Source organism: Canis aureus, chromosome 10, assembly GCF_053574225.1.
Source record: "Canis aureus isolate CA01 chromosome 10, VMU_Caureus_v.1.0, whole genome shotgun sequence".
NCBI classification, from domain to species: Eukaryota; Metazoa; Chordata; class Mammalia; order Carnivora; family Canidae; genus Canis; species Canis aureus.
In genome coordinates, this window is record NC_135620.1 from 75,146,524 (window position 1) to 75,288,396 (window position 141,873).

General features: G+C 55.9%; 3 long non-coding RNA genes across 7 annotated transcripts; 1 reads left to right on the forward strand and 2 right to left on the reverse strand.

Moving 5' to 3' along the window:
* Positions 1–22,868: 22,868 nt before the first annotated feature.
* LOC144322748 (uncharacterized) lies at positions 22,869–91,872 on the reverse strand. Of its 4 annotated transcripts, none has more exons than XR_013388393.1 (5): positions 91,514–91,872; positions 67,861–68,109; positions 67,210–67,364; positions 63,693–65,174; positions 63,350–63,611 (listed from the first exon to the last, which is right to left on the reverse strand). It is a non-coding gene; the product is annotated as an uncharacterized LOC144322748 (long non-coding RNA). The 4 variants fall into 4 exon arrangements; XR_013388392.1 differs by lacking the exon at positions 91,514–91,872 and adding an exon at positions 70,615–71,097; XR_013388395.1 differs by lacking the exons at positions 63,350–63,611; positions 63,693–65,174; positions 91,514–91,872 and adding exons at positions 22,869–23,336; positions 70,615–71,075.
* On the forward strand, positions 38,473–41,732 carry LOC144322747 (uncharacterized). 2 transcript variants are annotated; one of them, XR_013388391.1, is made up of 3 exons: positions 38,473–38,815; positions 39,839–39,995; positions 40,320–41,732. It is a non-coding gene; the product is annotated as an uncharacterized LOC144322747 (long non-coding RNA). The 2 variants fall into 2 exon arrangements; XR_013388390.1 differs by having other exon boundaries at positions 38,476–38,815; positions 40,585–41,730.
* A 9,230-nt stretch (positions 91,873–101,102) lies between the features above and the next one.
* On the reverse strand, positions 101,103–117,467 carry LOC144322749 (uncharacterized). The gene is made up of 3 exons (XR_013388396.1): positions 117,255–117,467; positions 102,132–102,268; positions 101,103–102,039 (listed from the first exon to the last, which is right to left on the reverse strand). It is a non-coding gene; the product is annotated as an uncharacterized LOC144322749 (long non-coding RNA).
* Between the last annotated feature and the right edge of the window lie 24,406 nt (positions 117,468–141,873).

The window sequence follows — 141,873 nt, forward strand, 5'->3', positions numbered from 1 at the left end:
GAAATGAAAACATCTGTCTGCTAAAACCTCGCACGTAAATGTTCACAGAAGCATTATTCATCACATCCAAGAGACGGAAACAACCCCAGTGTCCACCAGTTGATGAATGGACAAACAAAATGTGATATATCCAATATATTTATCTGGATATAAATATATATTCCAGATATATAAAATGGAATGTTATTTAGCCATAAAAGGAACGAAGTTGATGCATGCTGCCACACGAATAAACCTCAGAAGTATTTTGAGAAGTCAAAGAAGTGAGTCACAAAAGACCATATATTATATTATTACATAATTCTATGATTCCATTCATAGGAAATGTCCAATCAGGCAAACTCTAGAGACGGAAAGTAGGTTGATGGTTGCTCAGGGCTAGGAGGGATGGGGGTCGGAGGGGTGATAGCTGTGAAGAACGGGATTTCTTTATGACGTGATGATGAAAACGAACCTTGACGATGGAGAACCACTGCATCGTATATATACGTTAAATAGGTGAATCGTAGGGCGTGCAAATTAGATTTCAATAGAGCTGTTAAATTCTTTAATATCTAAGTTGGATTGGAGTTGGGTTTTAGTCACTTGCAACGGGACATTTCCTTATGCAACTGCTCTGAAGAAAGCCCCCGGGAGCTGTGCGACTCCGTATCTGTGACCTCATCTAACCTGGCCCCGCGGGATGTTCAGAGCAGATCAGGAACAGAGGTCCTGCTGGGTGGGATGCCTTGGAAACAGTCCGGCTCCGCTCCTCTACGCCAGACCTGCGGCGTCCCCCTCTCCACTCCCCTCTCCGCCTGCGGGGGCCCCACTAGCCCTCACCAGCAGGGGGCTTGAGAGATGTTCCAGCACCAGGAAGGACAGCGGGCCCTCGGCTTCTCTGGGCTCTCAGCCTGACCTCCTGGCAGGTCACTCCTTTTCAGCCTTGAAACCTCTCATCTTCCGGCCTTCTTCTCCTTCTCAAAGGCCCCCTCTCTCTTCCTCCAGCCCTGCGGGCCTGAGTTCCTAGAAGTGGAGCTGAGCGGTTTTCTGGTACTACGCCCAGATCCCAGGCCCTAATAGGTCTGGGCCTTGATGTTCTCTTGTCATCCCGCGTGGCAAAGAATGAAAGAAACTCTGCGTGCCAAACCGCCGGTAATGCCTGCCCCTGTAAATATTAGTCTTCTTGCCTCCTTCCCACCAGACCTTCCCTTTGCTTGCTGACTACCTGACCTCCCAGTGTCTCACGTCCTCTGATTGGTGCGTCTACCTCTTCTCTTGGAATCTTTGGGGGGCTGCTGGCTGACTCACCCCACTATAACCGTGTTCCTTGGATATCCAGTTCTTCGACCCCAGTAGACAAGTCAGTTCCCCAGGGACCCCTCATCAGCTACCCCATCTGGTAGTAACTAAAACTGGCAATGTCCAGCAAAATAACAAAATCCGTCCACCGTGTTGTAAGCCTGAGGACTAAGTACCACGGGGGCAGGGAAAGTCAATCGTGCTCACCTCGTACCCACATACAGTAGCACACAGACCGGCCCATGGTTGATCCTTGGGGGCGATCTGGTAAGTGAATGAATGATCCCATCATCCTGCACTTACTACCTAAATGTCTGTCCCGTCTTCCACATTGGGCAGCACCGCTGTGCAGTCATCTTTGTTGACTCCAGAATCCAGCACAGAGACCGGATCAGAGGAAGGCATTCAGTACACGGTGTTTGAATTTTCGGCTTCTTCCATAAAGTCAATTACCCAGCCAAATAACATGTCTGTCCCCTCTGGGCACTCACGACCTCTGGGATAAAACTCCTTTGAGGCACTTACCAAGTCTGCCTCGCACTGTAATGATTTGCAAGCGCGGCCGATTGTCCCCATGGGACTCTGCGCTCTTGAGAAAGTGGAGGTCCCACCTCAATCATTTTCAGGGCCTCCCCAAGGGTTACACCGAGCAAAAAGCACGATAGGAGCTGGGAAAACATACTTCTGGAGTAGCAGGGGGTGACCGAATAAACACGTGAAGACGAGAGCGCGGATTACCGACGGAGGCCGTGAAGCCAGGATGTCTGGGAGGCTGCAAGGAGGTCTGGCCCACGCGGCCTCCACTAGGTCACAGTGAAGCTGTGTTCGAGATGTGCTGATAGATCTCCTGTTTGTTTTATTCTCTCCTTCTCCCATCTGACCGTACGTTCCGTGAGAACAGCAGCCACACCTAACACGTTCACCATCGCAGCCTCCCTGTTTAACCCACAGTACGTGCTCAGTAAGTGTGTTAATGACTGGATATCCGCCCACCCAGAAGCCCCCTCCCCGAGACCCCGCCCTTACTTCCAGCCCTCCTGCCCCTAATCCCGCGACCAGAATTCTGCATTAATAAGGATACAATCACAGCAGCCTCCTTCTGCGGCTCCCCTTCTGCCCTCCTGCTTTTCCAACTGGCTTGAATCATTTAATCTGCAGTTAATTCAGAAGCATCCAAGCCAGGCTCTGATATAGCAGATGATCAAGATAAACGGCTGGCATATTTTTATGAGTAAAATCTCTCCAGATTCCAGTACATGAATCATTTGTTGCGAAACCTCTCATTGTCTTTAGGCAAGGCTGTAACGTGAGGGAAAATGCTACCTCTTTATGACTCAAAAGGCAGGGGATTAGGAACTGTTTGGAGGAAAGAGAGTACAACATAAAAATAAGATTTATCTCTTAATATCCTCCTTACATATATCCCTCCACCCCTTTCCCTTACTTACTTTTCAGCATGGAGCAGGAATTCAATCTCATGTTTGTTCCACAGACTCGACTCGCAGGGGAAAAAGCAGATCATTATGGGCAGAATTTAGGGACTTTCACTCCATGCTGATCCAATCAACCCCCTTTGGATCTTGGGCTGAAAGTCACCTCCTTGGGGAAGTCTTCCATGATGACGTAGGCTGTCAGATCCTTCTAGTACTCACTTGTAGCATTCATCATTATTACTATTATTGCTTTTGCCATCATTTTAATTACATTTATATGTTTACTTGTTTGCCGGCTTAATGCCTGTCTCCCTCAGTAGACTGTAAACCCTTTCGTAGGGATGGCTGCTGTATTTGCTTCCCACTGTATCTCTCGCCCCTAGCACGGTGCCTGGCATAAAGTAGGAGCTGAGCAAACATCTGCTTTAAATAAATACACAATGAGAATTTCCCCATATCTTACTTGAAGTTCGTCTAGAAAGAAAACGAAGCACTGTGTGATTTTTTTCAAATACTTCAAGTTGTATTGAACTAGACATGAAACGTTATTTTTTTATTATTTTTTTAATAAAACGATATGTGTATTTATTCCATGCATATTCCGTGCATATATTCTCGGCATTTATCACCTTATATCATACTCACAACAATACCAAAGTCTGGCAAAACAAATATTATCCCCATCCTAGTAAATGAGTGATTTGTGCCTCAGGAGGCTTCAGTGGCTCGTCCAGTGTGTGCCCGGGTAATGGTAGGGATGAGATTAGGGCTCCCCTGTCTTAACTCCCGAGTTCAGATTCTTGCCACCATGCCCTGTACTATTCCCTCCTGCAAAACCGCAGGAACTCAGAGGGGGTGTATTTCCTGGTGGAAACTTTGTTCTCCTTTCTGGCTCCCCAACGCTAGAAGGAACGGAAGAAGTGGAAACAACTACGACCAAAAAGAGGATCATGTTTTCCTTTGCTCTTTAAAACTTGCAGAAAATCAGCAGACAGGATTCTGGGTATGGTCAGTGTTTTTTGGACTAGACTGCAGCCAGCATCTACCTGCAAATGGGTTTTTCAGACAACCTTGCAGGACGCCAGCCCCTGGGGCCGGGTCCTGCTCTACATGAGATTCGTCTTTAGCTGCATTGATCCGAAAGGCTTCACTTCCAACAAGATCTAACAAAAACACATGGACACTGAAGCACGCCCACACCTGCACAGACACACGTAGACAGATGCCTCTGAACTAAAAGATATGCCTGCCAAGGCTCACAAATGTGCTCATGCATATGTTTTCACAAACAAGCACTGCACCGTCCCCTTCACCACAATGACAAGCACAGAATCTGCTGAATGCACTACCCCACACGTGTCTACACACAAATGCGTCCTCATAAACGTCTGATAATAACTCATGTCAACACACCATTTTACAACATACAATCTTTTTATGTCCATTTTCCCAATTTACTCCAATAAAAACCCATGCATTATGTGTTTAAAAAGCTATGTTACCCCAAGTGACAGGGTTTTTTTTTTTTTCCTTAGGATTTTATTTCTTTTTTTTTTTAAGATTTTATTTCTTTGTTCATGAGAGACACAGAGAGAGGCAGAGACACAGGCAGAGGGGGAAGCAGGCTCCGTGCAGGAAGCCCCATGCGGGACTCAATCCCGGGACCCAGGGGTCACGCCTTGAGCCCAAGGCAGATACTCAACCACTGAGCCCCCCAGGCGTCCCGTGACAGTGGTTTTTAACCTGACCCTGTAGGGTGGCTTTCAGAGGGTCTCTGACCTTCTCTGAAATCGGGTGTGTGTTCATTTTTTTCCTGGATATTAAGGTCCATGGAATTCACGCTTATGCCCCTTCCCCCGCAAAGAAAGGTTTTGGATCAGGTTGTGGGGAGGATCTCATTAACCTGTAATGAAAGATACCAATCAATATGAAGTTTATAAAGTGCTTTTTCTTCCATTTCTCCTTTTATTCACACATCTGCAACCCTGTGGAGGTAACCTTGCAATTATGACTTTTTGATAGATAGAGACACTTGAGTATAGACACCTATAAGCTCGCACCAGCTAACACCCACTTATTTTCTCCCTGCCTGCCACTTTCCTGTGCTGGAAAGAGAAGAGAAACTGACACCTGAGCCCACTGGCCTCCATCGAGATTTTCACACGCTTCTCCGCCTACCTGAGCCACGAGATCATATACGGGTTACTCACATGAAACTAACTCAGACACCTGAGAAGTGACTATTTTTCATCAAAATTTAGTTTCCTATTCCCCACGAAGTCAACGTACTGTTTTGAACAAGTGGAGGACACAGATTCCCTAAAAAATTACCCGGTCTGTCTTGAACAGCTCCATAAACAGACGACCAAAGAGCCAAGTCATTTTCTCTTCTCCTCACCTGGAATGCTCTCCATCCAGATGTCCACCCGGCTCACTCCCGCTTCCTTCTCATCTCTGCTCAGAGGGCATATAATAATAATTCACGGGGCCCAGACCACCCAGCACGCTCCTCATCTCACCCCAGTGCTCTGGCATTTGCTCTGTTTTTCTCTTTAGGACTTCCTACCATCTTCCTTATTAGATATGTATTTGGTCATGGGTTGGCTTCCCTGTCCTAGGACACAATTTCCATGAGCCGGGGACTTTATCCATTTAATCTGCTGCTCCCAAACGCAGGAAAGACACTCAGCAATGATTTGTTTCATGAGTGGACACTTACCAAAAAAACAAAAAACAAAACTAGGGAAATATCTGTAACCTCTGCAGAGAAGGTAAGCAGCTTGGCTAAGGTCATCCCCCTGTTAAAAACCTTCAAGCCGAAACCACCTTCTAGGCACCCCTGCGACACCCTTGCTGCCTTCAAAATGTGTATTTCATAGCATTTCTGTTTGGCTCACGTCCATGATCAAACACTGGCCCCAGATTAGGAAAGGAAAATCTCTTTATAGTCCAAATTCCTCTAGCAATAAGGAAGTTCACTGGCTTACGTACTGGCAGATGCAGAGAGAGGATGGGCTTTGCTTTGATGTGGGGCTCAGCAAGGTCATGATGCACCTGATTCCCCCCACCCCCATCTTTTTGTCTTACATTCTGTGATGTTGGCCTTACTCTAAGGCTGTGAATCATCTGGATCTAGTCAGGAAAACAAGAAACAGATATGTTGCATTTTAATTGAAATATTTAGGGGATCCCTGGGCGGCTCGGCAGTTTAGCGCCTGCCTTTGGCCCAGGGTGTGATCCTGGAGCCCCGGGCTCAAGTCCCACATCAGGTTCCCTGCATGGAGCCCCCTTCTCCCTCTGCCTGTGTTTCTGCCTCTCTCTCTCTCTCTCTCTCTCTCTCATGAATAAATAAAATCTTTTAAAATTTTTTTAAAAATTAAAAAAGAAATATTTAATAAGATCACTGTAGATTCAAATGCAATTGCAAGAAATAATGCAGGAAGAACCCTTGTGTGCTTTGTGCAGTGTCCCAGTGGCCACATTGTGTAAACCTACAGTATTACATCACCATCAAGATGCCGACATTGATAATACAACCCACCGGTCTTACACAGATTTCCCCCGTTTCCCTTACAAGTGTGTGTTGAACTCTACACGATTTTACTTTTATCACCTGCACAGATTCATGGAGCCACCACGTCAGTGGGCACGCTGAGCAGATCAGAGATCTCAAGGATTCCTCCTGTTTCCCTGTTATAACACGCCCACTACCGTCCTGATCCCTGGAAGCCATGGTTGTGTTCTTAATTCATAAAATTTTCTGATTGCAAAACTATTGTATGTGTGGGGTCCCACAGCGTGTAACAATTTTGAATTGGCTTTCCTTGCTCAGCATAATTCTCCGGAGATTCATTCAAGTTGTTGCATGTAGTTTGTGTCTTTTTCTTATTTGGTGAAATTCCGTGGTATGGATGTACCATAATGGGTTTACCATTTACCCACTGAAGGACATCCAGGCTGTTTAGATGGATGATGGATAGATAGACAGATAGATAGATCATAGATACATAGATACATAGATGATAGATAGAGAGGTGGATAGGTAGACAGAGGTTAGATAGACACATAATACAATGGAAGATTATTTAGCAATGAGAAAGAAAGAAATTCCACCACTTGCAACAATATAGAGAGAGCTTGAGGGCCTTATGCTACCTGGATAAGTCAGACAGCGAAAGACAATTTCTGTAAGCTATCATTTATATGTAGAATCTAAAAAGCCAGATTCATAGGCACCTAGTGTAGAAAGGTGGCTACCAGGGGCTAAGAGGGGGTCAAACAGGGAGATGTTGGTCAAAGTATAAAAATTCACTTATACCAGATGCACGAATTACAGGGATCTAATTAAGGTACAGCTTGGGGATCATAGCTACTGGGACTATATTTTATAGTTGAAATTCCCTAACAGAGTGGGCCATCAATGTTCTCACCACAAAAAAGAAATGGTAATTATGTGATGTGATAGAGGAATCAGCAAACACCATGGTGGCAGCCTTTTGGCAATCCGTAAGCGCACTGAATCAATACCGTGCACACTTTAACCTTACGCAATGCGGTATGTCAATTATGGCTCAATAAAGCTGGGGAAATATCAATTGGCTATACGTACGTGTGTGTGTGTGAGTGTGTGTGTGTGTGTGTGAGTGTGTGTGTGTGGCTGCTTCTTGGTTCTCTCTTCTGCTCCATTGCTCTATGTATCTGTCCTTCTGCCGATATCAGACGGTCCCAGCAGCGTGGCTACACGTGGGCCTTAGTATCGGGTAGAGCGATACCTCTCCACACTTCTTTGTCAAGAGCCTGTGCCTTTCCATACGAGTTTTAGAATAAGGTTATTTGTGCCTACAAACAGCAACACGGCTGGGATTTTGTTAGGAATTGCATTAACTGCACAGATAAAATTGATGAGAATCGATATTTTTACTATGTTGACTCTTCCAGCCTATAGCACAGCATCACTCTCCATGTATTTAAGCCTCTTGGATTTCTTTCGTTAGCATTTTATATTTGTGTGTGTTTTGTTAAAAAAAAGTATATCGAAGTATTTTATTTTCTATGGTGTGATTCTAAAAGGTATTTTGTTTTTAATTTCAGTTTCTGCATGTTCTTTGTTAGTATATGGAAATGCAATCTATTTTGTGCATTAATCTTGTATCCTGAAAACTTGCTGAATTCACTTATTAGTCCCAGGAGGTGTTTTGTTTGGTTTGGTTTGGTTTGGTAGATTCCTGGGGATTTTCTAAGTAGACAATCGTGTCTTCTAAAAATAGGGACCATTTAAGTTCTTCCTTTCTATTTGTATGCCTTTTATTTCTTTTTCTTTTCTCATAATACTGGCTAACACTTCCAGCAATACGGTGAATGGGAGTAACCTCCTTGCCTTGGTCCCCATCTTAAGGAAGAAAACGTGGTTTTCACCATTCAGTATTATATTAGTTGTAAGTCTTTTGTCGGTGTTACTCCTTAAGTTGAAGATATTCCCTTCTAGTCTTGCTGAAAGTTTTTTTATCATGAACGTGCTTTGCATTTCTCACCTGTTTTTCCTATCCCCTTGATATGATAGAATTTTTCTTCTTTAGTTTGTTGATATATGGTGGATTATATTGATTGATTTTGCAGAAGCAACCTTCCCTATCCAGAATGCATCTTATATACATCTGGAATATGATGCAAAATTATTTTTACACATAGACATATCTGACAAAGGACCCTTGTCCCAGTGCTCCTTTCCTTACACCTGGGAGCTCAAGTTTGGCTAGCCTCCGAATCACTAAAGGAGATTTTTAAAAATCGCTTCCCAATGCTTTGCTCCAGGCCTATAGGAGCCACGTCTCCGAGAGTGAGGCCCTGTGGTTTTAACTACCACCTCCAAGACATTCTGATGGTGAGCCAGGTTTAGAACTGTCCTGTCTCACGCTTCGTGCTGTCCCTCAAAAACCGTAATCAGGGCAACTCATGTATCTTAATACAAACGTGACGTAGCTAGAGAACACCACCTTCCGCCTTTGGGTGGATCTGGAGGTTTGGAAAGATGCCTCGGGACTAGATCTAGCATTTGCGCCCGGTGGCCTTCCATTTTCGCTAGAAAAGGATGGCTCTGCGCTGAGCCTGCATTTCCCTTTGCATCTCAAGTACCATGGGATGTCTAAGGAAACGAGGAGCGACAACACAGCAGCAGGAGAAGGTGAGAGGAATCTCTGGAAAACTATTTGTAAGGACCCAAACTGCCACCTTCTCTTCATCGATTATGCAACTCTTATCCAGTGGTCTACCCTGCGCTGTGGGCCCCTGAGAACATACAAGTATTTCCATTCATAGTTCTTGTTGCCTGTGGTTTCCCGATTACCTCAAGTGTTCACGATGCTCTTTCTTCTAAGAAAGTGTTAACACAATAGGAAAGAAGAGACAGGAATGTAGTCATCAGTCCTGACATGGAGTTCACTGTGCCACGAGCCCAGCAAGCAACCCTATCCCCTGGCTCAATGTCACCTAGCTCAATGCCCCTGAGTTTCAGACTTCTCTCTCTGGGGATAAAAAGCATTTCCTACAAGTTCCCAAGGAGCCACTAAAAGGATCAGTGAGATCCTTCTATATCTGTTAATGTTTCCCAAGGAGGTTTGCTAGACTATTTTCATAAGGAGATAAATTTGCCCATTTTGCTTAATGATAAAACTCAAACTCCTGGAGTCGACTTTCAAGAACTTCCAAGAGTTGCTAGTTACCCGCTTGTCCCACGTCATCCTTGTTCACGCATCAGCTCATAATAACTAAGTGTCTACTGTGTTCTGGGGCCCGTGCTGAGCACTGGGAAAATAGTGGTGGGCCTCGTGGGCCGTGGCATATGGTAAGGAAAACAGAGATTGATGTCACAACAGTTGTGACATCACGAGTGTTAGCCACAGAGTGCCATGGGCATGGGCATGTCTGATGTGGGGTCCCAAGTTCTGCTAGAGGGTCAGAAAGGCATCCCCAAGGGAGTGACATTTGAATCTAGTTGCCATCAGGTAGACTAAGCGGTGCAGGGGAAGAGAATTTTCCAGACGTAGGGATCTGTATAGGGACCCGAATGGGTGAGAGCCTAAGATGAAGATGAGCCCTGGCCTTCGAGGAATGGAAGGCCTTTGAGGCTAGGGGTGAAGAGCAAGGAGAGAGAGGGCACAATGAGCCGGAGAGGGAGCTTTCGGGCATAGTGACAAAGTGAACAATTCACTGTTTGCTCAGCACTGGAGGTAACTTCCTGCCTCCTCGCTTCTCCTCCTACAGATGCGGGCCCGGGATTGCCAGCCAACTCGCCCACTGCTGGTGCACACACACTCTACGTCAAAGCCCAAGGCCAATGCCAGCACCTCAAGAACCTGCCCTAGTGTCAGAAGGAAAGGACTGCCCTCTCCTCCCTCCTCCCTGCAGCACTGCCAGGAGGAGGCAGGGGCTCTCAGCCCCCTCGTTGCATGTTGTGCTCACTGACGAGAGGGGTGTGACATCCTCATTCTGGTCTCCTTAGTATCCCGCTTACTACACACTTGACCCCCTGATGTCAGAACTTCTTTGATCTCCATCTTAGATTTCTTTGGTTATGGCACACACCCAATGGGAGTTAATAAATGTCTATTGGATTAATGAAGCAATGGGAAAGAGAGAGCAGGAATAGGGGCTGCCCCAGGAATAATATGGCCGAGGTCAGCCCCAAATCATCGATCAACTGAATGCTGACATCCAACCACGTCTCGCTGCTGGGCCATGAGTCCTGTCTTAAGGAGGGTCTGATTAGCAACAGTAGTCATTAGCCAGTGCTGGTCATTCATCAGTCACGGCTTCTGTAAGTTTGTGGTCACTGGCGAGATGTCCAGCAGGGCATGTCTGTGTCATGTTAGCAGCTTCCCAGGGGACTTCACTATTGTCACAGGCATTTCCCAGCCCAAGCCCCAAGGCTGTCACATGGTCTCACCCTGTTATCAGCCTCCAGCCCAACGACAGTGGCAGCCGTTGACACCCTGTGGACAGCCACGTCCAGGGAATGTCTGCCTTGTTCCGAATTTTGTCAGGGGACAACCCCACCCTGACCCCACCAGTCCAGGAGGGTCAGGCTAGTGACTTGGGTGCTTGCAGCCTCTGTCACCGCTGAGGACGTCTTCAAATGCTACAAGAGAGACGCATGAAACCAGCAACCAGGGCCTACTTCCCCCATGTCAGATGCATCCCATGCTAAAGAGGAGCCCAGCCTCTTTCCCAGCACAAGCATTTGATTTTATAACACAAAATTTAAAAATAGACATGTGTATGCTTGATGGGGTTCGAAACTGGAACGTGGGTAAAGGTTGACATTTGAGAATCAGAAAGTCCACATCTGACTTAAAGCTCTGACGCCCGCACCAGTTTTGTGGCCACAGGCAAGTTACTGTCTCCCCTTGACCTTCACTTCTGTTCACACAAGTGTGTTGACGAAGGAACCGATGATTCCCAGTAGAGAGAGATTTCAGTATTTCCCGCAGTCCTCATGTTCCCAACAAAGAAACTGCAGGTGATGGTGGAGACAGAGGGAGAGACTTTTCTGAAGTCACCCTGACACACAAGGCAGCAATGGGATTAAACCCTGGTGGCCTGACTCTTACCACGTCTCCCTGACCTCACAATGATGTCCACGTCCGTGTGGCCACCAGAGCCCAGAGTGTCCTGTGTCTGTCACCAGCAGAAGGAAGGAGAGGAAAGCAAGCTGCAGAATGAGAATCTACAATTCAAGAGAAAAGAGAATATCTTGAAGGTTTCTAGGTGCTGGAGTAGAAATAAGGACAGCGCCCATTGTAAAGACATAGATGCCCATTAACCCAGAATGTTCTAATCTAGTCCACATTAGACACCAAGGTGTAGATTAAGAGACCTGGAAGCCCCCTTTTTGTGTTTGAGGGAAAGAGTCAAGTTCGAGAATAAAGATCGCCAGGATGAGAACCGGTCCTGTTCATGATGCTCTTTATCTTCTTAAAGGTTTTCTCGAGAAGTTAAAAAAACAAACAAAAAACTCCAATGCCTTCACATTAGAGGGTATATTTTATTTGAGCAGTCGTTTCATTTTTCTGTCTCATATAATTTGTGTGAAAATTATTTCTGTTAGGTAGAAACCTCACTAACCACATTCTGCATATGAGGAAACGGAGGCAAGCAAGAAGAGATGAAATGAGACAAGTTTCCTCCTGATTGGTAGATTCATCGCCGCCGCACCTCGGGGATGCAGCGGAGAGAGCTGGTTGCCCTGCCCGCCCCATCGCCACGCTCCCTTCCTTCCAGCCCAGCAGACGCTGACTTTATCTGGAGCCTCCAGGTATCAAGCAAACACGTTGAGTTGCCAAACCTCCCTTCCCATGATGGCTGATTACATGACCAAGTTCTGGACTTGGAGAGTAAGCGGACTTCTGTGGAACAATTTTAAGAAGTCTTTCTCACAGGAACTGGCTCAGTGAGGCTGGATCCTTCGTGCCCCTCTGCCTTGCTTCCTTCCTGCTCCCTGGCCTTGAAAAGCCAACGCTCCATCCGCCATCTGGGGCCACAAGGTGACCTTGAGGACAAAGCTGGATGCTGGGACGGGACAAGTTGACACAGTGGGGCGAGGCTGGGAGCCTGAGCGCGCCGACTCTGGCATTCCCGTATGTGAGAAAGGAAGAAATGATTTTTTTATTTTTTTGTAAAGCCGCTATTATTTGGGTGAGCTCGTTCTCTATGCAACTAACCCTCATCCTAGCTTAGTCTGAGAAGCGGAGCAAGAAGACCCTCTCCCCTGTGAGATCCGCTTCCCTCATTTGGTTCACATGATCGCAAGAAGGAGGAAGAGACAACAGACACCGCGTCATTCATCGGATTCTGTTTGCCATCGATCGCGCGACACACCGTCACTTGCTGCATCACCGACAAAGAACAAACGTCGTCAATTAAACGAGGACATGCCTCCGATTGTAAGACGCAAATCAATTCCAGAAATGTCACAATGGGAGGAGGAAACAGCCTATGAAATCTGTGTGCTGCGAAGTTTCATGAAGCACAGAGCTTAGATTTAACGTTTATCAGCTCAACTCATCCTCCCACCCCTATTTAAAAAGAGAGAGAAAGAGAGAGAGAGGAGGCCCAGCAAGGAGCAGTGATACGTCCAAGTTCAGCGATGAAGCCAAGATGAGACCCCGGACTCCAAATCCAGAGTCCTTCACGAGGCCCCAGTACATAACCGAATGTTTGCTCGGGTTACTTTGACTGCCAGCGACATGTTTATTTAATCAACCACCTGTTCCTGTTTTTCCCTCTAAAATATGTGGCACTGAATAGGCAGAGGCAAGGCCCCCCCGCTCCCACGCACGCGGGGACTCGTTCGCCACGGGAACGGGAGGGGAAGGAGGCAGATTCCTCGGCCAACTGGCACGCGCCCGCTCCGGCCTGCGCTTCGGTCAGCAGCGCAGGAGCAGAGGGAGAGCACCAGGTGGCCTCCGGGAGCCGCAGGTAGGAGTCTTCCGAAATGCAAGACACCGGGTGGCACAGCAGCAGCTGACGGCCGGGACCCCACGAGGGCGCAGCCCAAATCTGCGCCCCCGCCCCCCACACGGTGAGGGGACTCCGCAGTGAATGAACGGGGCCCGCAGGAGGACGCCAGCCACCCAGATCCCCACGTTCTCAGAGACGGAGGGGCCTGGGGGATCTCGCGTCCCGCCAGCCTCCATAAAGACGGAGGTAGGTCTCATAGGTCTCATCACCCACAGCCCACTCGGGTTACGAAGACCGTGTTGGGTCCAGTGCGGTGGGTTCCGGGTTCCGGGGCGAAGTGTGCGGCAGGGCCACTTGGACCATCCGTGCAAGGGCTCCGGGCTCCGGTGCTAAAACAGCGAGGCTGGAAAGCATCGAAGGGAGGATCTAAGCGAGTACGGATGAAGCTTCTAAAGTATCAAGCTTCTGAAGTCTTCTCTTCTGTGTTTTGGTACCACTTTCTCCTCTGCTCCCAAATCGCCTCACCCCTGACATTCCTCGTGGCATCCCTCCTCCGTCTCGAGCACGCGTGACTCAGGTGTGAATGACGGCTAACGGTGGGCCTGGCCATGAGGGCGGCTTCCACGCGGGGGGTGCGAGACACCCTCCAAACGGTGCGGGTGTGATGTCAGGGTTTCCAACGTCAGCCTGAGGAGGCGGCGGCCCCTCCGCTCCGGGCTGCCCCCTGCTATGGACGGACGCCCGCAGCCGTCTTGCCCGCCCGGGGACGCTCACATGACTGATAAGCATGGTTTCCCCCGTTTTTTTCTGGTGAAAAACATCTCAAATCTCAATGTGTGTGTGTGTGTGCACATGTGCATGCGTGTAAGAGTATTCAGATCGTGGAACTTTTGCACGATTAAACAATGTAGAGAGAGGTGAAGAATTACTTTGGAAAACACGCCATGGCGGGGACTGCAGTCCGGGGCAGGGGACGGAAGCGGATGTGGGGGCCCTGCCTTATGACTGGTTGATAATTAGCAGGAGCCTTGAAAATGGGTCTTTCTCTGACGCTTACATCAAATAAGACGGAGTTCCCGGGAACGCTGTGAGGGAGGGTTTCCTTCGCATATGCCCGACGGTCTGAAATGGGTCTGCGCTGCTCAGGCCCTGGTCAAGGTGCGGTCGAGTCCTCCCCGCCTGCAGAGCCAGCGCGCTCTTGACTTCACAGAAGAGGAAACAGCTTCAGACAAGGAACCCAAGGCAATGCCTGGCCCCACACTGCACGGTTTTCTGTCGTGATGGAGGCAACGGGCAGGGCGCGGAGTCGTAGACTCAGCAGCGCTTCCCGGCAGACGATCCCAAGGACGGGAAGACAGGACTGATTCTTCTTTGCAGTTTCTACGGTCAAGGGACACTCGTAAGCATCACCACCTGCCGTGATGCCCGCAACAAACCTGGGAAGCAGCTTCTATCCTTATCCCCGCTCTCCTGATGAGAAAGCTGAGGCTCCGAGAGGTCAGGAACTTGCCCAGAGTCACACAGCAGGGAGGAGGCAGGACGGGATCTCAGACCATTTTGCCAGCCTGGAGCCTTCCCATCCCCGGTCATGAATATGCATCGGGTCTATTTGGAATAATAACCTCTTCCAGCCCCCCTGGGAGGAGGAGGACCCAAGGGTGCCTCCAATGTGGGTGGATATGGCCTCGCCGGGAACTCATTTACAGAGGCAGCGGCAGTCTCCCTCTCTCTGTAAACCTGCATTCCGCCAAATGAATATATAATGAGGCCTTCGGAACATTGAGACATCATTTTCCCTGCAAATCCTGGACCATTTAGAAGGAGATCAGACCTTGCTTTGCTTGGCAGGGGAGCCGTGCTGGTGATTCATTCCAGAGCATAAAAGGACAGCACGGAGGCGGTTGCTGGGAAGGAGGTGCGAGAGCCGAGAGCAGGAGCAAGGTCAAGGGTGAGAGGGGACAGAGGAGAGGAAGGAGGCGGAGGATGAAGGAGGCAGGGGGCGGCCACCTGTGCGCTGCCCAGAGACGCCTTTGAAATGCAGGCGCCGGGTCAGACCTCCATGTAGCCGCCGAGGCTCGGCGCCCGGGAAAGGAACTGGAGTTAGCTCTGCTGTCTGGCCAGAGAGGCAGCTGGAAGGTGGAGATGAAAGAGCGGCCACTCGCGTCCCCCCACACCCCGCCACGCTCGACTTTGAATGCCTCCCAAGGCCGGGGAGGGAGAGGGTGCTGGGTCCAAAGACAGGGGTGGGCCGGAAGGGGCGAGCGGCCCGAAAGCTGATCAAAAACGCTTTCAAGTTCAGATTAAGCTCCACAGATTGCAGGAGGCCAATTTAATGGGAAACGTTCCCTGTTCTCCCCGCCGCCTCCCCTGGCTTCCCGAGGGAAGGGGACTGGGCTGTGATGTCGCTCATCAGAGAAGCCCACGGGTCCCAGATCTTATCCAAATGAGCAGCTGTGAAAGGCTAAGAAGATAGGACTAGAAAAAAAAAAAAAGAGTTTACAAAGTGTCGAAAGGGAAGGAAGGGTGGGAGAGAGGGATTTTAATTACCCTGCGTCCTTTCTGTGGAGGGGCAGGACGCCCGGGGACATTCAGAGGCTCGGAGAGCTCGGAAAGATGAGGCCAAGCCTGTCGGGGAGGGGTGGGGAGGGGCGCGGAGAGGGCTCCTGCGTTCCAGCTGCAGCTCAGCCCTTTACATTTCCAGGCCTCAGTTTCCCCACATGCACGGTGGCTAAGCCTTCGGAGTCTGCTCCACTCAGTCCTCTCCACCCAGGACCCTGGCGGGGGCCCCACCCTCTCTGAGCCCCCACGTCCTTCCTATGAAACGGCAGTGCTGGCCATTTCTGTGTCTGGGACACGCGGGGCAGGGCGCTGGCAGCAGGTGGACCGCCTGTGCCCGCGGTACCTGTCACCACCGGAGGAGCCGGGATTGTCCGCAAGGCCTGCTGGGACCGCGGGGGCAGGGAGGACTCCTAGAGACGTGGGTTTGAGACCCGGTCCTGCAAGTCACGCGGCTTATCCCTGAGCCTGGGCCTCTGGGTCCAAAATAAGGGGCCTGTGGGCATACGCGGGGCGTGTGCTCCGCCACCCGAGGTCAGCGCCTTGTTGCCTGCAGGCCGCGGAGCCGGGGGCCTGTGGTCAGTGGGTCGTGCTCGATGCACGAGCTCTGGAGACCCGTCCAACAACGGGGCCTCGAGTCGTTAACATCGTGGAGAGACTTAAATCTCACGTTGGGTGTTCTCAACACAAGGCCCAAAATGCAGACGGGCAGGAAGCAGGGGCTGGAGGGCCCTTCCGGGGGCCGGGGACACGCCTAGACGTCGACCCCGGGGACGCGCTCGCTACACGGAGGCGAGGCCCGTGGTGTCATGTACTTCCAGGGCGGGCCCCGTGTCGTGTATCAGCCACACCTCAAAGCCGTGGCAGGGGACGTCTTATCATGTAACGACGATTCTATGTTGTGAATATATCGTACTTTAGAAGGAAAAGGGTAATTAAACAGAAAACGGTTAGAAGTCCCATACGTCTTCAACAAGCATAAACTGGGTTTTGCTCGGCATTCGGTAATGTATCACCACGTAAAACAAACCAACAAACAAATAAATATCCCCGTTAGCTCTGCATAGCGTCTTCACCTCTGGGGGGACACTCTGCGCCTTGTAGGGTGTGGGGCACGCGCCTCCCTGGATGGCAAGATGCAGCACGCGCGCGGCTGGGTGTCACCCGCGGTGCCCTGGGAGCCTGTTGGCACCCGTGCAGCTGGACGGCCGCGGAAGTGGGAGCAGAACCCACGTGTGCCTCAGGAGCCTGTCGCCTAGGGTCTCTGCAGGCCGGGCCTCCAACCCGCCCGGGACACCCCGACGGCCACGAACGGTCCCACAGCAGGGTGGTTCCTGCGTCTCTTCTGGTGGCCAGGACACAAGATGCTTGACCCTGGAGAGAAGTGTCCTCAAAGCCACTGCGGCCCCAAGGAGGATCGGGCAGCCAGCCACTCTCGCCCCCACTCGACAGGATTTTATGGCCTCGTCCACGTGCTGAGGGAGCTGATGTGGCACCAAGGAGAGGGTAAGAGTGGGGTCTCGCTCTGGCCTGACCTTCGTGCCGTCTCCGCAGCCCCGTTTCCCTCTCCGGGCCTCGCCTCGGTGTCTCCAGTGGGAGTTGGAGCCCGCGGCTCAGAAATGACGTGGAACGTGGAATGTTGTACATCTACAACCTCGTAGGTGTGGCGACCATCCCCGCGGAGGCCCCCTCGACCTCCCGAGGGTGTCCAGGTCCTGGAACAACCCCCGCCCCTTGGAACGTGGGCACGGCCTGTGACCCTTCTGGAAACAACATGGCCAAGCCGATGGGAGGCTACTCCCGGGATCACCCACATGGGACCGGAACACCAGGTTCTCCGGAAGACTCTCGCCCTTGGATGAACAAGTGGCCAGGCCCGGGAGGCCCGTGTGGCTGGGACCCCGTGAAGAACTGGGGGTGGCCTCTAGCCACAGGCGGCGGAAGCTGGTGTCTTGGGAACCAGAGCTGGAGGGACCACACCCAGAAGCACGTCGGCCCCAACGACCCACAAACACGGGGTCAAGGCCGAGATGGGAGGGAAGCTGGCCGGCACCTGGGCTCCCCTGGATGGGCCCCTAAAGTGCGGGACCCAGCCAAGCCGTGCCTGCACTCCTGACCCCCCAGAACCCAAATAATCAGTGCTTTAAGCCACCACGTTTGTCATAATCCTGAGGACAGCAGTAGGTAATTCATGCGATGTCAGGACTTTCAGTATTGCCACGCCGCAGGTGTATGACGAATGGTCATCGAGGGGACTTGGATCATAGTCGCCCCAACCATAACATGATGCCATTCGGGGCCTCCCTCTGCGGACAGAGTCCTCCTGTGCGGCTTCGGCCCCAGGCAGGCCCGCTCGGACCCCACAGCCTGCCGCCCGGCGCCCACTCCGGCCACGGGAGCTCAGCACCGTCCGTCAGGCGCAAACATGAGCCGCCTGCGTGGTCTTGGATTTTCCAGGAGACGCGTTAGAACGGTGGGAAGACCAGTAGAGCCGGGTGTAGTGACATATTCGATTTAACCAACATGCAAACATGTCACCTCGACCCACGTCGAGTGCGCAGGAGCCTCCTGGGGCCGGAGCCCGGGGTTAGCATCCGCTCTGGAGGCCGCCCGTCGGACCGCCAAGCCTGGGACCCTGTGACGTCTCCTGACAATGAGCGGGGCCCGTCACCTTTCTTCCGTCGGCTGTTTGAACCAAGCGACATGGAAGGCCGGGCCCACTGGTGTGAGGAGGGGGGCTCCCGAGGCCGCGACGGGGCCAGGAGCAAGGTGCAGCGGGGGAGACCGGGCCCCAGGATCCTGGGAGGCAGAGGGAAGGGGATGCTGCAGACAGCGGCGGGTACGTGGACTACGAGGGGCGGCGGGTTACGGGGCAGGAAGGGCCCTCCCGCCCTCCACGCAGCAGACGTTCATGGGGATTCCCCGCCACGCGGGCGGGTGCACTGACTGCAGAGGCAGATCCGGCCCCGCCGTCCTGGAATCGCCAGCCGATGGGGAAGGACCGACGTGGGGGTAGAGTCGTCGGGTGCGCACGTGGCTACAGCAGGGGAGCCCTCCAGACAGACTTCCAGGCCCTCCCTCCGCGCGGGGACCACGAAGGCCTCCCGGGTGGAGCGACAACGGAGACACGTCCTGGAAAAGGGGCAGAGGCCTTGCCGGTGACAAGAGGCACTGAGAGTGTCCCGGCGGGGACACATGCGGGGAGTCGTGGGGCCCTCGGGGGGCTCCCGGGCTTGGCCGGAGCAGAGCCTCATGAGGACAAGGGTCCGAGGCTGCAGAGGGGGGCAGGGCAGGGGCTGCGGGCGCCGAGGCCGCGGGAGGGGGCCCCGAACTCTCCCCCTGGGCTGCTGGGGGTCGCCGTGTGTGCAGAAGCCCGCCCCCCCCACCCCCCCGCGGACCTCGGGACACGGCCCCATTCCGGGTCCTGGTTCTGGTGCTTCGACGGTTTCCGCGATTGTTGCCCACTTAACACCACACGTGTGTCTAGAATGACTCCTCCTTGGGGCGGGAGGGCGGGCGGGGGGTCGGGACCCGGCCCCACATGGAGCTCTCTGCCTCGGCCTCTGCGGCTGCTCCTGCTTGTGTGCTCGCCCTCGCCCCTGCTCCTCACCCCCCTCCTCCAGCACTGACTCTCTGGGCTCCTCGTCCGCACCCACACCCAGACCACACCCAGACCCAGGGCTGCAAAGGCCCTGCCTCACTGTGCACCGCGGGGCCCGGTCCCCTTTCCTATGCGCCTCGGTGGGGTCAGGATGGGACACGGGGCTGCTAGGAGCGCCGACCACATCACGCCGCATCCCCGCCCCCAAGACACATGTCTGTGGCACTCACGGTGCCTTTGCACTGAATCCCATGGGCTGAGCGCTGTTGGGTGGGACCCCGGGGCCCCGAGTGCAGAGAGCACGATGCAGCAAGTGCCCACGTGGGTCCCCGGCCTGGCACGCGGCCATTTGCCCTGGGCTGGGATCCTGCGTCTCTGTCCTTCCCCCGTGTTTACGGGGCAACCCCTGCACACGGATGCCGCGCTCGTCACTGGTGACCCGTGGTCCCCTGGATGCAGCGGCCCCATGCAGGGACCCGACGGGGGCACGTGGCCCAGCCTGAGGAGGAGGACCGTGAGCACCGCGAGCACAGACCAGGATCCCTGTGTCATTCTGGGCCGGGGGTCGTCCTCAAGGAAGCAGGGTGTGGGTGACACCGAATGCTGAGTGAGAGGGGACAGCCCCTGGGGCCGCGGTGCCCCCTCTCGGGAGGCCACCTCCCCAAGCCCTGCTCCAGGCCCGTCTGCCAATATTCCTGACCCTCCTCACACCTCATCTCCGTGTGCGTCCGGTGAGAGCACGAACGTCAGCCGCCCTCCCCTCCGGCCCCTGCAAGATCGAGATCCCAGAAGGCAGCGGCACGTTTCCCACTTTAATTGCTTTTGCACCTTGCTGCTGGTCCCTGCTCCCGGACAGCTGTCCCCATTCTCTCCTAGAAGCGGCCCCGCTCCCTCCCTGGGCCCCTCCGTGGAGGCAACGCCTTGAGGGTGTCAGGCTCCAGCTGTGGGAACAGCCTGGGGGGGGCGCGTGTGCTCTCAGCCGGGCTGGGACTGTAGCTGGGATGGGCACGTCCAGGGCCTGGGGGTGCTGTGACCCGCCGCTCCCCGGCTGGGTGGCCTGCAGTCTGCCCGGCCGACCGCATGCTTCGGGGACCGGCTGGCTCAGCCTGGCCGCCTGGCCTGCTTGCAGGAGGCAAGTGGAGGCCCCATGCTCTGCCCGAAGCCCGGGGCCCAGCGGCACGGCTGAGACGTGGGCCCGCCCAGTGTGTCCCCAGCTTCCCTCCTTTACCCTCAGGCTTAATTTTCTCGCAGTAAAACAGTGTCCCCCCAACCCGTCAAATATGGGGACCCTGCAGCGCAAAGGGGCGGATCCCCTGCCAAAGGTCACACGGCCCCCGCAGAGATGGCCCAGCGGGACGCGGACCCCGGGATCCGGCTTCACAGCCACGCTCCCGTCCACACAGACGCCTTCGAAGCCGGCCGTGCCCTGCGAGCCTGGCTCCCGGCGTCCGGCCGGGGGGGGTCCTGCCTGCGCTGCAGAAAGAAGCACAATAAGCAGGCGGCCGCCTCCCGTGCGGGCGGTCACTGTGCGGGGAGGCAGCCGTCCGGCAGCCAAGTGGCCTCAAGAAGGCTGGCAGCAGAGCCGGCAAGGCCATGGGAGCCCGCAGCCGGGCGGCGATGCTGCGGGTCTAGCCTAGGGCCGGGCTCTCGCAGGGATCCCGCGAGTGGGAGGCGCTCCTCACCTCCTGGCCCGTGAACGTGGAACGGGGTGCGGGTGGGAGCGAGGACAGGAAAAGCAGGGTCAGGGCGGAGAGGACAGCACGGTGGAATCCGTAGAATCCGCTTTCTGGCCCGGAAACCCCTAAAAAGCGCCCTTCCAGGGGCTGTCTCAATGCCTCCTACGACCGAGAACTCCCCACGTCGGCCAAGAAACGAGCCCGCTCCAAGAGACAGGAACGCGGAGGCCGGGCCGGGGCTCGTGTCGCTGAGCCCTAAAAATGGGGGGGATCACCTGCCAGCAGCGTCTCCGTGAGGCTTGACGTGGTCCACGGGCGCTCCCGCCCCGCGTCCAACCCTCGGCGAGTGGGCGGCTGATGACGGCCGTCTGGGGCGCCGCTGGGAGCGATCACGGCCGCGGCTGGCTCGCGGGGCCTCGAAGCGCGGGTCCGGGTGCCTGGGCTCAGGCCTCAGCGCCGTCCGCCCCAGCGGCAAGACCCACGGGCAGGGCCCTCGCCAGCGCCGCGCTTCTGGTTCCCGTCAGCAAACTGACAGCAGGGCCACCTCCGCAGACGCGGATCTAAGACTTGGCCTCTGACGTGCTCCGCGCCGGGCCTGCCAACCGCTCTCCGCTCGGTCAGAAGACGCTGCGGGGGTTACGGAAGAGTTGGGCCCACCCACGAGCCCGCTGGTCCCGGAGAGAGGGAGGACCTGCAGGGCTCCCGGGGCGGCTCCTTCTTGGCTGGGGCCAGACCAGACACCGTCTCTCCTCTGACCTCCCCTGCCCCGTCCTTCTGTGATAGCCCTGAGCTCCCCAGGACGGGAGGAGTCAGGATCTGCTGTGAAGGAGGAGCCCCCTGTCAGGAAAGGGTTCACGCTGAAAACCCAGGACAGACAGACGCGCGCCAGAGAGAATTCAAACAGTGGGCGGGGGGCGGGCGGCGGGAGGAAGGGAGTGACACGAGAGCTGGGCAGGTGGTCGTAACGCGGTGCTCAGGGGACCCCGGCCCCGGGTGTAGACGCAGGAGGGAGGAGGTCAGACGGCTGAGGTCCAGGCTCTCTGCTCCCACAAGGGAATCTCCACGTCTGTCTGCGGGTGGAGGTTTCCATCGGTTGCCTACTGCCGCGAAACAGCTGCTGGAAAATACCCCGAAACCTGTGACTTCAACCATGAACTTCCATCTCTCACCTGTTGGCTCAGTGAAGGTAGGTGGTGCGGCTCCGGTGCAGGCCGTGCACACGCATCGCGGGGCCAGGCAGGGGCGGGATGGGGCCCAGTGGTCTAAGCGGGGTTTGGCCGGGACACTTGGGCTCGGCTGCACCTGTCTCTCATCCCCCGGAGTCGGGGGGCTACGGGAGGCACGGCCCCCACGCAAGTGCCCACACGCCTCGCCCGCATCCCAGGCTGTTGGGCAGAGCAGATGCTTCCCTTGATGTACAGCCTCGGGAGAGAGGCGGCCGAGACCAGTCGCCGTGTCTCTGAGCAGATGTGGGTTCAGCACATCACTGTTGCTGCAGATTGAGGAGGACAGGATTTCCGAGAGAGAGGAAATGACTTTTGGCGTCTGTAACCGTGACTCTGTCCCTTACGACCTACACCTTGAGAAGACCTGGATGACAAGCGGAAAGGATAAAAAACCCCAGACGGGGGAGGAAAGTGGGACAGTGCTTCAAGAGAAGTTTTTGCCTCCACGGAAAAAAAGGGAATGCACTGTGACGGGGCGACGGGAAGAGGAGAAATCCTAGAACTCGGGGTCCCCCGGGGCCCCGCCTCCCGAGCTAAGTCCTGGGTGTGGGAGTGCATCACTTGCTCCCTGACACATAAATACTGTGTAACAAACACAAAATCTTTTTTTTTTTTAAGATTTTATTTATTTATTCATGAGAGACACAGAGAGAGGCAGAGACAGGCAGAGGGAGAAGCAGGCTCCATGCAGGGACCTGATGCGGGATTCGATCCCGGGACCCCAGGGTCATGCCCTGAGCTAAAGGCTGATGCTCAACCGCTGAGCCACCCGGGGCGTCCCACAAACAGGATGACGCATTACAATACATTTCTACGTTCTTAGATCTGCAGGTCAGCGGGGGGTCAATTTATTTAGGTTGGGCCTCCCTGAAGCAGGCCTGCCCCGTGTACCATCCTCTTTGGATCAGAGGGAAAACTATGGAATGTTCTCTTGGCGACAGCAGAGGCACCAGAGGGCAAGTGGAAACAGAGAAGGGTCTACGAAGGCCTAGACTCGGAGACGACACGCCATTACGTTTGCCTCGTTCTCTTGGCCAAACCAAGTCACGTGGACGAGCTCCAAGGCAAGCAGGGCAGGGAGGTGGCAGCGGGGAAGGGGGTGACCTGCCTTCATGAAAAAAAAAAAAACAAAAAAAAAAAAAACAAAGTCAGATGCAAAAAGCATGAATATCAAGGGCGGCAGAAAATCTTGGGGCCGACAGTCCAGTCTACTCGACTTGGGATGGAACAATAGGAACCCAAGAGAGCTTGAGGATTGGGGAGCAGCAGGTACAGGTGCCAGGCCACCAGGACCCCCACACAGGACAGCCACCAAGGCTGACGAGCCGTCCAGGTGCCTGAGCCAGGGACAGACTCCCAGCCACCAGCAGGAGACGCCGAGGAAGCACACCAACGGCATGAAGTGTTGGTGGCCCTGAGGACACGTGGCCGCCGGGGTGCAGGGGAGGAAGTCGGAGGGACTGGTGACCACGGGCGGAACAAGACCACCAGCCATAGACGCGCCTGGATGGAGGCCGAGGACCTTCGCGGGACAAGCCGCAGCCCGCGGACGCCCGCGAGGCCCAAACACCCACTGCCAATAGCTGATAGATAAAAGTAAGGCCGCTGGGAATTAGCCCACCCCCCCCAACTTGGGGGAGGAGAGGGGAAGGAGGGAGATGACGAGGATCTTGACGCACCTACGGGGGACCCCAAATCAATCACACTTAAACCTGAGAGTCACGGAGTCCTATGGACGCGCAAGATTGTGTCTTCGGCCCTTGGTGGAAACGGGGACTCGCCAGGTAGGGACCGTGGCAAAGAAGCAATGGAAGGGCCATCAAGCGCGGCTCACGGACGGGACGGCGGTGACCGGTGACGTGAGCCCCTCCCCTGCTGCTGTAGGTGTCGCTCCCGGACGTTGTGATCACATTTTCCTCTCGCCGGACTTCTTACCGCTTTTCATTAGATCAACGGCGCGGCTAAGGGAGGCCTTTTAAAGGCTGGTGTCAGAGCCCCACGCCAAGGACGCAGGAGCCCCCCCCCTTAGGACCCTGGAGCGGCCCGTCCTCCTCCTCGGGCCTCGCGGACGCCGCCGGACGCTCCTCTGCACCGACTAACGTGGGGGAGTCTCCCTGTCGGGCGTTCTCCAGGGGAAGCTTTAACTGGTGGCCCAGCGCGTCGATTATGCTGCTTATCCTTGTCATTCCTTGTTCCTGGGAGGGGGCGGGGAGTGGGGCACGAGAGCAGATCGGAGCCAGGCTGTCCTCGTTTGACTTACCGGGACTTGGAAGGCACTTAAGTTCTTTTCTCTTTTCCATTGGAACGGGAGCGAAATCCAAAATTCCTCGCTGTCTCTAAATACCAACTGACTAAGCTTAAAGACTCCCAAAATAAACAGCTTAGCATCCCCGAAAGTTAGCAGCGACCCGGGGGTCTGGTAAACGCAGCGCGCGCCTCCCGCCCTCCTCACCCGGACTCTGCTCCGGGGGCCCCTGCTCGCCGGGGAAGCGGACACACGTTTGTTTTGTAGCCAGTTGATACGCGATGAGCTCCTAGCACCTCGGCCTGTGATGCCGGGGCCCCCGAAATAGGATGTCGCGTGGCCAACAGGACGAGATGCGAGCTCAGCTGGGTCGCGTTGCTCCCCGCCCTGCCCACCCGTCCCACACCTTCCTGCCCTTACGGGGCTCACCCCTTCCCGTGTATCCTCCTGAAACCCGGCCCGTGCTCGCACCTTCGAGCTCCTAAGCAGCCCTTCTTCTGGGGCCCACAGCCCCTGGCACAGACGTCCCCACTGCCATTCCCCGCCCTGGACAGACATCACTAATGGATCGCGGCACCTGCTCCTGCTGATCCGTGCAGAGCCTCACAGTTCTCTGCTCCAGGCCGCTGGTACGGATCAATGGGACTTGGCACCCGAGGTGGAGCAGCTTTGTAGGACCAGATTTAGACTCTATTTCGAACCTCAAGGAGCTGAAAATAAAAATTGGCATAATAACAGCCGTCGGTCGTCGACTGCGCTACGTGCTCTTCAAATACCATCCCGTTGATTCCTTTTCACCGCGTCACAAGCGGAGCACTTCGCTCCCCCATCTCGTGGGCAGGATCGCTGGGACTCGGAGAGGTCGAGTGACGTGCACAGGGTCACGCAGCCGGGAAGCGGTGGGGATGGGGCAAGAGTCCCCGGGGCTCTCGGTTTCTCCAACACCCCCCACGCCCCCCAGCTGGGCTGCCCTCACGTGCCGTGCTATTGCCTGCTCTGAGGCCTTCCCTTACACGACTGCCTTTTCCAGGATGCCATTCAGCCTTCCGCGCCGGTGCAGGGCCTCTCACCTCCCGAGAGCCAGCACGGCGCTGTCACGTCTTCCGGGAAACCCTTCCTGGCCCAGCTACAACGAGCCCCGCTCTTCTTGCTCCCCCATGAGAGGATTCTTACCTTTCATGCAGAGCCTCAGCACGACGGATTCTTCTATATCAAGTCGGGAAGGACGGAATGAATGAATGAATGAATGAATGAATGAATGAATGAGTGCAAGCCCCAGACCCGAGCCCCCAAGGGTGACTTGTCGAGTTTTCTGTTCCCCAGGAACTCAGCTGACGCCTTGTGCGTGTTCCCACTGCCTGTTTGCCAGGGTAGTGGGTTCTGTGTCCGGGGCGCCAGCCTGCCCGGGCGGGAGGACCCGAGGACCCGCTCACAAGCGAGGACCACCCGAGGCCGCACACTCAGGGTGGAAACCCGGGACCTCTGAGCAGCAGGGCGAAGGTCTGGGTCAGGACAGGCGGTGCCAAGGATCGGGTCCCAAAGGCAGACCCCGGAGCCGTGTGCGTGGGCAGCCTCCTCCCTGGTGCCCCGTCCTCGCGCCGTCCCGACCCCCCCCCCCCGCCCACAGGGTATCTTTCTCAGACCCACGCCTGGTCTCGCACGCGGCTCCCCGGTGCCCCCAGGTACGAGGCCCGAGCCCTCCGCAACGTGAGCCCACGCGTCCCGTCCGCAGCTTCCCCGCCCCTCTCCAACCCACCTCTGACATCTCGGGAACCTCACGTGGCTTGAATCTGGACAGGAGCCGGGGGTTCCTGCTGTGTGGACCTTTGCTCCTGGCACCCTCTCTTCCCGGAATGACGCCCTGCCTCGGGTGGCCCCAGATGGCTCCTACTCAATGTCCACGCCCCAGCTCAGCCATCACCGTCTCCTCCCCCCGACGAGGTGAAGGCCCCGCCGAGCGCCCACAGCCCCCTTCCTGGGCCACAGCGCTCGCCTCGCCTACACACCTGGGCGGTGGGTGCCCCGCTCCTGGCTGGATGGCAGTGCCCGAGGCCACGTCTGATGACCGAAGGGTCAGTGCGGAATGACGAGTGGGTGAGGGCCAGTGACTCGGAGCAAAGACGGGGAAGGCGACTTGGGCTGGAGCTGTGCTTTGGTGGGGTGCCTGCGCGAACGGTAAGGGGCTAGCGTGCAAGTAGGACACACGAGACCCTCTGGCCACTCTGCCCAAGGGGGGTTAGACCTTGCTGCCCCACTTGAGAAGAAAACCTGAAATGCCCCCCTGCACCCTTGGATGCCCCTCCTGCCCCCGAATCCCGGCGCTGCTCCTACCTGATGAGACGCACGTGACCCTCTCTCTCGGGACCTCTCTCCTGACCGCGCCGCCCTCTTTGCCCTTTCTCTGCCGTCCCCTATGACCCTGCATGGCCTAGTTGGCTGGGCGGGGGGCGGGGGGTGGCAGGGCCCACCCCCTCCCCTTCTCTGGCTCCCGCTCGCTCCAGCAACAACGATACGGGGGCAGGGGGGACTCTAGGTCGGCGTCGGCGCGTGCTCTGAGGCCAGGCTCCACGGTTTACGGGCATTTCCATTTTTCTGATGCTCAGAGAAGCAAACGAGTGTCTGATGGCACGCAGCTAAGGGGCTCGCTTGCCGGCGCTCCCCCGTCTCCCGGCCCCAGGGCCCTCGGAAATTCCTCCTCCTGCTCTCACGGATCTCGTCCTCCCGGAGAGTCCTCGCTCCCCCAGACAGAGGGCAGGCGCCTCCGCCGCCGTGTTCTCTCTACCCTCGTCTTTTCCCCTTTCTCAATAAATCCATTTAGGAGTAAAGCCTTGATGGACAGGTTAATAGAGCTCTCCTTAAGCCTGGCCACATTAAGGATTCCTGGCTGGCTAAACGTCAACGTCCGCAGCTCAATAGCCGTTTTCCTTCCTTAACAATCAGCGTTTCGCGCCGGGTTCTTTATTGCGTGGACGGGGTCCGGCGCTTGAACAGGTCGTCACGAAGTCAGCAGACCTGGGATTGAGGCCGGACTCCCTGTGTGACCTCGAGCGAGTCCTTTAGCCTCTCTGGACCCTCGCGGTTCTAAAGACGGCGACCGCGATGTCCGGCCCGGCCCACGAACCACGAGTGCGTGTCTGTAATTTTTTTTTAAGTTCCTTGGGAAAAGGGGGTCAAAGTACATGAATAAACACTTTGCCCTTGTGGGTTCTTTTTTTTTTTGCCCTCGTGGGTTCTTACCTTGAGGTGTAACGGTGCAAAACTTCCCCGTGAATAGCCTTGCTGCCTTACAGCCGCCTGGACGACGCCGAGGAGCTCTGTGCACTTACCTGTAATGATCAAGGACTTCCTGGAAATGGGGAGGGGGGGGTTGTGTTTCTTCCCAGGGCGTTTTTGTCTCTTTTATGAGCTAATGTACCCCGAAATAGATTCCATTGGGGAAGAAAAAACAGCAAGGAGCCTCAGCCTGATGCCTCCCTACGTTGTATGCCACATATGTGTCTCGGGGCCTCAAGTGAATGTCCCCAAGGTTGCCCAGCAAGCGGGTGGCAAAACTGCGTGTGACCAGCAATCAGGGCCGTCCCCACGTGGGCCGAGCGTGGGTCCCCACGAGGGCTGCGCGGAGTGAGTGGGCCTTCGGGGAGGAGGGCAGTGCCCGCTCCGGGTGCCGGGGGCGCTGGGACGGCAAAAGCCTTGGACTCGGTGTCAGGGCCGTAGGCAACCATCCCTCTGGCTTTCCAGAACCTCGCCTTCCTTTCAAGGCCCTGGCTCTGGCCCACGGCCGAAGCCCGGGGTGGCAGGTGTCCACAGCCAAGGCTCTGACCCCCGCTGCAGCTCTGCCCACGCCCTGCGGGGAAGGCCCAGGCCCCTCGGCATGTCCTGCGGTGCAGTCGCCCTCGCCCGCCCGGGGAGCAAGGTGCTGACCGCCTCACCCTGGCAGGCCCAGAGCCGCCGGCTCCAAGCGCACGGGCCCGGCCGAGCCCTGCGGACGCATCGTCGGTTCCGTCCTCACAAGCAGCCCTTTCGGGCGAGGAGGAAACAGAAGCCCAGGGAGTCTCCTCCTGCCACCCCGTTAGTGCTCCCGGGCTTCTCGTAGGTCCAGAGCTCCATACGCCTCCCTCCGGCTGGGGACCCCGATCCGCTTCTCCCGTCCCTCACCCTCCAAATTCGGCTTCTCATCCATAATTGGTCTCGCCTGCTCCTTGTCGTCTCCAGAAAGTCCTCCCCGAGGTTCTAGGCGTGGGACAGGCGCCTCCTCCAGGCTGCCTCACGCCCCGTAGCCCTGACCAACCCTGGCCTGCGGTCCTCACCCCGCCCCCTGCCCCCCGCCCCCGAGACCTGAGCCCCCCGCGTCGGCGCCACGGCTGCCTCATCAGCCACCTGCCAGCCTCGGGACCGGGAGGACGTCCTCCGACCTCTCCGCGTCTGTCTCCTTTTCTGGAATCCCGGGGTAACGGCGGGGGACCTTAGAACAGGAGCAGTACAGAGAGCCTGGAGCTGAGCTCGGCATGCGGCAGGTGCCCAGCAGGTGCCCAGCAGGTGCCAGCTGCTGCCTGCGCACCGGGTCACCGCGACACTCTCCACCGTGCCTCTTGCAGGTCTCGCTCACGCAAGATTTTTGAGGAAGGAACAAACGCTGTGCTCCGCAGACTCCGCCGTCTACCTCACAGCAGCGGGGACCTCAGGGATCAGCTGGCACGAGCACAAATCAAGTTTCCTTTTGCATTTCCTTTTATCCAGGGAAGTACGAGAAGGGGCTTCCCCGTGCCCTGCTCCCTGGAGTGAGGTCGTCAGCCTTACAGGAAAAGAGCCGGAGCTCGGGGGGAGGCGACCGCCTTGAACACGGGGGGCTGCATGGGCAGACGGTCGGGTACTGGACGGCGCACGCGGCTCTGAGCACAGCTCGGGTTGCCTGCCATAGGCTGGACACTCGCTGGCGGTCGTCCCCTTCGCAGGACCGCCGCGCCCGCGGCCCCAAAGCTCGGTGGCTCCAGGCAGCATCAGCTGCCTTCCTTGGGACCCCCAGCCCTTTGCACTCCTGCTCTCGGGCCCACAGGGGCATGGGCGCAGGTGCAGTGTGGGCACTGGAGTCGGCCCTGAGTGTCCCTCGGCCCCACGGGAGGCCCAGCGCGGGAGCTTTGTTGGGCCCCGTCCCTCCTCGGATGGCTGAGCCAACGGGACGCCTTGGCCCTGGGTCACCGAGTGTTAGTGGCGGATCGGGGAAAACCTGGGTGCGACCACCGCGGCTGTGGACTGCAAGCTGGCCGCCCCGGGCACGGCTCCAGGAGCTCGGCACCCTGTCCATCCTCCTGTCAGCCCCGGGACGGACGCCCCCATCCTCCCGCCGCAGACGGGGAACCCGAGAGCAGAGACACCACAGGCGACAACTGCGGCTGCAGGACTCAAGCGCTTGACCCCAGGCAGGTGGGGCTGGGCCTGAGCCCCCTCGCGGCCTCCCACCTGTCCCCTCCCCGCTGGACCTTCAGGACTCCAGGCCCCCACGCCTGCGTGACTTCAGACTGGATAAACCTCTGATCTAAGTATTTGTGTTCTTTCATCCTTACCCTTGACCTTAAGACATGATCATCACTGCTTCGATTCCTGTACGAACAGCCTCCCGGGGAGTGGAGAGGCCCGAGAGCCTCCTCTCTCAGCTCCACCCCAACGCGGACAGCGGGGCTCAGCCTCTGGCTGCGGAGTCTCCGAGGGGAGGCTTTAAAGTGCAGATGCATGGGCCCCAGCTCTGCCCACCCCCCCCAACTTGGCTAAATTAGAAATTTGCGGGCTCAGGCTCAGACATCTCGGTTTAAATACCCCTCGTGCTTCCAAAAGGGCGGCAGGAAGCTGCTCCAAGGAGCAGAGTCCGCGTCTGGGGTCGTTATCCCTGGATTCAGCGTTACCCTGCGACCCTGAGGGAATGCGCAGCCCCTCTGAACGGCCTTTCCTCAATCTGTGAAATGGGAAGGAAATTGCCGCCTTGTGAAGGTGTTAGGTCACCGTACGCGGCAAGGCTGGCGGGTCCACAGCGCACGGCCCCCAGTCCTGGGATGCACAGCGCCCTCTGCACCCCCCCGCCCTGGCAGCCGGCAGCTGCCTGCCCTTCCGCTCTGGTCGGCCACGCTCAGCGGCTGAAGGTCTGTGGACTGCAGTTAAACGAGGGGCTCGGGTGTGACTTCTGGCTTCACCTCCTAATACCTTTGTTACCTCGAGCAAGTTTCTGAACCTCAGTTTCCCCATCTGAGAAGTGGGGCCAATGCCACGTGGCCCGGTGAACACGCAAGGAGCGTGCATGCACACAGCATTGGACACAGGCCCGGGCCCGGGAGGCGCCAGGGGTGCAAAGCCGGACGTGCACGCTCCCCCCTCCGCCTCTGCTGCCCGTACTTTGTGCCTCGGGAGAGTCAGGCGGACGCGCTCCTGCTGACTCGAGCCGCGTGTACTCAGGGACTGGACCACAATTCCAAGAACCGTCAGTCTTCCAGGTGCCAAGTTAACAGATTTTGGTTTTCCAACTGTCAGGACCGGGGACTTAATCCCCAGGAAACAGGCTTCGCCAAGCCCCATAGGAACCAGCACAACTTCTAACTCAAATGCTGCCCGGGCCTTTACTCACTGACAGGAAGTTAATTCCACAGGCGTCACTGGCCAGGGCAAGGCCGGGGGAGGAGAGGTGGTCGGTCCCAAAGCAGGTGCCAGAGGGAGCGAGCACGGCAGACAAAGGCATCGAGATCCAGAGACGTCTGAACGGGTCTGAGGGTAGAACTTGACAGGGCCAGATGCTCGGTAAATGGTGACTTGAGAGCACGTTAAATCCCTCTTCTGGGTTCTGAAAACCAGACACATGAATGCAGGAGAGGAAATCGCGGCGTCGCGGGCTGCAAGGCTCAGTCAGCTAATGGCTACGAGGCTTTCACGCCCCGGTCACCGCAGGCTGCGGTGGAGACAGCAGCTCCGGAGCGGGTCTGCTTCCACTTCCCAGCCCCGTTACATGCGTCTCTGAGCTTCCGCGTTCCCACCTAGAAAGTGGGGATAAAACAGTGCCTGCCTTGCGAGCTGCTGAGAGAACCAAACGAGGCCGTCCGTGTCCCAGGCCTGTCCTAGAGGCACAGAGAGAAATGAACAAGCCCCGCTGTCCACAGAGGCACCGCCTAGCAGGGAGGCTGACGTAAGCCCAGCAGGGTGGTCCGCGTGCGGGTCTGTCCCTGAGACACCATAGGCCGGGGTTGACGAGCCGCAGCCGATGTGCCAAGTCCAGCCCGCTGCCTGCTTTTATAAATAAAGTTTTATTGGAACACGGCCACACCCCTTCCTCGACGCGTTGTTCATGGCATCTTTCCCGCTGCAGCGGTAGCGTTGTGTCCTTGCAACCGGGACCATATGGCCTGCAATGCCTAAAATATCTAGGCTGTAGCCCTTTACAGAAACACGGTGCCAGCTCGTTACAGAGGGAGAAGTTAACTCCGTCCTAGATGCCAAGAAAGAAGATGATGCTTAGCCCCAGCGCGTGTTGGGTCTTCTGAGTCGGTGAACTTCTGTCTTTTGCAATTAATGAATTTGGGGTTTGGAAGTTTTGATGGCTGGCCCGGGGTCCCAAGTGTGTTAGAAGCAGGATTCAAACCTGGACCTAATGATTCTGCACGGCAGGCTGTTTTCACCATCCTGGACAAACGAGGACAAGGACATAGCATATTTGAGCTGGGTATTGAAGAATGAATAGGAGCCTTCCAGGGGCAGGTAACGTCCAAAGGATGAAAAAGGCATCCAAGGATATAGACGAAAGAGCAAGAACAAAGTGTCCAGGGCGTAAATGTGTTTGGAAAACACAAACAGTTGGGTGCTGAGGGCTCTGAGAGTATGAGAGCTAGAGAGGGAGCTGTGAAAGGAGGAAGGGGCCCGGAAGACGGGCAGTGATGGAGAGGGTGCAAACTGCCCACGTGTAGATCTCCACCCACAGGGTCTGGGGAATACCACCCCCACCAAGAGGGGTCCAGGAGCAATTCGCACAGAGCAATCGAGCGATCTCGGTGTACTGATGGCAAAACTGAGCCCCCCACCCCCCAATGAAAAACTTGCCCAAGGCCACAAGGACACATCTATCTGTAGTACAAAAGCCAGGGTCCCCTGTCAGGTCACAACCCTGGGGCCAAAGTAGATACTGCCAGTGCTGGCGCTGCCGGGGTGGGGGGCACCTACCAGGGGCACCTGCTGCACCGCATCCTGGAGAATTGGTGGGGGGGGGGCGGGGGTGAAGGGAGCTCTCGGGCTTCCTTGGGACTGACTGGGTTCCACTGCACGATCCATCTGGTACCACAGCGTCCCAGACCCATTTCTGCGGGGTTGCCATGCCGGTTAGGATGAGCCGTGCCGGGGGGAGGCCTGCCCATGCACCCATGGCCTTCGGGTGACCTCACAAATTGCCAACTTCTCAGATCGAATAGACGGCTTACAAGCAGGGTGAGGCTGAACTCACTGTAACCGGCTGTAGAACGAACCGGGGCCTTGTGGGACCCCCTCTAAAGACCCGCGCCTCTAAAGGTCGCGAGGCTCTCTGCTTCCCAAGACCAGGTATGAACGAGGCTGCAATTACACATTTCAGTTAAGCGCCTTCCATCGGTGCTGAGACGCGGTGGGATCCGCTCTGGGGAAATACAAACGCTGAGATGAAATGCAGCCCTCCGTCCCTGCCCCCGGCTCCCCCGGTACCTCCTCCCGGCACCATCTCTATTTGAATCAGCAGCAGCAGCATGGCGCCGGGCACGGGGAAGGGGCGCCCCATCTGAACCCCGCCTGCACCTCCTGCAGCCCTTCCCTGGAGCCTGGGCCGCCTCTCCTGTCGCTTAGGGTCACGCCGAGCTCAGGACGTGTCAGGGGCTTGAGGGTGAATGCAAATAAACACGCTCCCACCAGCTGCCCTGTCGCTCTGAGAGCTGCTGGGAGAGTCAGTCACTCCGTAAGCATTGCTTGAGTACCTACTGTGTGCAAGATGATGTTCTGAACCCGATGCCAGAGAAAACCTTCTGGAAAATGCTTTGAAACCCAAAGGAATTGAGTTTAAATCCTGGCTCTGCCCAGCTCAAGCCATGGGGTCTCCCTGAGACTCTTCCTTCCCCGCGAACTGGGAACAGCAGCAAATCCACTGCACAGTGCTATGGGTCCTATGCGATAGCCTGGGGGGCCCCTACCCATTCCTGAATGCTGCCCCCAACCTTGTAGGGGCTTCGCACAGCTACTTGGCATTTCTTTGCTCCCCCTCAGCCATCACCCATCCTCTGGACTCTGCTTCATTACGTCTTCCCTGCTGGCCCAGGCACCCCATAGAAGGCCCCGCTGCTACCCTGTTACCCACCCCCAGGCCCCCAGGGAGCAGCTCCATGTGCTTAGCCCTGTACCAGTGGCTTTGGAAAAGTGCATCACTGCGTGATTAAATATTTACTCTCAAGCACTTAAACCTCTAGTTTTAAAAACAGGACTAACGCGAGATGAGAATGATTCTGTCGATCCTGAAGGTTGTGCAGCGCTTGGTTCGGGGAAGGGGAGACTGAATAGGGCTGTGGAACTCGGGAGACTAGTGTGGAAGGAAAGGAAAAGCGCTGAAAAGAGGGCTGCTGGCACCAAGGCTGGAGACCACGATGGAGCCACAGGGACGTGGCCCAAGCTGCCACGTGGTGAAGAAATCCCTGGGCTAGGCCAGCCATGCCTTCCTGTCTCATGCTGGGGCTCGGTTTCCTTGCCTACAAAATGGGGAGAATAAAACCAAGCTCCTCCTGGGTTTGTGGCGAGGAGAGCACAGAACGCAGGGTGTGAAAGGCTTTGAGAACACAAGGGTGCGCAGCGTGGAGAAGCACCTGAGTCACCATGGAGAAAGCAGACCGAGCAGTGCACACACGCACACGCATTCACACGCACCCCAGCGCACCCATCAGTGACTCCAGACCTTCCCCTGCCCTGGGCCGTGTGACCCCAAGACATGACCATGGTTCTCAGGGCTGGGGCGGTCCCCTTGCTGCCTGTAAGGCAAAGCCTCCTGCTGTCCTCAGCACTACCCCAAGAGGGGTGGGAGGGAACGGCTGGAGGAAACAGAAGGGCTCCGTTATCTCACTCTGAGGCACAAACAGCCAGGACCAGAATCCCAAGAAAAAGAAATGGGAGTTGGCACGATGATTCTCCCATGCTGAGCACTCTGCTACCTTCAACTCAGTGCCCTAATCCCCGTGAGCCTTGGATCCTACAAGCCACATTATGCATGTACCCACTCTTGGTTTAACTAAACACCACTGGCCCTTTTTCCTCTTCTTTGTGTCCACGACTTAGATGTGCAGGAGACTTTGGAGTTTTTAAAGCTCATCTTTATCATAATCAATGAGAAAAAAACATGGTAGGAGTTTATTTTTGCATTTTAGAGATTTAGAAAATCCAAGCTCTAGCTGAGGTCCTATGGGGATGAGGGTGCACTCCAATCTGGGGACCTGTGTCCTTACACAAGAGGAAAATTTGGAAAGAGAGGCACACACACACATGAAGAATGCCATGCAATGACAGAGTGATGTGTCCCCTGGCCAAGGAACACCAGGGATTGCCAGCAACCACCAGAAGCTAGAAAGAGGTAAGGAAAATCCTCCCCTGGAGTCGTTAGAGGGAGCACGGCCCTGCTGACACTTTGATTTTGGACTGTTGGCCTCCAGAACCGTGAGAGGATAAACTCAGTGTTGTAAGCCGCCTGGTTCCGGGCACTTGGTTATAGCACCAGGAAACCGATACAGCAGCATCACCAGCACCCATCCTCCCCTGACGCTCTGGCCCCGTCTGACTGATAAGGTCTTTGTGGACCTCACCACCCATGTGACCTGCCCCATGTCAGGAACTCAGGTCCCTTGCAGAGAAGCTTTTCAGAAATATCATATGAGTTTCAAAGCTCTGTGGCTTCTAGGTCTCTTCGCAATTCTCTTACCTTCCATCACACTATGTTAACCATCTACATCCACCCACCCATCAATCACAGATAATATGTCCTAGAACAGTTGGGACACAAAAGCAAACAAAATGAGTCCTGTGATCATAGGTAGCATGGATGCAAAGCAGCAGAAGTGTTGGAAAAAAAACATAAAAATAAACATCCGAGCTAATGAATCCACGAGATCATTTCTAGGTAGAAAACAGCCAGGTAAGGAGAGAATGGTGGTTGAAGGAGGTGGAAGGCCACTGAGAAAGTGATCTTTGGGGACAGAACCTAATGTTTAAAAAAAAGAAAAAAAGACAAAGGGATGTTATTGCCCACAAGGCTTCTTGTCCTGAGAAGACTGATATCCCAAATAGCTTATCTCCTGACTCCACGCTCTCTACCTCCCCATTGGACCAAACCTAAAACAACAGCAAAAAACAAACAAAAAATTCTAGATTTGATATTCCTGAGGCTCAAATATGAGCCACTAGCCCCTTCCTTGCACGTACGCTGCCGTGTTTATAGGTAGGCTGATTGTATGATTTTTCATCCAAACTGGAATGCTTTTGAGGGAGGGAGGGGACATTCTTGCTGCTTACATCAGGACCATGGCATTTCCCCAAGAGAGCCAGTATGTGCGGTCTCCTATTTGAAGGGGGCTGTAACTGCCTCCCAGGTCTCTAAGCCCAGTGATGTAATTTCAACATAAGTATCCCACATCAATTAGCCAGGCTGGAGGGCAGCAGAGGAAGGTCATTATGTAAATGGTGGCCAATCAAAGTCATGCAGGCTTCAGATGGAAGCCTTCCGCCTTCCTGCAGATTCACTGCGGTTCTGTGCTAATGCTGGACTCCTTTATGACGCACCGTAACACATCCGCGACAGACCCCAGACTGCCCACCTAGACCTTCCTAATCCTTGAGCGGTGGTATTTGACCTGAGATCCCAGAATGTGTGAAGGGAAATTAGAGCTCATGGCAGAGGCCACTGGAGACCTCCTAGCATTCATGCTCCGCTTCTTTCACAACAGTGGAATTCATCCACCCAGCTTCCCTTGCAGCTAGGAATGTCATGTGACTTCATTTGAGCTAATGAATATAAGCACAAGTGTTGGGTGGAAACTTCCAGAAACCTCTCTGAAGGTACAGCTGTTGAGTACCCTTTGCTCTTTGGAAGCCTCTTTTTTCTACCATCTTTCTGTGACACGAATATGATCATTAGAATGTCTCCTTGGACCTTGAGGTCAAAGAGCACCCACAGACAGAGATGATGGAGGGCTGAACGGGAAGCGACCTGGGTCCCTGAGAACTCTGTGGAGCGGCACCCCTAGCGGCCCTGGACTTGAACATGAGACAGCGCTAATGCACTGAAGTGTGAACCTAGTTGTAGTAAGACGGAGTCCTGCTAGTTCCTGGTGTTAATTCTGCAGATCTGGAGAACTGAGTCCAGGAGAGGGGATGAGAGGACGTCCAAAATCAAACTGGCTGATTAGATAATTACCAAAAAAAATTATCTATTGTCATAATCAATGAGAAAAAAACATGGTAGGAGTTTATTTTTGCATTTTAGAGATTTAGAAAATCCAAGCTCTAGCTGAGGTCCTATGGGGATGAGGGTGGACTCCAATCCGGGGACTTCCCAACTTCTAGCTTCCACTAGATTCAGTCCCCTATTTTCTGAACACAAACGTGTGTGTGTGTGTGTGTGTGTGTGTGTGTGTGTGTGTTTGTAAAGAGCACAATAGAGGAAAGTGTAACCAACTCTCTGTGCTCAGGAAAGACTCTCTAAGGGAGAAACCATGGAATCCAGGGCCTAAGAGAGCAATGAAATATGTTAGTTGTTGTAAAAGGGGGAAACAGCATTTCAGGCAGAAGCCCAGAGGCCAGGGAGGACATGGGAGATGTGGCAGGCACAGCAATGTTCCCCCACATATGTCTCTGCCCCAAGCCCCTGAACCCGTGAATACAGTGTTACGAGCCAAGCAGGAATCAAGGTTGCTCATCCGCTGTCTGCACTTACCCGAGTGGGCTCAATAGAGTCACAAAGGCCTTTAAAAGCAGAAGAGGGGAGACAGGAAAGTCAGCGTGATGGAAAACTGCAGCCTCCCCTGGCCGCTGCTGGTGCAGAGATGGAAGGAGGGGACCAGAGCCAAGGAACGGGCTCTAACAGCTAAAAAAGGCAACCGATTCTCCCATAGACCATCCAGAAAGGAACACAGCCCTGCTGACATGTTGGTTTCAATCCAGTGAGAGACCCCTTCGACACTTCGGACCCCCCCAAAACCATCAGGTAATAATTTATATTATAAGGAAGCAAATGTGCACCTTGGGCCACCAAGCCCATAGGAATTTGTTACAGCAGCAACAGGAAACTAATACAGGGATGAAAGCTCATTGCAGCTGAAGTGTAGCGCATGGATGGGAGGCTGCAGAGGTTCATGGTCCACGGCCAGAGTCTTCATTCTGAGGTAAGGGTTTTGAACCACAGACAAGGAGAAGCCACTGAGGGACTGTGGGAAGCATGGTGCGGTCAGATTTCCATTACGGAAGTTTCCCCACCTGTCCAGGTGAATGGAGGGGTGGGCCTGGAGACAGGGAAGGGGTCACAATGCTCTTGGGGAGAGATGCTGAGTTGGGGGAGGCAGGGGCCATTTCCTGTGAACCCCCAAGACCCCTGCACATGGAGCGACAGCACCCGGGGGTGTCCTGCATTTGTTGTCAGTCTGTGCAGTTGGAATCTCTGAACTAGAGGAGAGCCGGGCTTGAGAGCTGCTCTACCCTTTACTAGCTCTGGGGCCTGGGCTGAGTCACCTCCCTTCTCTGCACCTCGGTCTCCTCATTTGCAAAGTGGTAATGACAATCCCTTCAAGGATCATCAAGGGGTCAGTGTCATGTGGGGTATGGGTCGGGGGGCTGGGTGCCATGGAGCAGGCCCTAGAGACAATGCCGACAGGACAAGGACAGCCACAGTCATTCCCAAAAATGCCCACGGAGGATGCGGGAAAGGCCGTTTCTGGTTCTGGGCACAATAAAATGATGTGTGAGGTCACAGAATCTTGGCCACTCCAAGGGATAGGTGCTAGAATCTGAATTCTGGAATCTAGGAATTATGGAGTCCTAGAATAATACACACCCTCCAGACTAATAGTAAACCACCCGGCAATTCGCTAAGGCAAATATGAACGAAGCTGTCACTATCTCCGCCGGTTCCGATCGGTCTTGGCCGCCTGAAGCTTTACATCAGGAAGGTATCCGAGACCATGACGGCGTCCGCGCGTATGAATGCTGAGATAGTCGCGGCTGCCCTGGGGACACACACTGAGGCAGATTGTCTATGAGATCAGCGTGGGACGGTATCAGCGGGTGTGCTTGGACTCCCCCAGAACTCCTGGGGAAGCAGCAGGAAGGTAAACGAGATTTCCCACTTAGATCGCCAGACACACGTCGTCATCCACAGGACTTCACCCGCCTTGCTTAGAGTAAGACGCTAGGAAGGGGGGGATGGCGATGCCTTAAAACGCAGATGAGACTCACTTTAAGAACAGGTACAGAGGCCAGAAGCCTAGAATTCATCCCATGCAGGGGGGAGGTGGACACCCACCAGGCACAGGATCCCGCCACAGGCCAGGTGACAAAGGCCCTGCGGGAAGGCCCACTGTGCGCCCCACTTTGCAGGCAAGAGGAAGGCCAATGGGAAGGCCCTGGAATCCAGGAAGCCCCAACTGGACATTTGGGAAGTCCCCTCTCTTCTCCAGCCTTCCATGTCTCCACCCAGGTCGTGAGGGGATTAGCCTAGAACCGTGGATCTCACCACGGGCAGGTCTACGTCCAGAGAGCGGCTGGACGTTTGCAGGGGCATTTTGGTGGCTGTAACCGATGGAAGGGGCAGCGCTGGCGTTCACACGCTACCCAGCCTGCGGCACACGGGATGGCTCAGCCTGACAAAGAACCGGGCCACACCTGCCTTGATTTTGGGATGTCCCACCTGACATCCGCAGAAAACGCCCCGCTCAGGCGACCTGAGCCCAGATTGTAGCTCCACCTCACACAGAGATACGAGGAACCTTGTCTGATTCTGATACACACAGGCCTTTCCGGGAACGCAGCTCCCATGCAAATAAAGGAGGGATCACTCTCGGTCTTGCTGAGATCTCTGCTGTTTGGGGAAATGAGAGCTCTGGAGGCCACGCTGCTCCTATACCTGAGCGGCCAATTCCACCCAGTCACTCGGGCTTCCATCAAGCAATCGTCCGACTGCTATTACATCTTCCGGTCCAGTCATACCCTCTTATTCACATATCAACATACATATTATTTTATTATAAATTACTTTGCCTTTTATTTTTCATTTACTTGGCCGTGCGGGCATTATATAGATTTTTAAAATGAGATGTCTAGGTGGGTCATATAATTTATGAATTCTATTTCAGGATAATAAAGGGAGCATCACAAAATATTAGCCTGGAAGGGCTGGGAACCGCCGGGTCACGTGAACACTGGGTGGCTTCCAGCCGCGGCCAAGTAGGGGTATTACGGAAAGAGAAGCACTCAGGATCATCGGCTGCATGTTACAAGTAGAGAATGACGGTAAATTATCTTGTTTTCCACAATTTGTCCCTCAGCCATCCCCAGAACGTAGGGTGATCTACGCCACTGACTGTGTCCTGTCCAACTCCCTGAGCGACGAGATTGCCTGGAATCGAGTTTGGGCCCATTCAGAATTGCTCAAGAATGCTGCAGCTCTGCTGAGATGGAGCCAAGCACGTGTTTTTTTTTTTTTTTTTTTTAAGATTTATAGCGTAATTGATTTCTTTATAAGCCATTCAGGCCTTATTATTTATTAATCCACCTGTCAAGGTTAATTTAAACTACTTCTCAATAAGGCCAGTTGACAACACCTCTGTTTACCAGGTTGACAGCCCCCATGAGCAAAGAAATGGCAGAATGGTTCTTCTCGCCTCAACAGGGAGCTCTGAGGAGGGACCACCCAGCCCTCACGGGGAAATGCGAGAGCCCTTCACCCTTGGTGGGGACAGAAATCAAGGGCTTACCCTCCCTCCCAAGCACGTCCCAGGCCTCAGAGCTTGCACTGGACACTGCGCGACCGCTGAGTCCCATAGATTGTGCAGCCTTGGCCTCTGCTGGACCTCGCTCTTCTCTCCATTCCCACTGCCAGGACCTGAAGCCATGGCCGTCTTCTCCCAAGACTGTGGCAACGGTTCCCACACTGGCCTCCTTGCCTCTACTTTGCATCCCTCCCATCCATCAAGGTGATCTTCCCCAGATTCAAGGCTGACCGTGTCTGACCGAAGCCCTTCAATGGTCCCCACAGAGTCAAGTTCAAAGTCCTCCATGTGCCCGACCAGCCCTGCCAGCCACTGCAGCCTCAACTCCTGCCACCCCTCGACCCACTTGCACCCCATGCCCCATCGGTACCATGCAGCATGCTGTTCCCTCCTCTCATCTCCCAGTCTTCGTGGAAACTCCAGCACTAACCTGGTAGCTGCCCCTTGCTGCCCCAGCTACCTCCCTCAAGGATTCCGTCTCGCATTTGTGCTCTTTAATCCCGTGACCATTGAATCAGTGATTGACAAATATGGGTCCAACGTAGAGCATGGGCCAGGTGTGGTGCTGAGCCCCAGGGGCTCAGCAGAGAACCAGGGAGGCCGCTTCCCCCTGGAAGCTCTGGTCCAGGCTGGGAGCTCCCCGAAGCAAATTGTTTCTAAGCAATCCCCAACATGGTGCTGCAGGAAGCCCAGAAAGACGAGGGGAGCTACCCTAGAGAGCCACCATACTCGGGCTCTCCTCTCCCGTCTGGGCCGCAGCCCTATACGGCGAGCGTTTCCATACCCGCCTTTAGAGATGAGCAGCCTGGTGTCCAAGGGGGGGGAACGGCGCACCGACGGTCACCCAGCTCACCTGCGGTGAGTCCCACATTCAAACTCAGGCCTGATTCCAAAGCTTCTCCTCCATCACCTGCTGGCTCCAGCCGAGTCTGCATCCCTCGGCGGGTCCACAGCACATGAGACTCTAAGTCACACGGACTCCAGGACCAGCCGCCTTGGGTGACGTTCGAGTCCTGACCCCTGAGCACCACGTGGCGTGCAGAGTCCATAGTGTTAGCTGAATGAATACGTGAAGTTCAGGGATGTCCGGGTGGCTCAGCAGTTGAGCACCTGCCTTCAGCCCAGGGCCTGATCCTGGAGCTCCAGGATCGACTCCCGCATCGGGCTCCCTACATGGAGCCTGCTTCTCCCTCTGCCTGTGTCTCTGCCTCTCTCTCTCTCTCTCTCTCTCTCTGTGTCTCATGAATAAATAAATAAAATTCAAAAAAAATATGTGAAGTTCCCCAAGAGACTCTGACAGGGAAGCTGCCATTGACTTTGAGCGGGATGTCGCGCTAACCTTGGCCAAGTAGACCGCTGGTCGGATCCAAGTCCTCATGCCCCCCTCACCTTCTCAACGTCAAAGAGCATGAGCGCTCGGTCAGATACTTGACGGGAGGAGGCTCTCGGAGTCAGCGTGATCTCCGAGTGCTGAGACGTTAGCAGGTCACCACGCCACGGGCCTGTGCGAAGGCAGAGCCGTTGGCCCTTCTACACCCCGGACCAGCGGTGGGCGTGATCCCGGCGGGATGGGGGAGCCTAGGGCTGCCCAAGGCTGCGAGGAGTCTGCGTAAGACATGGAGACAGAGGAGGATTTTCATTGCTATTCCATTTGCATTTATAAAAAGTAACTGTTGAATATATAAATACGCCCAGTTTAAAAATAAGAGACACATTTTGGATCATGTGGCTTGAAATGCGCTGCTCTGATTCCACACCTCCCTCATCCAGGCCTTGAGGTGCGAGCAAAACATGTAGGTGGATCGGTGATTTAAACGGCCCTCCCCGGGGCCCATCGCCCCACCAGGTGTTTTCTGTTTCTTTTTTGTTTTGGGTGTTTTTTTTTTTTTTTTTTTTTTTGGACTTGGGTGTGAAAGTTACTCATGAGAGAGAGGGAGGGAGAGAAGGGCGAGGTACAGACTGTGCGTGCCAGCTCAGAAGGCCGCTCAGCCAGAGGCCAGGGCATCAGCCCGGGTGCACGGGGCCTGCGGAGGGTGGAGGGAGCCCGTGGGCTCTGGTCCCCGCTGCTCGCCCGCCCACGGGACTCCAGGAGCCTGGAGGTCCGGGCATGCTTCCTAGGCCGCAGGACGGCTCCCAGCGTGTCAGGGGCATGCCCTCTTCTCCAGCGTGCCGCTGACGTTCACACGCAGGACATGTTTCCATGTCCTCCTCCCTCCTGCCTCGTGGCACGCACGAGGGGGGTGCCAAGGCTCAGGCGGGCACTCGGTTCCCCTTCGCCTCCTCACCGGGCTCTTGGCCCCCATGCAGCAGCCTGGCCGGTCACCACCCCAGCCGGGGCTCGGCGCGGGACGGGCTCAGGGCGCCAGCATCCAGGTGCCTGTTCCCCTGAGCGGCTCCCGGGCCTGCCGTCCCCAAAGGGACGGGGTGACATGCAGCCATCGATTTCCTGGAGGCAGACAGCTGGGTGGCCTGGATAAAGAGTGAGGACAATGCAGGGGAGCTGGGGGGAGCCTCGCTCGGGCTCCCGGATGAGGCCTCCATCCACACCCTTCAGCCGCCCCCATGAGCTCTTTGCACCCAGGATGGGAATCGCGTCACTTCGTACAGAGTCCCAGGTGATTCCCATTTGCCTGTTGACCTCCTGTTCTTCCGTTGTCCCGGACGCCCCACTGCAGCCCTGCCTGGGGTCCTGCCCAGCCTCGCCTTCACCTCACTCTAGATGCCCTCGCCCTATCCCTCGGCTTAAACTGCCATACACGGATATATGGCAACATAACACAGATGACATTAATCAATATAAAGGTCTGTGCCTACGCGCATCAAGCGTGGGTCCCGGTGCGCCTCTCCCGACCTACCGCCCCTCCAGCATCTCTGCTGGAGCGTCCAGCAGGTCTCCAAAATCTAACCTCCTCCAAGCGGAACCACCGCTTCCCGTGCGGCCCCCACCCTGTGTCCCCACCTCAGCAAGGAGCAGCGCTATCCTCCCCCGAGCGGTTCTCATCCAAAACCTGGGGTCGCTGTGACCGTCCCCTGCTCTTGGCGCTGCACACTCAATCCGTCAGAGCGCGCCCAGGGCTCCACCCTCTCCGTTGGGATGGGGGATGAATCTGAGCGCCCTCATCATTTCTGACTCTTCCCTAAGCCACAAGCAGGCCCCTCGGGAAGCTTACCCCGGCCTCCCGACGGCCTGGGGACTCGCGCGGCCCTCCTGGAGCATCACCATGTGGAATCCAGCTGACCCGCTCAAGTCTCCGGGCCCAGGGTCACCTGCTCAGCCCCCCACCCCCTGCCCTGCCTGCTGTCTGCGTCTTTGCCAGGTACAGCTGCCCCAAGCTGCCTGCCCCTCCACCCGGGTCACTTAAGGGCTGTGCCCTCTGCTGCGGGCACCCACGTCCCCACCCTGTGCACGGCCGGCTCGTCCCCATAATCTAGGGACCAAGTCTAGTGCCGCTTCCCTAAAGAGCCCCCCCGTACCCCCGAGACACCCCCAGGCTAATGAATTGATTCAAGCACTAATCAACACTTGGCACGACTTTACCAATGTGAGCGTCGTTCGCAGGGCACAGTGCCCCGTCCTGCAGGGGGTCGGCCCTGGTGACGGAGGCCGGGCCGCCTGGAGGTGGGGTTGGCTCCTGACGCACGGCCCGTCCAGATCTGGAGGCTGACGGATGAGAGGCAGGGCTCTGGCTTTGCTGCCTTCGATTCATGGAAACGTGAGGCCCCGAGTTGCTGAGCAGCCAAGGGGGGTAAGAGCCAAGGTGGGGAGTTTGGTCTGATTGTCCAGCGGCCCCTCTACTGCCGCACGGCCTCCATCCAGAGCACGGCCGCTCGGGCCTTCTCCGTCCCTCCCCGCAGCTCCTCGCAGTATTAAAATTCCAGTTTCCTCTAAGTGCGTCCTTGCAAAGGCCATTAAAAGGTCATCTAGCATCTGATCTTCTTTCTTAACTTTGGAGCTAAGAGAGTCCTCTGCTGCTCCCTCAGCTGTAAGACGGAGATAACACCCACCACGAGGCCTTGCAGACATGAGAGGGCCTGACGCCCGGGGACCCTGGGGGAGCGTCGGGCTCCCTGCCCGAGGCCGCTGGCTCCTCCCGCAGACGCCCACAGAGCCACGCTCCGCGCTCGGGTGCAGGCCCCACAAAGCTGCGCTGCGTCGAGGGTCTGATCTTTGGAGACTCCAATTCTCATGGGGCAGAGAGCACGTCCCCCGACTCGTCCACACCCGGGAGAAAGGCCAGGGGCTCGGGCCTTGGATGCAACAGGCCCGGGTCCAATTTTTGGTCCCCTGCGCCCAGCCGTGCGATGCCGGGGGACTTAACCTCTCGGAGGCAACGCCTCGACTCCACATCGTGGGCGGGGATCTAACAAGCTGGCCTGTGCGTGAAACACGAGGCAGGCGCTCGGTGAGCAGGAGGGACGATGTGCTCGCTGACTCTGCTGAGCACTGAGGCTCCTCCACGCGCTTTACCTGCGCAAGCTGTCACCGCGGCCCTGCGACGCCGGTCGGCCTGCGGCCCTCATTACAGGAGGGGCAGGAGGGCCCGGGGCTCCCGGTCGGTGGTCGGGGGCTGCAGTGAGCGGCTGAGGAGCCCGCGAGCCCCGGCCAGCCTGCGTCCCCGAGGGCGGTGGGAGGAGCACCCAGAGCACACAGCCCAGCTCCCGCAGCGGGGTGCCGGCCGGCTGCTGGCGACGAGGACGGGGTGCGGGGCTCCTGGGCGCTCCCGGCTCCCGCCTCCCCATGCCGCATCCACCGGGCCCGGAAGGGCTGCCCCCCACGTCCAGCAGGACCGCGATGTAATGTTGGAGAGTTTCCCAGGGACGCGTGAGAGCCAACCGGGCAAAATGCTAAAGGGCCGGAAAACATAACATATAAAAACAGCCTCTGACGGTGCAAAAATCAAGGAAGGGTTTGTGCAAAAACAACCCCTCTTGCAGCCACACGGAGCTGTGACGGGGCTGGTGGCCGAGCCCGGCCGCTGTCCCTGCTGGGCTGTGAGCGGTGAGGTTGCAGCCGCCCCGGGCAGGGTGACCCGGACCGAAGGAAGTCGCGGCAACTGGAGGCGCGTCCTTGGGCCCCCAGGCCCCTGTCCCCGTTCCCAGCCTGTGGGGGGAGGACGGGCTCTCAGGGACAGTGGGCGGAGCCTCGGAAGCTGGGTCCCCACAGCGGAGGACGGCACCCGGAGCCCGACGCCGCGTGCAGCTCAGCCCAGGGTCACCGTGCGGAACCTGGAGGCTGTGGTCCGAGAAAGGCTGAGTTACAGCAGCGGCCGACTGCTGGGAGGTGTGGACGCCGGACGCGGACCGGCCCAGGGTCAAACCCCAAGGCTTCCCAGCTGGGCGACCTTGGGCAGGTCCTCCGGCTTCTCTGGGCCTCCTGGGAACCCGGCGAGAGGCTATGCTGTGGGGCTGACGGGGCGGGAAGGGTCAGCCGCCGGCCGGACGCAGCGTCAGGTGCCACGGAGGAGCTCAACCAACGTCCTGACAGCACTGGCCCGGGGGCGTGAGACCTGGGCGGGCACACGTGCCCCCCGAAATGAGCCTCATGAACGTCGTCCTGCCCCCAAGCAGCATCCTGACGCGCGGGGAGAGAGACAAAGGCCAGATGGATCCCTGGAACAGGTGCACCGAGCGCCAGGCTCACGGCGAGGCCCAGGTCGCGTGCGGGGCCTTAGACCACACGCTCAGGACCCAGGCCGTGTTCTGCACGCGGCCCCGCCTGGCGGGGAGTCTAGTGTGGGTGCGGGTGGGACGGGGAGGGGCCCCTCGGAGCCCGGAACATCCTAGATTCATGACCCGTGTCCGTGGAGCCACAGCACAAGTGCGTGTTAAGGGTGTGCACAAAATGTGACGGAAACCAGGGACGGCGGCACCGGGTCTGGACCCGAGAGGCTGAGGGTGCCCCGGGAGTGATGGGGAGTCGGGGGGTGCGCGGTGCCAGGGGAGCAGCAGAGGCCAGGAGGCTCGGACAGCCGTCTGTTAGCCCAGGGCCTGGTCACCGGCCGCTGTGAGCGACGGGGAAGAGAGGCCGACGTGGGTCGGACGATGCGCCTTCAGTTCCCGAGGGTCACCCCAACCCTCGCGACAGCAGAAGGCGGCGACCACCCGCTTCCAGACGAGGAAACCAGGGCTCAGACGTGTTAAGAAGCTCGGTCGAGGGCACTCGGTGGCCGCGTGTAGAGACCCGACTTGGCTCCCGTTGGCGGACGGCTCGCCGTGCCCGGCCCTCCACCCGTGGACGGGGCTTCGTGGACGCCCGCCACACCCCCTCCGGCCTACGAAGGCCTCCGGTCTAGTTTGCACTGATTTCCATGAGTTTGTCCTTAAAGCATTTGCACAATGTGCAATCCCGGCTGTGAAGAGGTCGGGAGTGAGCAGACCAACCCCTTCGGCGGCTCCGGTGCGGAAACACCGCCCGCCGTCTGCGCGGCCTCGTGTGGGCCGAGGACGAACTCCCGGCAATGGCCCACCCCTCTCCAGCTCATCCGCGGCCAGAGCTCTGGCCGCACACGGGTCACGAAGGTGACCTCGGAAATCGGGAGACCCAGAGACTGATTCCCAGCCGCCCTCCTGAGTCCGGAGCCGCTGAACCGATGATCCTGCGCCTGGTCTCCAAGCGCCTCCAGCGCAGCCGACAAAAGGCTTCGGTAGGAGACACCGTCGGGCGCAACCTGAGGGGCTCAGGGGCCCCTTATCGCCACCAGAAAACTCCCCGGGGCCCCTGGGGTTCAGCCACAAGCCACATTTCGAATCCGAGCTGCTGCTGTGTCCTTGGCTCTGCGGCTCCCCTCCCAGCATTGGGGCCCACCCAGGTGCTATAAGGGTGCGGGCTTCCCTCCCTCGGGTCCCTCATCCGCACCTCCCAGCCCAGACTATCTCCGGGTCCTTCCCTGTTACCTGCGCCACAGGGCTCGTCTCCCCCCGCCCCTGCCCCATGACCCTGCCCCTGGCCCCTCGAGAGATGCTGAGCTCTGCAAAGGCGACGACTTCATCTCAGCCCTTTTGGGGTCCCTGGATCACAGAGGTGTCAGCAAGGGCTGGCGGAGCAAGGGAGCCACGGCACAGCCACAGCCCCTGCCGTCGGGTCGGTCCGCGGGGTCAGCCCTTCCTCCTGGAGCCCCACGCAGGCCCGGGCGGTGGTCTCGGGGCTACAGCTTTGCGGCGCACCTGGGCGCGGCGTCCGGAAGTCTTGGCGTCCTATGATTGCTTACGTTCCGTTCCCTCGCGGGCCGCTCCTGCTCATCAGCCCAGGACCTGGAGGCTCCCAGGGACGCCGCCGCAACCCGGGGGGGCTCGCCGAGGCCACCTGCACACTCACCTGCCGGCGTCTGCCAGCTGCACTGTCTGGGCCCTGCTGACAGGTGCCAACGGCTCCCGCCGAGGGCACAGGAGAGAGACCGGAGGGAGACAGCGGGGGCCGTGCAGCGCCGGTGTTCTTGGCACCTGCCAGGCCGACTTCGTTTCCAGACTTTGCACCTGCAGATGCTGAGCAGGTTTCTCGGCTCATCAGAATAACAGGGTCGGGTTTATTCATCTGCAGCCTCCAATCCGTCTTTACGGCTGCTCTCAGCCCCGGGGTCACCGCCCGGGCGCCCATCTGGTGGCCCCTTTGAAAGGTCCTTTGACACATGTCTCCTCCTCGAACCCGCTTCATTCCCGGCGCTGAGCAAAGAAGCCGGCGCTCGTCGGGAAAGGTCAGACGCCCGCACGGTGTTTGTTCACGAGGGTGATATTTCACCAAAGAGCAGATGCTTCCTACGTGATAAATAAGAGCAGCCGCTCCCCACAGGTCTCGGGGGAGGGAGGGTTCTCCGCTCCGTCGGCAGCGGGGAGGAGGCCAGAGTCACCAGGACGCAGGCTCCGTGCTGAGTGGGCGCCGCACCGGCTCCCCGCTCCCGCCCAGGCCCGCGTAGGCCGCGGCCTCTCATCGCGAACACTCACTCCGCGCCCGGCACCTGCTCGGATCTTCAACCCTCTTCTCCCCATCCCCACGCCGCGCCTTGAGGAAAGAGGCCCCGGCGGCCGCGGCTCGTGCAGGGTCGCTCTGCTCTGCGTGATGCAGGTCAGGAGCCTCGGGCTGCAGGGTTCGAGTCCCTAACCAGGCGGACAAGTGCGTGGAGCCTCGTGACTCCGGGTCCGGGTGGGGGCGTGGCCTGGAGCCAGGCAGGTACAGGCACAGCCGGGAGTCAGCGGTCACCTGCAGGCCGAGCAGAGTGGCTCCGGCGCAGCGAGGGGGACAGCGCCTGCCTCGCCAGCCCCGGACTTGGGTTGGGACGTCAGTGCCTCCACGTTCCCCCCGTGTGGCCCCCACGCACGCGCTGGGTCCCGCTCGTGCTCCTCTGTGAGCCGGGCCGGATAATGACCGACTGCAGGACTGTCACAAGCTTGCAGTCGGGGTAGCTACACAGGGCGGGGCGCAGGCCTGAGTGGGGCAGCGGGTGGCGGTCAGGAGGGAGTAACCAGGGAACCCGGGGTGAACTCACGCGGCAGCGGCTTCCGAGACTAAGAACTGTCTCAAGTCGTTGCCCCAGGCCGGGCGACATCATGGAAGGAAAGGCCTTCACTGAGCACCCTTGGGTGCTCGAGCAAACACCCGGGGCCAGAGGCGATCCCTCGCTTCCTTCCTCCCTTACCCCAGGAGAAGCCAACCCACCTGCGGCGGAGGGCAGCGGCACCCGGCTCCGCTTAGGGGGTGGGGGTGCATCTCTGAGTGGGGGGGCATGGGGGGCTGCGGGTAGGGGGGCGCACCTCCGGCTAAGGGGGCCAAGGGGGGGTTGGGGGGTGCATCTCCAGGTGGGGGGCTAAGGGGGGGCTGAGGGCAGGGAGGGCGCATCTCCAGGGGGTGGCTGAGGGGGGGTGCATCTCTGGGTAGGGGTGGCGAGGGGCCGCTGAGGGCAGGGAGGGCGCCTCCCCGGGTGGGGGCCAAGGGGGACCTGAGTGGGGGCTCACCACCGGGCAGGGGGCCGAGGGGCCGGAGAGGAGAAGCCTTTCCCCACCTCTAGATGGTGCTGTGCACTCGACCCCACCCAGGCTCTCCCTCCCCGAGGTCTCCCCGCCCCAGGTCTCCCCGCCCCAGTGCACAGGACAGGGGAGGGTGTGTGCCTGTCTCTGCCCTGGGAGGGGCGGGGGTGGGGAGGGAGCAGGGGTGGGGCAGGGCTGGGAACTGGGAAGGGCAGGGGTGGGGGCAGGGAGCCTGGGCAGGGGCAGGGGGAGCAGGGGCAGGGGCGGGGTTGGGAACTGGAAAGGGCAGGGGAAGGGCAGGGCTGGGGGGGAGCGCAGGGGAGGGCGGGGGTGGGGGCGGGCAGGGGCAGGGGGCACATGCACACCTCACCGGCTCTGCCCTCGGCCCCCACCTCATCCCTCAGGTGAGGCCGTGGAACCAGAGTCACAGAGTGGGAAGGTGCAACCAGGGCACCAAGAGGAGGCAGGTGCTCTCGGGACTCATCCAGAGCGTGACCAGGACTGGCCGTGACACGCGTGTTCACTGTGGGGGGGTCCCCTGGGTGTGTGCACGACCGCGTGCGCCAGCAGCGAGGCCTGATTCTCCATGACCACCCGCGCCCTCACGTGGAGGTTACTGCATACTTGTGACGGAACGATGTTTCCGCGGCCGTACCACCCTTGTGCAGTGCACAGCCTGAACATCTGTACACAGTGACTCCGACGGTCCACTGGAAAGTTCTGTGTATCTGGCTCTCTCCCCACAGGACTGTTAGGAGAATCAAATAAGAGATGGAAAAGCACCGCGATCCTAGACTTTATTATTATTGTTATTTTACTGCCCTAAAAGAATGTCCCTCCTGGGTCTGCGAATTACCAAGACCACTTCTTTTCCCATTGACTTTGTATCCCCGGGAAAGAGTCATATTTTCAGTCAGTTTTAGTCGCTATAGGTTCATGAAATGATGGAACGACGGGCCTAGAAGGCACCCCAGGGACCATCTACTCCCGCGTCGTGCAGACGGGAAAACCCAAGACACAGGTGCGGGAGGCAGGCCGAGGTCGAGCAGGGGCGCCTGGGCCCTTCACCCCGACCCACGCGCGGGGAGCCGCCCAGGGGCTCGCAGGAGGGGGTCTTGCTGGGGTGGCGGGGGTGCCGCAGAGGGGCAGGCCCCGAGCGTCCGCCCATCTCTGGGGCTCGCCCTGGGGGACCGTTCGGAAGCTGAACGGGGGGCCGAGCACCCGTGTCTCCGTCGGCAGCTGAGTCAGCAGCCCCGGGCGGCTGGGCGTTTGCAGGAAGGAAGCAGTGAAGGCGTCGGCCCGGGCGCCCCCCGGGCAGGGTAGGCGGGCTCGTGCGGACCTCCCGACAGGCCGGCAGGGGAGAGGAGACGGGCCGGCGGGGCCGCGGGCCTGGAAGCCAAGGGTGGGCATCTGCTGGTGGCCGGGGACATGCCAGGCCGCCGGGCGGGGAGCGGGGGTGCCCCTGGGCAGGAGGGTGCCGTCGTCCCCGCCGAGGCCCTCGCAGCGGCCTGGGTGCCGCGCCACTGCCTCTGGGGACCGGCTCTGTGGTCAGACACGTCACCCGGAGGCGCCCCGGGCCTCCCGCTAGCCGAGCCTGCCCTGTCCCCCTGCTCACGACGGCCCCTCCGGGCGGGGACCCCGGGTCCAAGCAGCCCCCCGTGTCCCACCGGGGCCGAGGATCCAGCAGCACGGGACAGCGTGCTCAGGGGACTTCGTTTAAAGACAAAAGATGAGGACGGCGGATCTGAGGCGCCCGGACGTGCGTCGGGGGGACAACGGGGTGGGCTGTACATGAAGCGTGAGCGCGTCTGAGAACCAGAGCCGGGGGAGCAAAGCGTGTGTGCTCCCGGTCGCAGAAAACAACAGCAGCCGAGATGGTACCAGTAAGGGTGACGGACGCTCCCTTCCCGGCGGACGGCGAGGCTGCCCTCTCCAACCCCCAGCTTTCTGCGGGTTTATTTAATAATCCAGCACATGTATTGAGCACCTGCTGGATGTCGGCTACACATCGGGCGAGGCCTTGGGGGTGCAAGAACCGAGCCGTGGTGGCGGCCGTCCCCCAGGGGTCAGGTGCAGGGCAGCCTGCAGGCCGGGCCTGTCATGGGTGAGCCACGTGCCCTTGAGCCCACAGGAGGCCCCTCACTTCTGCAAAGGGAGAAACAGCGTCCACTTCATGGACGATGTGGCTCTTGAGGGACGGGTGGGAGGGTTGGGGGGCAGGGAGGGAGCTGGAGGGGCAGGGGACACGTAAACCCCAACGGGAAGGTCCGTGGAGCATGGGGGCGGCAGGGCCGGGGTGAGCACCAGGAGTGCCTGGCCAGGGCCGGGGGGGGCCGGGGGCGGGGGGCCGGGGGTCGGGGTGTGAGCAGAACAGGGCTCTGCTGGGAAAGCACCTGGACGGGGAAGGAGGAGGAAAAAGTACAGTCGAAAAGACAAGGCTTCAAGCGCACGTAACTGAGAAGCTAGTGCTGCTGCAGCAGCCACTCCGGGAAGTGGGACTAGAATCCAGTTCACGGGGGCCCCCGGGGGGCTCAGCGGTGGAGCGTCTGCCTTCGGCTCAGGTCGTGACCCGGGGGTCCCGGGATCGAGTCCCTCGTCGGGCTCCCCGCATGGAGCCTGCTGCTCCCTCTGCCTGGGTGTCTGCCTCTCTCTGTGTCTTTCATGAATAAGCCTTAAAAAAAAAATCCAGTTGGTGTCAAGGCAGAGCTAGCTGAGCCCTGCCCGCCTCCCTCGCCTAGAGCCAGCAGGCCCGACGCCGAGTAGGATTCCATTACAGTCCTTGTCACCTTCCCACGAGAGACACACGCGTCCTTGGAAATGAAGACGTGGACGTAGATAACAGGGCACCAGACAGGTGGGGTAGCCTCCCAAGCAGGGACCTGCAGGAGGCACAAGGAAGACGGTCCTTGGAGGAATCAGAAGAGGCTTCCTGGAGGAGGTGCCATCAGATTTCACCTTGCGGGATGCCTACGAGTTCAGCCCGCAGACGTGCAAGTGAGGAGCACACGCCGAGGCACCAAGGGACGGTGGGTCAGGGTAGCTTGGCCGTAATAGGGAGTCGGGGGGGGGACGGGGAGCACCGTGGGGACTCGCCATTGCGGGGTTTTGGAGCAGGGGAAAGACCCTGCACTTCAGAGTGTCCTGGCGGGCGTGGCGAGGCCCCCGTGGGCCCGGGGAGGGAAAGAGACCACTTTGTGAGCCGCCGGCCCGTGTCTCACGGGCTGTCCACCCCAGGGCTCCGGCAGCCCTCGTCTGGGACCAGCCCGAGGAGAGCTCCCGCAGCTAATATTTTAGTGTAAAACCAGGTTGGATTAATTACTGATGCAAACTTAGGCAAGGGAATGCTTTTGCTCTGGCTTGGCAAGGGTCCCCTCGGCAGAATCAGCTTCCCCGGCCTGTGGGCAGCTCAGGCCCCCGACGGAGCGGCTTTGAACCCCCGGGGTCAGATCTGTCCCAGAACGGGCGCCACCCGGGGGAGCCGGAGGCGGCACGGCAAGCGGAGAAGAGGACCGCGCTGGGGCCCGACGGCCTCCTGAAGCCAGGGAGCCTCCTTAGTCATTCCTGCAACAGGCGCCCCCCGAGGACCTACTACGCGCCCGCGGAGCCACGTGTGGAAGGAGGTGGGGTCTGGGGCTCCTGGGGGCACGGAGAAGCTGGGGTCCCCATGTTCCATAGGATGTGTGCGGGGCAGGCCGCAGGGCGAAGGGGCCTCCAGGGCGCCTGCACTGTGTCCCTAGCACACACAAGGCTCTCGGCCGGGGGCGGGGGGTGCAGCAGGAAGCGTATGGGTCGGGCACACTCACGCCCCGGGCACCATGGAGGTGCTGCGCACGTTGGGGGGAACAGGCTGCAGGCTCCCAGGCCAGCTTCCCTCGAGCCCTGCACCCTGCGGCCCCAGGAAGTGGGTCCCAGACAGACCCGGGTGAAGGGACAAATGGGAGGGAACGTACCCCTGCAGCATTAGAGGACCCATGACCTTGGCCGCATCACCCCAGAAATGGACATAACGCAACATGGCCTCTGCCATTAGGGGCCTCACAGGACTGACGTGTGAAGGTCAGGGGCCGCCGGCGCTCAGCGGTCTCAGAGGAACGAGTCACGGCAGGTGTTTGGGGTCAAGGCAAAGAGCTTCCCACCCAGGGGTCAGCATTGTGTCCTGGCTCTAGTCCCCTCCTTCCCGAGCCGAGCGCCAGGTGATTGCACCCCGCCGCCGTTTACAGAAGGGAGCAGGGCTTGGGAACAGCATTTATGGGGCCGCCACTCTCGTTCATTCACTCGTTCACCCAGCGGACGCTGTGATTATGAAAGTGGACAACACAGAGCTGGGCCCTGGCCCCTTGACCTTCACAGTCGGTGGAGAGGTGAGTGTGAGTGAAATAGCCCCACGAGGAGTATGAAGCCCCCCCCCCGCCCCCGGTGCTGAGTGTGCCTGAAAGAGAAATGCAAGAAAGTGTAGGAAATGTAAGAAAATGGAAGGGGAAGCCTTCCTACCCGGGGCCTTCGCCAGGGGTGGCTCCTGCCTGCAAAGCCGTCTCAGCTCTGACGGGCCGGGCCGTCCCTGGCTCCTGGACCCCAGCACAGACGGCATCGTCTCAAAAGAACCTTTGCTGAACCCCCCAGGAGGCGCCCTCTGCAGTCACCCCTTCGACGTTCCCCACAAAGCGCCCGTCCGCGTCTGCTCTTTCCGTTCTCCGTGTATTCCCTCGCTGGCCCACGGCCTGTTTCCACCTGGGGGCGCGGGAGCTACCCGGCGGGGTGACCGCTGGTGCCACCTGCACGTGCCCAGCCTCTGGGACAGCCGTGACGAGAACCTCGGGACTCAAGCAATGAGGGTCCCACGGCCAGGGAGTCGTCGAGCTGAGCGTCCAACCACGGCTGAGCCCGGGACCTTCCCACCCAGACGCCCCCCGAGACCATGACACGGGGAGGTGGGGACTAGCTCTGAAAGGCTGGTGATCTCTGGAACCACAGGGGCTGTCGAGGCTCTATGTGTCGGGTGACGGGGTAAGAACAGAACCTCCTAAATCTGGGAAATGAACTAGGGTTGGTGGACGGGGAGGTGGGCGGGGGGTGGGGGTGACTGGGTGACGGGCACTGAGGGGGGCACGTGATGGGATGAGCACTGGGTGTTACTCTATATGTCGGCAAATTGAACACCAATAAAAAATAAATTCATTAAAAAAAAAAAAAAAAGAACAGAACCTCCCCCTGGAGCTGCCATAGGAGGCGCTGCTGTCGGTCGCGGTGGTGACGGAGGATGGGGCGGGGTCTGGGCGGCGTTTGGAGCCTTAAAAGCTCCTCTCAACAACCAGCGACCCCAGCTGACTCCCAACATCACCCGAGAAACTAGTTCTCTTGAAGGCCTCAGGGAGCCTCTCCTCCTCGTTAGAATGGGAGACGATCCCCGAGCATAGCGCCAGGGGCCTGCCCCATACTTCCCGCGTGCTCACAAATTTAAAAGAAAAAAAAAAAAAAAAGCGTGCTCTGACGACAGGAACCCGGTGTTAGAGAACACATTGACATGGGCTCAAATTCTGACTTGACTCTTTTCAACTTGCTGGGCCCTGAGGGGGCTGCGAATTCCCCAAGCCTCACCTTCTTCGTCTGGACAATAAGAACAAGAAAATCTGTTTTGCGGGGTTGTCGGAAGGGTGGGAACCATAGTGCGCAGCCTCGTACAGCGTGCAGCCGGGCGCTGGGCCTGCGGTAGGTTCTCCGCAAACACCACCCCCTCCCCCCTCGCTCCGCTCCAATGGACGGGGGGGTCAGTGAAGTCCTAGGGGACCCCCTAAAGACCTTCCTCCCAAACCCATCCCTCAGTTTCCGAACGACTTTGGGCTGCAAACCTACTCTTTTTGAGCCTTGGTTTTTCATCCCCCAGTGCTAGAGTAGCCGATTTTTTCTGACTTAATTATACCCTCGGAGAAAGTGCCTCGTGGTGCATGTGCTAAATTAAAACATTAATTAAAATAAAACATGAGCTCAGCAACAATTAAAGCGGGAGAAGAAATATAAAATAAAATAAAATAATTCCCACGCGCATCTGCAGCACGCCCCAGGCTCGGCCCCAAAGCCCGGCGGAGACGAGCATGGCTCGAGGACTGATGCCCGCGTCATGTGGGACATCCGGGGAGCCACACACCTCCAAGGGGGCAGGCTCCCTGCAGCTCTCGAGGCAGAAGGTCTGACATGGCAGCAGGATTCACCCTTTGCCCGTTTACGCTTTGGAACAAGGGCATCTGGTTGAGCGCAGGCAGGTGATGAGATGCCGAGAAGTGCCGCCCTCCCTGCCACTCCACGCTGACCCCTGCGCCACGCCGTGGGGACGCGGCCTCGGCCCCAGGGAGCTTGCAGGCCGCTGGTCCAGCAGAGCCACGCCGGTGGGACTCGGAGGCCAGCAGCCCCTGGGGCTGGGTCCCCCCGCAGACCCCTCACCGCCCTCTCTTCCTCCGCACCTCCACCTGGGGCGCCTCTGGGCCACGAGCGTCGCTCAGCCAGCAACGGCCTCCCCGAGGACCAGAGCGCTGCTCAGCCCCATGGCCCTGGGAAGGTCGTGCGTGGCCCTGCCCCGCCCGCCGCTCCCCGTCTTCCTTCCCGCTGACCACCGGCCCCTGGACACAGGCCCCTCAGCGTGGATCCTCGTGCCTCTATGAAGACACCACAGAATGGGGACCTTCCAGAACCCAAGGGGGCCTGGCCCGCGCCTTCATCTCACACGCATAGGGCCCGGGAGCCCCAGAGGAGAACGAGCAGGGAGGCCGCCGTGACACACGGGATGGAGCAGAGCAAGGCTGACGCCCCAGGCCTCAACTCGCCGGCCGTGCTCCTTCCGTTCCTGCCTCCAAGACGCCACCACCCCCTTACTTGTCACCTTGTTCCTTCAGGTTCCACTCTGGCTGCGGGACCTAAGGGTGTGGGCGGCCAGTCTCACGGGGGCAGCAGGCAGCGGGCATCCCGGGCGCATCTCAGTGGGACGTGTGTGGTGAACCACCTCCTACAGGGAGCCTCCCTGATTGCCCGGCCCACCCTCTGCTGCCCTCCGTGAGGTCTTCCACACGACTCAGCAGCTCCTGGAGGAGAAGGGCCCACGGCCCCTTACACACCCGGGCTCACCCACCCTGCTGCTCCCCAGGGAACGGATTCGTCCTGGATCAGTGAGAAAAGGGACTTGGGGGCAACAACGGGTTTCCAATTCTGTTCAGCAGTTGTCTGACCTAGAAAGCTCCAGAAGGAAGCAGCCAACTCGGCCTCAACCGGGCCTCCTGATGAGCCTCTCCCGGGCACCCCCCACCCCACATGGCCGCCTTCTCCTGCTGCCCCCGGGCGGACTGCCTTCAGGGCTCTCTTGGAAGGGACAGAAGGACACCAAAGAAGGACAAAGGTCGCTGATGGATACGGCCCGGAGCAGCAGCTTCTCGTGGGGCAGTGGCTCAGCCTTCATGACGGCGTCTCCCCAACGTCACCTCCTCCATACAGCCTTTCCTGCTTGCCCCAGCATCCTGAATTCCCTCTGATGAAGTCCCCACTGTCACGCAACTCAGTGGTTCCTTGGTGGGAAGAAATGGCTACTACCCCCCTGACCCCTGACGCTTCCACAGACCCAGCTCCGTGGACTCCAGGGGGTGACCCTGTGAAGTCCCGTTTCCTGCTCCTCCATGGGTGGGAGCTCCGACGGCCGCTGGATCCAGCTCTGCCCCTCGCCCCCTCACCTCACACGGGAGACCTGGCGGCCAGCAGCTTGGCTCAGGCGCACCCCTGGGGGCTCAGGTGGGCGCCTCCCCTCTGGCTCCGAGAGTCTCCGCCACCGAGTGGGGGTCCCGACGACGGCAGGGCCTGAGCCCAGAGCGGCGGGCGCGTCACGGGACAGGCGACCACCGTTTTCATTCGCCCCTGGCCCTCGTCCCCAGAACTGCCACTGACTGGCTTCCCTTCCCTGGGGAGCCGGGACCCCAGACAGGCCCGAGAAGTCACGTGCAATTAAGATCTCATTGCCTTGGCGGAGCAGAGCACAGGCCACTTCCTAACATGTTCACGCTGCGACGGCCCAAGTCCACGAACCACATGCGTTTGCAAGGCCTCAGCCGTGACCCCTTCACCTACCAGGGCCCGCCACCGTGACAGCCGCCTCGCGCCGCTGGGGCCGGGGCTCCGGGCGCGCACACGCTGCCCTCCCTGAGCACACCCCTCACCCGGATGACGCCCTCACCGCGTCCCTGCTGCAGGGCTGCTGGCCCCACCAGGGGCGGACCCCAGGGTCGGGCCATTTTAGGAGACGCGGGGCACAGCAAGGAGCTGGCGCTGCCTGGAGTGGGTGCCCAGAGTGGGTGCCCACACGCAGCTGCGACGGTCCCCACGTCCCGGCACAACAGCCGCACCTGGTCCGCGAGCACACTCGTTGGTGCCCTCGCAGCTGTGACGTGCAAACAGCGTGTGCAAGCCCGGCTCGCCCTCAGCTCGTCTCCTCTGGGTCTCTCGGGGACTCGGGGACTCGGGAGGTCAGGGTACTGTTCCCGGTTCCCAGGGGACGGGCAGACGCTTGAGGAGGTCGAGTGCTGGCCCGGGACCCTCACCGAAGCACCTGTGGGGCCGGGACTCCGACCACGTGTCCCCGAAGCCCCCTCCGCCCTCTGCCCGGCTCCTCCAGCCGCGACACTTCCCAATGGCGGGGGGGGGGGGGCGCCCCGTGAGCCACGCACCTAGAACCCCACTTCTCACATGAAGAATCCTTCACGGCCCCGAGTCCGAAGCATAGGTTTCCCGCTGCGACTGTCTGTCCTCCGCTTCCCACGCTGAACCACAAGCCTCTGGGTTTGCCCGTCAGGACGTCCCCGGGCCCCCGCAGGCTGCTGCCCCCAGACGGTGTTTAACGGGATTCACCCAACAAGCGAACGGCGGCTGAGTAGCAGCAGGACGAGGAGCGCTCGTTAGCGGCGTGGGACCGAGGGACCGACCCGCTGAGCTTCCGCCTGCGCGTGCTCTGCTGGGCCGTCCAGACAGCCGGAGACACGGTGTGTAAAACATCGGCTCAGGGCCCGACGCCGTGGGTCCGAGAAGGGCGGGCCCGGCTACTGCTCCCCAGGGGACACCTCAAGGCCCGGCGCCCCGCACGCACCTTGCCGCTGTGCCCCAGGGGACGAAGGCTCCAGAAGGCAGCGTCGGGCGGAGAGCCGTTCGCTGACCTCCCCGCACAGCGACCGGCCCCCCCCAAGCCAGCTCCTGTGCACGGGAGCCGAACCGGCCAAGGGCGTCCTCAGCACGCGACACTCACTAGCACCCCTGGGGTCACCACCCGTGCTCCCACCTGCCCCGGGTCCTCAGCCCCCGCAGCAGGCAGGGGCAGCCCCTCCCTCCCTCCCCCGAGGCCTGTCACTGTCAGGAAAGGACAAAGCCACGCGTTCTTTCCAGCTCGAGTGACCGGGGGCGCCGGGGCGGCTCAGTCATTTAAGCGTCCGGCTCTTGCTTTTGGCTCAGGTCATGATCTCAGGGTCCTGAGGTCGAGCCCCACGAGGGCTCCGGGATCCGTGGGGTGTCCGCTGCAGGGCTCTCTCTCCGTCTCCTCCCCCCACTCACACTCTGTCACAAATAAATAAATAATTCTTTAAAAAAAAGAGAAAGAGAAGAAAGGAAAAACAGCTCAAGTGAGCAGATAGGCCCGCTGCCCTTCGGGGCCTCAGGCTCCCCATCCGTGAAGTCAGGAGCTGAGCTAAGGGGTTATTACCCAAAGCTGTGCAGCACGGAAACATCCCCGTCCCGGGTGTCCCGGGTGTGGGTCCAGGGTTCACAGGGACGATCCCCCCATCGTTGTACTGACCCGACCCGCCAGCCCCGTTTGGGGTGACGCGACACAGCACACGGGATACGAGGCTCGGCAGGCCCCGGGGAGGACGTCAGCGCCGGGAGAAGCCCCGGGTGCCGTGGTTTCCCGTCTGTGAGATGGGGATGATGCTCGCAACCTCACAGCGCACCTGTAGGGCCCAAAGCCAACCGGCTGCGGCCGAGCGAGTGCCAGGACCCAGCCGCCCCGCCCCGCCCCGCTGCTCAGGCCTCGGTGCCGCTGGGCCGCTCAGCCACCAGGCTCCGTGCACACGCTCCTGCCCCAGGGCTCCTGCACTTGCTCCCTCCTCTTCCTGGCACTTCTTCCTCCACGTACCACTTTGTTCAGTCCCGCGTCTCCTTCCGACCTTTGCTCACGCGTCACCTTCCCTTAGAGCCTTAACCGATCTCTTAGAATTTGCAGATCTCTCTCTCCCGCCCGCCCACAGCCCGCCAAGCTCTCCCTAACCCTCGGCCCCACTGCATTCTCTCTATGGCCCCTTCTCGGCATCCCACACGAGTGCTCAGCCGTCTCGTGCGGCTTCGCGAGGTCGCCAACGTCTCCCGTGCCACCGCCGGTCCCGGGGACGCTGTGCGGCACACCGCAGGGGCTCGCTGGAGGCGGGCCGGCTACACAAATGCACGGACAGCGTCCAAGGAATACGTACCCTGCCCTCGGCTTCTCCTCCCTAAGTCCTGCTGTTAGTTGAGCACGTACTACGGGCCAGGCCCCGCGACAACAACCAGATGTGAGGTCGTCGCCGGTACCCGGAGCTTCCAACGACGTGCTCTCCCGGGAGCCGAGGTGCACTCTCTCTACCTGTCATTCTCTGCATCCCTGCTTCCCCCAGACCCGTCTCTCGGATGTGTTCAAGGAACCAGTGAATCTTTTAATTAAAACAGTCTGCTGTGATGAATCTGTTATTACAGAGCCTTACCTATGTAAAACATTAATAATACAAATTTCATTTGTTTATGTCAGTGCCAAGCATTAATTTTTAATAGCCAAATGTATGAGTTATGAAAGGCATTAATGCAAACCAAATCACCAGCCGAGGATGAAAAGGAAATCTATTTTTTTAGGGTAAGCAGTGGCGGTGAAATATTATCGTGGCGTCCAAGCAAGAAGAAGAAGAAAATATCTCTCCACTCGTCCGTGGCAAGTAGATAAATAAATAAAAAAGACCCGGGTGGAAAAAAAAAAAAAAAGAACTTCATCTTAACATCAGTTCCAAACTGGAGCAGAGAGGGGTCCCTTTGGTCCTGCTGGACCTCGGGTGACAACGTCAAAGCAGGAAGTTCACACAAAATTGTCCCAATGAGCCCATCCTGCTCACGTTAGCGCTCCAGGGTAAAATCCTAGTGAGGATGTGTTACGTTTGTACAGCGTCATAGGTCGACGAGGCGCTCTCCCTCGTTACCCCCCCCCCGCCCCTGCCGCCGGGCCCTTCTACGCCGCAAGGAAGGAGAATGTGTGTCCACTTTACAGAGGAGCTCACCGAGGCATGCAAAGTCCCAGTGACGAGGCTGGGGTCGCAGCGAGGATGAGTGAGCAAATGAGGCAGGTGTGCAAGAAAAGGCAAAAGGAAGGGGAAGGAGAGAGAAGACTGGCAGGCAGGCCAACAGGCGACATGGCAAGGGGGGAGGTTGAGGCAGGAAGTCTACATTCAGAAGCCTCTCCCGCGGCCACACCTCGCCTCTCCCTGGGCACCAGGGAGCTCACACCCGAGGACTTCCTCATCCTCCCCGCGCACCTGCCTCCCTGCTTCAGCAGCACGTCCCTAGCAATGCTGACCCGTCTACACTTCCAGGTCCCACCAGGGCCCCCCAGAGCCCTCCGTCCTCCCCCTCTGCCCCTTCACCCCCAGAGATGCCAACAGGGCCCCACTGATGCTGCCCCCACATGCCTGAACCTCCCGTGTCTGCCCCCTTATCTCCGCTCACACCTTGTGAGTGGTCCCCCCAAGAGACGCTCTTCGACTGGACCACCCAGATTCCTCGAGGACGGTTTCCCTGTCCTGCCGGCTCCTGACCACCACACGAGTCCTCCCGCCACCGTCCCGGGTGACATTGGATCACGGAGAGGGAAGCCGATCAGAAACACGCCAGCTCTCACTGCACGGGAGCTTCGCACCTCACTGAAGGGCCTCTCGGCCAGTTACTTCTAAACCAAGACTTGAACCTCCAGCCTCTGTCCAGGCCCCGTCACGCTCTTAGGTGACTGGCTCAGTGGGTGGGCGCCTGCCTTGGGCTCAGGGTGTGACCCCGGGGTCCTGGGTTCGAGTCCCCCCTCGGGCTCCCTGCATGGAGCCTGCTTCTCCCTCGGCCTGCGTCTCTGCCTCTCTCTCTGTGTCTCTCATGAATCAATAAATCTTTAAAAAAATCTTTATTTGTGGATGAGGGAATTAAGCTCAGAAGCCATGACGAACTTGCTTTTCTGAGATCATGCAGTTATTTATTATCATCATCATCATCATCATCACATCGAAGTGTGTCTTGTATGGAGAGCTGGCTCTGGAGCAACATGGCAAGCACCGTGAACCACCGCACTGCATCCTCTCAACCACCTTACGGGACACTTACGCATTCCCATTTCCCAGATGAGGTGGTTGGTCAGGGCTCGGCTCAAGGGAGAATGCGTCCACTTGAGCTCAAGGTTGCTGATTCCCAAGCACAGGCCCTTTCCGCGCTGCCACAGAATCCTACAGGCCGCGACCGCTGTGTTGTCACTGCCTCACGCGCAGCCTGTGCCGTGAAATAATAAGCCTTAGTTCACCCTCCGTCACCTTCTGAGGCGGCCACACGTTGGGCCACGGCTCCCCGTAATCGGCTGGAACACCGCATCCGCCACCGCCTGCCCCATCCACTCGCTGCGTCTCTTCCCTGACGCCCACAGATATTTTTAATCTCACTGAAGACTGAAGTCAAAGATAAAATCCTAAGATGATCAAGATCATTATCCCTGGAAAAGAACTAACCCTGTGGCTCTTCGAACCTAACAGACTTCTTGATTTCAATTTTAAAAGCCATGTGCTGTTCTAATAGCAAATGTTACAGAAGGGAATCGGGTAAAAAAATGAATCCCACCTCCCTCTCATCTGGCTCAAACCCATTTCTCAGAGGGAACCACTATGCATAATTTATGTCTTGACCCTCAGCAGAAATTTTAATATATTTTGTACAAATGGGATTAGGTCAGGCAAACTGTTCCACAGCTTCATTCACGTCCTCTAACAATAAATCTTAGACATCCCTCCGCAGCAGTACATATATTTCATTATTAATTCATCAAATATTTATGGGCCTCTGCTGTGCCAAGCACTCGGCAAGGTGGTGATCATGCACGAGTGAGTGGGCTGGTCCTCACTGTCACCATCACCATCATCATCACCATCACTGTCACCATCACCATCACAGTCACCGTCAACGTCACCGTCACCGTCACCATCACCGTCACTGTCACCGTCACCATCACTGTCACTGTCACCGTCACCATCAACGTCACCGTCACCATCAACGTCACTGTCACCATCATTGTCACCATCACCATTACTGTCACCGTCACTGTCACTGTCAACGTCACCATCGTTGTCACTGTCACCATCACCATCACCGTCACCGTCACCATCACCATCACTGTCACTGTCACCATCACCATCACCGTCACCGTCACCATCACTGTCACCATCACCGTCACCGTCACCATCACTGTCACCGTCACTGTCACCATCACCATCACCTCCATCCGAGCAGCTGACCAGTGCAGAGCCCTTCACATTGGCCTTCTGTCATTATTAGGACAACCTATGACACAGGAACTGTCAACATCTCCAATTTCCGAATAGAAAACAAGGTATAAGAAGTTAAGGAATCCACACGACGTCACCCTGTTAATTCCTGGGGGGTCCAGGACTCAAACCCAGATTTCGGATTCTTAAGCAAATGCACAATGTCTCGTGGATCTTGTCTTCCCAGAGCTCAACACCGGGACGTAGGGTGGAGGGAACACACGCTGTGCATGCATGCTAGGTGCTACCGGAGAAGACCAACAGGGTGCACGGTGCTATTTGGTACCTTTTTTTTTTTTTTTTTTTTATGATAGTCACAGAGAGAGAGAGAGAGGCAGAGACACAGGCAGAGGGAGAAGCAGGCTCCATGCACCGGGAGCCCGACGTGGGATTCGATCCCGGGTCTCCAGGATCACGCCCTGGGCCAAAGGCAGGCGCCAAACCGCTGCGCCACCCAGGGATCCCTATTTGGTACCTTATACCGTAGGTCAGCTGGCCATTTCTCCACTGGTGGACGCTGGGGTCACAACCGCAGACAACACAGAGTGAACATCCTGGCCGACCCGCACCAGGCGACCCTGTTGGGAGGATAAACTGCTCGAAACAGAATCACAGAGGCAAACGGCATGAGCCCTGTTTGTTTTGACGGATATTCCCACCTGCCCTCCAAACAGTGACGTGGGCTGGAGCTCCCCCGCCTCCACTCTCTGGCCAGGATTAGCTGTCAGCAACCACTTGAAGTCTTCAGTGAAAATAGAATTTCGTTTCTGTTATTTTCATCTCTGCTCGGAGCATGCCTAAAGAAAAGAGATCGGGACCCGAGAGACCTGGGACGTGGCCCCCGTGCAAAAGTCGCCGTAGCTGGGAGGTCCGCGTTGGGGCCCCGGGTCGGCAATGCTGGGGCCGCCGGCTGGGCTGCCCTCGGAAGGTTCTGGCACAAGGCTGCTGCCTGGAGTCAGTCACCCCACACGGGTCACTTCCAAAGCGTCGGGATGGGGCACCTCGATGGGGCTGTCGGGCCCCCCCGCCGCTCTGAGCTGAGGCTGGGTCCCTGTCCGCGAGTCATGGGGGGAAGCCTGTCCCACCCCCGCCCTCCTCAGGGTCCGTCGGGGACCACGCCGTGGAGACGGAGGGGACAGTGGACCCCCCACCCCCAGACACTGCGGCCCGCGCTCCAGACTCTCAGGTGGCCGCGGGAACTTCGCATCTGACAGGAGGTTGGGCTTTTCAAGACAAGCGCGCCTGAATCCTGACCATCAAAGGAGGACGGCCAAGCCGACAGGGTCCGCGGGTGGAGTCCGCGCGCGGCCAGGAGGCCTCCCTGGGGGGCAGGCAGCTGCGGGCACAGCGGGCGCGCGTCAGGGGGCACATCTGGGGCATCTTGTGTCCGTGCACCCGCTCAAGGCTCTTCCTTATTAGTAAATAATGAGAGGATCGACTCTGCCGGGCCTGTCTCGTCTCCAATTCTGAGATTACATGATTTATTCATTCGCTCACCACGCACTGCACAAGTCCTTCCTCACCAGGAGCCGCGCCGGCCCGAGGGCAGGGCGGGGGGAGGGAGGAGCGGCCCCTCTCCCGGCAGTGACCTTGCGTCCCCGGGAAGGCCCCTGGGGTTTGGGAGATCCCGCGCCGCGGAGGGACGGGGGAGCCGGAGAGTCACCAAGAAGGGTAAACTGAGTCTCAGATGATGGGAAGGAGCCCGCTGGCTGAGGAGGGGACGGAGAATGCGCCAGGCCCCAGGGTTGGTTGTCCTTGGAGGAACTGCGACGAGGTGCAGGTGGCTGGAGCAGGGGTGAGCAGGTGCGCGGAGGGGGAGGAGGTGGGGAGGAGGCGGGCAGGCCCAGCCGGCGTCGGGGCAGGGGCGGGGCAGGAGGGGTCATGGTCAGCTGTGCCGCAAGGGTGACTCCGGATCCAGCCTGCGAGGGCGTCGGGGATCGCAGGCGCTGGGAAGAGGAGAGCGAGGAGAGCGGGGAGAGCGGAGACGCCTTCTCACAGCCCGGGTGTGCGACCCGAGGAGGCGAGGCCAGCACAGCACCGTGTCTGCCTTTCTTCCTGTCCCCGCAGCCCAAGCAAGAACCATTTCCTGCCCTTTGCGGAGGGGCTGCCCCCCAGAACGGGGACCTGTCGAGACAGCCAGCCTGAAACAGGGGAGACGGAGGCTGCGGTGGGCAGAGAGGCCCTTGGCTTCCGCGCCTGTAGATTCCATCCCGGTAACTGTCCCCCCCACCACCAGCGTAACCCACAGTGGCGCTGCGGGGCCCCTACCTCCGACACAGGCCTGGATTCGAGGGGCAGCAGCCCTGGACTCTTCCATGAGCCTGGCGCACGAGTCGTGCGAGCCAACCCTACGCACGTGCAAAGCTGGCCAGAGGAGGGGACGGGCACCACCCTGCTGCCAACCCTCTTGTGGCAAACCCGTGTCACGGGTCACAGCACCCTCCATGTGGGAGGGACAGACGGTGCCGTCCTCACGCTTGCTGGGACACAGAGAAAGAGAAATCGGGGGACGACGGGGTGGGGTCCTGCCTTCGGGTTTAAGTTTAACCTCACGAAGGGCCCACAGGATGGTGGGAATGTCCGTGCTTCTGCAGCATCGTCGTCCTCAGCCCCCAACTCGGTCTGGGCCACACGGCCCCCCTCCTTTGTGTCTGGAGAGCCCCGCGCAGCCACCTTCCTCTCTGGGCCCGGACATGACATTTGCACTTTCTCTTCTCCCTTGGTCTAGAAGAATCAAGGTCTCTCTGAAGGTGCGAGGGAAGCACCCTTCCCTGCCTGTCCCTTAGCTTCTGGTGGCCCCGGGCATTCCGGTGCCTTCCTCGGCTACGGCTTCCCCACCCCCATCTGTCTCTGCCTCACGTGGCTTCTGCCTCTGTCTGTGACCTCTCCTCTTACAGGGCCGCTGGCCGCTGGACCTGGGGCCCACCCTAATCCAGCATAACCTCATCGAGACAACTAATTACATGCACAAAGCCCTCGCTGCTAAGTAAGGTCACCTTCCGAGGGTCTAGGTGCACAGGAAGCTGAGCGCACGTCCTTCAGCACAGTGCACCGGGCGAGATCCTCTGCAGAAGTGCATTAAAACAAAACCAGACCATTTGCACCACGAAAATTAAGCTCTTGCTAGAATTCCTCCAGGACCTAATAATGCTAAAATAGACTCTTTCTCCTGCCTGGTGTTGAATGATCTCTCCGCAGATTGTTTTGTTAGCTTCGCTGCAAGAAGCAGAGGCTCGGGAACCGCCCAGGTAGTGGGACCGAGGATCTGAGCCACTGCACACACGTGGCCGAGCAAACGGCCACGCGAGTGGGGCTCCCATCTCAGGACCCTAGAGCCCGGGCCCCCTGATTCCAGATCGGGGTTGGTTCCCTGTTACCACACTGTCTCAGGCAAACAGGTGTGTGTCTCCCTGTGGCCGAACGGCGGGTTCCCAGGGGGCTGGAGCGATGACCTCCAGGGGAGGAGACAGGCCAGACGGGCTTCCTCGGCCCTGTGGTGCTCACATCCTGGGGCTGAGCTCTGGCCCTAGCAGGAGACGCCAGACGAGGTTACTCTGGGTCCAGACTGTTGTACGTCCTGTCAAGGGGCCCGGCATGAGCCGCTCACACCCATGCTCTTGGCTTGGAAAGGGGAGGACGGTCTCATGCGGCATTTATAAGGCCTTTTCTAGTAAGACGCAGATGGAGTTTGATCCTTGCCTCTGCTCACTGGCAGCAGAAGGGAAGTTAAGTGGTTTCCAGGACCCGAAGACACCAGATGCTTTTTTTTTTTTAGCCAACTCATGTGAGTCTCGATTGCATCCAGGTCAATGCAACTAATGGAAGCCCCAGGGCTCCACTCAGTTCATATCGGGTGAGAGCCCATATCGTCGACGACACAGAGAGAGAGAGAGAGAGAAGGAAAGCTGGGGGCAGGATAGAACTAGATAAACTTGGATGTCGAAGTGCCAAGGTCGCTCCCGTCTGCCGTGACCGCACAGCACGTGAGCACCCGCAGAGCGCGGCCGGGAGAGGCACGGACGGCCGCACGGGGCCTGCAGCCTGTAGGCCCACGGGACCCCGCGCCCAGCCCTGCACCCCCTGCTGCAGCACCTCCACTGCCGTCGGCCTCCGCTTCCTTCCCCGGCCGTGCGGGCTGAACGAGCTGCGCTGCTGGGAATGGGCTTGGGCACCCACCTGGCTCCAGGGAGCATCGCGGCACCTCTGACGGGTCGGAGATGCGGCACTTGGCGCCTTGCTTAGCACCTAACAGGTCCTCCGCGACGTCGACCTTCCTCCCGAAAGAAACCTGCAGCGATTCAGTCTGATCCAACATGGAGAGGATGCAGCAGCTAAATGGAATTAGGAAAACAGATATTTTTAGAGAAAGGTAGTCTTAGTAAGTAGATCACCTATTCTTCTAATAAAAAAAAAAAAACACGAAAACTGGGTAACAATATGAAAAAGCCTTATGATGTAAGTAAAAAGGCAGTGAAGTAAAATTAAATGAATTTGTAAAAGGGGGGGAAAGGGCTGTAACCCACACTGCATTTGAGTGAGGCTTTGCGGGCCGTGCCCACCTACCAAGAGGGGACGTTTCACCCCCCCTCCCCGTCGCCCTGGACAACTTCTTCTGTAAGGAGGTGGCACGTGTTTGGGGAAGTTATTTGGGAAGACGTGGGCTAAACGTGGAAACTCTCCCGAGTGAGACAAAAGAGAGACCTCTCCTGTGAATCCAGAGAAGAATGGTCACGCGTGAGAAATCCGCCAGGAAAGGAAGAGGGAGGGGAAATAGGCAGGAGGCCACCGTGGCAGAGAGCACCTGGGCCCTGCCCACCCGCCCTGCACCTCGGGTTCCCGGCTCGTGTGCAAGCGCCCGTGCGGCTGGCGGGGGCACCGAGGGAGGCGGCTGGAATCCGCGCTCGACGGACGTGAAGAAAAGTGAAAATAACGCGTCCAGACACAGGATCGCGGAGCGGAGCCGGTCCTGGAAGCAGGAGGCCCAGCAACTCTCGGGAGTTACGAGAAGACATCACACGCTCCCCGGGCACGGGGTCGGAGAATGGGGGTGTGCGGACCTCGACGCTACGTTTCTTTCTGCATGAACAGAGATAAAAAGAAAAACATGCTGGTTCCAAGGTCGTACGTGTGGCAGATCTGAACAATAGGGAAAAGCATCAGGAGGGAAACCCGTTGTTAATACTTTGGTGTCTGTCCCTGGAGTGTTCCGTCCAAGGGGACACGTGCACACACGAGTCACCTACGTCAGACTTTCCGCCCTCCGCTCGTCCGACTCAGCCTCACGGCGTGAGCATTTGGGGTAACACTGAATTTCTTCTCCTATTCCATTTTTGATGCCTGCGTAGTAGTTCATGTCTTGGCAGTGTACGATTTAACCCATGTCCTCGTTTTGGAATTCAGGATCCTAAATACTCTCCCAGCGCGTGTTTTCATACATAAATCCCCGCATAAACAGACGTGGTTATGACTTGAAGATCCGCCTCTAGAAATAGAACCGTTGGATCCAAGAAATGTATACATTCAAAGCTTTTGTCACATTTGGCAAAACTGCCTTCCACAGATATTGTACATATTTTATGTACCACCGGCCGTGCGCCAGGACGCCCGTTTCCTCCGTGTGCTCACTTAGCATCGGGAGCGGTAGTTCTCCTCCCTCTCTGCCAATTCGGCGAGTGAAAAGGGCACATCGGTCTTGCTTTAATTTCTGTTTCTTTGGTCACCAGTGAGATTGTTTTCTCTTGCTCACCAAGCACCAAACCTTTGTATTTCACCTTGTATTGAAGTCCAGACATGTGGCCTTTGCCTCCTCCAGTAGAGCTTCGTTGTTCTCCTTAATATGCTTAAGCTTCAACCATTTGTCTGCCGTCTATGCTGTAAATGTTTCTTTGGTTTATATTTAGCTTTTTGATTTGTCTATGAAGTTTTTGAAGCATAGTAGTTTTTTTTTTAGTTTAGTTAAATCTACCAATATTTTCCTTCAGTATGTGTCTTTTTTTGATATGTTTTTAATACTTAGAAAGGTTTTCCCCATTCTGCAATCAGATAAACATTTGTTCATTATTTTTTTTTGACTGAAATACACTTCTCATTAAAAAAAAAAAAAAGAAAAGAAAATCGGTGCAGCCCAGGTGGCTCAGCAGTTTAGGGCCTGCCTTTGGCCCAGGGCGTGATCCTGGAGTCCCGGGATCGAGTCCCGTTTGGGCTCCCTGCATGGAGCCTGCTTCTCCCTCTGCCTGTGTCTCTGCCTCTCTCTGTGTGTCTCTCATGAATAATAAAATAATAAATAAATAAATAAATAAATAAATAAATAAATAAATAAATAAATAAAAATTTTAAAAAATAAAAATTAAATAAAAAAAAAGTTCTTGTCTCCAATCTACCTGGAGTTGAGGGATGCAAAACCATGCATTTAATGAATAGTCAATCATCTCAGTATCATTTTTCGACTGATCCATCATTTCCCTCTACTATGACATGTCACCTCTGTTGTGAGTGGTATTCCACGAGCTTTGTGTAGCTGAGCTCTCCCCATTGACTTTATTTCACTCGATATAAAATCTTGAACAGTGAGTTTTTCTCTCAAAATTTGATCAAAATTGCTGTGTCATCTTTTCCTATTTAGCTTGCTTTCCCTATTTTTCTATCCTCTGTAAAGCTTTACACAGAAGAGGAGTCGTTTGTGTTATGAAGGTTTGGAAGAATTTGCCTAACCACTTAAGAGTCTACCATCTGGGGAGGTAATTCTTTGAGATGTTTCCCCCACGAGCTCTCTCATATTTGTTGTTATATTGTATCGTGTTCACTCAACTCATTTCATTTTTTTCTAGAAAATCACTCAGTTTATCCAGATTTTCAAAGTCCTTAACAAGGAGTTTTACACAGTATGTTGGCTTAATTTCCTCTTTATCAGAGTTTTGATTCGCTTTCTTCTATTCAGTGTTGAATGCTTATGTTTTATCCCCTTTAATTGATACAATGGTCAAAGATGGCTTTATATTCATCTCTTTTTTTGCTGATTAAATCTTAACCTGATTTACCAATTCAACTACGCTTCTCTTTTCTGATTTATTAATTTCTGGTCCTAAATGTATTCTGTTCTGTTTAAATAATTCATCGACATGGCAGGCTCTTTTTAACGGCCAAACAGAAGTGCCAGACTTCAGAACAGGATCAATGGCAATCCATGTCCCAGGGATGTGAGCTGCATCCTCAGGATGGCCAGGGCTGCGGGTGAGGCTTGAGACAGGACTCTCGCCGGCTGGTTCCACATGAATTCAGTGAGCGTTCCTTACCCCACCGTGCTGATGTGCCCAGTGAGGCCCATTCACAGAGTCAAGGTGAAGGAGAAACACCTGCGTGTCCTTGAAAAACCACAAGCTACCTTGAGAGATCCCAGGTCCCCGCAGACACAGGGGAGATGATAGGGGTACAGCCGTGTGATGAATTGACAGAGAGTTTAAGCAAAGAAGACCTGAGCAATGGGAGACAAGGTCACGGCCCTCACATCTCCAGAGGGCTGTCAGGGCCTGGAGGGAGGAGTGGTTGTGGCAAAGGCTCCAAGTCGAGCCGGGAGGAGCTCACGGGGAGTCAAGGTTGACCCATGCCCATCGCAATGGGGAAGAACACATCCCATGGGAGCTGCGAGGAGTCTCAGCGAGGGGGTGCCCGGAACGGCTGACTGCCAGACTCGAGCCTCTCTCAGGCAGTGCGGGAGGGCTCCCGGGACACCAGTTCCTTGATTGGATGCCGACAGGGAGTGGGCTTCCTCGACTGCCGGGCGTTCCAGTAAATCCTAAGGAAAAGGGAGAGAAGAACCAGGCAAGGCAGACACTAGCACAGGAGGGGAAGAGCCATCACTGATGTTGGCGGGAAGAAGGGACCCGTCAGCGGGTGGTGATTTGCACCGTGGCCTTGCTGCTGCCTGTGTCCAGCCGTGATTATAAAGGACTCTTGCTGTTTGTCCCATTCTGCCGTCACCGAGCGACCTTGGCCGACTCTGGGGTCCTGTGGGGGTGCTCGTATCCCACAGAAGAAGGCCACGCCCAGCGGGAGCTCCAGGCCAGCTCCTACGGGCCGTGAAGCCCAGCTGCGAGCAGGAATCAGGAGCTGCTCTGGTCCTTCATGGCCACACGAGAAAATCAGTTCCAGAGTTTACCTCCCAAGGGCTCTGAATCCAAGTGTTCAATCCTGACCAGCTGTCTTTCCCTTAACTTGACCTTCGTCTAGTGCTCTCCACCTTGGTGAGTGGAACCACCGCCCACCTAGGGACCCAGGTGCGATATCTGGGTATCATCTGAGCCTCTCCACTCCCCCTTGCCCCCTTGTATTTAATTTCATCACAAATCCCATTGCTTCTGCCTCAAAATGAAACTCAAGCTCTTAGAAGTTTTGTTGCTCATGTCGGATCTTGACTGCCCAAGTCAGCATCCAGGGAGGAGGCCACGTGGATGGCCGCTGTCCCTTTCCCCACTAGGGCCTGGGATGGGTTTGGACTTTGGAGAGAAGCCAAAGGGGGTGTGCCGGTGGCAGGTTGTACAGGGCTTAGGGCACAGTCCCTGTGTGGTGGTGGGACCCTGGTCACTGTGTGTGGCACAGAATCAGGGAGAGGACTCTTTCCCCAACTCCACCAAAGGCTGCCATGCACTTCAGCCAACCTCTTGGTGCGAGGCTGCCAGCAGATAAGGGCAGGTGTGTGCAAGGAAGCTGCAACTTCAAGAAAAACATAGAAGACAGAAACCGAGACCTCTGTGGGGAGGATGGGGGGGAAACCAGAACAGACAATAAGAACAGGATTTTCATGAGCATTTAAAAGCTAGGGGAGAAAAATAAAATATAAAATAATAAAATAAAATAAAATAAAATAAAATAAAATAAAATAAAATAAAATAAAATAAATAATAAAATAAAATAATAAAATAAAATAAAATAATAAAATAAAATAAAATAATAAAATAAAATAATAAAATAAAATAAAATAATAAAATAAAATAAAATAAAATAAAATAAAATAAAATAAAATAAAATAAAATAAAATAAAATAAAATAAAATAAATAAAAGCCAGGGAAGACTCAATCCAGAGGTTTTAGGTCAGCAAAACATAAATACAAATACTCATATGATTCCGTTGGTAGCCCTAGGCTTGAAAAAGATGAGACATTTGGGTCTCACAAAGTCTGTGCCTGAATGACTTACAGGGCCCCGGACTAGGGCTTCTCAAACTTTCAGGGGAAAAGGGTCCATTGGTGTCGGTGTTGACTCCTAACCCAACATGGCCTTTGTGGGGACTGCAGTGTGTGAGTAGGACACGGTTTGTTCCCCCTGCAACCCACCAGCACCTTCCAACCACACCCAGACTGGTCTGTGCCCTGTTCAACGGGCCCTCTGGTCACATGCTTAGATGACTCAGCAATGCCAAATTGCCACTTTTAAACACTTGCGCCGGGATCCCTGGGTGGCGCAGCGGTTTGGCGCCTGCCTTTGGCCCAGGGCGCGATCCTGGAGACCCGGGATCGAATCCCACATCGGGCTCCCTGCATGGAGCCTGCTTCTCCCTCTGCCTATGTCTCTGCCTCTCTCTCTCTCTCTGTGTGACTATCATGAATAAATAAATAAAATCTTTAAAAAATAAAAAATAAAAAAAATAAACACTTGCGCCCATTTTCTGGACTTACCGCTCCTCCCCCCAGGAGGTGGAGCCAGCAGGTGGGGTAGGGCAGGGCGGATGCTCTCTTCCCAGCAGCTCACACACCAGCACCAATCTGGGGACCACAGTTTGTCTGACGCTGTCCTTGACCATCAAAGTCAACAAGATCATTTAAAGGTCACCTGGTCTCACTCCCTCTTCTCGAGCGGGTGCCATTCTGCTAAGCCACAGTTGACCGAAGGCTTCAGACTCATAGAGGCCAAGATGGAATGAGGACCTGGGGGAAGCCAGCAAGAGCGTGACAACCAGGTTGCCTCTCCCATCACAGATGGCGTCTATGAGTTTCTTGCCATTGCTGTGACGAATAAGCACAAGCTCGGCGGCTTAAAATGTCACAAATTGGTTTTCTTACAGGTCTACGGGTCAGAAGTTCCAAAATGAGTCTCAGGGGCGAAAACCAAGGTGCCACAGAGCTGGTTTCTTCCGGAAGCTCCAGGGAAGAACTCATCCCAGCTCCTAGAGGTTGTGGCGTCCCTGGGCTTCTGGCCACGGCACCCCTAGACCTGCCTCGACATCATGCCGCTGTCTCCAGCCCTTGGCCCGCTGGCCTTCCTCTTGCAAGGACCCTCTGGATTACTGCTAGGGGCGAGGGGCCCCAGATAATGTCCCCAACTCCAAATCCTTATCATGATCACATCTGTAAACTCCCTTTTACCAGATAAGCTAAGATTCCCAGGTCCCGGTGATTAGGACGCGGGCATCTTTGGGCTGCCCACTATCCGCCGCCCACAGTGCAGAAAGCATTTGGTTTTTGTATGTGTCTTCCCACATCAGACCTGCTTCCAAGAAAAGAGGACTGGTATCAGCCCCTCCCGGGCTTGTGTTCAAACTCCAGCTCAGACATTTCTTTGCTATAGGACCTGTAGTATGTCCTTTTCATCTTTCCTGAGCCTCAATTAGTCCATCTGTTAAGTGGGGTCAACCACGCACCTCACAGGGTTGCTGTGAGGATAAATACAAGCATGTACTCCACGGGCAGAGCACCCAGTAGGTGCTCAGCAGATGTCACTTTGCTTCAGGGGGCAGGTAGGACCACATCTCCCCTATCGGTGACTTGGGGCTCCTTTCTCACTAATGATCCTCAGGGGACCCACGTTACTGTGACTCCACATGCATCCCTCTCTTGTTTGTCTTTTATCTCCCCTGCGCCGTCCTCCCAGCCGATGTCCACGGCAGCAAAGGCATTTCTGCAGCCCGGACCAAAGGGAGCAGAGCCAGCGGGCAGCACCCAGGAGGCCGGTCCCGGGAAGACGCACAGCCAGACCTGCCGCCTCCCTGTCCGCTTTGAGGCCAGACATGAAAGGCCTTTTTAGAAGAGATGCAGGGAATTGTCATTAGAGCCTTTCTTCTCTTGATAATGGTCCTGCCAGAACCAGAAGAAGAAAAAAAATGTTGATGTGCTATTTATTATAATATGTGGGCTGCAGGGGATATACAATCATGGAAATCATTCTTTAACCCAAACTGCTACTGTAATTGTGCCAGTTTTAATACTGTGTACAATCTAAAATTTTTCTATTGGTGGTCTCAAAGAAAAATTATAGAATTTCAGCATTTTAGGGGAACCTGATGCCATTGAATACATCCTCAAAAAAATCCGATATATAGCAATTCTGGCTCTACATGCATATCTCTAGTGAAAGAAAGCTCATTGCCTACTTCCTTTTTTTTTTTTTTTTTAAGATTTTATTTATTTATTCATGAGAAACGCAGAGAGAGAGGCAGAGACCTAGGCAGAAGGAGAAGCCGACTCCATGCAGGGAGCCCGATGCAGGACTCGATCCCGGGACCCCAGGGGCACGCCCTGAGCCAAAGGCAGATGCTCCACCGCTGAGCCCCCCCCAGGCGCCCCTCATTGCCTTCTTTCTCCAAAGTTCATCCTTTTTTCTTTAGGGCTTTGAGGATGAAAACTAATCACCTCCCTCCCCTCCTGTTTTGAATCAGGTGTGAAGGAGGCAGTCCAGTCAGCTGGGGATAATCTATCAGCCTCGGCTCCTAAAGGGGAACGGGGTGGGCAGACTGGACGCGGGCCCAGAATGGGCTTTCTAGGCCTCCCCTCCGGTCCAGAGTCAGCATATGGTGACAGGTTGATCTGCAGGTCAGCCTCCCCCCGGCCCCTGGGGGGGGCCCTGGCTGCCGTGCACCCCACTTGGGTTCAGAGGAACAGGATGCTGCACCTGCTTCATGGAAGAGAGTAGCACGTGGCCCCTTGCTGCACCCCATTCACTGGACCCACGGTGCACGCTCTCCCCTCTCCCCTCTCCCCTCTCAGGACCCGGTAAATCACTCGCCCACGGCTCGAAGCGGACAACAGCCTAAAGCCCGCTGGACACTTTGCCTTGCAAACGCCCTAGGGCCCCGTTCTGTGGGCGGGGGGGGGGGAGCGGGGTGCTTCCACCCATGGGATCGCTTCGTCGGTCCGTTTGGCTGCTTTGTCCACTGAGCCAAGCCTGCTTCCCGTTCAGGCCCATCCGGCCCCCCAGGGCTCTGCTGCTCCGCAGGGCACGGCACCCGGGACCGAGCCCACTGCCATGGGCTCCTCGTCCAGCAAAGCTCCGTTCAAACCGAGACCCCGCTACTGACGCGTCCTGGGCACACGGCTCGACTTCTCTGTGTCTCCGCATCCTCACCTGTGAAATGCAGGTGACGATGGTCCCTCCCTCCAGGGGATTTCCGGCTGTCGCTGGGACCACACTGGCACTGGCATGGCATAGGTGCCGCTGGCGCCTGCAGTAGCGTGCACGTAGAGGACACAAGGCAGCCCCGCGCGTGAAGCCCAGCCGCTCTGCGGAACGCAAGAGGAAGCCCCGGACCCGAAGGGCACCCTTTTGCTGACACTGGGGTGAGGGAGGCTTTTGCTCATGGGTCTGGGCCTGGCCGAGTGGCTGCGTTGACCTCGGCTGGCCCGTCGTGCAGCTTGGTGCTGTCCGGCAGCCAATGGTCTAGAAAGGCCTGGACTCGGGCAACACGGTAACCTCTCCGCCAGCTTCTCATCCGCAGCAGGACCGTCCGCAGAGTGTCCAGGGGGCACAGAGGAACGGAAGTGTGGGCAGGCCACCATGCGCACGTGTTCTTTTTAAGACTCGGTGTCACATTTGCTAAGAAGTCACACGGCTGAGGCCAGGGTCACGAGGGAGGACCTGCAGCGTTCCTCACGGGAAGGAGAGGGGAGGAGCCGAGCCCTTTAACACAGTCAGCGTGCACGGCGGGGAGGGATGAGCCCAAGATAGGGGAAGAGCTCTCCCCTCCCGCCTGGACCCAGAGGCACCGCAGTCACCACGACGGGCACCCTCTTTGGGCGTCCACACGGGTCAGACATTCAGCACCATCGTCACATTTCAAGGCAGAAATTCCCATCTTACAGACGGGAAGTCGAGGCGCGAGGAGTGGAAGAGCCAGGACCGTGTGTCTGGGTGTCGGACACGAAGCCCCGCGTATTTCTGACCACCTCCCTTTCACGTCCGTTAGGAGCAGAGAGGGCCTCAAAGGCCTGGACCCAGAAGTCCGCCTCCATCCCATCTTGTGCAGAGAGCGACCCCCTTGCTATGAAGCCCCACTTTGCTCCGGGGCCTGCTTCCCTCGACACCACCGGGACCCTCCCCGCACTCGCCGCCTGCACTCCCGAATCCCTATTTGAGCTTAATTAGGTTTGCGCTAAGTTCATGAGTTTCCATAAACTTAATGGGCTCTAAAGAGAAAATAGAGATCCTTCTCGCCAGGTGTTTATTTCCTTCCCACGTTCCCCTCACTGCGCTCCGAGGCTCATTTCCAAGTTCCATCTGGTTAATGGGCGCAGGTGAGGCTGGGCAAGGCGCTGCTCGCCCTCCCCGCCGCGCCCCCACCTCGCTCCCGCGCGGCCCGTCCAGATGTCCCCGCTCCCCCCGGAGGACGGGGCTGAGGGGAGGCAGGGACGGGCCAGCCGCTGCCCCAGGCCCAGCCCTCGCATCCGGCCCCAGGCATATCTGGGAAGGGCCAGAAACGCTTCTTGGTTCCCCCCCTTGCCCCCGCCCCCCCCCCCAGGTGCTAGGTGCTGCACCTCGGGGTCTCGTCTCACTGAGCCGAGGACCAGAACGTGGATCCTACCTCCGCCGATCGCGGCGTATTTCGAGCGAAGGATCGGACCCGCGGGGGCGCCCGCACCGGCCCCCCATGTACAAATCATCGCTCACACGGAAGTTCAGACCTTCTGTGCCAGCCAAGCCCGCTGTCCCCACCGCCCCGCCCGCAGCTTCCATCTCTGCGGACAGGGGAGCATAACGGTAGGATCTTTACAGCAACAAAGCTGCCCCCACCCTCCGAGGCAAAGGCAACAGGAGCCCCCAGGGAGCGGCGTCTGGCGGGTGGGGATGACCAGGGTCTCCGTTCCCTCTCCCCGTTAGCGAGGTCCCCGGCGCCCAGGCCCAGGACGCGGTCCAGAGTCTGAGATGGATGCGCCGTGCCCTTCACCCAGGTCCCCGTCGCACGCAGAGGTGGAGGCCGATGCCCCGGGGCTCCGAGGGCCTGGAGGACGGGCGTCGTCTGAGTGGGGTGAGGGTGGGGGTGTCCCCGAGCTTCCAGCCAGCGGGCCGCCTGCCCCCTGCCGCCTGCCTTTGTAAAGAACATTTTAAAACACACGGTGGCTGCTGGTCTGTCTGCGTGATCCGCGGTGGCTTTCCTGCTGCAGCAGCCGGGCTCGGGGGTCACAGGGGACGCTGTCCCGCCCGCAGGCCGCAGGCCCTGAGAGACGCGGCCACCTGCCCCCGGTCGTGCAGCTCCCGAGCAGAGGCGGGGGCGCGGACGGGGCCTGGCAAACCGTGAAGAGACACCGGCAAGGGGGCCGCGCAGCCCTGGCCCACACCCCCCGTGGCGACCCCGCCGGCCCCACGCGGGGCCCTCGGTCCAGCCACCGCTGCAGCAGCCGACGGGACGCCGGCGCCTCTCCGCCAGCCAGAGCCCTCGCTCCGGCCCCAGACCAGCATCAAATGACTAATTTAAAACCTAATGCGTCCACCACGTCCACCCCGGCTGCCCCTTCCGCGGCTTATCGCATCCTATTCAAATCCAAAATAAATTATTTCAGCTCTGCAGCCTTTGGATAAAGAAAAAAAATGAAATTAAAAAATAAAAAAATAAAAAAAGAAGAAGGGAAAGCTTTGAAGGGCCAGGCTGCCTGCCTCGCCGCCTGCGGTTCCAGGCCTTTCCTCCAAGCCGGCACTGCTGACCCCCGGGGGCCGCCGGGCACGCCGCCCCTGCCAGCCCGGGCCCTCCTGCTGGCCGGGCCCGTCCACCTCGGGGGGGCACAAGCCGGTGTCTCCGGGCCGCGGTGGCATCCCTGGGAGCAGGAGGGGGCGGCTGGCCCCAGCGGCCGCTTATCCTTCAGCTTCGCACACTGACCGGCTGCACGAGCGCGGAGCCCGGCCCGTGTGCCCCTCCCGTGGGGCCCCCGAGGCCCGGCCCGGCCTCCCTGCCCCCCCGAGAGCCTGGGGCCCCGGACGGCAGGACGCGAGGGTGACAGTGTGGCCGGAGCGACCCAGCCCTCCCAGTGGGGCCTCGGGGGCCACTCCCCCAGCCCAGCGCCCTCACCACCCTGTGGCTGTCACCGCCGCCCAGGAGGGAGCACCGCGCCTGGGCGAGGAGTCCCTGTCTGCCTCCCTGACCCAGGCGGGTGGCCGGGGACGTGGAAAGCCGCAGACAGACCCCGACAGGGGTTGCAGGTTTGCTGAGCGCCACCGAGCCGCCCCCGCCCCCCACTGGGGATCTGAGGAAAGTGCTGGAGGGTCTCCCGGGGCCCAGCACGTCTTCCCCACCCCGGCTCTGGCCCAGGCCTCGCGGTCCCCACTCCCGAGGGGTGGGCCGGGCTCAGACATGATGGCCCGGCGCAGGGGACGCCCGAGACCCAGCGGGGGTGTAGCCATCGCCCACCCCCGGGCAGGTGCGGGGGTGGGAAGCAGGACCCCCCGGAGGGAGGCTGCCGTCCAGGGCCCTGTGCTCCGGGCACGGCCCGAGGTCCGACTCCCCAGGGAACAGGGACCTGTGCACCGTCCTGTCCTGACCCCCGTGACCTGGAAGCCCCGGGGGGAGATCCACCTCTGCCTTAAGTCTTCAGAGGGTACGCGCCCCCCCCCCCGGGCTCAGGCGGTCCCTGCCCGCAGCCCCGAGTCCACACGAGATTTGAATCAGGGGCCGCGCTCCCCGGAGGCCGCCCCACCCCGGGCCTGCGCTCTGGGTGACTGGCTCGTGGGCTGACGGTGCCCCCGCTGGGACCCGGAGGGAGACCCTGGCTTACCCCCTACGCCCCTACCAGGCCTTCACCTTGGGCCCCAGCAGAGCAGGCCCCCGGGGGCAGCTGCATGAACCTTTCCCGGTGTCTTCCCACGGGCACCTGGGGCGGCCACGGGCACCGGGGAAGGGGCAGCACCAGACCGTCCCCTCCTGCCCCACACGCAGCTGGTCGTGGCCCTGGGGGTCCTCGCCTCTGAGCCCGGGCCGCGGGCGCACAGTGTGTCCACGGAGGGTCCCTGCCACACGAGCCAGGCCCAGGAGCAGCCACCGAGGTTGGTCTCAGGCGTCCTGCTCTAGCGGCTTGGTCGCCCTGTCACAGCTGGAGCTGGCAATTAGGATAAAAAATACACAAACTGGGGCGTCTGGGGCCCAGCGGGCTCAGAGCCTGCCTGCGGCTCAGCTCAGGGTGCCGGGGTCCTGGGATCGAGCCCCGCGTCGGGCCCCCTGCTCCGCGGGGAGCCTGCTCCTCCCTCTGCCTCTGCGCCCCCGCCCCGGCTCCTGCTCCCTCTCGAGCTCTTGCAAGGAAGTAAATAAAATCTTTCCAAAAATAAATAAACAAATAAGTCACTGTACCTCTGAAGAAAATGGAGACGGAGGGAAATGGTGATGTCCTCCGCCGCCCTCTGATGGCTGGGGCGTGAGCCTCTAACTGTCCCCCAAGTGCAAGGAAGGTTACAGCGGCCCCCGGGGAGGGGGGGGGGTCAGGCAGGGGGCGTGTAAGGCAGGAACCACCGACTGGAGACATGTGCTCCCAGCGCAGCCCTGGGGGCAGCTCCCGCCCCACACGGGGAAGCAGCTCCTGTTACCCCTTCCCAGGCGGGCAGGGGCGGGGGGGGGGGCCCTGCCTACGGCGCGCCCCGAGGTCCTAGACCCAGGTCCACACCCAGCCCCGCGCACAATCCCTGCTGCTCTGCACGCACCGCGGCCTGGGGGCCCCAGGTCACCGGCTGCCTTCGTGGTGTGCCCTGGGTGCCCCGGGTCCTGCTTCAGGCCTGGGGGAGGCGGTCCGGGCGGAGTGGAGGCTGCAGGGCACAGGGCGGGGGGGGGGGGGACAGAGGCCTCGACCCCCTGGGGGGCGCGCAAGAGGACAGGGCAGGGGGCCTGGGAGGGGCACGACCGGCAGGCAGGGCGTCTGCAGCCTGCACACAGCAGGTGCTCAATAAACGTCAGCAGCTCTCCATGGCCACGTGCCCAGCACACCCGGGTGAGGACATCAGCCCCAGAGCCTTGTGGGTGCCCCTCCTTCCACACGCGCGTGTTGGCCTGCTGCTCACACAGGTCCGGTGAGCATGGGCATCGTGGGTGAGTGGGCCTGTGTGCCGCAGGTGCGTGAGGGAATATCTTGCCTGCTCTTGGGGGGAGAGAGGAGGTATGAAAGCGACCAGAAAGGAAAAACTGAGAGACATAGAGTAAAGGAAGGGAAAAAATATCTGTAAACCCCCAGTCTGTCTCTCCCTGTATATGGGTGTGTCTGTGTCTCCCCGTCTCTCCCTGTCTCCCCCTGTCTCTCTGTCTCTCCCCGTCTCTCTCTGTCTCTCTGTCTCTCCCTGTCTCTCTGTCTCCTGTCTCTCTGTGTCTCTCTCCCTCCCTCTCTCCGTCCCTGTCCCACAGCACACCGTCCCCTGGGGACGCCCGTGCACACCGCCCTACTGCATGCAGACCCGGGCCTGCGTAGACGCTCCTTGACCTCTGCCAATGCTGCTGTCCGCCTCCTGCCCCCGCGCACACCCCCGTGACCCAGAGCGCCTCAGAGCCACGCATCAGTCACCATCCGCCCTGCCAGCCTCCGAATCGCAGTCCCGACCTGGGGGTAGCAGCCTCTGTACACCCGCACCCGCAGCAGATCCGTGTGCGAGCACGCGCTGCCCACCGCCCAGTGCATGCTGTGCCAACACGCGCACCCACACGTGTCCAGCGCGCTACTGCGTCCCACTGGCCATCTCTTGGGCCACCATGAAGGGGGCTCTGCTCGGGGTGGGGACCAGGGGGCAGAGCTCACGGGGACGTATGTGGTAAGAGGGAACCCCTCTTCCTCCCCCAGGAGTCAGAGCACCATCAGTGTGACTCCTGGGCTCCCCCTGCACACACCCCCCCCCGCCCAGGGGATGTGGGGAGACTCATGGTATCTGATTTGTCAACTGAGGGAGCAACCCCAGGCACGCTCAGCCCCCCTCAGCCCTCTTCCTGGGGAGCAAGCTGAGCTCCAGGGGACAGCTGTCGCCCCTCCCTGTCCCATCCAGCTCTCCTCAAGCCTGAGGCCACGAACAGAGCCGGGGACCCTCACCCAAGGCCTGAGCTGCCTCAGACACCCCAACAAGGCCCCTGGGGCCCACCGGCCGCCTCCCCTGCATACCTCCCTTCCCGGCTCCCCCCCCCGCCCCCCCCAGCTCCCACCTGCAGGGCCCCCCAGCCCTCCCGAGGCCCCGCCCCGCCCGCAGGCCCTGCCCTGCCCCCTTCCCACGTCCCCTGGACAAGCCCCTGCTCCTCTGTGTTCTCCTCCGGCACCCCCGGAGCTCCTGCCAGTCACCCCCCCACCGCCCCCGCCAGCACAGCAAAACCAGGTCGTGCCACGAAGCCATCCTCCAGCCCGCCAGATTTGTCACTCAGCGCGGGTACATAACTACCAGGACCATCTTCCCAGCTAATGGGAAAGAAATCTGGTGGGCTCCACTGCTGCCGATATGCATTTAAATGGCCGCATCTAGGAGGGAAATCTAACCCGAGAGCTGGAAGGGAGGCTGGGACACTGGGGGAAATCTCGCCGTAATAACTGTGTGAGGCGAAGCAAAGCAGCAGAGAGCGGAACCCTCGCCGGGGGAGAGAGAGAAGACTCGACTGCGACTCGTGCGCGCGGGACCTGATTGGAGGCTCCGCACTTCCGATAGGATGGAGCGAGTGTCGCGGCTCCTCCTGTCTGAACCTCGCCCGCCCCACGCCGTGAAGTGTTTCCCCCCGCGTGCGATGCGATGCTCGGGTGGGGGCAGAGGTTATGCGCTTAATGATCTCTCTATATCTCGGAGCCCAGAGGTGCAGGCGGGGCCCTCATTTGAAGGCAGAGCAGATCCGGTTCAAAGCTAGGCTCAGCCACTTACACACTAGGTGACCTTGGGCAGATGTCTTCACTCGGGAATGTCCACCTCCTGGTCCGTAAAGTAGAGACAATGGTGCATTACCTCCCACAGTTGGGTCAAGGATTCAATAAGTTATATAAAAGCACTTGGCAAATAATAGGCACTTAACACTTACCATTAACAGCCTGGTCTGATCCTTGCCTCCAGTACTTCCTATGGAGCGACCTTGAGGAGGTGGCGTAACCTCCCAGGTCATCAGCTGCCTCGCTTGGAAGCGGGAGTGCGTGCAGGGCACTCAGAGCTTGCACAAGCTCGATGCATGCCGGTTACCAGCAGCGGCAGCTCCACCACGGTGGACCGAGCACCTCCTACGTGGTGCCCTGAGGGACAGAAGACAAGGGAGCATGAGCCCCAGACCGTAAGCCTGTGAGCTGCCCCAAAAACCACAGTTCTGAGAAGAGGATGAATCCGAATGATGTAACCAAAAGAAGGGAAGACTCGGGGAGATTTGTTCACGAAGCACAGATGCCTTCGGGTTATCACGGAACAGAGAAAGTGAGATTGCTCCGCGTGGCCAGAGAGGGCAGAACCAGCGCTGGGTGGGACCATGAGGCTCCAAGGGGTCCGATTCCAGCTGCATTCCACGAACTTTCAATCGAATTCCGTTATCCAACAATGGATGGCCAGAAAGGTGAAAAGGATTTTAAAACTCTCTCTTGCAGGAAGTAATTCGGTAAAGCCTACGCCATTTAGCGGAGGAAACGGAGTCCCATCATTCGGGGGAGATTTTGATCATCGTCCTACCCGACCACGGCTCCCGTGTTAACAGGCCTGTTTGGGATGAGCTCAGCAACTGCTCCGCGTCTGCCTTCAAAACATAGCTACAAGGATCGGTAGCTTTCCATTCAAATAGGATCATCCCAAGGTCCACTTGAGGATGTTTCATTTTCTTGGCTGTTATGAACTCGGTTTCAACCGTAAGTCCACCTCCACCCCTGAGGCATGGGGTGGCCTCAGGATCAATGGCCCCTGTTCTTGGATGGGACTTGGGGCACACAGTGTATACGGACCACGGTGAGGACCGTGACACTATGCAGGGAAAGTGCTCGGGAAGGGGGAACAGCGGGTGCAAAGGCCACGAGGAAGGAAGAGGAGAGCCTCTCTTTGCCTCTCGAGCAACAGGAAATGAGATTGGGGGCATGCAAGAGGCCAGATCATGAACGGACTTGGAGGCCATCACTAGAATTATGGGTTTTGTCCTGTTTCTTGGTAGGAGGCCAAGGGCAGGATTCAAGGGGAGAAACCACACTTGACTTGCTCAACCCCTACGATTTCCCATCTCAGTTAATTTCCTCATTTGCCACGTCTCTCGGGCCCCAGAACTTAGAGCCATCCCTGACTCCTCTCCTCTCCCCTGAGGAAGGCAATTGCATCGCCTCATCCCTGCCACCCAAGCCAACGCCACGTACCGCCTGGGTGGTGACAGCACCGTCTCACTTCCACCCTCACTCTTCAATCCATCAGCAAAGTTCCTCCACGTCCCAAGCACGGCCACACACACGCATCTGCACTGCTAGAAAGGAGGAGCCACCCTCCGTGCATGACAGGCAGACTTCTTCCAAAGAAAGAAACCAAAAGCAAATCCGAGAATAAGCATTTGGGAGACAAGACATCCAGGCCAAGATGGTGGTAATAGTGTGAGGTCTCTGCAGAAATCCTGAGCTGCCGGGGCTTCCACAGAGGCCGGACCGAGGATCTGAGCCAAATGTATCCTGATCTGAGGAGGCTGGGAAAGTCCAATCACCTCTGTGTGTGAATACACCCGACAGATTACAGAGAAGGGACTATGACCAACCAGCAGGAGGTGGCTCTACACACACAGATGATCTTTTCTTTTCCTCATTTTTTCTCAGGCTTCAAAATTGTGAACGGTGACTATGTTTCGTAAATCATACAAATACATTAGAAGTAAAAGTCATCAGGTAAGTTTCTGCATTTCTCCTGGTGTAGATTGAATGCCAGAGATAGTAGGATGCGCTCGTCCCTGTTCTAGACAGCAGATGCCTAGCGACGGGCTTGAAGCTGCACAGTGACACGTTGCGGAGTGGGGCTGACGCCATGCTGACACCTGCGGACCTTTGACGGGCACCAGGCCATAGACGTACGTCCCCCATCCTAGGCCTGTGCTGCCAGGGTTTGAGACCTGAGCACGGGATAGATGGTCAACCCCAGTACGTTGCATTTCAGAATTCCATCTGGAGCTGCAAGCTGCTGAGACCTTTTCTTTTATTTTTCTTTTTTTTTGAGGGCAGGGAGGGGCAGAGGGAGAGGGAGAGAGCAGTAAGCAGGCTCCACGCGCAGCAGAGCCCAACACGGAGCTCAATCTCACAATCCTGAGATCATGACCTGAGCCAAAATCCAGAGTCGGACGTTTAACCGACTGAGCCACACAGGCGCCCATGCTGAGACCTTTTCCGAGTCTCAGTCTGTCTTCCAAAGCACCCACAGATCCTCCTAGCACCCGGCCCTTGGAAAGCGATATGTGCAGGCCATGCATATCTTCATTCAGTCAATTACATATTTTGGGGGGTTTGGTTTATTTGAGAGAGAGAGAACGAACAAGGGAGAGCAAGAGAGCACAAGCAGGGGGAGCAGTGAGGGAGAAGGAGACGCAGACCGCCTGCCGAGCAGGGAGCCCACCATGGGGCTCGATCCCGGGACCCCGGGATCACAACCTGAGCCGAAGGCAGCTGCTTAACCGACTGAGCCACCCAGGCTCCCCCTCTTCATTCAGTTGTAACGTCTAACAAATATTTACCAAGCGTGTTCCACTGTGCTCAAGTGGTCAGTGCTATGCCGGCTTCCCCACCGTGCGTCCTTGGGCACCTCACCTACCCACTCGGTCCTTTGGCCTCCTTCTCTGCAAAAGGAAGCTGAAGTTAATACCTGCTTTATGGAAGTGTTGAGAGGATTAAAGGAGTTAACCCAAATCACAGAGCACCTGGCACATCCTAAGCGCTCAATTAAGTTATTATTATTAATTATTCTTATAGGATAGAATGAGACACAAAAAAGGGAGTGCTCAGTGCTCCCTGAGAGCTCTTCCTAGAGGTGCTGGAAGCCGAGTATTGGAGGAGGAGCAGGCATTGCTGTCGGTAAGCGGGGAGGACGAGGAGGACGAGCTGGGGCTTTGCGGGCGGGGGGCAGCAGGAGCCCGGCCGCAGGCAGGAGGCGGTGCGTCTTCACTCCCAGGACGCTCAGCCGCGGGGTGTTCTCCGTCCCCCTGCAGGGGACAGCTCCCGGGGCACAGCTCCCACGCGGCCTGCGTAGACCACCCCGACGTGTGGCCTCTGGGGTTGCCGGCGACTGAAGACTCACCGGGTTCAGCTGTTTAGCGCTGGAAGAGCACAAGCTTCAGCTTCAAAGAGAAAAGGCATTTGAAAGGCTTATGAAAGGGCTTAGGAACCTTCTTGTACATCAAACACGCCTTACAAAGCAACATTTTGATGAGTTAAGTGCAAATGAATCAGAAACACAAGGATTAAATTTCTCTTGAAATACACACAGGTTTAAAGATTAAGAGGGAATTGCCGGGCGAATCGTGTGCGGGGTGAACACGCGAGGGAGCTCAAGGTGGTTCGTGTCCGCCGCTTGCCTCCGTGATCAGCGTAAATAACAACAATAATAATAGCTTGGACGCTGCTTGGCGTACTTCTGGCTCCCTGGGGCCCACGGGAAGCTCGCAGGTAGGTGCGGAGCGCGGAGAGGCGTGAGGCCACAGCGGAAGGCCGCCCAAGGCCCCGGGGGGGCGCGCCAGGGACCGGCAGCCTCCGCAAAAGCGGCTTCTGTGCCCTGCGTCTCCCGGCCGGACCGTCTCCCAGGCTGCTCCAGCCCACGGATCACGGGCGCAGGCCTGGCTCCAGGTCATCTTGAAGGTCACGCGTTGAAGATGCAGACTGTCCATCCCGCAGTGGACTTCACGTGAAGCCTAAGTGAGCCGTCGCACGAAGCATCACAATCTCAGGGCTTCCTGCCTGCAGCGAAGACAGGTGGGCCAAGGGCCACGTGGTGGAATGAAAAGGAACCCGGACCTGCTGGTCACGCACCTGAGTTCTAACCTCTGCCTCAAACACGTTGTGTGGGGCTCCGGGCAGGGAGCCCGCTGCTCCAGCCTCAGTGTCCCTTCTAGTAAAGTGAGGACAGTAGACGAGGCGCTGGCCGAAAGCCTGGCTGTAAGGTTGCAGATTAAATGATTCTAAACAACACATTTCAAATTGAATTGTCTTCCAGTCAACAAAGATCCATTAAACACCTACTACTTTTCGGGGATCCCTGGATGGCTCAGCGGTTTGGCACCTGCCTTTGGCCCAGGGCGCGATCCTGGAGTCCCGGGATCAAGTCCTGCATCGGGCTCCTGGCATGGAGCCTGCTCCTCCCTCTGCATGTGTCTCCGCCTCTCTCTCTCTCTCTCTCTGTGTCTATCATGAATAAATAAATAAATCTTAAAAAAAAAAAAAACACCTACTACTTTTCAAGCACAGGAGCTGCAGAGATGCAGAAGTCCAGGCATTTAGAATATGAGCTTAAAGATAAATGACTATAATATAAAACAGCAGAAAATAAATGATAGATGATAGATCAAGGAGAGAGAGAGAGAGACTGATCAGATCTGCCTGGTAGGAAGCAGAAGCATTAAAGAAAGCCCACGTCTGGGGGGCTCAGTGGGTTAAGCATCTGCCTTCGGCTCGGGTCATGGGCTCAGGGTCCTGGGGTCGGCCTGGCATCGGGCTCCCTGCTCAGTGGGGAGCCTGCTGCTCCTTCTGCCTTCCTCCTCCCCCTATTCATGCGCTCTCTCTCAAAGGAATAAAATATTCTAAATTAAGGAAGAAAGGAAGGAAGGAAGGAAGGAAGGAAGGAAGGAAGGAAGGAAGGAAGGAAGGAGGGAGGGAGGGAAGGAAGGAGGGAAGGAAGGAAGGAAGGAAGGGGAGGAAGGAAGGAAGAAGGAAGGAGGGAAGGAAGGAAGGAAGGAAGGAAGGAAGGAAGGAAGGAAGGAAGGAAGGAAGGAAGACAGGCGCTAGAAGACAGTGACACTCGGACCAGGCTGGGGGGAGAGAAGGCGGCTGCCGGCCGACAAGGTGGGGGCCTGTTCCACACAGATCCAGGGACGTCACGGCTGGAAGGGCTCTTATTTCACAGATGGAGAAACTAAGGCCCAAAGGACTTAATTAGACACATAGCTGATTAGTAGTAGCAAACGTGGGGATTATTAACAAATTTCCCAGACCTTCCAGTCCCAGTCCAGAATTTAACGATGAAAACCTCTAGGAGGCGAGCAGGGTGGCCCCTCCAGGGTGCGGGCTGGGCGGGGCTGTCCTAGGGCTGCTGTCACAAAATACCGCAGCCTGGGCGGCTTATCAACCAGATGGTGATCTCAGGGCTCTGGAGGCCGGAGGTCCGAGACCCGGGTGCGGGCGTGGGCCGGGGAGGGCCTCTCCCAGGTCACAGGCTTCCCAAGTACCTCCTCTGTAGGGCTGCGCATCCCATTTGCTAGGCCCCACCCTCCTGACCGTATTGCCTCCCAAGGCCCCACCCGTATTATTATCACTTTGGGCCTTGGGATTTCTACCTGTGAATTTGGGGAGGACGCAAACCCCTAATATTATCAGCTTGGGCCTTGGGATTTCTACCCGTGAATCTGGGGAGGACGCACACATTCAGACCATGGCGGGAGGCGCATTTGTTTTCCGCGGTTGATGCAACAACGTGCCACGAGGTTAGCAGCTTGAACAACCCACGCGCGCGTGTCCCGTGCGGTCCCGGAGGCAGGGAGCCCAGCGGTCAGTCTCTCTGGGCTGAAATCAAGGTGTCAGCAAGGACTGTGTTGCTTTCTGGAGGCTCTTGGGAATCAACCCCCTTCCTTGCTTCTAGCGGCCACCAGCTCCCATCACTGCATCCTGAGTGTCTGGAACGGCACTCGGTGCATAGTACACGTTTCCCTCCAGCTCCCGGCGGCCACCGGCACTCCTTGGCTCACGGCCCTTCCCTCCACATACGCAGCCAGCAGGGGCGGGAGGGGGGAAGGCTTCTGAGATTGCAACACCCTGACCTCCCCTGGCGCCCCCCTTACACTGGTAAGGATCCTTGTGATTACACGAAGGCTACCTGCATAATCCAGGGTACTCCCCCTATTTTAAAGTCAGCTGATTAGCATCCTGAGAGCCATCTGCTACCTTAATTCCCCTTTGCCACATAATTTCCCACATCCCCAGGTTCCAGGGATTAGGACGGGAACATCTTTAGGGGACCGTTACTCTGATTAGCACAAAAGAGACAGTGTCAATTCATTCCTTCATTCTTTATTAAGTGCCTGCTGTGTGTCATTCGCTACTCTGGGGTCTACGGAGATAGTAACAAGACGGAATGTCCCTCTACCTTCTCAGAAAGACACTAAAGGGGCCACCAACCAAGACCGTCACAACCAAGTGTCACAGCAGAGGAAGTGTGGTGCTAAGGGTTAGGAAAACATTCCCAAACAGAACGCATCTGAACCTCTATGCCCCTCGCCGCATACCCAGATTAAGAGTCAAGACCTATCTTCCAAGTAGATTAGTCTCTATCAGAAAGGGAAAAAAAAACAAAAAAACAAAAATAGAAAAGAAAAGGAAAAGAAACAGAGAAACAGGATTTATTTTTAATGAACCTGTCTTGGCTCTGAATAATCACTGCTTCCTTTTCTGGTTTGACTTCATTATAGCTTAGTTTGGACTCTTGTTTGAGTGAAACATTGGCCACGGACCAAAGGCTGTTCCGGGCGTTGAGGATGCGATGTGAGAAAGATAGCAGAGCCTACAGGGAGGGGAAGAGGAGTCTGCACGCGGCCACCACAGAGCATGACAATGACTGTGTCTTTACTCTTCAACGTGGGGTCTCGGGGAGCAGGATGGGTGGCCCAGCGTCCCATAGCAGGGATTGCAACGATGGGCAAGAAACCATAGCCAGGGGTTCACAGGTTAACGAGGGTCAGTAAGAGAGTCTGCTTCAAATCAGCAGGTCCGCACTAAAAACAGTCTGATTCCAGAGACAGAGACTGGACTCCAAGGATCAAACCAGCCCTAGGGGGTAGGCAAGAGGCGTTGGAAGGATACTGGGAGTGGGTACTGGTTCACCTGGTGATCCGGTCCCCAGGTGGCACTTCTACCCGTAATACGAGCATTAAATTAGGTTCAGCTAAACCAGGACATGTCTTCTTGGTCCTACAGGTGAGCAAGTGCTTCCAGGGGTGGAGGAGGTGCCGGCCCAGCAGCCGGGACCTGACACGAGGTCGCACCTGGGCTACCTGATACAGCGCCAGAGCTCGGCCACCCCAGGTGCCCCCAGTGACGGCCAGCCGCCCATCAGACCTGTAAGTGTGCCCGGCTAAGAGCCAAGAAACACAACTGCTCTGACGAAACATGATCCCAGACTCAGGAGCTAAATGCCTGCTCACCGTGTTAAGCCACTGAGTTTTGGGGAGGCTTGTTACACAGCGCGATCATGACAACACATAATTGGTATGCAAATCCATGCTGCAAGGAACGCTGGGAACAGTATCTGGCATTTTCAGCCTCACTAATGAGAAAGAAAAATGACTAGTGGGTAGGCAACCGGCGACGTCGGAGGAACGGCGCTTCTCTACGCGTCCGGGGAGGGGCGGAGATACTGCCGGTGCTTCCGTGTAATTCTTCGAAAGGAACTGGCCAGTGGTGAAGGGTTGAGCAAGGAATGAGATCAAAGGAGCCAAGTCCTCATGCAGCCAAGACTTACCGCGCCTTTCCGCCTGAGTTGTGATGACAAATGCATCGGGGACTGTATTATCAGCAAGACAATTGCACAATCATGGGACGGCTTCGCTGTAATACAGAATTCACGAGCCTCTGGAAATAGTCTGTATTAAGGCACTTCCCGCAGGTCATTTTGGCAGAGTTTGGACATTCGCGTTCTTAGTACATGGCCCAGCTGAGTTCCCAGAGCTGGCACATTCCCCAGCGGGCCCATACAGCTCACCCCCGGCCTGGTCCAAACCAAACCCCACAGCAAAAAGTGGAATTAACCCGAGTCCTTGGCTGGCTTTTCCACACTCCCTTGTATTCAGGCTGCGTGTTCTCTCTCCACGTAACCTCCGTGATCTCTTGGAACCCTTCCCTCCACTACAGAAGGTTGATGTCAACCCTCATCTAGATGAGAACCTGAGGCCTGAGACGTTGTCCCTTGTCCACTGTCACAAGCAAACTGCGGAGAGAGCTCTCGCTCCTTCTGCCTCGTAGCTCTATCCGGGGAGCCCCCGTGTCTTTCTCCTTCGCCTAACTCGAGTCTCTGCTCAAACACCACCTCTTCAAGGACAACCTCCTCCACCAGCCTTCCTACATCGCCACCCTGTGTCTTCCCCTCATTCCCTTTTATTCCTGTTAATGACTCTTACGCTGCCTGACGCGGTAGCAGAACCTTGTTATGCTTCCAGCTCTATTCCCAGGGCCTACGGCAATGACTGACACCCAGTAGACAGCCAATAAATATTTGTTAAAGGAAAGAAGGAAGGAAGGACGGAAGGACGGAAGGACGGAAGGATGGAAGGACGGAAGGGGGTCATCAGGTTGACCTATCCTGCACCTCCGAGCCCCAGAGCCGTCCAGGTCATCCTAACCCCGGCCTCCTGCTTCTGCAGAGTGGAGCAGTGCCCTTCTGCTCATGCTTCCTCCTATCCCACACCACTTAAACCCAGGGAGACGCCCAGATCGCCCTACAACCACCGGAAGCTTGCTGTGCATACACAGACTGCTCGGGCATAGTCATCGTTTGGCCTGGGGATGAGAGAAGAGACGCACATCACATGAAAACAAACAGCTTCGCAGCAAACGTTAGGCATCACAGGGTTTGAGGTGTACTCGAGTCCCATCAGCGTCACGGAGTCCCCAGCACGCTTCCCCCAGTCCCTCATCTCTCTTGCCACCGTAAGCCCCCGTCCTCCTCGCCCCACCCCTCCCTTCCCACTCCCCTCCCCTCCTCTCTGGGCATCTCTCCCCAGTGATTTTCCTGCCACTGCCCCTCTGCCCCACAAAGCTATTGTCATGAACAAAGACAGCATCTTCCCTAGAAGAAATTCATGCCCCGACTTTTAAGAAGTTTGCTCTGCCCCACTGGGGAGGGTGGAAGAGGGTCGGAGCTCCGTGGGGTGTAAACATCAAGCGAGTTGGAGACAACCACTTTCTCCGATACACTTATACATCCACGGCCTTACTGAAGCCTCCCGGACACAACAAGACGTAGACACTGTCTCCTCCAAGATGGAAACTAGGTAGCTCAACCTCAAGGAAGGTGAAACCTGCCTCCTGACACCTGCCACTGAGCCAGTATTCATTCAAATCCAGATCCATGTTCTACTGGTGGCACAAAACTGTCTTCACCCACCTGTTCGTCTCCAGATTTCAGCAAATAGCATTCGAACCAGCAAATAGCATCGGGACCCAAAAGTCCCCCAGGAGGCTCCCGCTCCTATGCTTCTCGCATCTGGTCTGCACTTAGTCTCCCTAAACACCCGGCAGCCCAGCGCCCACACCCCTTGTCCACCTCCGCTGCCACAGGCCTGGCCATCATCTTTCCCCTGGACGCGGCATACTAGCTGCTACATGCCCCCACCTCCAGGATGGCTTCCTCTAGTCCCCTGCACACAGATTGCTGCCGGGAAGTCAGAGAAACATAGATCAGATTGTGTCACTCTCTTGACTACAAACCTTCTGTGACCCCCCCATTGCCTTAGGGGAAGGACCAAATTCTCTCTGGTCCACTTAGCCCTTCAGAATTTGGGCCTATAAATGTCCGCACTGCAGCCCTCATACCCGGACAGAGGGCCAACTCTTCTCCGTCATTCCTTCCCACTCGTTATCACCCTTGGCACAACCAATTCACTCTGCCCACAGCTCCATCTCCCACGTTCTCTGTCTGAAAGCTCTTACTCGTCCCTCATGGCTCAGCTCACCATCCTCACTCTCGCCACACACCCACGCCTCCTCCAGACCCCACGGCAGCCAGGCTTGTGCATCACACTCGACCACAAGACCCGCTTTCTTGGTCCAACTGTCCCACAAAACCATGACCACCGGGAAGGCGGGGACTGAGTAACTGTATTGTCCCCTCAGTGTTTGTGCTTTGTGGGTGCCGAACAGAAAAGTATTTGTCGAATGAACGAATGAATGAAGGAACAAATGACTTAAAACACCTCCTGCCTCCTTCCACCACTAAAAATGACACACAGAACCGCCATCATCCCCCTGCCACCTGCTCTGTCGTATTTTATTCTCATTCTTGGTAATTTCATGAATCCAGTTTTTCAATGTCCCTCCTTGTGATTTGACAACTCAGTGTTGAGATATATATATACGTTAATTTAACCATTATTTCTAGAAGTTGAATAAAGTACAAATCCTCTTTATTTTTTTTACGATTTTTTATTTTATTTATTCATGAGACACAGAGAGAAAGGGGGACTGGGGGAGGCAGAGACACAGGCAGAGGGAGAAGCAGGCTCCCTGCAGGGAGCCCGACGTGGGACTCGATCCCGGGTCTCCAGGATCACGCCCTGGGCCGAAGGCGGCTGCCCATATCCTCTTTAAAGGAAAATGCTTTCCACAGGCCACCCCAGTTCCTCCAGAGACTCTAACCTAAGTTTGAAACACATCAAGTTACTATAATAAGTCTTTTCTAGGAACATGCCTTTCAGTGGTGAATTAGCACAGCTAGGGAAGCTTGGGCTATAAAACCTGTAAGAATAAAGAAGGAAATGAAAGCAAAATAATAATAGATTTTCATAACTCAAGGAGCCTCAAGAATATGTTTACAGACCCCCAAGCTTCGCGACCTCGGTTTGAGAAACACTGGACTAAATTCTTAGAACTATAAATAAGCCAAGACCACCTCCGTCCCTCCAAGTCAGGAAACGGGGTCTCCGAGAAAGACAGGGACGGGCCCAAGGACTGCACCCCGTGAATGGCAGGCCCCGGACACAATCAGAATAAACCACCTCATTTAATTTGAATTCCCTGGACTCCTGAAAGCAGTTTGCTTCGGAGCGAAGATCCCATATGCAAACCTGGTCGATGGATCTGAAGGGAGACGTACACTTGAAAATAATAAACAAGAACCCATTTATAAGGAAAGAAAAATCGAAAGGCAGAAAGTAATGAATCACCATTGCAAGTCGGCACAAAAAGAAAAATTAGTTCATAAAAATGCAGTTGGATAAATAATAGGTTATTTCATCATGTAAATATGTCCCAAAAATAACTTTATTGAAACGAAAACATCTATCGCAGCCCAAACAATTCATCACGCTAACGTATATCTGGAATCCTAACAAATTTATGAAAACGTTATATTCCGTAATCTTTCTGATCCAATGCAAATAAATAGCTGTGCTTCGACGCTCTCGTTACGAAATGATTAATCACAGCTGCCAAAAGCAGCCCAGAAGCTAATTTTGATTTCTCACATTGTGGGTGGCATTTGGGGGAATCTCCAAGGACTGTGCCTCTGCGTACGGGACCTTCGGGCATAAAGATCTCCTTCCCCTGCCTCCCCCACGGGGGCCAACCCGGGAAGAATCATCATTCTCACTTTGAAGCTGAATATAGCTTTTTCCAGATAAAGAAATTCAAGAGCTTCTTGTTGGGCAGAATGAGTCAGGAGAGGAAGGAAGGAAACTAATATTCACTGTGGTCATTTTATTTTCTCCTCACGACGCCCACCCCGCATGGGATGAGCTACTATTATTGAGCCCAGGAGAGAAAATCGGGGCCCAACTCTCCCGCCAATCGCTCAGAGATCGGCCTACTGGCAAGCTGGCCTATTGCCCAGGCTCACCCAAGACCTCGGGCATCGCAAGGCCCGTGTCCCAGAAACCCCCTCCCAAGTCAGCAAACTGGGACGAGTGGCCACCGTAGCCGAGGGCGCCAATGTGGGTTCACCGGACCTCAAAACCCTGCGCTCAAAAAAACAAAAACAAAAACAAAAACAAAAAAAAAACCTGCGCTCTTGGTATTTGGGCAACGCCACCTCCTCCAAGACATGTCAGGGCCCCATTTTGGTGGCCAGAACCCTTGTGCTTGGAGACGGAGGGCAAGGCTTGACCCCCAACGTGTGCCCTCGGGTGCGGCTGCTAAATCTCTGGCACAAGTGGGCGGGAGAAAGTGGAGATCACACGAAGTCACCTGCAGCCTTGAGTTCTGCTGCCCTCTTCCTCTCGGCCCCATATAGACCTGCCTAGACCTAAGGGCGGAGCTGACCCGAAAACCCCTTCACCTCCGTGTAGAACCCTATTGAATTAAACTATGTCATTAGGGAAAAAGGAATTTTTTTATGACTTTTACTTTAAAAAAGGCTGTTCCAGTTTTTAAAGAGTTTATTTTGGAAAGGATGCTAGTTCCTGTAGGGGGAAAAAAAAGTTTCTGGCTGAAACTGTGAATTTTCTAACTGCAAGCTCTTTCAAAGGCAAGAAGGCAGGCTCTTGAAGGGATGGTTACTAGGGAGACAATTGTATTTAAATTATCAGCTCACAATAGACCCGGCAAAGATATTGATTGGAAGCGAGAGGGTGAAATTATTTTCTTCAAACTAGGGAAAAACCGAGGGTCTGGCTGGAGGCTCGCCCGTCCCCAAGTGGAGAGAGACACTGGTCGTACTGGTTTCCTTTGTTTAACTGCAGATGCTGAGAACTGAGAAAAGATGCTCGCTCCTCTTCTCCCAAAGAGTCTCTCTGTGCAGTGAGTGCCCCGCCGCGGAGTCTCCCTAAGGGTCCCGCAGCCCCACGAGGAACCAATAACAGTAAAAACCCGTGTACGACCGTCTACACGCGCGAGATTCTTGAAGCAAGTCCCTATGTGAGCACATTTAAGCCTCACGATAACCCCGTGAGGTCGCTGATTATCATCCTTCTTGTTATTATTGTCATTTTCCTGTCCAGGAAAACTGAAAAGGATGGAACAGGCGGCTCCAGGTCCCGCAGGGCCTGGCACAGCGGGGATTTGACCCCAGGCCCTCGTCGGCACGAAAGCCCCATCGCTGATGGACAAACTCCAGACAAAGTGTCTTCAGTGAGAGGCGTCCGGTGGAGCTAGGAAAATCTGTGTTACTAAGGCCGGAGAGGAAACCGGGACGGGATGAACACATAACCGGTAACATTTAGGGACCAGCGATCGCATTAACACCTGTGCCTACGTGTCATCTGTCCCCTTCCTAACAGGACAGCGATGTCATTTTTATCCTCTGCTGACTTGGAGGTTGTTTAGTAACAAAGGGATGGACCATCTGGTTGTGTGAAACCCCCGCCCCCCCGCCGGCCCCGTGCTCTACGAGGAGCTTCACATCCACCTGGTCCTCCCAGCGACCCTTTGGGAGAAGACACCGGGGTGTCATCCTCTCTGGTTTACAGATGAGGGAACAGATTTTGAGGCCTAGAGAGTGGAGGTCTTCCAAACCCCGGCCTCCTGCTGCTCCCAGTTGCCCAGGCCCCCTGCGGATCAGCCCTGAGGCGCCCCCGCGGCCACCTACCCCACCCCTCGGAGCCTTCCCAGCTCCCTGCCTGCCCGCCCCTGGGCTCCGTGCCCCCCAACACTCAACCAGAGCGGGTAGCTGTGCTTACTCCCCTGCTCCAAATGTGAGCCCCTGGGGCAGTCACTTCCCTCCGCCCTCTCCGTCCCAGCCCAGCGCCACGCCTGGCACCTAGAAAATGCCCAGGAAATGTTTGGGAAATAAATGATTCAAGGAATGCTCATCCCAGAGTCTGGTGACTTCATGTGATTTGAGTTCATGCATTTTCTCCCCTGTCGAGAAAGAAAAGCTCCCAGGCGACCCCTCAGCTGTGTTCAGATATTGTAAATCATTGATCATAAAGATGAAACGCACGAGCTGGACCGAGCCCCGGGAACCTGTCAATACCGCGGGGATGAATCTCCGTTCGCGGGGCCCAGGGCCTGAGCAGGCTTCCCAAGGCCATTAAGCTATCACCGCGGCTCAGGCATTAGTTGGAATAAAGTGTTTGTGTTTGTTTGTTATCATTTCTTAGTAAAACTAATTAAGGAACTAATTGATTGTTTTGTTGTTCTACTAATTAACTCCATATGGTGCCCATTTCCATGGAGATAGACTATGAGTTATGGGAAGGGCTCTGATTTAACGTGTCGTTTCTGGGTTTGGGGACAATCCTTTAGAATTAAGTATCCTTTCCAATCTCCTTTCCTTTCGTTGCCACAGCCGCATTCTTGGCCTCCTCGGCTCCTCGAGGACGGGAAATGGGGCCGCCGGGCCGGGCAGGGAAGCCCGAGAAGGAGGGAAGAGCTGAGGGTGGGAGCGGGTAGTGGAGAAAGCCCTGGGATGAGGTGATGATACCTGTTGCCAAGGCTTCCACTCTGAGCACCTGCTGCGTACCTGGCACCGTGCTGGGCGCTGCATACGTTACCGCAAACCCTGTCAATGGCCAACCTTCATGCTACTGGCCCCATTTTGCAGAAAAAGAAACTTGGGTTCTCGGCGTCACTTGCACAAGGTCTTCCAGCTAATGCACGTGTCCATCCAACTATCCATTCAACAAATCTGCACACGGCACCCTCAGGGGATGAGGCGCAGATCACGCCTCTGGAAGGAGCTCTGAATCAGATTCAGTCCCTCCCCCAGGGACCATATTTTCTAGAAGGGAGAACAGATAATAAATAAGAAAACAAACAAGACTGTTTTAGGCAAAGACAAAGGCAAGAAAGAAAATAAGTCCAGGTGGTAAGAGAGTGATGATGGCACCTTTTTAAATCCATTGAGTAGGAGTGTCTGGGTGGCTTAGTCAGTTAAGCATCTGCCTTCAGCTCAGGTCATGACCTCAGGGTCCCGGGACCAAGACCCACGACAGGCTCCCCACTCGGCTGGTGCCTCTCCCTCTGCTTCTACCCCTCCCCCTGCTCATGTTCTCCCTCTCCCTCTTTCTCTCTCTCAAATAAATAAAATCTTTAAAAAAAAAAACCATTGGGTAGGAAAGACCTCTGTGAGCAGGTGACATTTGAGCCGGAATCTGGATGAGAAGAAGGGAACAGCCATGTGAATATCTCTGAGGAGAGCCTGTGGACAAAGAACAGCAAACAGGGTGCCAAGGCAGGAAGGTGCTTGCGGTGTCCCACCAACCACCGGAAGTCCAGGCAGAGGGAGCCAGGGGGAGAAGAAGGAGAAGGAAGGAGAGACATGAGGGCAGAGGGCAGGGGGCCAGGCCATGAGGCCCTTCGATATCTCGGTAGAGTCTAGATTCTCTTGTGTGTGGATGACTCGGTCCATCTGAGTCTAGAATCCGCGTTCTTCTCACAGCCCGTGCTCTGAGTATGGGTATAAGCCTGGGCCAGCCCACAAACACATGCAGGGCACTCACTGAGCACCTTGCCTGGATGCCGGGAGGCAGTCACAATCCTTTAAGACTGACTTGCTTGGTGGCTCCTGACCTTGGATCCTCAGATTTTTAAGGATCAGAGAAATCAATGTCAGGACACCTGGCTCAGAAATGGAAATGCCCTTTACCCAAAATCAGGCCCCAAAGCTTAGACCTAGACCTTAGCCTGGACTTTCCTTGAAGGTCTAGGTTATAGGGCAGGTTACTGTTCAGTAAATATTCACCCTCGTTCCCTTCTCGTGGTGAATGGGATAGCCTCCCCCCACCCCCACCCCCTGCCCCAGCTGGTGCTGGTGGCCCACGTGGCCTGCTTTGGCCACTGGAAAGCCAGCAGATGTGATGCAAGCACAAGCTTTCCCTATGGGTGGGCTGGGCCTTGTACTCTAGTGACCTGTCGTGAGACAGCATCTCTGACAGCTGCTGTGCTTCAGCTGAGTCCCCAAAACATGCCCATGGTCTAGAGCCAAGCCCAGGCCACCACCGCTTGGAACAGTGTTACCCAGCAAAACCTGGGGCGGAGCAGCTAAACTACAGTTGACCCGCAAGATGGTAAAGCCAAAGAACAATGCTTGTTGTCAGAAGCTACTGAGCATTGGGGATGTTTGTTACACAGCATTATGCAGAATAGCTGACTCATGTACCTACTATGTCCAAGGCCTTGATCGGATGCTGAGATGCAGATAAGGAATATAGTTAAGGAATAAATACAATTAAGGAATTTCATCTACCTTTGAGTAGCTGAAAGTCTAATAATGACTCTTTTTTTGAAATCATAATTATAAAAAAAAAGAAATCATAATTATATTAACTCAAGTCAGAAACACTGGTAGTTTTACTCTGACTGCTAGCTTGATCGGTAGTTATATAATTACAAATTTTAAAGGAACAACATTAAAGAAGTATAACTTAGTGCCCATAAAGGCTGTGATGGACTAATAAAGGGAAATCATGGTGTGGTCGAAGGATGTACTGAGTTCAAATCCTGTGTTTGCCATTTAGTAGCTGGATGACTTTGGAAAAGAAATGCAAACTTTCTGGGCCCCAGTTTTTACATTTCTACAATGGGAAAAATAATGGCCACTTCCCAATGAAGTTGTCAAGATTTTTAAAAAAAATACATGTCAAATGCCCAGCATGATGTCTAACAGGGGTGGTCCTTCAGACATGCCCCTTTTTAGCTAGCTTTTTTTAGGTTCTTTTTATTTTTTTTAAGATGTATTTATTTACTTATTTATTCATGAGACACAGAGAGAGACGGACAGAGAGAAAGAGAGAGAAGCAGAGACACAGGCAGAGAGAGAAGCAGGAGCCAGCCAGGGAGCCTGATGTGGGACTCAATCCCGGGTCCCCAGAATCATGCCCTGGGCCAAAGACGGCAGTAAACCGCTGAGCCACCCAGGCTGCCCTTAGCTGTAGGTTCTTTTTTTTTTTTTAATAGTTTTTTTAAAAAGATTTATTTATTCATGATAGACACAGAGAGAAAGAGAGAGAATCAGAGACACAGGCAGAGGGAGAAGCAGGCTCCGTGCAGGGACCCCAACGCGGGACTCGATCCCGGGTCTCCAGGATCGTGCCCTGGGCCAAAGGCAGGCACCAAACCACTGAGCCACCTGGGGTCCCTTAGTTGTAGGTTCTTAATAAACATGTAAGGTATGGGTTCCATATGAGATGGGGTTTAGCGATTCCTGGGTGGCTCAGTGGTTGAGCATCTGCCTTTGGCTCGGGGTGTGACCCCGGGTCCTAGGATCAAGTCTCATGTCGGGGTCCCCGCAGGGACCCTGCTTCTCCCTCTGCCTGTGTCTCTGCTTCTCTGTATCTCTCATGAATAAATAAATAAAATCTTAAAAAAAAAAAAGATAGGGTTTAAGTGTCCAAATTCCATTGCCAGCACCCTTCTACTGTGAGGTCTCCTGAAGAAGAAACTTCAAGGTATTCCAGTGAAGAGGCAAGCAAACTGTATTAACAGGAGAGCCCATAACCCCCAAAGCAAGGCCTCTGTGTCAAAGTTGAGTTCAAGAAGGAGGTTGAGGCCAAGGATCTAGGAGCAGCTTCTGTTTCCTCCACGTGGCTTGCCCCAAATAGCCACAAGGAAGGAGGAAATCCATCTGCCTCTCCGTCATCACTGGCTGGAGAGTGAGCTGGGGGCTGGCTAACCATCTGCCCTCAGACTGGGTGCTTCCTTTCCCATAACATGGACACGGAGGGCGCCGACACGTGGAGGGTCATGGCCTTTCCATGCAGTGACCACTAGGAAGGCCTCCAAGGGGAGAAGGGAGCACAGCTGGTGGTGCTTCCCAATGGGGAGAAGACTCCAGAGCAGGACTTTCATCTTTCCTGAGCCCAAACTAAAATGAATACTAAGGAGTAGAAATGTTCCCCCTTGTTTACTCCCAAAATTGAATTATCAGATGTTTCATGTGACAGCCAAAAGAAAAAAAGAAGAAGAATGTGTTTGTAGAGCTGTGGCACAAACAGAGCAGTCAGATTGATGGAGGAGACGGCTCCACTCCATCTGGCCTTGACTGGGCAAACCATCCAGCTCTGGATGCCACGGCTTCAAGTGGACATTAATACCCATCATGTACTGAGGGCCTCATTTTATATTTAAGAAACCAAAGTCCAGAGAGATCAAGTGACCATCTTGAGTTCATCCAGCTGAAAGTAGCAGAGTCAGAACTTGAACCCCTATCTCCTGGACTCTGCAGCTCCATCTCTTGGGGCCTCTGAGTAATCATGACGGTGTTAGGGGCAGGCTGGCATTTGTCAGATATGTGGGCAGCCAGGCCTCCTCTAGTTCCCTCTAGAAATTGGGCTTAAGAATAGCAGAGTATCAATCAGGTACAAACACTTTGACTTTCCTTCTATATACCGGGCATTGTTCTAGCCCTGGGGGATAGGACTGAACAAGATAGACAGGATCCTTGTCCTCGATGTGCTCAGTTTCTAGTGGGGTGAAAGAGCAAACAAGAAAGAAGGAGAGAGGGAGGAAGAGAGGAAGGGAGGAGGGAATGAAGGATAGAGGAAAGGAGGGGGGGAGGGAAAGAAAATTTCAGTTATCCGTCCATGTTATACAGATCATAATATCAATTAACAGAGAATTCCTGTGAGGCTGAGTGGTTAGCGTTTAGCCAGAGTGGTTGGTGGTTGGCAAAGGGATCACTAAGGAGTGTCATTTGAGTCAAAATCTGAAAGGCAAGGTGACAACCAGGAAGGGGATACAGGCCATGCAACGGTGTGGAGACAGGTATAGTGAGTGGACACATTCAAGCGTTCAAGTAGACACTCGAACACAAAGGTTCAAAGCTCATTGTAGAAGCTCAGGCTTAAAATATAAAATCAGATATAAAGTCAAGAGTCTTTTCAGCCTTTAAAAAGGCAGCATTTGATTTTTTTTTCAAGTAATAACTTCTGTATTGATCTGTATGTTTTATTTTTTATTATTTTTTATTATAAATTTATTTTTTATTGGTGTTCAATTTGCCAACATATAGCATAACACCCAGTGCTCATCCCGTCAAGTGCCCCCCTCAGTGCCCGTCACCCAGTCACCCCCACCCCCCGCCTACCTCCCCTTCCACCTAGTTCGTTTCCCAGAGTTAGGGGTCTTTATGTTCTGTCTCCCTTTCTGATATTTCCTACCCATTTCTTCTTCCTTCCCCTCTTTTCCCTTTCACTATTATTTATATTCCCCAAATGAATGAGACCATATAATGTTTGTCCTTCTCCGATTGACTTACTTCACTCAGCATAATACCCTCCAGTTCCATCCACGTTGAAGCAAATGGTGGGTATTTGTCGTTTCTAATGGCTGAGGAATATTCCAGTGTATACATAGACCACATCTTCTTTATCCATCATCTTTCGATGGACACCGAGGCTCCTTCCACAGTGTGGCTATTGTGGACACTGCTGCTGTGAACATCGGGGTGCAGGTGTCCCGGTGTTTCATTGCATCTGTATCTTTGGGGTAAATCCCCAGCAGTGCAATTGCTGGGTCGTAGGGCAGGTCTATTTTTGACTCCTTAAGGAACCTCCACACAGATGAGATCATCCACGGAGCATGTGCAGCTAGACAAGAGACGCAGCAGAGGATAGGGCCCTGGGGTCTTTTGGCATTGAGAAGTCCTTGGAGCCAGTAAAGAAGCCTCGGGGATGGCCGGGGTGGGGGTGGGTGTAGACAGAAGACCAGGGGAAGCAGCTGTAAGAGATGACGTGCCTCAGGAATGAGGAAGTGACCATGTTCAGTTCTGCAGAGAACCCAGGACAGTGATGCCTGGAGCTGGTCGTGACTTTGGACAGACTGGTCCTCTATGACCTTGATGTGAGCAGATCATAGAAGGAGGTGGGAGAAGCTTGACTGGAGTGGACTGAGGAGGGAACAAGAGCCAAGGAAGTGAAGAGGGTGTAGAACTCTTCCGAAGAAGTCTGCTTCAAAGTGAGGCAGAGAATCAGTGCAGAAGCCGACGGGGATGTGAAGGCCTGCTTGTAGGCCCGAGGGACCAGCCCTGGACAGGGGGATCTGTGATGCTCGATAAAGAGAGAGAAAGAATTAGTGGGGTCCTTTGAGGGCCCAGGAGGAGATAGGACCCCAGGGCTACGTGGCAGACTGACCTGCACTGGAGCAGCAGACTAACCTGAGACGGTCGGTGTCCTTGTCCTGAGCAGGACTTGGCCTGCAGGTGAGAGTCCTTGGGGCTTCCAGGTCAGAGGGGCTGTGTCTTCTCTTCTGCTGCGGTCCCTCCCTGCACCTGGCACCAAAACACATGGTCCTATCATCCGCCCTGTGGTAAAGTGGAACCACCCCCTTCCTAAGGCACTTTGTCGGGGTCATGTGTTCACTTACACTTTGTATAACGTTCTCAGCAACACTGAGATGTTCTAAGCCCGTTTTAGGTTTTGACAACATGTGTGAGTTCAATCCCACCTTGGACATTCACTCTGCAAAGTCAACCCCTTCTCCCAGCCAGGTCTCGGTTTCTTCATCTACCAAATGAGAAGTGGGGCAGGAAATTCTAGAAGGTCCCAGTGAATGCTAAAAGGGGTCAAACTTGCCATCTCTTGTGCCACTTCAGGTTCCAACAGTCGTTGAGACTTCCTGAGGACCGGGAGTAGTGACCACAGGAAGTGGGTTCTCCTACCCATGCCCTTCCCCAAGGTTTAGGACAGCCTCCATCTCACCTCAAATGCAGCTGCTCTCCCTAATCCTGCCAAATCCCCTCCCTGCCTTCTTTCCTTCAGTCCCTGTCTCTAACCTTTCCAATTGTTTATTGCCTCTGATGTTGTCTGAAGCTCCAAGATAATTGTTGCAGGAGAAGCAATCAGCTCATCCTTCGACAAGTCATCAAGACCGACAGGCAAGCTGGGGTATTAGGCTGTCAATTTCCGGGCCCTTCCAAATGTTAGAACAATTTTGGTGAATTACAAGCAATAGAAAATCACTTTGGGTGCTCATTAGGCAGGAGGCAGGCGCGATGATGAATGCTTGGAAGCGGAGGCAGAAGTAGGCTTTCCTGCAGCCACGAGCTCACCTTCCAGCATCTTCTGGGAATGGCTCACTTAACCCTCAGTCTTCTGAAGAAAGCCCAAGGATCCCCCAGGGTTTGATGAATGGAGAAAATTCCTCTTGGTCCTGGACGGTTCACTGTGCATTTATGGGGCCCTCGCTGCCTATGCTGGGTCCCTGGGATGAGCGAGGCATGCTTGCTATTTGGTTGCTCAGGCCAGTAAAAGACATACACAGAAAGTCCACAAAAGACAAAACAGACCAAGACAATAGGAGGAAGGAGGAAAGAGATTGATTCTGACCCGAGGAGGGGAGTGAGGGTGACTTGATAGAAGCAGGGCCCTTTGACTAGGGTCTTGAAGAATGAATAGAACATTAAAATACATCCCCTGCTCCACGATTAACAACAATAATAATAATGACTAATGCTGATACAATACCTGTATAATGCTATTATGTTCAAGCCTTGTAACTAAGAGCTTTATGTACTTTTAAATTATGTAATAATTCACAATAACTCTTAGGTAGATGCTATTGTTATCCCCGTTTTATAGATGAGTAAACTAAGGTATAGAGAGGTGAAGTAATTCCCTAAAGAATTACAGCCAGTAAGTGTCCATGTAGGGATACAAGAGAAGTGTAACCGTGAGTTATTGAAAGCAGACCTGGAGTAGTTCTCATAGCTTCTTAGGGAAAATGGGAGATGAGTGTTGAATAGAAGGAGCATCAGCCAAGAAGACCAGGGTTCCCATCCAGGCTCCACCACCTATGACTCAGGTGGCTACTCAGGTGATTTGGGGGAAATATTAGACTTTCTGAGCCTCAACTTCCATAGAGGAGTCATCATGGTCCCACGTGCCCAGCAACATCCAGATATAGTAACTGCTGGAAGTCAGCTCCAGAAAACTGGATCTGCCATTCATTCCATTGCTCACGGCATTCATTGACCACCTGTCGTGGGCCTTACACCAGGTTAAATACTACGGGGAGAAAGATAAATGAGACCAAGCCCTTACTCTTATGGGAAATGCAGTGTGGTAGGGAATGCTTTTAAGAATTAATCTATGGATTTGCTCCCAGATTCTGGGATCACTGAATTCTCTTCACTGGATCCAAAGGGTCTCTCCTCTCCCCCATTTCCCAGGCTGCACATGTAGGTATAAGTCATCCTCTGCAGAATATAAAGCAAAGGCTGCTGTGAACACTGCCAAATGCAAAAGGAATCAGATGTATAGCAGCAGAGCTAGATTTTCTGATTGCAGAGATCATGTAAAGGACAGAAGAATGAAAAAAGAAAAAAACTTGGGGAGGGACTATTAGGACCAGAAAGTATGGAGTAGATATTTACTTAGGGGAAGAAAAAGATCTTGAACATACAGTGTCAGGGTATACAGGAACACCAACTGACTCAGGGGCTCCCACTGGCCAGAAGTCAGCTTCATCAACCATTGGTCACCCAACCTTCAGTGGTGCTGGTCTGTGCCCCACAGATGATGCTCATGACTGGTCCATCCCACGAAAACCATCTCAGGGTCTTTGACAGTTACAAGATCCTCAAAAGAGGGGATGGAAGCCTTAGAAATCTAATGGAATGATCATGACCTGAAAGACAAGTCTCAAACCCTGACTAAAGTGGGACCAGAAGGAGTCAGCTTGAAATTGCTTCATTTCAACATCTGGGGAGAGAGTCAGAGAAATGAATGCAATGGGGATGTGAGTGCAGGATGGAACCTGCCCAAAGTCCAAGGTCAAAAAAGAGAATGAGGTCAACTCTACCAGTAGAGATAATGGGCTCAAGTCAGGAAAATTTTTATAGATGAGGTCACCTTCAACTTAGTCCTGTTCCCACGTAACATGCCTTGGGATAGAGAGGAATGGTCATGAAGCCCAGCAGTAGCAAGACTGAAGGGCAAGAGGTAACAAGATGGAAACATGGCTTGGCATAGAAAACACTCCTCAGGTCTGGGCCAGAATGGAAGTGGAGGGAGGGGTTCAAGTTATGGACAATCCTAGCCCTGGTGGCAGGATGAAGTCACAGATGGGGCTCAGGGAGCTCCAGACTGGGGGATAGAGGAACAGTATTGGAATGAAGTAGGGTCTGGAAAATGTACAACACTGGATACATGAAACTGGCAGCAAAATGTTTGCATTTTTATCTCAAAGGCAGCTACCTAAGTCCAAGATGGAAGAAATACCAGTGGAGAGAAATTATATGAAATAGATTTAAAAGTAAGAAATAACTACCAGCTCTGTAGAAGCCAGCCCGAAATTAAACCTAGGTTCATTACAGTTATCCCAAATGCATCACACTCAGATGTGCAGTCAGGATGTCACAGAGGCTCGTAGAAGAAACAGGAAATTAAAGATGCTCGGACCAGTGGGTGGTCTGATGAAAAGCACCAAGGCTGAGTCAGACAAACATGAGTTCAAATCCTGACTGGGCACTTAGTAGCTATGCAGCCTGAGGTCAGTTATTTTAGGCCTTAGTCTCCTCAACTGGAAAGGTTACTTAGAAGATTAGAGAACACAGATGTAAAGCAACTGATACAAAACCTGGCACAAAAGAGGTGGCTCAGAATATAATCATCTTTAATGCTGAAGAAAGTGACAATGATGATCAATTGTCATGATGGAGGTGGTGGTGATGATGATGATGATGGAGGTGGAGGTAGTGATGATGATGATGATGATGATGGAGGTGGTGGTGGTGATGATGATGGTGATGATGGAGGTGGTGGTGATGATGATGATGGTGATGATGGAGGTGGTGGTGATGATGGTGATGATGGAGGTGGTGATGATGAGGATGATGGAGGTGGTGGTGGTGATGATGAGGATGAGGATGGAGGTGGTGGTGATGATGAGGATGAGGATGGAGGTGGTGGTGATGATGATGGTGATAATGGAGGTGGTGGTGGTGATGATGATGATGATGGTGATGATGGAGGTGGTGATGATGAGGATGATGGAGGTGGTGGTGGTGATGATGAGGATGAGGATGGAGGTGGTGGTGATGATGATGGTGATAATGGAGGTGGTGGTGGTGATGATGATGGTGATGGTGATGATGGAGGTGGTGGTGGTGATGATGATGATGATGGAGGTGGTGATGATGAGGATGATGGAGGTGGTGGTGGTGATGATGAGGATGAGGATGGAGGTGGTGGTGATGATGATGGTGATAATGGAGGTGGTGGTGGTGATGATGATGATGATGGTGATGATGGAGGTGGTGATGATGAGGATGATGGAGGTGGTGGTGGTGATGATGATGATGATGGAGGTGGTGATGATGATTATGGAGGTGGTGATGATGATGATGATGATGATGGAGGTGGTGATGATGATGATGATAGTGATGATGGAGGTGGTGATGATGATGATGATGGAGGTGGTGGTGATGATGATGATGATGATGGAGGTGGTGATGATGATGATGATAGTGATGATGGAGGTGGTGATGATGATGATGATGGAGGTGGTGGTGATGATGATGAGGATGATGGAGGTGGTGATGATGGTGATGACAGTGGTGTGATGGTGGTAGTGGTGATGACGATAATGTGATGGAGGTGGTAGTGACAAAAGCGATGACAAATAAGATTATAATGTCCTTTAATTAAGCCAGGCAGTAATGACACTTTCTCGCCATACCTCATAGATCTCAGATATTCTGAAGACCTTGAGCGGTGGAGAATAAGCATCCAGGTGGAAAGAAAAAGAAATGTAACAGCTGTGGGCCTCTGAGAAGGCACATGCTTTGTTTCATACCAGCAGAAGCTGGTCCTGGGGGGTGGACAGTAAGTATATCTGTCATCCGCTGGGCCCTCACTGTGGGCAGCAAGGCACTAGGTGCTTCAACATTCAGGGTCCCGTTTCCCCCTACAGCACTCTGAGAAGTAGGGTCAGTGCTCCCAACAGGGGGAACATCCTGTTTAATGGCACTGGAAGAGGAATTGGAGGTGGAAGAGGACAGCAGAGATGAGAGTGGGGTGAGATGGAGCTGAGAGGGTAAAGGAGCCAGTACCTACAAAGCTCCTAAAACAGCACCCAGTGCGTAGTAAACACTCCGTGAACTCAGACTCTGTATCATCACTGCCGTCATAGGGGACTCTGGGAGAGTCGGGGTTACACCAAGGTGGGAGAGGTGTGCTGCAGGGGGGAGACAGCTCTCGGTCACAGGAGGCGTGCAAACAGTGGCCACTGGGGACTTGCAGGGGACTTGGGTTGAGGCACGGCTTGGAGCCCAGGGCCTGGCAACTGTTCCAATCATTGTCTGGAAGCTGGGGACCTGAGGGAAGAGGGGCTCAGTAGACACGGAGATACCCGGGGTGCCTCGAAAGCCTTCTGTGGAGGGACACCCCCCGTGATCCCACCGGAGCCCCTGCCTGGCCCGGAGGTAAATTCCACCAGAGATGCCCAGCCCAGCCCCACCCTGGGCATAAATGGCCCAGATAAGCAGACTTTCTCCCTGTGCCTTAATCCCTTTTGAACTTGTCCTGCCTCCTTTGTTCTCCCATTTTAATGATTCCATTCCCTCCACCAGCCCCCTTGACGGCCACCATGGATCAACCCCACGGCAGGGAGCCCTATAATTGGCAGCAACGTTGCCAACACTCAGCTGTGCGGGCGGAGAGGCATTTAGTGGTGTTTGTTCTGTACAGGGGGGAAAGGGGGGAGTTCTTCAAAACCAAGTAGCTGCAGTAGCTTGTTCAACACGATTTCAAGGTGATAAATTGGACCTGATTTTTTTTGTCATTTTTTTCCCCTGCCGATTCTTCTGACAAGTGGCCACTGCTGAGCTTGCTGGGGGAGACAGAATTGCTTTCACCGGCAGCTCATGCCTTCCCGCTGCCTCCTTCCCTCTCCTCCCTCCCTTCCTCCAGGAGCTAACGCTCCCCACTACAGGACCGGCTCCGGAGCGGCAGGAAGGGGGCCCGAAGACCTAGGACTGCTGCACTCTCAGGATCCAGGGCCAGGGCTGCTGAGTTCTGGAAAGAAAGGCCTAGAGAGAAGGGCACATCGGTTCACTGAAGCATGGAAGCATGGCTGTGAGACCTTGAGGATGGGGCCCAGAAGCTCAGGCTCTGGAAGTCCTCTCCTTCTCCCCCACCCTCACTTCTCTTGTAGTTCCTTCATACCCCAAGCATTTATTGAGTCCCCACTGCATGCCCCGGCACCATACTAGCAACACCCAAGCAAACACAACTGAAGACTCCCCGCCCTCTCGGATAAGAGGGGAGACAAGGGCAGTCGACAATACATACACTAAATTATTGGGAAATAGCTATCCAGAAGGTGTTGCATGCTACGGGGAAGACACTAAGCAGAGGAGGGAGGGGTGATGCAGAATGTGGGGTGGGAATGGGGAGATCGTGGTTTTCAGTGGATGGACGAGTTAGCTTGTCTGACACAGTGACGTCAGAGCAAAGCCCTGAACACGCGCCTTCGTTCACTCATTCCCTCTCTCCGCCACCCAGACGTTCATTTATTGAATCACTAAGCCAACCAACCATTCATTCTCCCCCATCCCTAGTTCTCTCACCCTCCCGTTCATACATTCGTTCATGCCCTCACTCGGCCTGCAGTGTCTCAGGCACCGAGCCCATTTCACTTCCTACCACGGATATGCCTCTCACCCCCCAACCCCTCTTCTGGGCCTTTGCATCGACTGTTCACATAGCCTGAGACCTGACCCCTGCTCATCTCCATCCCCGGTGCTTGGCGTAGAATCACCCCCTCCAGGAAGCATCTCTGACTTGCCATCTCGGTTGAGGGCTCCAGCTCCCGTTTCCATCTCCCACAGCATTGTTCCAGGGGTTGATTTCTCAGCCTGACACCCTCCCAAGACCATGGGCTCCTTGAATTTGGGGAGAGTGTCTTCTTCCTACAGCTGCCGTCGTAACTTGGCACACAATCGATACTCAGTAAATACTTATAAAGTCAATCAATTGTCAAGAATAGTGTGGGCAGAGAACTGGAAGGAGAATCACTGGCCAACCAGGGACACAAACCACAAGGAGGGTGAAGAGAGCATCTGTGCTGAGCTCCTACGCCCCACGAGCTGTACAGACCTAAGCACGCGGCACACTGATCGTAGGAGGCAGGCATTTTTAACTTCACTTCATAGGTGAGGACGTGGAAGCCCAAAGAGCTCAAATGCCTTGCCAAAGATCCCACCAGCAACAGATGGTCCAGCTGGAATTCACCCCCAAGTCAGTCTGACCCTACAACTCTGCACTTGCCACATCACGTCCCCCAGCCGTCTCCCTCAAGACAAGTAAAGCCCATCTGGTCACTTTGAGAATGAGCCCAGAGCTCTAGGGTGGCATTCACGGGGTCCTGGGCTCCCACCTTAACTACGTGCAGCTGGCTGATATAAGATTATTTTCCTGATTCTGCATTTAAATGGGCCCAGACCTCCCCAAGACCACAGAGCCCTGGCCTCAGACCTTTTAACTGGTAATTACTCTGCAGCCACAGTGTGAGATCATCCATTAACCTGAGGCCAGAGTGCGCCCTGCTAATCAGCCCGCTCAGATTCCAACAAGCAGCTGGGCTGATTGCAGACCTTAATCATGGAGGGACGGACACAATCAGACTGTCCAGCCCTCCTCCGAGCCCAAAGGGGAGAGAAAGTTTTATTACAGAGGGGCTGACATTTGGCAGCCTTTGCCAGAAGAGGTAGCCACAGGCCATGTCTCAACCAAGACTTGCTTGATATCCATGCAAGACCGAAGGAAGAGTAGGAGCTCCGGCCGGGCAGGCGGGACGGCGCGCGGGACGGAAATCGAGGGGAAAACGGAAGCGAACTCTTCGAGCACCGCGGCCCCAACCACGGACCGAGCACCGCCCTGGGTGCTTCCCTCATGCAGCCTGTAATCCTCGAATAGTGTTGCAAGGTTGCGGTGCTTGAGCCTCACGAAGGGGAAGCTCCGGTTTGAGGAAATGAGGAAACTTTTCAAGCTCCTGCAGCCGGTAAGTGGAGGAACCAAGAATTGAAGGTGAATCTTCCTGGCCCCAAAGTCCACGACCTTTCGACCCTCCGCAGGTATCTAGCTTTCACGCTGGCAGACGTCCTCGTGTTAGGGATGACAAAGAGGTTGACACAGATGCGATGCTCCTCCCAGCCACAACTGCATTTGAGGACAGCGATTGACCTGAAGAGGGGGCCCAAGATCAGAGGAATTCTCCGCACGGGGTGGTGAGATGACGAGGGGGAGGGGCCTCCTGGGCTCTCCGGGTCCCTACTTGCCATAATCCCCTCCTCCCTAGCTTCTCAAATCATTTGGCCATGAAAGAACAGCAAGGAAAGCTTGAGATGCTGTAGATATTCTTGCCAAATTCTTTGGAGAATAAAAACAAGAATTATGAGGTTCCTGGGAATGAAGGTAAGAGATGCCCACCTTGGAGCAAGGTGGCCCAGCCCTGGGAAGAAGACTTCAGCCTTGGAGTGAAGCAGAGGAGCAAGGCCTAGAGAGGCAGAGTGCCCCGTGGCCAACGTAAGGTAGACAAGTAAGGTCACCTTGCTGCCCGAGCTGAGATGAGGGCCTCAGAGCCTAAATGGGGCCTAGACAGGTAATCCCGGTAACTGGTCCATAACCAGGGAAATTCTTTATTTCCCCGCTCAACCCCTCAAACCTAATCCATATACCTGCCCTTTGGGTTCTCCACGCCTGTGCCCAGTCTCCCTATGTCACATCGCCCTATTTTATCTACTGCTCTCATAGCACCTGTCTCTGAAATTACCTTCTTTTGTCTGTTCATTGTTTTTTGTCTTCCCCATCCAAATGCTGGCACCCAGGAGGGAGGGGATCTTGTCTGACTTGTTCGCTGCTGTAGATTCCAGCAGCTAAGACGGCACCTGGCACACAGCAGTAACGTTTTTTGAATAAAGAGTGTTGGAGTCAGGATCATGGGATGCGTCAAGGTTGGGGGCCTCGGAGAAGAAGGACTAGTGGAATCTGGATCTTGGAGTCTAGCTTCCCCACCCAGGGTACAAAGATACGGAAAACCACAGGGTAGTTAGTTCCAAAGGGTCATGCTTGACTAGTCGTTCTCCACCAGTCCCCGTCCAATAACCTTTACCTTCTAAAAATTCCCCACGTCCGTCCACTCCTCACCAATGCCTTCCCTGTGCCCATCCACATTGGCCAGTTTTTGCCTACCTCCCCCCAAAAGTAAAATTTCAAAAAAAAAAAAAAGAAAGAATAACAATTTACTTATTTTTTTCCTTCTTTCTATTTGAGCCACAACCTGTTTTTGAGACTCACGAAGCCCTTTTAAAGGAATCCAAAAAAATAAAAAAATAAATAAAAATAAAAATAAAGGAATCCCATTCTAGGAGAGTAGATTTAGACAGTCTGCAGCAGCCACAAAAAGCAAATTTGAAGCAGAGGGTGACCTCAGGTGAACCACTCCAGCTCTCTGAGCCCCACTTTTATCACCTGTGACAAGGACTGAGGCTATCTTCCCCGCAAGGTTATTGTGGAAACTGAGGCAAGCTAAAAAGTGCCTGTGGCTCCAGTAAGGTGACCGCTGGCCCTGGTGGGTAGGTCACGAGTGGGGCTTGCTCTGCCTCTGGCTGTGTGGGGTTAGGCAGGCAGCCTCCCCTCTCTGAGCCTTTCCTACTCCCCTCTTGTCCAGAGTTCCCACTAAGACGCTGCTCTTCCCAAACGTGTCACAGTAGGTCACCAACCCCCCAAGGGACCTTCCGTGGGTCCAACAGGACCCTGAGGTTAAGGCTGCAGGGCTGGATCAGGACCCGCCACGTCTCCTGCCACTTACTTACCGACGTGTCCTCGTGATGCCCGCAGCAGCAGCAAGTGCAGACAGGCCCCAGGAAGAGGAGCTCTCTGCCCTGGCTGCTCTTTCCTGTATTAACCACAAACGCCATTAATTCCAGTCCACAGACGTTCACTGAGCACCTACCCCGTGCCAGGCGCTGCAACGAGGACTCGGAGACGAACAGGACGTGGGCCGTCAAAACCCAGGCCCTACAGGAGGACTCACCCAAGACTGGATTTACGCCCCCTACCCTGGGCTCCTAGAAGCCCCGCTGATCGAGGCCCAGCAGGAAACCAGCGCCTACGCGAACACGGTCACCGAGGAGAGTGCAATAAAGGCTCCGGTTTACAGGGACAGGGCAAGGCTAGAGAAAACCCACAGGACTTAACGCAGTATTTTGGGGTCACCATTCCCCGGTCTGAGCAGGGGCTTGTCTGGGGAGAAAGGAAAGGGAAATGAGTCTGATCCCTCTCGCCCCACCTTTGGGTGTCCTGCCACTGCCTCCCATTGGCTGAATCCAACAGGGAATCCAGAATGTGAGCCCCCCTCCCGCCCCGTGTGGTCCGTAGGGCCGGCCTCCCTGCACACAGGGCTGAGCGGCGAGGCCCGGGAGCGGCTGGGGAGGGCCAACCCGGTGCACGCGGCACACCTGCCTGCCTCAGAGAGCTGGACCGGAGCCTGGCAGGGACCTGACCTCCCCCGTCCGCCCAGGAACTTGCTCCCCGGCGGCCTGAGCTGTCGTTTCAGGAAAGTGTCACCGAGGGCTGCCATCGGAGCCCCCGGGAAACTCCCAGGCCCTATTGAGATTCTCTCCCCCTCCGCAGCTCCCCTGGCAGCATCGCAGGCTTGCCGCGGCTCGTACTCATCTGTCTCCGAAAGATTAAACCGTCCCCTGGAAAAGGCCACTGTGTCCCGAAGGAGAAGGGGCCATTTATGCTCATTCCCTCAAGAAACTGACTTTCTAGAAAAAAAAAAAACAAAACATACAGGTTGATTCCCCGGCTTGAGAAGAAGCTGCTGCTTTTTTCTGGGGACGGAGAGGTGGGGGTGGGGGCAGCACCGTGCATCTGAGGCCCTTTCCTCTCCCGCACTGACCCCACCGCAGGGCTCTGAGTGGACACCTTGAGAAAGCCACCGGCAATGAAAACAACCGACGTTTATTTATTGGACACGTGCATGCGTGACATGGTCCGTGCTACCCTTGGACGCCTAAGCACGCGGGTACCGTGCGCAGGTAATCTGAGTGGATTGCCAGATCTCCATGCAGCTGCTCCTATGAGCGAGCCCGCTTCACAGATGAGGAGACTGAGGCGCAGCAACGGTAAGTGACCTACCAAACACCGCAGGTTGGGATTGGACTTAAGTCTGAGTCTCTCTTAAAGCAAAATCCCTGAACGGGTGGGGGTATTATGTCCCCCAGAGGACACGTGGCAATGCCTAGGACATTTCTGCTTGTCCCGGCTAGGGGAAGGAGCGCTAATGGCCACCAATCATAGAGCCCAGGAATATTCCCAAACAGCCCACAATGCACAGGACGACCCCACAACAAAGGATTGTCTGGCCCCAAATGCCAGCAGGGCGGAGCAGATCCCTGCTTTAACGTCCCCCACCACCCAGTCCTGGTGCCCGTCGGTCACTGTGGCCCCTCAGGTGCGGAGAGGCTCAACGGGAAGCTCAACAGATCATTCAGCGCCTTATTGAAAATGTTGGTCTTGGGACTAAGAACGCTGGGAAGCCCCTGGGGAATTCTAAACAGGGGGGAAGACCTAGTGAATTTGAATTCGAAGCAGGTACTTCTGGCAACTGGGTGGAGAATGGCCCCGAAGGCCTGGGGGACGGGGGCCTGTTATAACCCAGAGGACGGGGAGACGGAGACAAGCAGATGGGTTTGGGTATCTGTAGGAGGCAAGCACGACGGGACTTGGGGAGGAGAAGGAAGCCTCAGAGACGGCTGCCCGCCTCCTGCCCTGAGAGACAAAGCAGACGTGGAATTGTTCCCTTGGTCTTGTAGACTTCACCTCTCTCTCTTCGCTCAACCACCCCTCTACGTCACAAACCACTGCGCTTCTCACGGAGGGACCAGCATCTGCAAGGTTCCTGCGAAGAGGGGAGGTCGAGGATCACAGTCGGGGCTGCCAGGTACGGTTGGGCGGGTGCCTGCAACGGGAAGGACGCTCCCCTAGGCTTGGGCGGCCTGTACGGCAGCCCGCACGCTCCCGGTTGCCAGGCGTTAGGGCCTGAGCTCCCCACCTGGGCCTGACCGTTCCCTGGGAAGGCTGGAGTCTCCAGCTCCGGGGATCAAACTACCTAAAGCAAGTGCAGTCGAACAAGAGAAGGCCCGGGTGAGCCTGGCGAGCCACCACCTCTAGCTCTTGCCCAGGCTCCCTAAGCGCAGGGACGAGAGGAGGTCGGTGGGCAGTAGGGTGGGAGGAAGGCCCGGGAGGCGCATTTCAGCTTAATAAGAAACCCTCTCGCCGCTCAAGCTGCCAACCCAACCCATTAGCATGGTGTCCCTCGCGAAGAACGGAGTCAGGGGTGCACCGGGGGATCCAGCGCCCGCGCCCCGGGAGTGTGAGGTGCAGACGGGGTGCGGTGCTCTCTCCACGTCGGCCTTTACGAAGCCCAAACGGGTTCAACAGACTCAGGGTGTGCGGCACCAGCTGAGAAAAACTACACCAACATCCTGACCACATCACTTATTAAAAACCACTCCCTGCAGGGCAGGGAAAATCTTCCAAATGGTGTTTTTTTTTTGTTTGTTTTTGTTTTTTTTAATGTATCAGCGATCTGCTTGCAGCCTGTGACAGAACTTCGATAAATATTCCCTCAATGTAAGCGCGCAGCTCTTCCCTCTAAGGAGCACGTTCCCGGCTCCCTCCCACCTGGACACCCCCGTGTTCCTTCTGTCCTTCCATTCGGGTAGGAGTCGTGGGCTGGGGGATCAGACATGAGTCAGGAGGTGGTGCAGGGACAGCCGCACCCACACCTCGGGGCAGGTCATGAAGTACCCCCAGGAGCCTAACGCGGGGCCTCTCCAGCCTCGACTCTCTCCTGAGCTCCGGGCCCACGGGGCCAACTGCCCATGAAGTGACTCTTCCACGAGGTCCCCCAGGCAGCTCAGCTCCAGGGCCTGCACGGAGCTCCTCGTCCCTCCCGCCCTCTCCCCCAATCTCACAGAACGGCCCACTGGGGTGCCTTGGACCCTTAGTGACCTTTCAGCGCCCCCGCCCCAAGGCCGTCTGCCTCTGCTCTAGTTGGGGTTTCCCCAGAAGCAAACCCCGAGACAAAGGTCTAAACCCAAGTAATGATGTGGAAGGTGCAGGAAGCCCGAGGTGAAGGGGGGCAAGGGCGGCAGGGCCGGAAAGGAAATGGGCCAAGGGGGCGTTCGTCAGGCCGTCTGTGCCGTGGGCAGCGGAGCTCAGTTCTCTGTGCGAACTTGAGGAAACGGGGTAGAAACAAGCCTCAGAGTCACGTCGCCATGTGTTGGTGGAGGCCACTCCCGGAGGTGGAGGACGCGGTTAATTCCCTGGCACTTCCATCGTGTCCCAGCTCGGGGCAGTCCCGCAGCCTCAGCGAAGGCCCCCAGGCAGAGGATACAGGTCCTGCAGTCGATGGAACCCAGGAAGTGGGGGGCCCCGGACTGACTCTCCGGTACCCCAGATTCCCCCCTTTCCAGGCTCCTCGCACCCTGTGCACGCACCCGGTCCCCACTGTCAGCACCCGTGGGCCTCCGCCTGCAGCCGGGCGCCCCACCCCCCCTTCTCCAAACCGCAGACCCGGTGAGGTGGCAGGCATCCCGGGTGGGGGGCGGGCCCTGGTTTTGGACTTCCTGTCCCGTCCTAGGTGCACGACTTCAGGTAAGACTCAGAACATCTCTGTTCAGTGGTTTTGGGGGGGGGTTTGTTTGCTTTTTCCCTTTCAGGTAAAAGCCGGGCATGAAGATTGTCCCTTCGTCCTGGGATGATTGCTAAGATTAAATGAGCTGATGCACGTCGAGGGCTTAGACCAGCACCTGGGCATACGGTAGGTGCCCAATAACAAGGCCTTGGTCATGTCACCCCTTGGACGTCTTCCCTCCGAGAACTAGACCCTGAAGGCGAACTTTGCTACCTACTAGAAGATTCAGAGCCGAGGGGACCCTAGGGATGCTCTTGGAGAAAACTCCTCACCGAGGATTCGAGATACGGTTGGTAGAGCAGATGCTTTGGGCCAAAGGAGTCACAAAGGTGTGAGTGCTACGTGAGTTTGCTCGTCGTGGGTGTTGAGTCCAAGAGCAGAGAGTATAAAAGGACCTAGAGTGAAGCTCCCCTCAGCCTAGGGAGGACCTGCCAACCTGCGGTCAGAAAGGTACGATTAGGAAAGGAAAAGTGGGTTCCCCGGGTGGCTCAGCGCTTCAGCACCTGCCTTCGGCCCAGGGCGTGATCCTGGAGACCCGGGATGGAGTCTCCCATCGGGCTCCCTGCATGGAGCCTGCTTCTCCCTCGGCCTGTGTCTCTGCCTCTTGCTCTCTGTGTCTCTCATGAATAAATAAATAAAAATCTTAAAAAAAAAAAAAAGGAAAGGAAAGGAAAGGAAAGGAAAGGAAAGGAAAGGAAAGGAAAGGAAAGGAAAGGAAAGGAAAGGAAAGGAAAGGAAAGGAAAGGTACCGGGCAGCAGTGCGTGTTCCAGACAGAGCAGAGTCTTCAGGGCAAAGCAGTTACAGGAATAAAATCTGTCTCCAACACCAATTCACGGTGCGTCCTTGGCGAGTCAAGGTTCTCCCTCTGGACCTCAGTCTCCCAATCCGTAAAATAAAAATAATGCCACATACCTGATAGCAATGTTGGGAGGCTGAAACATTAGCACAGAGGTAAAGCCCAGCATCCGGTGGGCTCCACGTAAAAGTCCCGGTCTGCCCTCTCCCCACCCCAATCACTAGCTGTCCTGGTCCCGACCCCTGCTAAGTACAGTGCAAACCCGGTGACGACCTTGGGCGTCCTCAGAGCCTCCTCTCACATTCTCCCGACACGTCTTCTCCCTTCGTCATTGCTGCGACAACCGTGTGTGTGCGGGGGGAGCCCAGCACCACCTCCACTTCCTGCACCGGCGCTCCCTCCACTTACACCGGTGGCCGCCCGAGGGTCTCCTTTTTTTGAATATTTTATTTATTGATTCATGAGAGACACAGAGAGAGAGAGAGGCAGAGACACAGGCAGAGGGAGGAGCAGGCTCCCCGCGGGGACCCCGATGCAGGACTCGATCCCAGGCCCCGGGGCCGAAGGGAGGTGCTCCACCGCTGAGCCCCTCCTGGGGATCTCCTTATGACCACCTGTACTGAGGCCTGGTTCACAGAAATGTTAGCACAACTCACAACAAATGGCTGTTGCACTGCAGCCCCCCACCCAGGGTGGCCCCAGAGGGCAGCGGGGAGATGACTCCCCCTGGAGGTGGGACTCGGAGCTCACCTGGTGGTTCACCTGGAAGGCAGGGGCAAGTGTGCAGGGGGATGAAGATACCCGGACTCCTGAGCAATGACCGTGGTCCAGCAGGGCCCGGAGGAAGCATGATCAGGACGAGAAACGAGGCAGTCTGGGGAAGAGGGAAGCGGCGTGGGAATGAATCTGCGGGTGTGGAAACAAAACACGCGGATCTTTGTGTCTCACGTTGTCACACACGAAAGATCACCAAAGCAGAGGAGGCAGGCAACGCGCCAATCGGCGGGCGGACCGAGCAGGGGACGTCAGGCAGCGCCTCCTGGGCCCCGGATGCCGCCCCGCCCCGTGGGCCTCTGCACGGAGCAGCCACGGCGCGGGGCTGGAGAGGTGCGTGGGCCCGGCGACCCGCGCTCCTCCTCCCCGGGGCTTGCCCGGCTACGACTGCGGTGCCTGCAGCAGGGACTGAAAATGAGCCCTCAAAATGGCACCGTGAGGACAGCAGCTGCCACTTGGTGGCAGATTAATTACGTTGGGCTCCTTTCACTGAAGCCGCGGCAGCAGTCGTCCACGTGGGGACTGATCCCTGCTCTGGCTACGGACGATCGTCTCCGTCTGCCTCGCCCCTGCCAGCAGCACCAACCACAGATTCTGGAGGAAGCCGTGATCCCACTTACCCTCACCTGGGACCCATCAAAGAGCTGTGCATGAGCCGGAGGTATTTAAAAATTTTAGACGATCTATTAGAGCCTCCCTCGAGGAGCCACGTCTGGGGCAACGGCCTGCTGAGCTGGGACCCGGTCCTCCAGGTCCTCCAGGATGAGGTTCGCGGGGCTGGCACACCAAGAGATAGAATATAAATGTCCAACGAATCAAGGGTGAAGGTAGCGTTGGCCTTTCTCACCCTTGTCTTGTGATACGCTCAGGGCACTCGGGGCTCCCGTCCTGCATCCTCGTTCCCAGGGGCGAGATGAAGAAGGTTCACTCTGAAAAAGAAGAAAGGCCACTCTTGGCACGGGTAATTCACCCCAATAGCGGAAAGACGCCCACCTAGAACCCCAGGGGCCCCCCCAAGCATCTCCGGTGCCTTCCTGACACACGGTCGCGGCGAACGGCGCTACAACAGGTCCCAGGATGACGACGACCAGGAGCTCGGGCTTTTCAGGAGTAAAGCTCGGGTTTCCCCGCCACACAAACCCCTACATACGCTGCAGTACTTGCCAAGAGCAGGGGAGTCTAGGATGGATGCCGGGGGCGAGAGGTGACGGGGAAGGACGGTCCCCCCGCGGACCCACCGCGCTGGGTGGAACGGTCTTTGCAGCAGGTCATCTCTACTGAGGGTTTCTGCAGCGACTCCAGCCAGCGACCGCCGCGAGGAGCCTGGGAGAGGCTGGGTTTAGAGTCAGCACAGCAGTGCCACAGATGGACCGGGGCTGACGTGTGTTACGAGCTGTCTTACCTCCTTTTAGTGCTTTTTTTGGGGGGGGGGGCCTCAGTTGTTGCTGTGGCAACTGGCTACAGGTCGGTCTAGTGACAGGACTTGGTCTCAGAGATGCTATCTCTGGCTTTCTCCCCTGGGCTTCCTCTGTGCCCCGGGGATGCCTTTGGAAGCCCATCCAGTCCTTCTGGCGCACCCATACCTTGGTGAGTGGGATAGAGGGTGGATAGATAAGGGATCGATGGATTATAAGGGGCTGACGCAGGCAGCTCTGGAGGTTGAGGGCCCACACAGGCAGAGGGACAGGGCTGTCCTGCCTCTGCATCCCTGTCGTGCCCGGGCCCTCGGCACCCTGGATACTGGCCATCCGCGTGACTTCGCTCCGTCTACGGATCCAAATGCCAGTCTCTCCCGGAAACACCGTCACATCCTTTGGATGATGGAGAAGCATCCTTGGTCGGAAAGGGGTCAGAAACTGGAACGTGGACATCCCCCCTTCGGTACCTGGAGCAGCGATTCTGGGGCCTGTTCGACACGACTCCTCTGGGGATCCCCAGAAGAACGGCACCCTGCTTGCCCGGGCTGCTAAGATCAGTCACCCAGCCTTGGGCGGGCTTTCCTTTTTCCACTGCTCCCTGTCTCCCCTTCTCCTGCCCTCTGGGATCATTTTCCAAAATAAACTGGCTTGGGAAAATAACCTGCTTTCTCTGAGTCTGAGCTTCCACTTCCATGAACGGGGGGCATTGGGACGCCTGGGGGGGCCCACTGGTGGGGCGTCTGCCTTGGGCTCAGGGCATGACCCTGGGGTCCCGGGATCGAGTCCCGCATCAGGGTCCCCACAGGGAGCCTGCTTCTCCCTCTGCCTGTGTTTCTGTCTCTCTCTGTGTGTCTCATGAATAAATAAGTAAAATCTTTTTTAACAAAAGTGGGGGGACACTAATTATCCCTCCCCGCCAAGTTGGCTGTGAGCGTTTAGTGTAAATCGAGAAGCCTGGTGCCTACAGCCATTGAGGACTCAGGCAGGAACTGAGACAAAAGGCAAAGCAACGTTTGACAACTTCTTTAATAAACTATTAAAATGGCTCATTTTCATCTTATTGTGTTTTTCTTCCTCTTCGGTCCCACTGGGCACCCTTCACAAAGAAAAAAAAAAAAAAACACCAGTTGGCACATTTTCCTCTTTGGTGAGAAGCAAGTGGGGGGACAGGGGCCGGCGTTCCCCTGCTGAGGCCTTGGGCCTCGGGGACACGGGCCTTGTCCTAGGCAAGACCACCCCCCCCCCCGAGGACGCGCCCGGACAGAGCTGGGAACGAGCCCCGACGCAGGGACCAGCGGCGACTCCTGGCACCTGGCTGTGCCTCTGATTCTGCAGCAGTAGGATTTGGGTTTTCATTGGCTCTGGCACCTCTTTATCCAGAGCCTCGGATGTTACATTCACAAGGGCCTCGTGAATAATGCACGGTGACCTGAAAATCTCCAGGCGGGTAAATTAAAGATGAGCTCGAAAAACCTGGATGCGGAGGCTGAAGTCAGCTGTGGCCACAGCGGGCAGCCCCGCCTGCGCAGGAGCCGCCCGTGGAGGGGCTTGCTCCGCCCGAAGGCCTGGCCCGCCCTGGCCTGCTGGTCCCGGAGCCTTGCTCTGCCCGGCTCTGGCCTGGGCCCTCAGCAGCCTCCGAAACCTCACCCCTCCGTGTCCCTCTGCCTCTACAGCTCCTTAGGAAGTTAAAATTAACCCTCGAAACAAAGTCGTGCAACACAGGGAATGATGCACGAAGCACTGTCACCCTTCCAGACCACGGATTCGTGATTTTCCTAAAAGTCACGCTTGGACAATCACTGAAGTCAGTGAAAGAATTAGAGGAGCCGTGGAAATGGCCCACCAGCAAGAGCAGGATCCCTGGGGTCACCGCACTGAGGGGACAGAGGAGAGACCCGGTCTTCTTCTGACCTCTCTGCTGTCATGCCCAGCTGAGTGCTTCCCCTTCCCCTCTCTGGTTTCATTCCCATCCCACAGATTGGAGCACTGAGACCCAGAGAAGAAAAGTGACTGTCCCAGGGCCACACAGCACGTAGATACCAGAGTCAGAGAGAGAAGCGGGACTCTTGTTCCCTGTGAAGCCCTCTTCCCCTACTCGGGAGTGCCGCACCCCATTCCCAGGTGAGCCATCCTGGGAAAAGGAAGGGGAAATATATTTGCAGGTGATTTAGAGCAGGGATGCTTCCAGGACGCCCTGCTCCCTCTGGGTAATTTATGGATGTGTGAACAGGATGATGGGCTCATTGCTTACACCGTGTAATTCAAAAACTGCAGCTGCCCCAGAAAGATGGGTGAGAGGTATAAAAATATGTACATTTGATGGAGCATATATATGTGTTTGTAAATACAGTCTGTTATTGCTCAGTGTTATTATATATCCATCATCTTTCTTTGGGTTATTGGAAACATAAAAATCTTAAAGCACTAAAAACACAAAGAATGATAAGTCACCCAGGAAAGTATATCTTCTCGGGGATGATTTTATGTCGGGAACAGTTTGTGCTTTCAGAAAATAAAGTCCTTGCACTGCCAGGGAGGGAAACGTAGACAGGGGCTGGGGCCGGGTGGTGGTCCCTACAAGCCCCTGAGCAAAGCCAGGGCTTCCGAGTGGTGGGTGGTCAGTGGAGACAAGGGGACGAAGTAGGGGGGTGAGGGTCCACCCCCGTGGAGGCGGGACCTGGGCAGCTCCGTGGCCTCCGGCACGTCAGGACTTTGCTGGTTCCTTACCTGTGAACCAACCGGGACCAGAATGCCCCCTGGGGCATCGTGCTGCTCCTGGAGTATCAGTCCCTCCCCCAAAACCACCCAGTTCTGAACCAGCATCTATGTAGCAGCACACACAAAAAAAAAAAAAAGAAAAAGAAAAAAAAGATGTATCAGCCCCTCTGTCCCCAGATCCTCTCCTCACAGCCAAGCACCCGAAGCATGAAGTGGAACCGTAAACTAAATTCTAAGCAGCAGACAGAGTCAATAGCACAGACGTGATTTTTAAGTGAAATTAATGATTTTTTCGGATATAGATTTCCTCTCCGGGCCCTTCCCTCCACCACCTTGGAAATTCATGGGTTCTACAAGCTTCTGGCAATATGGCCAAGGCCTGTGGTTCTGTTGCAGAATCATGTGTGAAGGAGGCCTGGAGGGGCGTGGGGGGCGGGGGGCAGGCAAGTGGCCAGGGCATGTGTGGAGGGGGCTTCCCATAGTGGAGGTGGGAGGACCCAGAACCGTGGAGGTGGAAGGACCCAGAATTGTGGAGGTGGAGGTGGAGGTGGAGGTGGAGGTGGAGGTGGAGGTGGAGGACCCAGAACCATGGAGGATGGAAGACCCAGAACTGTGGAGGTGGAAGGACCCAGAACCGTGGAAGTGGAAGGACCCAGAACTGTGGAGGTGGAGGTGGAGGACCCAGAACTGTGAAGGTGGAAGGACCCAGACCGTGGAGGTGGAGGTAGAGGTGGAAGGACCCAGAACCATGGAGGTGGAGGACCCAGAACCGTGAAGGTGGAAGGACCCAGAACCATGGAGGTGGAGGTAGAGGTGAAAGGACCCAGAACCCTGGAGGTGGAGGACCCAGAACCATGGAGGATGGAGGACCCAGAACCGTGGAGGTGGGGGACCCAGATCCGTGAGGTGGGGGTGGCTTGCCATCATCGCCCTCTTTCTCCTCATCTTACAGACGAAGAACTGAGGCGCAGGAAGACTAACTCCTGGTCCAGCGCCCCCCACGTAGGCAGCGGATCTAGGACTTCAGGCTCGGGCTCCCGGGCTCCTGGGGCTGCGCTCCCACCATTACACCACATGGTTTCATAGGAAAAGTCGGGCGTGAGGCAGACTCCTAACCGGAGAAATGGGTGCTAGAGGGTGTGGTGGAGGGGCCCCGGGGGCTCAGCGGCGATCGCCTACCTCCGCCCCGGGCCGTGACCCCGGGTCCTGGGATCGAGTCCTGCGTCGGGCTCCCTGCTTGGAGCCTGCTTCTCCCTCTGCCTGGGTCTCTGCCTCTCTCTCTCTCTCTCTGTGTCTCTCATGAATCAATAAAAAACTAAAATCTTTTTTAAAAATTAAAAGATATGGTGGAAAGAAGTCTGGGATGAAGCAAAGGTAACCGGAGCTCCAGGCCCCCGTAACCCCCCGATCTCCGGGTGACGCTGTGCAAGCGGCCTCCTCTCGGGGAAGCCATCTGAACCACAAAGTCCTTCCAGCTTTGGGGCGCTCGCGTTCCAGGGTTTTCTCGAGCGCAGAAGGTCGATGTCCACGGTGCTAAGTCACACGAAGGAAAAGCAGCGCGTGCAGCTTGGGCTGCCGGATGGGGTAGGGGAGGAGAGGAGCCCTTGGGCCTCCTCCGGGGCCGACGCTGGCAGAGCCACCGCTGACCAGGGGCTGCGGGCCTCTTCCTCCTCGTCCCAGCCCAGCGATGCGGTGACAGCGCAGGTTCAGACCATCCGGAAACAGAAAGATCTTCCAGGGGTCCTGTTACAAGTCAACGGCTTTCACGCCTATTTTTAGCTATTTTCTTGTTTTAGATCTCGCGTGCCGGGCGATACACAAACCTGATTTTTCAGAAGCAATGTTTTATTTGTGTGGATTGATTTTATGAATATAGATTATAACCTTTACTTATTATAGAGTCAATCAATGAGAACAAGGCAGTTGTGATTAAGCAAACGGGATGCTCGGGTTGATATAAAACTGCACTTGTCATCCGTAAGCCCCGACTTCCCTTTTTTTTTTGTGTTTATCAAAACAGCCCGATCATTTTCATTAGCTTTGGTTGTACGGTATCTTGAAAACCCTATTTACACAGATGAGTAGCTGCAACTGCTGATGGGTTTTAAAAAAAGAAGGAGAAAATAAATAAATAAATAAATAAATAAATAAATAAATTTAAAAAGGAGAAAGACAACTTTTGCCACCTTTAGATATGCTTCTAAGTGCTACAGAGACTTACGAGGAGGCCAGAGACACTTACGCAAAACATACAAAATATCCTATTCCGGGCCCTTTCCCCGGGGCAGAGGTTCAGTCGCTCCTCCATTTATCCAACATGCCCGCGAGTGCCTGCAGTGTGCTAGTCGTTGCTCTAAGCACAGAGGATTTGAAATTAAAAGACCTGAGTGTGTGAGAGACGGACGGACAATGAATAAAATGAATACGTGAAATCCATAGCATGGTCGTGACAAGGGGATTTGGGAATCAAGCGGAGAAGGGGCTGAGGACTCTGAGGGGGAAGGTGGTTTTGTCTGAAATAGGTCGAGGCAGCCTCGCGTGGAAGGTCTGAGCAAAAGTGCGAAGGGGAGGGGGACCGGCCCGAGGCTGGGGAGGGGCCTCCTGCAGTGCCACGGCCCCGCTCTGCTCGGGACCAGCCCCAGGAAGCACAAGACAGCCGAGCAGCTGGAGGGTCCGAGCAGGGGTGACAGGTGGGAAACAAAGTCAGAGGGCAGGAGGGGGCGATGAGGTCGGGCAGGCCTTGCTGGGGGAGCCAGTGGAGATGCTCAGGCCTGGAGTGACTGTTTCTACCACTCGTGTTCACAGTATGACTTGGGAGACCGGGTTGAGAACCCAGTGCAAGGAGTGAGGGGAGAAGCGGGGAGAAGGCAGGTGTGTGCAATAACCCAGGAGGAAGGTTGGTGGCTCAGAACAGGTGGGGGTGGAGATGATGACAAACGAAGGGTTTCTGGATGTGCTTTGAGAATAGACATGATAGGAGACCATGACCGATTGGACGTAGCCTACGAAGGAAAGAGAGGAGTTGGGGTGACCTCAACGGGTCTGGCCAAGCAACCGGTAGGGTCAAGCTGCAGCTCTCCCTCCCCAGGACGGGAAGACCAAGGAAGGAGTAGGTTGGGGTGGCTGTGGATGGGATGTGTTGACGTCACGATGCGTGAGAGGGGCCTAGGAGAAGCTGGAGAGGGAGGGAGTCTGCAGGTCAGGGGAGTGGCCCAACCTGGAGCCATCCTTGGGGGGTTGTGTGCTGTGCGTGGTGCTCAGCGTAGGAGGGAGACAGCATGGACTCACCGACACGGCAGACGAGGACAGGAGGACAGGGACAAGGGGCCCGGGGCTCCCAGCGGCAGGAGAGGGGAGGTTGAGAAGCAAGGAGCTAGGGGACTCAGGCCTGCAGGGGAGGGGCGGGGGGGGGGACCCTGGGGGCTGTCCGGTGGGGAGGGGGCACGTGCCTGCTCAGCGAGGTCAAGGCTAAGGCAGCCTGAGCCTGGGGGCTCGGTGGGCGCTCAGGGATCCCAGGACTCCGCAGCATGGTGCTTGCTTCTCTCTGGACGCACTGGGCTGCGGGGGGCGGGCTCCGGGGGGGCAGGCGGGTGGTTCTGCCAAAGAACCCCGAGAGCGACAGGCACCGAGGGCCGGCCCCTGGAGACAGGACACCTGGCTACGAACCTCGGCCCACCCTTTCCCAGCTGCGTGGCCTTGAGCAAGTTCGCTGACCTCTGTTGCGGTTCCTTTGCCAGGTTCTTTTTTTTAAGATTTTATTTATTTATTCATGAGACACAGAGAGAGGCAGAGACCCAGGCGGAGGGAGAAGCAGGCTCCACGCAGGGAGCCCGACGTGGGACTCGATCCCGGGACCCCGGGGTTACACCCTGGCGGAAAGCAGTTGCTCAGCCAGAAGCCCCCTGGGCACCCCAGGAGCAATTCTTTAGGAGACTTTCCGCAACCATCTCACTAACAAAAGACCCATTTATAGCAGGTCGGGGTGTGTTGGCGGAGGAAGGGAGCCCCCGAGCAGGTTGGTGGTGGATGCAGGAAGAAACGTGTGAAAGTTATTTATTTTTTTCCTAGTGCTTCTATTTTCTGGGTAGAACAGGCAGGGAGGCCCTTTCCAAGAGCGGAGGTGGGGACGGAGCCCGAGGACACCGAAGCCCCCGTGGAAGCCGAGCACTTCGGCACCTGTGGGGCCTACGACGTGTCACGTTCGGAAAGCGCCGCCTTTGAACACTGTGTTGTCTCGCGCAGAGGCTGGGAGCATGTGTGTCCTCCCGGGTCATCCAACCTGTGTCTTCCCCTGGAAACTGGGGATAACGGCTGAACCTGGTTCGTAAGGTCGATCTGAAAATGAAGCGCCTGAAAACGTGGGCAGCCTAGAGCAGGGGGGCGGCGGTATCCGCTGCCGCTCTTACTGTTTTCTGAAAATGTAAACCCCTCTACCCTGAGGCGCGTTTCTGGAGCCCCCACAGCATCTCCTTGGAGCCTACGGCTCCTCTGACCCCCACGGTCAGACGGAGATTGAACACGCCACTGTGGTCCGGGAAGAAGAAATGAGCCTTCGGGGGAGCGGGGCCGAGTGGGATCTCCTATGCGGGCTCACCCTGAACCCACTGAACCCAAACCTGCACCTTAACTAGAGCTCCAGGTGATCCCTGGGCAGGTTAAAAGTTTGGGTTGACTCGGTTAACCCGCGGCTCGGGGACACTGCGTGACAAAGGGTGGGTCTGGACCCGGTTCCAAAGCCTTGCCCTTTCGGTCACCTTGAGCTCCGTGGCAGGACTGGGAGCTGCATGAGCTCGGGCGGGGGGCGGGGGGGGCGGTAACAGAAGGGACAAAGGGGGACATGGGCCAGGAGTCCCATGGAACATTCCGGTAACCAGCACCGGAGCCCAGCGGCGCCACCTAAAGCGCTACTTACTCATCCAGAGAACATTTGCCCAGGGCGCCTGGCCGGTGCTGGAACCGGGTGCTGGGAGGCAAAGCCCGGCCCCAAATGCTGACCCTCCACCTTCTCCAGAAGCTGGATCTCTGGCATTTCTGCGGGTTTCTACACGCTGAGCACCAGGAAGACCAGCGCCAGGCGAGTCTCCTCCAGCTGGCTCTGACGTCCCTCGTCGGGCTCAGGCCGCCCTGAGGCCCCTGCGGACGCCTCGCCCCGGGAGCTCAGGTGCCCGGGAGCGTGTTGGACTGACCCAGACCAGCCGCCCCAACGGGCTTGGATTCTGAGCTTCAGAATCAACAAAATCACTTGGAGAGAAACAGGGTGGGGAGCCCGAGGGGGGTGAGGGAGGGCAGCTGACGGCAGCTCTGAAAGTTGTGTGTTTGCAGCGCAGCCCCGGGAAGGCTCGGAGAGCAAACCAGACACCGCGGCGCCGTCCCCCGCGGACCTCGGGAAGAGCAGGTCACGCAGCAGAATGAGCCCCGCTCACCACCCGGCAAGGGCCCGGCGCGGGGGCCTCGGGGGCTTCTGGAAGGCGTCGGGGACCCGATGCTGTGCGGGTCACAGCGACGGCAGCGTGGCCTGCAGGCTGCCCTCACTGCCGAGAGGCCCAGCCCGGGGATGAAGGCGACCCGCGGCATCTCCCGTCGAAAGCACACACACTGCCCACGCCGAGGCAGAGCGAGGGGCCTCGGCTCCCCGCACCTGCTTCCTGCCGCCCTCCGCTGTCCTGGCCGGCAGAGCGGGTCGTCGGGGCGGGCCTCTCCGCTAAGTCCTGTGGGGCCTCGTCTCTCCTTTCGGGAAGCCTGGGCCTGGCAGGTGGCTTTGCCGGGCCCCCCGCGCCCCTCACCACTGTCTCTGCCCAGGCAGAGGGTGACGCTGTCCGTGGTCGGCTGTCACTGCGGGACACGGGGACGGAGCGGGGCGGGGCGTGCGCCCAGCGACCATGTCACAGGGGCTCCGCCGTGGTTTGTGCGTCACCGGGTCAGCGCAGGAGGCAGCCTTCGGGCTCTCGCCCCTGCCGGTGACGGGAGCCTACAACCCTCCAGCTGTGGCCGCGGCATCAAAGGTCCAGAAAGAGTGAATGCAGTGACCCGGGGGAAGCTGCCCTCGCCCCCAGGCTCCCCGCACCAGAGGAGTGCACCCCTCCCTGCGTCCCAGGTGCCAGGCTCAAAGCATAACAGGGCGATCGAGGGTTCACGTCTGCCGCAGACGGGGTTCCAGGCGGAGCGGTGTGTCCTGGGCACCGTCCAGGAGAGAACGGCCCTAGCGGGGTTTCTGATGGCGCGTCACCTGATGGTTTGGGGGTTGAGTACGGCCCTCGGGGCTCCCACGGATCGCCCCTCTGCAGGTGGGGTTCTCCTCCGCGCGGTAGGGCAGCGCCATCGGAGCGACCACATACGGGTCTTCGTGTGGTCTGTCCCCCTGCAGCTGGGGCCGGCACGCGGCGTGAATTATCTGGCATCCCCACGAAGACCCATACCTGTCCTTCTGCTGATGGAAAAACCAGGCTTAGGCAAAGGGAGTGGCTTTGGCCCCGGTCGTTCAGGAGGTCGTGACGGGGCAGTGAGCCTCGGGGACTCTCCAAACTCTGCTCATCCACCGCATCCGCTCGGCATTCTCGAGTCGCAGCATCAGGGTGGGCAGGAGGGAGAGAGGAGGAGGAGAAAGGCCGGGTAAAAGGTCACCCTCTGGAAAGACCGTGACCTTGGCTTGAGTTGACCAAGGTTCAAGTCTTACCTTGGGTCAGTGTCTTCACAGTCCCTGGCCCGCAGCCTTCCAATAAGGATGCCTACCCCGTGGAGACATTGCGATGCCCGGATGAGAGCGTGCCCAGCGCAGTGCCCCACACAAACCAGGTAAGCCGTATCCCTTCCACCCTCTCCCTGCTGACACCAGGCTCCTAACTCCGGCCTCCTCCCTCCGTGCCTCCTTCCCAGCCAGGCCACCTCGTGGTCCCGCGATGGCCGTTGCTGGTGGATGAGGCTTCGGTTTCCATGGTTGCCCGGACCTGCTTATTGGACAGATGGTTTCCATTGCCCCAAGCTCTCTGCTCAGAGTTGGCAAAGGCCGGGGCCACCGAAGCTGCATTTCCGAGCACCTGGGCTCCCTTCACTCCAGAAGGTGCCTCGGGGATGCTCCCTTTGTCGATTCCTGGGTGAGGCTGGTGACATTTTCTGGAAGCTCCACACAGCATCGGTGTCAAGCGCCAAGGGAGCAAATCATCACTGAGACTCCAAGAGGCTTCTCTGGTGCTTCCGTGAGCTCCCGAGCTCCCCCAGGGCAAGGCCTAGGCCCTGCTCAGCTCTGCACCTTCCGCGTCCACATCCCTCTGCAGGGAGTAGATGCCTGTGGTGAGCTGCGTCGCCGACCCCAGTTCTCGGCCCCTCCCTGTACCCACACCCTTCACAGCCTTTACCTTACAACTTTGCATTCCTGTCGCTCTAAGGGGAGATTAATCCCCCACCCTGGCCAGGCCTGGCCGTGTGACTTGCTTTGGCCATATGGATGCGTATTATCTTAGGAGCTAAAAAAAACACATATTTCTTTTCTCATGGTGTCTGGAGGCCAGAAATCTCAGCCTACCTTAGCGGGGTCCTCCGGTTTGGGCTCCCTCACAGGACTGCCACGAAGGCAGCTGGCCCTACTCCTCTCAAGGCTCAACTGGGCAAAGCCCTACTCCCAAGCTCACGCGGTCTGTTGGCAAGACTCCGCTCCCCGCAGACCGTTGGCAGGGGGCTGCCCTCAGTCCCTCGCCACGTGGACCACTTGATCAAAGTGCATAAGCCCAGGAGACAATAGAATCCCATAGCCAGACAGAAGCCACAGCCCCGTGGAACCAGGAAAGCCCACGTCTTTGCTGCCTTCTACCGGTGGGAAGCAAGTCACGAGTCCTGCCCATCCCCGGGTGAGGGGATCTCGCCAGGTATGAGCCCCAGGAGGTGTAGATCACCGGGGACCTCCTTGGAGGTCTGCCTACTACAGGGTACTTGCAGAGGTTGCAGGCAGAACCAAGCTGGCCTCCTCTTGTGTTTCTGCTTCCACCCTAAGGGTGTTCCCTTGGTAACGGAAGATGTTCCAGAAGGAGGATGAGAGACATGTGGCGCAGAGCTAAGATCCTCCAGCCAACCCCACCCTACAGCAGAGTTTCTAGCTAATGTGTGGATACACGAGTAAACCCAGCTGAGACCAAGAGAATCACCCAGGGGAGCCCAGCCCAGATAGCTGAACCTAGAAGAAGTCACTGGAGGTTTCTCGTTTCTGGTGCGGCAAAAGCTAACTGATAGCATGAGCAATAAATATTAGTACAATACCCAATAGCGTAGTACGCACCTCAGTTTCCTCATCTGTAGCAAGGGCGTAAGGGTCTAATGACCTCACGCAGCCATTGTGAAAAGTCAATGAGTTCGCGTTTCCGAAACATTTAAAACAGCGCCTGGTGCATAATAAGCAAGCAAAAAGTGCTTGTGGAATTAAAATAACCAAACCAGCTAACTTTTTTGAGTGTTTACCAAATGTTAAGCATTACCTCACTTCCTCGTTACAACAATCCGATGAGATTGGTGCAGTTTTTATCTTCGTTTTCCAAACGGGGTTTGGAAAGTGCAGGAAATGTGCACAGATCACACAGCCAGGATGTGAAGAAGCCAAGACTCGAAGTAATGATCAGCAAATAAAATCCCAGATCGGAGAGCGGGGAGAACAGAGTCAGAAGGAGGAGGCTGGTAGAGTAACAAGAGGTACAAGCGGGTAGACGGGGTTGACTTAGGGCTGAGGCTGCAAAAGCAGGGCATGTGTCAGGGCGCTCCTTTTGTTTGTGCCCTTATGTGCCTCGTGGGGGCCAAGGGGATGAGCCAAGGATGACAGAACAGAGACGTTTAACTAAGAAAAAAGAAGGGACAATAGTGTCCCCCTTAAGGGACAATAGTGAGAGACATTTTCCAACAGGGAAGGCCGATTGGAAATGGGAATTGGTTGGTTCAGTGTGACTCCAGGGGACGGATCTAGGTCAACGGTGTGGGTGTTCAGAAAGGGGTTAATGCAAGGAAGAAGTAGATACGAACTCTAGTCACTCGACCGTAAATAGAGCGCCTGAGGACGCAGCGAGCTCCAGCGGACCAGGCTGAGAGCTGGAGAGAGACTTCCCCCCGGACGAGACGCCGCAAGATTTCCCTTGCAAGGCCCTTCCAGTGCACAGAGCCCAGGCTTCCAAGAAAACAATCACATCTATGTGGATGCAGAACCAAGACCTTGCCAGTGGTGAACGGTCACCTGGGTCATTTCTGATTCTGAGACAGAAAACGAAGACGATGTATAATAAAACTCTATTTTTTTTCCTTAAAAAAAAAAGAGGAGTGAATACTTGATCATAATTCCAAACACTGTAGGTGGCCAATAAAATCAATCGCTATTACAGTCCCCGACAGACGCGTGGATGTCATTGAGCCTCACCTGGAGAGATCGTGGGCAGAGACTCTCCCGGAGCCCATGGGACCTGACCGAACTCCCCATCCCGACTTGACCTCCTCTCCTTCTCCATGCGGCTTCTCTAAAGCTCATTGTCTCTGCAGCAAGAAGCTGAGTTTTCTTCTGGAAGCTCTTTCCTCTCCTGGTTTTGTGCTGCTGTCCCCACTTCCTCTTGGGGGGCTCCCCAGTGGCCAGCACCTCTGCTCTCCCTGGGCACGTGGCTGAGGCCCCAGACCCTTCCCAGCTTTCCTTTCTCACCGACCCTCACACCTGTGTGGCCGGTCTCAGGCGTCCTGTGTGGTTTTGGCCGCCGTCGTGCCAACAACTCATTGACCACATGCTCTAGCCCAGATGTCTCCCCTGGGCAGACACCTGTGTGTCCGAACCCTGCCAGACTTCACCCCTGAATGTCCCCCGGGCATCTCTGACTTTAACTTTGCAAAAATTTCCTCTTTAGTTTTTGCCCAAACCAGTCCTTCTTTTTAATAGCCCCATCTACCTCGCCATGCCTGTGTGTGTTCTTAGGTAACTTTCTTTCCCTCTCTGGGTCTTCCCTTTTTTTTTTTTTAAGATTTTATTTATTCATGAGAGACTGAGAGAGAGGCAGAGACACGGCAGAGGGAGAAGCAGGCTCCATGCAGGGAGCCCAATGCCGGACTTGATCCTGGGACCCGGGGTCACGGCCTGAGCTGAAGGCAGATGCTTAACCACTGAGCCCCCCAGGCGGCCCTGGGTCTCAGCTTTTCCACTTGTATAAAGAAGCTAGTTTGGATTATTTCCAAAGTATCTTCCTTTCAAGTCTCACATCTTGTTATTCTAAGGTCTTAGGGACTTTACACGGGACTACATTCTATTGGGCTAGAAGACACTATAATGGCAAATCCTAATAGCTGAACTCTACTGAACAATTACATATGCTAGAAATTTCTGTGAGAGCTGCCTCTCGGTTGCCTCCATACGGGGCCCCCTCGCAATGACCTTTGCAGGGCCACCAGGTGGGAACGGGGCCCCGGCAGCTGGCAGCGTGGGTGCATGATGACGGCCGGTACCAGACGCCCACGCCTCTCTCGCGTCGTGATGCCTCCGTACCCTGGAACTTAAAATATCACCCCTGGGGCAAAGTGGGGCCCAAATAGACGGGGTTAGGTTTCTGCCATTCGGCAAACTGGGGCCTCAAGAGAAAAAGCTGGGTTCAGAGAGGAGACAAAGGGCTATACAGTCCCGGGCTCGTCCCCTGGTTCTGCGGCCGCGGCCAACGCGTGTGCGCAGCACCCAGCCCGGGGCCTGATGACCGAGGGCGGGTCACCCCTCCCGGGAGGGGCTCCACACCCCCAGGCTCCCTCCTGTCCCGTCCTTCACTCCCGTGGGCACCGGGCCAGGCCGGCAGCGGCCTGAGGAGGTGAAACGCAGCTGCTCCCGGCCCTCCGGCCCCGCCGAGCCTTTATCCGCGGCCGGGTGAAGCTGCCCCCCGCCCGCCGCTACCCGCAGAAGCTCGTTAAGGCTGCTCGGAAAATTAAACAGCTTGCTGATGGTGACTCCTTCACCCTGGAATTCAACTTGGAATTTGTCTATTTGCTCATCGGTTAATTAGTTAATTGGTTTGCTTATTTAGTAACAGCCGAAGTCTGTGAGACACGGTTTGTGCAGTTCAAACTTGAAGGTGTTCCCGCATCACATGGGGGTCTTGTTTAAATGCGGATTCTGACTTGGAAGCCTGGAAGGGGGCCTGGGTTCTTCCTGCCTCGCGGGCCCCCAGGTGATGCTGATGGTGCCGATCCACGCACTACGCTTGGAGGCTCTAAGGTCAGACACACCAGGTTCAACTCCCAACTCCCACTGTCGGTAGCTGGGTGACCTGAGGTCGGTTGATTAACGTCTCTGAGCCTCAATGTTTTCTTCCATTAAATGGGATTAGGGGATCCCTGGGTGGCTCAGCAGTTTAGTATGAGCTTCAGCCCAGGGCCTGATCCTGGAGTCCCGGGATCGAGTCCTGTGTCGGGCTCCCTGCATGGAGCCTGCTTCTCCCTCAGCCTGTGTCTCTGCCTCTCTCTGTGTGTCTCTCATGAATAAATAAATAAATCTTTTTAAAAAATGGGATTAAATAACTTCCTGCTGACCATTTGGGTGGGTTATTAAAAATTATTCAACAAAGCCCTGGCGTGTTGTGGGAGTTCAACAAGCAGAGGTGTGAATCATGAGGACCGCGTGGCCCCATTTCTGCAGAGGGTAGGAACACAACTCTGTCCCCAGCCCCAAGGATCCCTCTTGTCCTGATACACTAGCATCTGGTGAGAACAGAACCGTCTGCAATGGAGACACGGGGAGCCAGGGGCAGTGTTCGTCTGTGGCCATCGTTCCAGCAGCTTGGAGCCTCCTGCTCTCGGGGCTGATCCTGCCCGGAGCCCAGGTTCTGTCCCCTCTTCAGGCAGCTCAAGGGTGTCTGTGTGATTCATTTTCTGCATTCAGCGTGGATTTCAGAGCAACTGCCTGGCCTGGGATTGATCTGTCCCCCCAGGTCCATCCGAGTCTCGCTCTGAGGTCCCCAGCGCCAGTGGCAGTTTTGCAGGACACACCCTGGAAATAAAATTTCAGCTAAATTACTGGCCAATTAGATTAGATTTTGTTACAAGGAGGAAAAAGGAAAGATGAAAACAACCAAAGGCTCAGGCGAGGGTTGGGGGGCATGGAGCCGGGGGGAAGGATATGCACGTTCAACAGACAAACCTGCAATGAAACCTCTGGTTTGCAGCCTGACTCGCCAACCCTGAGGCGCCGAGGAGCATCTGTCCAGCTTGGGGCCAAGAGGCGACTGGCCCCAGTGGCAGCCCACATGCACGGAGGTGGCTCTCACCTCTGGGAGGCAGGGCCCAGCCTAGAAAATGCAGTGGCCCCGGATGCAGACCACTGAGCCCCACAGTGTCGCCGCCGTGAGCCTCCGTGCCCGCCCCCCGACGTTGGAGGTACGTGGCTACGGAAGGGTATGTGGGAGCCTGCGAGTTGCCCATTAAGAAGAACAAACGGGGTGATGGGAACAGGGAATACAGACCGGGAGCGCCCGGCTGGCTCAGTCGATGGAGCGTGCAACCCTTAGTCTCGGGGTCACGTGTTTGATCCCCATGCTGGGCGTGAGGCCGGCTTAAAAAAAAGAAAGAAATACAAAACACAGTAAGAAACGCCTCATGTCCGTATGCTTCGCGTCACTGTCCCATACATACGCATACGCTAGCAGGTGGAATTTGAGAGACCAGGAAGTGCCAGCAAAGTCCTGTCCTGCCGCACGTCTAGTGACCGCAGACACGCACTGCGCTCCCCACGCCCCCACTGCCCCGCCAGCACCTCACACGTGCTGACCCGGCCCTGGGCATCATGCCCGTTGACAGGTGAGGAAAGGGAGACCCACGTCCCCCCGGCCACTTCCCCGCGCGGGGCCAGCATTCCTACCCGCCGGCCCCATCACTCACGCTGCCTGGCAGTTCTGGAAAGCTTGACTCCTTCCTGGTCAAAGACCCGCAGCACTGATCTCACGGCCCTTAACGGCCCTCAGTCTACCTTCTGGAAAACACGGCTCTAAAATGTCCACGCGAACACACTTGGTCCCTCCCTCAATCCAGGGTGTCACCTTGACCCGGGTTAGGTTTCTGGGGCGCCACCGCCCGCGCTCTGCTGGGCCCACCGCGGTCCTGGGGAGACACCTGGAGAGCGGACTGAGAGGCAGGTGCCTGTCACCAGGCAGGTTTTAGAAATCGTAACGGAAGTAGCTGTGGAGCACCCGCGATACCTCGGGCTGGGGCCTCAGATCAGCCTTCTCGGGGCGACGGTGGGGGACGTACCAGGACCCCGTCACCACTAACACAGCTGGGGCCCAGGCGGGTGCAGCTGGGGCGGCCTCGCCGTGTCAGCAAGCCACTGCTCCGGGATCCGTGCCCAGAACGGCCCGAAAACCCCCGCAGGGACCTCACGGCAGCCTCGGAGGCCGATGCAAGCTCCCACATCCTTGAACTGTCGGATTTCCTCAGCGTAACGGGTGCGCCTCACCCCCGTCGCAGGACGGTCTCCTCATCCTAGGAGCCGTAGGCAGGGGTGCCATCCTGCTCGTTAGAGCCCGGCCTCGAGTCCTGGCTCTGCTGCTTCCTGGTGGCCTGACTGGGGCGAGTCCCTAAAACTCTCCAAGCCGCAACGTCTTCAAATATAAAACCGAAACCGTAGTGACGACCCCACCCTTGGTTTGCCCAGGACACGAGACTTGGCTAAAAGGGGAAAGTCCCAGGCAAACCAGGCCAAGTCTGTCACCGCAGAGGATGGTTGGTAAGACCTGCATTCAACCGTACGTTCATTCAGCAAAGTCTGTAGCGTGTCAGGTAATGAAGAAAAATAAGGCAAAGTATTCGAGTAGCCCCAAACCGAGAGCAAGCCCAAGTAGCCCTCGCAGAAGGATGGATGAGGAAGGTGCGGTCCGTTCAGACAGCGGCGTGGTAACAGCAGCAAAACACAAATGAGACACGGGATGTGGATAAAGCTCTTAGACCTTCTCGTGAGCAAACGAAGCCGGACACAGAAGAGCCCATGCTAGAAGCTTCCGTCTAGGAAGTTCAAAAGGCAAAGCTAAGGAGTGGTGATGAGAGTCAGGACAGCAACCACCCGAGAGGATGATTACCTGACGAGGGCCGAGAGGAACTTGGGGCGCTGGGGACATTCCGTCTCCATCTGGGGGCCGCCCACACCGAGGATGCGTATTTGCCAAAGTGACGTTGACCCAGGAGTGCGTTTCATCATGTATACATTGCATACCAACCCTAAAACTATTTTAAATAGCTAAATACAGCAGCAAAATTGAAGTGGGAGCCCAGGAGACAGGTTTGCACAGTTCCTAGCACAGAGCAAAGAACGCAGCTCGTGTTCGGAATGTTGAACTATTATCGTCCAACGGCTTTCAGAAACCACAGGCCGTGCGTCAGGGAGCAGAAGCCCCTCTCTTGCCTCTTCAGGGGCCTCTGTTTGGGTGCCCTCAACCGATCTTGAGAACCTGGTACCTCTCCAGGAGCCCATTAGGGAAGGCTGTTCTTTAAGGGCCTTAACATCGGTCCTGCAATCCGGCTCATCAGGGAGCCTGGAAAGTTTCTGGCAGGACCACTCTGATTTGCTCGGCCCCATAAGTCCTAATCTCGAGCCCCTGAGATTGTGGTGACAGAGATAGATAACTTTTCCTATGCAATGGGCTTGAATTATCCCAGGGATAATGGAAAGGTATTTTTCATCTTTAGGGTGTTAATGAATATAAATGGGATTCACAGCCCATTTCTCTGCTTTTTGTTCCCTCCGGGAAGTGAGATCAAAGGAGGAAAATTTCCAGGGGTGGGCAGGGGGGAGGTCCCACATTCAACCCTCCCATCTAGGAAACCCCCAAGACTAACAAAGACTGAGGCGATCCCAATGCCTTTCCTTTACTCCTAACTGGTCAAAATTCCTCCAAGTAGAAAGTAATTGTTTTATCACAGGTCATAGAATGTCTTAGCTGCAAGGAGTCGCTGACCAACAAACCTCTCCAAGTGAACCAGGACCCAATAACACTGCTTTTCAAAGATACGGTACTTTTCCCTCTGCTTGTGACTTCCTTCTGGGCCATAAGGAAGGGGCTGTCTTGGTCCAAATTAGTCCACACGCCTCATGGAAATACTTCTGTCATCCTCCCAATTCCCAAGCTCTGTTCGTGATTGCCTCTGTAAAGACCCTTTATCCAAATAAGATCACATCTGAGCTAATAAAGGTTAGGGATTCAGCATATGGGAGTTTTGGGGAACACAATACAACCCACAGTATGCAGCCAGGGGCTACTGGACAGAGCAGGTCTAGCCAACAGCAGTTCCTTCATTCTTCCCCCTTGACAACAGACGGCCCCCCATAACGTCTCCTAGCTGCCTCCTCTCACCATCCCTTCTTTCAGCCAATATTTATCAACCCCATACTACATACCAGGCACAGTACTAGGAGCTGGGCTCGAGTAGCCACACTACCCACTTCCCCCACCTTCTCAAAGCCTGCAGCCTCCTAGGGCATACCAGACAAGAAGACCAAACTCTTGTGAGTCAAAAGTATTTGCGCAACCCACTGAGGTAACTGGAAGAGGCTGCTTGTGGCTGAAGGAAGCAGGTGGACTCAGGACCCCCACCTGCCTACCCCCAGAGCTGAGAAACTCAACATCTCAGCCCTCCTCCAACCCACTCAGAGGCTGCTGGTTGCCGTGCTCTGAAGTAGGCGGTCAATTACCACACAGAATGATCAGCTCTGGGATCAGGGAAGCCCAGGGAACTGGAAGGATAGAAGAGGAGCCCCAACCCTCCTTAGGAGACTCGGAAAGACTCCCTGGTTAGGGGAAGAGATATTCATGATAGTTACCAACGGATCATTAGCGTTGTTTACCAATGCCCTACTTTTCTTCCTTTCTAAACACCCAGAGACAGCACTTCCACATAAAATAGTTTACCAGCTAGCTTTTGCTGTGTAACAAACCACCCCCAAACTTGGTGACTTTAAACAATCACTATTCATTGTTCTATGAGGTGGCAGTTTGGACTGGGCTCATCTGGGCGTTCCTTCAGCGGATCTCACATATATTCTCCTGTAGCTACAGGGAGCTGAGAGTTTTCACTGGGGGCTGGTTGGGTCTAACACGGCCTTATTCACATATCTGATGGTTGGCATTGGCCGTGAGCTAGAAAGACGGAGGTGATTGAGCCATGTGTCTTCAGTCCTCCAGGCTGGGCTTATTCACATTAGTGATTAAAGAGAGCGTGCAGCGTGGTAAATATGAAGTTTGACCTGAACAGGTGCCTGTCCATGCTTGGGTGCTCCCTACATCATTCCCGGTAATCCCTGCATCATTCCCCTGATACCTTCTCTGTTGAGGCTGACCTTCAGCTTTGGCATCAGAGTTACTGTGCGTCTCTTCTTCGTTCTGTACACTCCATCTTCTAGCCTTCTATGTCAAGGTGAGAGATTTCCCTTAAGATTTCCATTCCTGGCTTAGTCTTTGGGCACATTCCCCACCAGACAGCCTCAGTGAAGAGAGTCTGACTCTATACCCATCTTGACCCCAGTCTGAGTGGCCAAGATACAACTCAGACTGGAGTTGAAGGTTAAGGGTTAAGGGTTCAGGCAAGGATTCCAGGCATGCTATTGGAGTTTAGTGGAGCAGAGGCCTCTGTGAAGGGACAAGATCTGTAGGAACTTGCTGAAGGAGATGGATTTGTGTTCATCCTGAAGGGTTAGCTTAGGAAGCATAATGAGCTGGGGTATTACTTCCTTCAAGTGGTTTGTAAAAACACTCATTCTGTGGGATATTGATAGATAAGAACTACATGAGTAGGGGGCTCTTACATCAGAGGCGGTTGTGGAAGTTCTCGTCAGACAAAATTAAATAGGTGCATTACTGTAAGATGTCTCAGAACCCTTCCTGTGCTCACATGCATTGTGCTATGTCTCAGAGGAGAACAGAATGTATAGTGTTCCCCAGACTTGGGACTCTGGAAGAGCAAAGGCTACAGTCTGGGCTTGGCCATACGTTTTTGAAGACAATAGGCAACTCCTCTAGAGCAGAGGGTTAGGAAAGATGAGTAGACCAGTGAGAATGGGGAACATTAACAAGGCAGGAAACCACAAATGTTGGAGAGGATGTGGAGAAAGGGGAACCCTCTTGCACTGTTGGTGGGAATGTGAACTGGTGCAGCCACTCTGGGAAACTGCGTGGAGATTCCTCAAAGAGTTAAAAATAGACCTGCCCTACAACCCAGCAATTGCACTGTTGGGGATTTACCCCAAAGATACAAATGCAATGAAACATCGGGACACCTGCACCCCGATGTTTATAGCAGCAAGGTCCACAGTAGCCACACTGTGGAAGGAGCCTCGGTGTCCATCAAGAGATGATGGATAGAGAAGATGTGGTCTATGGATACAATGGAATATTCCTCAGCCATTAGAAACGACAAATACCCACCATTTGCTTCAACATGGATGGAACTGGAGGGGATTATGCTGAGTGAAATAAGTCAATCGGAGAAGGACAAACATTATATGGTTTCATTCATTTGGGGAATATAAAAAATAGTGAAAGGGAATAAAGGGGAAAGGAGAAAAAATAAGTGGGAAATATCAGAAAGGGAGACAGAACATGAGAGACTCCTAACTCTGGGAAACGAACTAGGGGTGATAGAAGGGGAGGTGGGCGGGGGGTGGGAGTGACTGGGTGATGGGCACTGAGGGGGGCACTGACGGGATGAACACTGGGCTCACTTCACTATAGTGAGGCTAGACCACGAGCCAGCCCTGGATCTAGATCCAACTGAGATTCATCATTACTACCACCACCACCACCATCATTATTACTATCATCACCATCATCAACACTCCCACCATGACCATCACCACCATCACCATCATCATCACCACCACCACCATCATCATTACTATCATCATCATCAACACTCCCACCACCACCATCACCGCCATCACCATCATCATCATCATTATGATTGTCAACACCACCATCATCATTACTATCCTTGTCATCATCGACACTCCCACCATCATCATTCATCATCGTCATCACCACCACCATCACCACCATCACCACCATCATCATCATCACACCACCACCATCATCATCATCATTATGATTGTCAACACCACCATCATCATCATTACTATCCTTGTCATCATCGACACTCCCACCATCATCATTCATCATCGCCATCACCACCACCATCATCACCATCACCATCATCATCATCATCATCATCATCATCAAAAGTCTCTTCCGAAGAGCTCTGTGATTCTAAATTGTGCTAGGAAAAGAGCACTGTGGTGGAACCAGACACGTAAAGTTCAGTCCCAAATTTATCAATAACTGTGCATTTATGTATAGTTTTCAGAAATCAGTTAGTCCCTCTAAGCCTCAGTTTCTTCATCTGGATAAGGATGCATAAAGTCCAAATTAAAAGGATGAATGAAAAAATGCTCTATCAATACTAAGCAGTAAGGATATTCTACTCTCAATATTATTCTGTGCCTCCTTGATCTACCTTGTCCCTGATTTCCCAGGAATATTACCTAAAGTCCGAGCTCAGCTCCTGTGATACACTCACCATCTCAACACCCCTCTGCCCTGGTGTGGTGGGAAAAATATGTATTGAATCCTCCCAAGCTCTGTGACTTCAGGTGAGTTAACATCCTCCTCTGAACTTGTTTCCTTATGTGGAAAATGAGATTATATGTGAGATCACGAATGTTAACTGCTGGGCATCTAGAAGCTACTCCATGGATGTTCATGCTCTCTCCCTCATGACTCCCTTCGGTGTAGTTTTAACATGGAACATCCAATATAATGGGAACACTACAACCCAAAGAGAATAATGATTTGTGCTGGTTTGCACAGGGAGGCCCTGGATGAACTTAGACCGGGGTACAGGTCTCCTGACTTCGGGGTCCTCTGGATTAGACCACAGCAGCCCAAGAATACAGCAACCCCCTCATTCTTTGTTTCCAATGTTTGAAGGAATAAGAACTCCTGCAAGAAAGCTCCTGGTGCTGACAGCTCTTACAAGAGAAAAGGGGCCCCAACAGCTGGAGACACAGGGAGGGGGAGAAAGAGTGTTATCTTGCCAAACACGCATATGAAAGTGTCATTTCATCTGCATTTGCCTCAGTTACAAATAGAACTTTCCTTTCCAACCAAAGTTACTTCAATAGCCCGCCTAATGTCCTGTGGAAGGGATGTGTGCCTTGCATGCATGAGTTGTTATTGATTTCCCCACAAAGGCCAATTTGGGGATGCCAGACAGCGTGAGCAGAAAAGTTAAAACAAAATGCTAGCTAAACAGCCGTACACAAAGGGAGCATGTTTCCCTCCATTGGTGGGTAAATGGGAGGCTGGAGCACTGATTGCTGGTTAATCCTCTCAGGCACAGAGGCAGGGTTCCAAGCCTGCCATGTAAATTGTGGCTCTGGAAGGGCACAGTGGGGGACAGCGTTGTGAGTAGGGAAGAATGCTGGTCTGGAAACAAGGAGACCTGAATTTGAGTCCTAGATCTGCCAACAGCTCATCCAAGCTCTCCCAATCAGTCCAGTTCCCCAGCACATTATGCGTAAGGCAAAGTGTGTAGGAAAAGATCATCACAATCACGACTACTATCAAGAGCTGCTTTTATTCATTTATTGAACTACTGTGTGCCAGGCACGGTGCTGGGTACAGACCTGGTTCTGGCTATCTCAACACGTAGAACCTGGTAGAAGAGATTGGGAGTAAACCTTGAATTACAGGTCCCAAAACATTTTTATATTTTTACCATTTCAAGTTGAATGGTAGTTACCAGGGCCGGAGTAGGAGAAATAGGGAGAGGTTGGTAAAAGGGTACCAACTGTCAGTTACAAGATAACTAAGGTCTCAGGAGCTAAGGCACGCCGTGGTGACTGCACTGTATTATATAAATCAAATTTGGCAGGAGAGTAGAACTTAAGTGTTCTCTCACACACGAAAAGGAAATATGGGAGGTGATGGAGGTGTTAATTAACTCGACAGTGGGACTCTTCACAATGTATATGTGCATCAAATCATCACGTTGTACACTTTAATAGACAGTACAGTTTTTATTTATCGATTATACCTCAATGAAGCTGGGGAGAAAAGAGTGAACTAGGCAAAAAGATTGGTGTGAGAAAAAATAAGATGAGAATTTTCAACTAAAGGAAATAGGAGTCAGACCCTGTGTTGAGCTCTTTATTTACATAATCACATTTCAACAATCCTTTGAAGTTGGTTCTATGATTGTCCCCAATTTAGGAACGACGAGCCCGGTCAGAAATGGCTAGGACGGTCTGTCCCAAAGCACACACGTGATTTGGATAAGTGGTGCACTTGGGAGACCAGATCCTGAACCCAGGGATGTTGGGCTCCAAAGCCTATTACCTTGGCTGCTACATGCTACCATCCCCCAGACCACGTGGATCATCCTCCCCCTCCCCCTGGTCCTCACACTCACGCCCTCTCCCTCCCTGTAATTAGCTA